The following is a 144,179-nucleotide window of genomic DNA, read 5'->3' on the forward strand; positions in this document are numbered from 1 at the left end:
TCAGCTGTTGTATATGCGTTTCAAATGCAATGAAAACGCAGGTCAAAACGCAACGTGTGAACGCGCCCTTACAGAGCGCGGCTGTAATTCCCCAGCCTTGTGTTCTGTGGGGCGGATAAAAGAGGGGAAGCTGTGACTGCGTCTTGGTGTGACCTGTGCTCTGCGTTACCCTAAGGGCGCGTTCACACGTTGCGCTTTCGTCGCGTTCATAACGCGACGCAATCGCACAGGGGGCGGAGTTTGGGGCGATCGCATATGCGTTTCCAGAGAAACGCATGCGATCGGGTTATCAATCGCATGCGTTTCCCGGGAAACGCATATGCGATCGCCCCAAACTCCGCCCCCTGTGCGCTTGCGTCGCGTTATGAACGCGACGAAAGCGCAACGTGTGAACGCGCCCTAAATCTACAAGCGCCCGCTACCTGCTATAGGTCGCCCCCTTCAGAGGTGCGCTTCCCATGAAGAACCCCTCGAGTTGATGGCTCCAGGTTACCAGTCCCTGTTTGGGGGCTGTCCTACAGTCTGGCATCGCCCCATCTATCCTGACAGCGTGCAGGAACACTCCCCTGTGACTAGCCATCAATGGTACCTCCCAGCTGCCAAATTTCTAAGGGTGCAGTCACACCTCGCGTTTAACGCATGTGTTTATAGCAACAGCTGAAGAGAGATTTGCCCAATTAAACAGCTGTTAACACTCGCCTTTACAAAACACAACAGTTAGCGCATGCGTTTGGTAAAGGCGAGTGTTAGCAGCTGTATAATTAGGCAAATCTCTCTTCAGCTGTTGCTGGAAGGGCGCGTTCACACATTGCGTTTTGGCCTGTGTTTTCATTGCGTTTAAAACGCATTACAACAGCTGAGGGGCCAGGGGCCGCCCAGACTTCAAGCCAGGAAAGCAAAAATCAAGAACCTTTACATTTCGGAGCAGCACAACCTCCACTTCACCACCTCCAAAGCAGCGGCGGCGACGACCAATAGTTTTTACTGTAGAAAAAGTTTCAATTTAAAAAAAATAAATAAAAAAATAGGACCCAACCTAATTTGACCTGTGTAAATTTGGTCCCCCCCCCGCCCTCCCCATGATGGCACTGCCCCTGAGAATTTGATTCGCGCAGCGAAAGCCGTAAAAGCAGAGCGCACAGGACAATGGCGCAAATGCAAATATTAAAGACCATCATCATCATCACTAGGATGAACAATTTGTACAGAAGAAAAAGAAAAGCTATGTGAAAAAGAAACAAAATGTGTGTGGGCCGGCACGTGGCTAGCTGGTTTGCACGGCAGCCGTCATGGCGGAGCGGCTGCATAGGCTTTGCACGGCCTGTAGTGGGCATCGCAGCCCACAGGCATGGCAGGTGACTGTAACAGTGAGCCCTGCTCCCTCTCGTCCACCCACCGTGCTCCTTTGCACTTCCTCAGATCCAGGCTGGCTCGGCCGTGGCCAACAGCTCCGCTCCCCTGTCCATCCGAGTGAGCTCGCGCTCACCCTGCATCGATCCTGCTCCCTGAGCGTCGCCATTGCGCTGCCCTCCTGGTTAGCGGCATGGAGGCTCCCTGCTAGTGACACATGGGTGGAGCTATTCCTCAGCTCTCCCGTCCCACACACTTATATATAGATACAAGCGTTGTTTTTATACCGCTACAACCTCTGAGACCTATAGCTTGGGGAGACCCCTCCCATCTCAAAAATTTTGGAATGGCCGTCCCCTTCTTGCCAGGGAGCTCGGCAACCGGTGTGCGCGGTGCGGTGCTCATCTGAGCACAAACAGGAGCACAAATCCTTATAGAGCGAGAAGTTGCCTCCCCTTTTCCTAACAGCTCTTTTGCATACATTTGCATACAGTGTTCTGATTGGCTGCCATAGCTCTGATGCCTCAGCCAGTATATGGTTATCACAGGGGGTTTGGATATAGTTATTACAGGGCGTTTGGTTATTACAGGGAGGGGAGGAGAGGGCAGGGGAGGGGAGGAGAGGGCAGGGGAGGGGAGGAGAGGGCAGGGGAGGGGAGGAGAGGGCAGGGGAGGGGAGGAGAGGGCAAGGCAGGGGAGGGGAGGAGAGGGCAAGGCAGGGGAGGGGAGGAGAGGGCAAGGCAGGGGAGGGGAGGAGAGGGCAAGGCAGGGGAGGGGAGGAGAGGGCAAGGCAGGGGAGGGGAGGAGAGGGCAAGGCATATATATATATTTCGAAAAACATTTGCTTCAATTAACAAAATTGTGGGTAGTGCCCCCACCAGTTTGCGCCCAGGGGCCTCCACCATCCTTGATCCAGCCCCTGAGTATAATAAGGGGCGGGGCTGGGATTTTGACTGTAGAGGCAAATGAACTATTTTCGGAACTATTAGGGCGCGTTCACACATTGCGTTTTGGTTGCGTTTTCATTGCTTTTGAAACATATACAACAGCTGATGTGAGGTAATTTGCCTAATTCCATTACCGTTTACGTTTGTAAACGCAATGTTAACGCACGCGTTAACAAAACGCATGCGTTAACGCTGTCTTAACATCGCGTTTACGATGCGTTTTGTAAACGGAAACGTTTACAGTGATGTAATTAGGCAAATCACCTCTCCTCAGCTGTTGTATATGCGTTTCAAATGCAATGAAAACGCAGGTCAAAACGCAACGTGTGAACGCGCCCTTACAGAGCGCGGCTGTAATTCCCCAGCCTTGTGTTCTGTGGGGCGGATAAAAGAGGGGAAGCTGTGACTGCGTCTTGGTGTGACCTGTGCTCTGCGTTACCCTAAGGGCGCGTTCACACGTTGCGCTTTCGTCGCGTTCATAACGCGACGCAATCGCACAGGGGGCGGAGTTTGGGGCGATCGCATATGCGTTTCCAGAGAAACGCATGCGATCGGGTTATCAATCGCATGCGTTTCCCGGGAAACGCATATGCGATCGCCCCAAACTCCGCCCCCTGTGCGCTTGCGTCGCGTTATGAACGCGACGAAAGCGCAACGTGTGAACGCGCCCTAAATCTACAAGCGCCCGCTACCTGCTATAGGTCGCCCCCTTCAGAGGTGCGCTTCCCATGAAGAACCCCTCGAGTTGATGGCTCCAGGTTACCAGTCCCTGTTTGGGGGCTGTCCTACAGTCTGGCATCGCCCCATCTATCCTGACAGCGTGCAGGAACACTCCCCTGTGACTAGCCATCAATGGTACCTCCCAGCTGCCAAATTTCTAAGGGTGCAGTCACACCTCGCGTTTAACGCATGTGTTTATAGCAACAGCTGAAGAGAGATTTGCCCAATTAAACAGCTGTTAACACTCGCCTTTACAAAACACAACAGTTAGCGCATGCGTTTGGTAAAGGCGAGTGTTAGCAGCTGTATAATTAGGCAAATCTCTCTTCAGCTGTTGCTGGAAGGGCGCGTTCACACATTGCGTTTTGGCCTGTGTTTTCATTGCGTTTAAAACGCATTACAACAGCTGAGGGGCCAGGGGCCGCCCAGACTTCAAGCCAGGAAAGCAAAAATCAAGAACCTTTACATTTCGGAGCAGCACAACCTCCACTTCACCACCTCCAAAGCAGCGGCGGCGACGACCAATAGTTTTTACTGTGGAAAAAGTTTCAATTTAAAAAAAATAAATAAAAAAATAGGACCCAACCTAATTTGACCTGTGTAAATTTGGTCCCCCCCCCCCCCCCGCCCTCCCCATGATGGCACTGCCCCTGAGAATTTGATTCGCGCAGCGAAAGCCGTAAAAGCAGAGCGCACAGGACAATGGCGCAAATGCAAATATTAAAGACCATCATCATCATCACTAGGATGAACAATTTGTACAGAAGAAAAAGAAAAGCTATGTGAAAAAGAAACAAAATGTGTGTGGGCTGGCACGTGGCTAGCTGGTTTGCACGGCAGCCGTCATGGCGGAGCGGCTGCATAGGCTTTGCACGGCCTGTAGTGGGCATCGCAGCCCACAGGCATGGCAGGTGACTGTAACAGTGAGCCCTGCTCCCTCTCGTCCACCCACCGTGCTCCTTTGCACTTCCTCAGATCCAGGCTGGCTCGGCCGTGGCCAACAGCTCCGCTCCCCCTGTCCATCCGAGTGTGGGTGCGGGGCGGCTCGCGCTCACCCTGCATCGATCCTGCTCCCTGAGCGTCGCCATTGCGCTGCCCTCCTGGTTAGCGGCATGGAGGCTCCCTGCTAGTGACACATGGGTGGAGCTATTCCTCAGCTCTCCCGTCCCACACACTTATATATAGATACAAGCGTTGTTTTTATACCGCTACAACCTCTGAGACCTATAGCTTGGGGAGACCCCTCCCATCTCAAAAATTTTGGAATGGCCGTCCCCTTCTTGCCAGGGAGCTCGGCAACCGGTGTGCGCGGTGCGGTGCTCATCTGAGCACAAACAGGAGCACAAATCCTTATAGAGCGAGAAGTTGCCTCCCCTTTTCCTAACAGCTCTTTTGCATACATTTGCATACAGTGTTCTGATTGGCTGCCATAGCTCTGATGCCTCAGCCAGTATATGGTTATCACAGGGGGTTTGGATATAGTTATTACAGGGCGTTTGGTTATTACAGGGAGGGGAGGAGAGGGGAGGAGAGGGCAGGGGAGGGGAGGGGAGGAGAGGGCAAGGCAGGGGAGGGGAGGAGAGGGCAAGGCAGGGGAGGGGAGGAGAGGGCAAGGCAGGGGAGGGGAGGAGAGGGCAAGGCAGGGGAGGGGAGGAGAGGGCAAGGCAGGGGAGGGGAGGAGAGGGCAAGGCATATATATATATTTCGAAAAACATTTGCTTCAATTAACAAAATTGTGGGTAGTGCCCCCACCAGTTTGCGCCCAGGGGCCTCCACCATCCTTGATCCAGCCCCTGAGTATAATAAGGGGCGGGGCTGGGATTTTGACTGTAGAGGCAAATGAACTATTTTCGGAACTATTAGGGCGCGTTCACACATTGCGTTTTGGTTGCGTTTTCATTGCTTTTGAAACATATACAACAGCTGATGTGAGGTAATTTGCCTAATTCCATTACCGTTTACGTTTGTAAACGCAATGTTAACGCACGCGTTAACAAAACGCATGCGTTAACGCTGTGTTAACATCGCGTTTACGATGCGTTTTGTAAACGGAAACGTTTACAGTGATGTAATTAGGCAAATCACCTCTCCTCAGCTGTTGTATATGCGTTTCAAATGCAATGAAAACGCAGGTCAAAACGCAACGTGTGAACGCGCCCTTACAGAGCGCGGCTGTAATTCCCCAGCCTTGTGTTCTGTGGGGCGGATAAAAGAGGGGAAGCTGTGACTGCGTCTTGGTGTGACCTGTGCTCTGCGTTACCCTAAGGGCGCGTTCACACGTTGCGCTTTCGTCGCGTTCATAACGCGACGCAATCGCACAGGGGGCGGAGTTTGGGGCGATCGCATATGCGTTTCCAGAGAAACGCATGCGATCGGGTTATCAATCGCATGCGTTTCCCGGGAAACGCATATGCGATCGCCCCAAACTCCGCCCCCTGTGCGCTTGCGTCGCGTTATGAACGCGACGAAAGCGCAACGTGTGAACGCGCCCTAAATCTACAAGCGCCCGCTACCTGCTATAGGTCGCCCCCTTCAGAGGTGCGCTTCCCATGAAGAACCCCTCGAGTTGATGGCTCCAGGTTACCAGTCCCTGTTTGGGGGCTGTCCTACAGTCTGGCATCGCCCCATCTATCCTGACAGCGTGCAGGAACACTCCCCTGTGACTAGCCATCAATGGTACCTCCCAGCTGCCAAATTTCTAAGGGTGCAGTCACACCTCGCGTTTAACGCATGTGTTTATAGCAACAGCTGAAGAGAGATTTGCCCAATTAAACAGCTGTTAACACTCGCCTTTACAAAACACAACAGTTAGCGCATGCGTTTGGTAAAGGCGAGTGTTAGCAGCTGTATAATTAGGCAAATCTCTCTTCAGCTGTTGCTGGAAGGGCGCGTTCACACATTGCGTTTTGGCCTGTGTTTTCATTGCGTTTAAAACGCATTACAACAGCTGAGGGGCCAGGGGCCGCCCAGACTTCAAGCCAGGAAAGCAAAAATCAAGAACCTTTACATTTCGGAGCAGCACAACCTCCACTTCACCACCTCCAAAGCAGCGGCGGCGACGACCAATAGTTTTTACTGTAGAAAAAGTTTCAATTTAAAAAAAATAAATAAAAAAATAGGACCCAACCTAATTTGACCTGTGTAAATTTGGTCCCCCCCCCCGCCCTCCCCATGATGGCACTGCCCCTGAGAATTTGATTCGCGCAGCGAAAGCCGTAAAAGCAGAGCGCACAGGACAATGGCGCAAATGCAAATATTAAAGACCATCATCATCATCACTAGGATGAACAATTTGTACAGAAGAAAAAGAAAAGCTATGTGAAAAAGAAACAAAATGTGTGTGGGCCGGCACGTGGCTAGCTGGTTTGCACGGCAGCCGTCATGGCGGAGCGGCTGCATAGGCTTTGCACGGCCTGTAGTGGGCATCGCAGCCCACAGGCATGGCAGGTGACTGTAACAGTGAGCCCTGCTCCCTCTCGTCCACCCACCGTGCTCCTTTGCACTTCCTCAGATCCAGGCTGGCTCGGCCGTGGCCAACAGCTCCGCTCCCCCTGTCCATCCGAGTGTGGGTGCGGGGCGGCTCGCGCTCACCCTGCATCGATCCTGCTCCCTGAGCGTCGCCATTGCGCTGCCCTCCTGGTTAGCGGCATGGAGGCTCCCTGCTAGTGACACATGGGTGGAGCTATTCCTCAGCTCTCCCGTCCCACACACTTATATATAGATACAAGCGTTGTTTTTATACCGCTACAACCTCTGAGACCTATAGCTTGGGGAGACCCCTCCCATCTCAAAAATTTTGGAATGGCCGTCCCCTTCTTGCCAGGGAGCTCGGCAACCGGTGTGCGCGGTGCGGTGCTCATCTGAGCACAAACAGGAGCACAAATCCTTATAGAGCGAGAAGTTGCCTCCCCTTTTCCTAACAGCTCTTTTGCATACATTTGCATACAGTGTTCTGATTGGCTGGAATCTTGCGGTATTAGTCTCTGGATCCGGTCGATTAGATGTATTATGATGGACATAGTTCTTGGGTAAGTATTTCTGGTTTTCATAATTCTCCCGGGCCCTTCAGGGGATTCCAAAGAAGGAGGAAAAGTTAAAGTGGAGATCCAGCATCACGGGTAATGTCTGTAATAAGATGATATAATAACAAAAATATAAATACAAAAATATACGTCAGTATCAGATGTAAATGGGATGAAGTGAAAAATAAATAAGCTAAACCTGACTAATATGTCAACATGGTGTGCACCGTGATGGTGAATGTGTGTGAAGTGACAGTGTCATGTGAAATTGTGTCCTATGTCCAATGTGCTATAACTAAGGTGACATAGTGAATGATATGTGTCAGTGTTACTGCTAGTGAAGTATGAAGTGCAGATATGTGATAGTATGAGAAAAATGTGGATGTAGGGTGGCCATATGTGCCACATGATATATGATGCTGGTGTGCTGAAAAATAGGTAATGGCAAAAGTGGAGTGAGTGAAAGTGACTGCACGCTATGTGATGTGCGTATGCCATGTGTGAAGAAAGAGAAAGAAAAAAGGGAGATGTATTGCCGTAAAGTGTGCCCCTGTGAAAAAGTGCAGATACTTACCTATACTTACCTTTATCCTAAAAACGCAAAACACACGTGAAGTGTCAAATCCCCCCCCCACATCCCCCCTCCTCCCCACACTCCTAGACCGTGCCCCTGTGAAATAGTGCCAATACTTACCCATACTTACCTCTATCCTAAAAACAAAAAATGCATCAAGTGACATGTCACCCCCCCCCCCACACACACACTCACATGTTGCCCCCCTCCACCCCAACCCCCCCCCCCCTATTTTTACCTCCACCAAGTGAGTGCCCTGCCCCTAGAGCCAAATGAGAATCCCCTGTGATGGTGTATAAGATGTGTACATTACCTTTGCTTGTAAAATCCTGTGAATAGTAATTCCTCATTCAATCCTCGAGGGGCCATAGACTGCATAGTGTAGATCCACCTGGATTCGCATTGTAATAATTTAGAAGAGACACTGCCTCCTCTAATATTGGAAGAAATCTTGTCTAGGCCCACAATTTGTATGTCTTTGGTCTTACCTTGATGATGTTGGAGGAAGTGGTTTGCCACTGCTGTCAAGTTCTTGTCATTTTGAAAATTTCTTCGTGCTGTGTTGATGGTCGAGAAGTGTTGTTGTATTCTTCTTTTAAGCTCTTGTGATGTTTGCCCTACGTAAATTTTGGGGCAAGAGCAAACAATGGCATATACCACATCTCTGGTCTTGCAGTTAATGTAGTGTTTGAGCTGGTAAACCTTACCATTTTGTGGGTCCCTGAAGGTATCTTGTGATATCATGTATTGGCATATGTTGCAATTGCCACATGCGTACGTGCCTTTGAGTCGGTGGCCTCCTGTGGATCCCCCGCCGGGTCTTGTAAAATGGCTATGGCTCAGTTGGTCTTTGAGATTCCTAGCTCTTCTAGCCGTGAGAGCTGGTTTTTCTGTAATATGTTCCGTCAGTCTAGGCTCACTCATCAAGATGTGCCAATTTTTCTTCAGAATGGTCTGTATGTCGCTCCACTGGTTATTAAACGTGGCAATTAGTCTTACCTTGTTATCAGAGATCCTTTTTCTGGGTTGTAGAATTTCGTCTCTTTTGCTGTTTTTCGCCCTCATATATGCTCGGGAGATCACTTTTTTGGGGTAACCTCTGGCCCGTAGTCGTGTTGTAAGTTCCAGTGCATTTGCTTTGAAATCCCGATCGTCACTACAGTTTCGTCTCAGTCTGAGGAATTGACCGACAGGTATTCCATTTTTTAGATGTTGCGGGTGAAAGCTGGTGTAGTGCAGCAGGTTGTTGGTGGCGGTCTTTTTGCGGAATAGCGTTGTCTCAATTTTGTTGTTGCGTTTCAGTAACTTCAGGTCCAGGAACTCCACTTGTTCTCTAGACATCTGTGGAGTAAATTTGAGATTAAGATCGTTATTATTAAGTTCCTGTATAAATAGTAGACATTGTTCCTCAGTCCCCTTCCATAGGACAACCACATCATCTATATATCTGTACCATTTGATGATGTGGTCTTGGAAAGACTGCGATGGGTGCAGGTGCGTCTCCTCCCACCAACCCAAAAATAGGTTGGCATAGGAAGGAGCGCAACTAGCACCCATCGCAGTTCCGGACACCTGTCGATAAAATTTTTTATCGAAGACAAAATAGTTGTGACTAAGCACAAAATGGAGTAAGTCCAATATGAAGGAATCATGTCTTCTGTCACTGTCTGTTCTTTTATTAAGAAAATATGCCACCGCATTTGTTCCAGCATCATGTCCAATGCAGGTATAAAGGGATTCTACATCCATCGTGAGTAAGATCGTACCTTGTGTGATGTCTATTTCTTCCAACAATTCCATAAGATGCATGGAGTCCCTCACGTATGACTCTAATTAAAACACCAGCGGTTGGAGAAAGAAATCTAAGTAGGAGCATGCTTGTTCACATAGACTTCCGATTCCTGCAACGATAGGTCTCCCAGGCAGGGAGACCATCGACTTATGAATTTTAGGGACTAAGTAAAAAGTCGCTACCATCGGTTTGTCCGTTTTAAGGTACCGTACCTCTTGTTTGGTAATTATCCCATAGCTGAAGGCCGCGTCTATCAACCGGTCAAATTTATTCTTGAATATCAACGTGGGATCTGATGGGAGGTCAACATAGTTTTGTCTGTTGGAAAGTTGTCTATTGGCTTCTTCTACGTATGCTGGGGTAGACCACAGAACTATGTTGCCCCCCTTGTCTGCTTCTCGTATGACCACCGTGTCCAGCATCTTCAAGTTTTTCAGGGCTTGTCGCTCCTCTTTTGAGAGGTTGTTGTATCTACATCTGTCCATTGGTAAAAGTTGTATCTCCCTGCAGACTGAATTGAAAAAAACATTAATAGCCGGACAAAGGCTGAGAGATGGTGTGGCTTGTGATGGTAATCACAAGCCACACCCGTGAACCTCCTACCTCTATTTTCTTCCCTCTCATTTTCTTGTAACAAATGCAATAGATCTAATAGAACCTGTCGGTCCTCCTCTGAGACTTGATTGATGATAGTGGGTTGATGGTATAAAATTTTGAATGTAAGTTGTCTGCAGAAAAGGTACAGGTCTTTGATTAATTCAAATTTATCAATTACATTTGTGGGGGAAAAAGTGAGGCCTTTTTGTAGCACCGACCTTTCTGCTGATGTTAAAACATGTGTAGATAGGTTAACAATCTGTAATTCCTGGGTATCAGTTTGTTGTTGACCCGTTTTTTGTCCTATTTTTAACGGCGCCTGTACACTCGTTTCTGTTTGCTTTGTTGGGGGGAGCGGTCTAGGTTCCTGGGCCCTCTCTTTTTGGTGTTTGCGATGTCCCCTCCTGTGTCCTGATCGCTCGTGTCGGACGATAAAAAATCACTCGACATCGAGGAAATTGGGTTGGTGTTGATCGTCCCATGTTGTTGAGGCTGTCTATCTGCACTTTTAATGACTATCCGTCTATTGCCTGAGTGTGTCCACTTATACGCTTTTTTCCTTTCATAGTCCCTTTTGTCTCTAATGAATTTATTTTTCTTCCCTTCTATGATTTCTTTCTCAAATTTGTCTGTGATGTCCCGCAGTTTATCCTGGAACGGAGCTAAGACTGTCTGCTTATCAAATTTACTGCATGCATTTTCTAAGGTCTTAATTCTTGTTCTAATTTCTTCTAAAAGTTTACAGTCATGTTCCAACAGCATGTTGATGAGAATGGTGGAGCAATGTCCCAACCCATTCTCCCATGTATTCTTAAAGGATTCATCAACTTCCCAGGCCGGGAAGATTTGTACTCTGAGTCCTCTGGGGGTGATGCCTAATTTGAGGTATTCCTCCAAGCTTTTAATGTTCCACCAAGTTCTAGTGAAGGACTTGTGTGCATCAATAATTTCCTCAGAGATTTGTTTAAACTCCATATTCGATGTGTCCTCTGCAGCCGCAGAAAAAATGGATGTCACCTGGCTATTCCAAATAGCCTCCTTGGCTCCCATGTCTAGTGTCATGGTGATGCCTGGTCAGAGAATGCGTCAGATCTATGACAGAGTGGTCAAATGCCAGACCGCCAACTAGCCTCCCAAAAGCAAACGCCAATCGCCGTATATCACATGAAAAAGTTTTATATAACTGACATGAAGAATATCACCAAAGGTAAGAGTGGCTAGAAAAGGAACCTCATAGGTAAGACTACTGTAAAGTTCCTGAAACTACTTGTGTGTAAAGCTGATAGCCTCTCCACTAGTATATAATAAAAGTGGAAGAAACACTGAAATTGCACAACATGCTGAACAAACTACTAGGTCAGTGTCATGTACCAAAAACCAATCACTAATAAAGATAAAACATAGAAATATTTATTGGTATACTCTAAAAACACCTAAAAGGCACTCCCAAAATGTGCCATCCTATCTCTGTAAAAATAAGACAGAGTAATCCTCCTCACTAATGCCTAAATGTCTGGCAAACACATGGACAAAGTGCAGATAGTACAGGTCAATAATACAACAATGGAAGATAAACATCCTAGCTGAATGGAAATGTGAATATTATGAATAAATATCACCCAAGTCCATGTGTGTAAGGAGGAGAAAACGTCCCCACGCGTATCGCTGCGCTCCTGCGGCTTCCTCAGGGGTAGCTGGATACCAAATGATCCTTTCTTATATATATGATTCATGTGATCTCGGCGGCTGACGTCACTTCCGGTTTGCTGTCGGCGGCTGACGTCACTTCCGGTTTGCTGGCGGCGGCTGACGTCACTTCCGGCTTGCTGTCGACGGCTGACGTCACCTCCGGTCTGCTGCACACAACACAATCTCATAGCCCCCCCCTATAAATAACTGTATATATTGGGCCCCCGGCCCTCACAATCTTTTTACTGCGGTCAAAAAAAAAAAAATCCTGTACTCACATCTGTCTCCAGCGTCTTCTTTCTTTTTGCTGCTGCCGGACAGGAAGGGGTGCGCTGCCTCCGTGATGACGTCATCATGCGGCCACGCATCCAGGTCCGAAGAGCGATGTGAGCCGGGGTTGTCTTCCGATCCACCTGCAGTAATAGTGCTTGAGCGCCTGTTTCCGGCCGCATCGAGCACTATACAGTGAAGCGCAGGAGCTTCCTGTCCAGAGGGATGGAGGCCCCTGCCCGACTGCCAGCTATCCGCAGGGCCCGGTGCCGGTGCTCCAAGAGCGCCAATGATGATCCGGCTCTGCCCTGAATGCAGAGAGAGGAGACAACCTTAGCAGAGGATAGGGATTGGCCGTTTCCAATGCATTTGATGGTTTCTTAGTGAGGTCAGTGCCCTTAGATGAAGACTGGAGATCTGCACACCTTGCGGCATCTATGTGGATTTTACATGCAGATTTGGGTGCGGAAAATTCACTTTTATGCTGCTGTATTACGCAGTGGATGTGAGTTGTGCAGACAACTTTTTTTTGGGGGGCGGGGGTTGTTTGGTGCAGAAAATAAAATAATAATCATGTTACTTTACTGGTGGTTCTTCACAGATTTTTGCATGCACTTTTTTTGTCTATGGAATTGTGAAAATCTGCATGAAAAGCGCACATAAAAACGCAGATTTTGTACATGACAATCCACAACATGTGCAGATAACAAAAAGAAAAACAAGGCTATCTACTCCTGATCTGCAAAGGAACTTTTTTGAAACTTTTTAAAGATATTTTTTGAAAAGTCGCACATCATAAAATAGGAAAAACATCTGAATTTCTAAGTTAAATAAGGCTAAAATTCATGCGCCACTTACTTTTGAAAAGTCTCCAAAAAGACACAAATATGGCACAAACACATACTTGAGCCAAAAGAAGTAGCAAACCAGCTGATAAAGCTGCCCCTTAAGGCCGCGGTCACACGTACCGCTAAGCGTCCGTCATAACGCGACGCTAGCGCACAGGGGGAGGTCCTCGGCCCGATTGTTAAGCCGATCGCATGCGTTCAGGCCGAGGACCTACCCCTGTGCGCTAACGTCGCGTTATGAATGGACGTCTAGCGGTACGCGTGACCGCGGCTTAATTTACACTCCGTATTCTGCTGCAGACTTTGCTCTATCCAGTGTGAATAGGCCTCTCTCATTCAGTCCTCGATGTGAACCTTGGTTTTGTACAGAGACGTCCAATATATAAAAGAGGTACATAAAAAGTGACAAACACTACAACGCATGTTAAGAAAGAAATCTCTGTAAAATTTATTTAATTTAAATACATTTGCAACATCCCCCACCGGGGCCTAGCCCTTGAGGTGAGGCCTGGAGACAGCCGGGGCCCGCAGTACCGGAGTGGCTGGCGGTTGCGGCCTAAGCACGCTATTGTCACGGTGCTTGGTACGGGGGAACCGGAGGGCTGTCCTACAGCCTGGCAGGTCTCCAGCAGGGTGGTGTTGGCAAGAAATGATGAGGGAGCGGCTGCTATAGCGGATCTCCCTGGGGCAACCCCTTAATGTCCCGAGTGTGAGTCTCTGGGTGATGGACAGGGTGCCGGTGATGAAGGCAGGGGTAGTAGCAGGGACCAGACGGAGGCAGAAGTTGAAGAAAACAACTTACAGTTCTTTATTGGAACCGCAGGAACATCAGCAACATGCCTTTAACAAGATGGTGGAGTACTGGAGAGGTATTTGGAGGGAGCCACAGGATGTAGTTCACCAGCCTGGATGTATAGGGCAGGCTGGGAGGCAGCTGCGTCCTTAGAGGAGGCTTCAGCTCGGTCCTGGATCTCTTCAGGTATCACCCTTGAAGGTAGGATGATACCCCTTTCCTCACTACACTAACTCTAGTCTTATCTTCCACTTCAGGCAGGGGCTAGACTCTTCCTACACTGGTCTGGTGTGCTAGAGACTCTGAGCTGCTGCTCAGCTAAATACTCTCTGCTTGTGTCCTGCAGACCCAGAGGGCCTGACTAGGACCGGTCTCTTCTCCCTTCTGGGAGAGACTGCTCTCCTCTCTCTCCTGAGAGAGATTTCTCTCTAAGACCTCTAGAACATTCTTGGCTAGGGGGTTTTATTACCTCCCTTTGGTCAGGTGGTGGCTGCTCCTCCAATTACCTCTCAGTGCACAGAGACAGGATGTAACACAGACATTGGATGATAGAAATTACATCACATATTAACATCTGCCTTGCCAGGCAGGATTAACCACTGCAATTTCCCCTTGATCCTATAAGGACCATATAGTGTAATGTGATGTTACCTACAGGTGGGACGTATTCGCAAGCACTACCTCGCCATTGCATCGGCGAGGGTGTTGCATACCCCGGGGGCAATTGAAAGAGCCGCCCTCGGCTCGACTACCGATGTTTTGGGGCACAGAGGGGGCTAAGGGCACTTCTGGGAAGTGCAGGCTATGTGAGGTGTAGGGACAAACCGCCCATGGTCCTGGAGACAGGCACCTGGGTTGGTGTCGGACTAAGACAAAAATGTGTAGCTGTATGACAGTTGGTCGCTGACGCCATTAAACCGAACTGTACAGTAGGAAAGGTGTGGTGTCATGTCCTGTAATCCACTCCTTGCACCAAGGCCTGTATATTTGTTTGATCAACGCTTCTTCCCTGGCGGCAATTATATATGGTGTCTATCTGCATTGCATGAGCATATGCGACACGAGTACCTCCTGACTGACAACCTTACCCATGTATGGTGGGCATCCAGGTGCTAACTGTGTAACACCCCCGGTCCCCTAAAGACCCGCAGTTTACGGACTACCCCCATGTGCAAACCTCAGTTTGAGAGATCAGGTAGCGGTCAGTGTTTTACACAAAAAGACGGTCCGACACAGCCACACTACAACCTGAAAAGCCTATGAAAGGGTTAATGCAGACTACTGGCAGATATGACAGTGTGCAAATATTTTTGTAAACTCACATTGGCTTAGCAGCCCAATGGGTACACATCTTATAACATAACGTTACAGATAGATAGGCTACTCAGAGTAGCACGGTAGCAAATGTCTCTTTACCTAAAAAGGAAAGGCATAAAAAGTGCAAACATAACGTCCATACCTAAAAGGAAGGCATTAAGTGCAAAATAGTAGTCAATAGACATAGCAACTTTTCCCTGGAGTATCTGGCGAAAGTCTCTCAGAAGGTCTCTACTGACAAAGTCCATCTTCTGGGTACAGCCCTTGAGGTGGGGAAAAGTGCAATGAAGAAGCAAAGGGTCTCCTCTATTTGGAGAGGGACAGAGTCCTTTGAAGAAATCTCTGCTGTGGCAGAGGAAGGGGGCTATCATAGCACATGACAATGTATAATCTCTTGACTGAGATAAATAAGGGTAAGAGTCTCAGGAAAGTCTCTGGCTCTTTGGGGAAAGGACAGAAATATACAATATGTACATAGTGCAGTACCTGAAGTGGGCTACAGCCCTTCAGGGGTTAATCTTGCTGCTCAAGAACAATGGCTGCAGGCATGGAAACAGGAACTGCAGCAGGGACATCATCAGCCTGGGTGAAGAAAGCAGTGTTGAGATCTGTCACCTGAAGACATCTGGTGGTAGACACTGGAACTGCTGACCTGGAACACCCAGAAGCTGGAGCTGGAACAGCAGGGAGGTCATCTGCGGCGGCAGGCATCTCAGCAAAGGAAGGAGACAGGCACTTCTCTGGCTGACCTTCTGTAGCTGGGGGCGCTGTGGAGCGCATGATGATGACCGCAGGAGCTGTAACTTCTTCACTGCTGACAGCTGAAGGATTGTTGTTCCTGGACTGACCTGTAGCTCTTGGGGGCGCTGTTGCGCTGGCGGTGGTAACCTCTGTAGCTGGCAGGGTGTTCTCACCGGACAGCCTGGGCCTCTTAGCAGGTGGTCCTGGATACTCCGCAGGACGATCAGCAGCATTAGATAAGGGGTCAGGCCCCTTTAAGAGAGTCCCTTTTGTAGCCGGGCCTCCTATGGGGAGATGTTGACCCTCTGCAGGGAGGCCGGACTGTACCCCAGCCGGGGCTAAGGGAGATATAGTAACAGTCACTGTGATATAGGCCCTGGGGGCCATGGTACTCACATCCGCGGTGGTCCTCAGGAGGTCCGGAATCGGAGGAGGCAGCCGCTGTGGAGAATCCGCCATTGGAAACTGCGTATGGGAGACAGCAGTAAGCGGTGCAGCAGAGGAAGGGGCCCGAGGCTCGTGGGCAAGCCATGCGACACTTGGTTCCTCATTTCGGCGGCTGTACGGCATGTCGACAGGACAGGAGACAGCATGTGGAGAAATCCAAGATGGCCGATTAACCTCTCTGATGCTGGATGGCAGCTGCGCTGACTCTGAGGTACCTCGTGGGCTCTCACTGGCGTTGCAGCGCGGGAGAGTTTCGCGCCAGAGGGCGGAGCTTGAGTCTTTCCCGCCAGGAGGGCTGAATTTTCTGCTGCGCCACAGCGCGCTGAGGCAGGATTCGCGCCATACGCGCAGGGGGCGGAGCTTAGCGATGTCTCTGGGTTTCCCGCCAGTGAAAGTTTTGGCGGGCTGGAATTACTTGCTGCGCCACAGTTTCGTGAGGTAAAATCTTCAGGTGCGGCAGCGCCGGATGTAGCAGAGCTGACACAGTTCTTGCAGGAATTAACGTCTTGAGTGCTGGAGCGGCGCTCGACAGCACGTGGCAGCAGTATAAAGTTCAATGTAGAAACACACAAATACTTGGGCCTAAACCCGGATGGCAGCAGGGTTAGGCAGCACAGTCTTTTTCTTAATAAAGTACAGTCTTTAGTGCCAGGATAAGGCACAGAAGTATATATCCTGTGATTCGTGACGCCACTTGCAATCATCCCCCACCGGGGCCCAGCCCTTGAGGTGAGGCCTGGAGACAGCCGGGGCCCGCAGTACCGGAGTGGCTGGCGGTTGCGGCCTAAGCACGCTATTGTCACGGTGCTTGGTACGGGGGAACCGGAGGGCTGTCCTACAGCCTGGCAGGTCTCCAGCAGGGTGGTGTTGGCAAGAAATGATGAGGGAGCGGCTGCTATAGCGGATCTCCCTGGGGCAACCCCTTAATGTCCCGAGTGTGAGTCTCTGGGTGATGGACAGGGTGCCGGTGATGAAGGCAGGGGTAGTAGCAGGGACCAGACGGAGGCAGAAGTTGAAGAAAACAACTTACAGTTCTTTATTGGAACCGCAGGAACATCAGCAACATGCCTTTAACAAGATGGTGGAGTACTGGAGAGGTATTTGGAGGGAGCCACAGGATGTAGTTCACCAGCCTGGATGTATAGGGCAGGCTGGGAGGCAGCTGCGTCCTTAGAGGAGGCTTCAGCTCGGTCCTGGATCTCTTCAGGTATCACCCTTGAAGGTAGGATGATACCCCTTTCCTCACTACACTAGCTCTAGTCTAATCTTCCACTTCAGGCAGGGGCTAGGCTCTTCCTACACTGGTCTGGTGTGCTAGAGACTCTGAGCTGCTGCTCAGCTAAATACTCTCTGCTTGTGTCCTGCAGACCCAGAGGGCCTGACTGGGACCGGTCTCTTCTCCCTTCTGGGAGAGACTGCTCTCCTCTCTCTCCTGAGAGAGACTTCTCTCTAAGACCTCTAGAACATTCTTGGCTAGGGGGTTTTATTACCTCCCTTTGGTCAGGTGGTGGCTGCTCCTCCAATTACCTCTCAGTGCACAGAGACAGGATGTAACACAGACATTGGATGATAGAAATTACATCACATATTAACATCTGCCTTGCCAGGCAGGATTAACCACTGCAATTTCCCCTTGATCCTATAAGGACCATATAGTGTAATGTGATGTTACCTACAGGTGGGACGTATTCGCAAGCACTACCTCGCCATTGCATCGGCGAGGGTGTTGCACATTACAAAATAAGTCTTCTTTCAGCCTTTAAAAACCTAGCAATGCATTATGTCAGAAAAAAAAATCATCAAAGATTATCCAAGCCACTAGGGTTAAAGTGCTAGAATCACACCCCCCCCCCCCCTCTCACCGATCCAAGGGTCCTAGAATCAGAACAAATATGGGACGGACAGATCCCTTTAATGGGCCACCACCCCTATGTCACAGGAAACCCCAATCCAGAATGTTAAGTTACAATGGAGACAATTCACACAATTGTTAATTTCTGGACACGAAAAACCATTATAGCGACAACCGCAACACTGCAAGTGGGATTTTTTTTTGGCATTGTTAAACCGATTATAATACATTGTCCGTCATTAGACGCGATTGTGGGATTTTATATATGGATTTCACTGGGAAGTTATGACAAGGTCCTCATAGATCAGTAGCAGCAAGCGTCAATGTGATATCCGCTACACCCTCGGATGGTGCCATATGGCGGCTGCTAACACATATTGTAGCGTCATCCTGCAACACGGATGTGAATAGGATCCATGTTGCATCTACATAGAGACCACATTCATCTTCATTACTTCAGATGTTACGGACAAAATCGTAGTGTAGCCCCCCCCCCCCCCATAGAGAAACATGGCGCACAGCGCCGTATTATGGGGTAAGATGGGACATGTCCTATCTTTTCCCCGGGTAGGGAACGGTACGGTGCCATGTGCCCATTGTCGGCCTATGGGGGGCGTATATACGACAACGCTGCAGAAGTAGAAGTAAGAGTCTATATTGTTACTGTTTGCACACAGAGATTGCAGCTCAGGTTATGCCTGTGATGATGGATACCTTGCTGTGAGGTCCGCTGGACCTTCTGGATGACAACATGTTACTCAGGGAGATTTCTTGCACTGCTGTTCTGTAGGACCAATTCTGAGACTTTGCACTGATTTTGGACTTTTGCAGGGGATTGTGGGACTTACATAATTTATACAAACCAAACAGTGAAAGATCAGCAACTTCCCTTTTCTCTCCCTTTATTTTACCAATTTATTGCCCTTTCTAATATTTTGGGGCACCCCATAAATTTTAGATGCTGCCCTCCTAAATGAATTATGTAATATACTGCCCGCCCTGTAAGCTATTTTATATACTGGCCACCAATTAATTACTTACTATATGAAGCTCCTGTAAATTATTTTTGCAAATGAGTTTCATTTTTTGCGGGATTAGCTGACCTATGGCCTGTTCGACCTTCTGATCACTTTTTGTTAAAGTTTTTTATAAGTCGCAAAAATTGCGAAAATGTGGCGTTTTGGACATTTGGGCGCTGTGTTCCATTACAGGGTGTAACAATGGGAATAACGTGTGTGTAAAGCTGATAGCCTCTCCACTAGTATATAATATAAGTGGAAGAAACACTGAAATTGCACAACATGCTGAACAAACTACTAGGTCAGTGTCATGTACCAAAAACCAATCACTAATAAAGATAAAACATAGAAATATTTATTGGTATACTCTAAAAACACCTAAAAGGCACTCCCAAAATGTGCCATCCTATCTCTGTAAAAATAAGACAGAGTAATCCTCCTCACTAATGCCTAAATGTCTGGCAAACACATGGACAAAGTGCAGATAGTACAGGTCAATAATACAACAATGGAAGATAAACATCCTAGCTGAATGGAAATGTGAATATTATGAATAAATATCACCCAAGTCCATGTGTGTAAGGAGGAGAAAACGTCCCCACGCGTATCGCCGCGCTCCTGCGGCTTCCTCAGGGGTAGCTGGATACCAAATGATCCTTTCTCATATATATGATTCATGTGATCTCGGCGGCTGACGTCACTTCCGGTTTGCTGTCGGCGGCTGACGTCACTTCCGGTTTGCTGGCGGCGGCTGACGTCACTTCCGGTTTGCTGTCGACGGCTGACGTCACCTCCGGTCTGCTGCACACAACACAATCTCATAGCCCCCCCCTATAAATAACTGTATATATTGGGCCCCCGGCCCTCACAATCTTTTTACTGCGGTCAAAAAAAAGAAAAAAACCTGCACTCACCTCTGTCTCCAGCGTCTTCTTTCTTTTTGCTGCTGCCGGACAGGAAGGGGTGCGCTGCCTCCGTGATGACGTCATCATGCGGCCACGCATCCAGGTCCGAAGAGCGTTGTGAGCCGGGGTTGTCTTCTGATCCACCTGCAGTAATAGTGCTTGAGTGCCTGTTTCCGGCCGCATCGAGCACTATACAGTGAAGCGCAGGAGCTTCCTGTCCAGAGGGATGGAGGCCCCTGCCCGACTGCCAGCTATCCGCAGGGCCCGGCGCCGGTGCTCCAAGAGCGCCAATGATGATCCGGCTCTGCCCTGAATGCAGAGAGAGGAGTCAACCTCAGCAGAGGATAGGGATTGGCCGTTTCCAATGTATTTGATGGTTTCTTAGTGAGGTCAGTGCCCTTATATGAAGACTGGAGATCTGCACACCTTGCTGCATCTATGTGGATTTTACATGCAGATTTGGGTGCGGAAAATTCACTTTTATGCTGCTGTATTACGCAGTGGATGTGAGTTGTGCAGATAACCTTTTTTTGGGGGGCGGGGGTTGTTTGGTGCAGAAAATAAAATAATAATCATGTTACTTTACTGGTGGTTCTTCACAGATTTTTGCATGCACTTTTTTTGTCTATGGAATTGTGAAAATCTGCATGAAAAGCGCACATAAAAACGCAGATTTTGTACATGACAATCCACAACATGTGCAGATAACAAAAAGAAAAACAAGGCTATGTACACCTGATCTGCAAAGGAACTTTTTTGAAACTTTTTAAAGATATTTTTTGAAAAGTCGCACATCATAAAATAGGAAAAACATCTGAATTTCTAAGTTAAATAAGGCTAAAATTCATGCGCCACTTACTTTTGAAAAGTCTCCAAAAAGACACAAATATGACACAAACACATACTTGAGCCAAAAAAAGTAGCAAAACAGCTGATAGAGCTGCCCCTTAAGGCCACGGTCACACGTACCGCTAAGCGTCCGTCATAACGCGACGCTAGCGCACAGGGGGAGGTCCTCGGCCCGCGCATATGCGTTCGGGCCGAGGACCTACCCCTGTGCGCTAACGTCGCGTTATGAATGGACGTCTAGCGGTACGTGTGACCGCGGCCTAATTTACACTCCGTATTCTGCTGCAGACTTTGCTCTATCCAGTGTGAATAGGCCTCTCTCATTCAGTCCTCGATCCAAGATGTGAACCTTGGTATTGTACAGAGACGTCCAATATATAAAAGAGGTACATAAAAAGTGACAAACACTACAACGCATGTTAAGAAAGAAATCTCTGTAAAATTTATTTAATTTAAATACATTACAAAATAAGTCTTCTTTCAGCCTTTAAAAACCTAGCAATGCATTATGTCAGGAAAAAAAATCATCAAAGATTATCCAAGCCACTAGGGTTAAAGTGCTAGAATCACCCCCCCCCCCCCCCTCTCACCGATCCAAGGGTCCTAGAATCAGAACAAATATGGGACGGACAGATCCCTTTAATGGGCCACCACCCCTATGTCACAGGAAACCCCAATCCAGAATGTTAAGTTACAATGGAGACAATTCACACAATTGTTAATTTCTGGACACGAAAAACCATTATTGCGACAACCGCAACACTGCAAGTGGGATTTTTTTTGGCATTGTTAAACCGATTATAATACATTGTCCGTCATTAGACGCGATTGTGGGATTTTATATATGGATTTCACTGGGAAGTTATGACAAGCTCCTCATAGATCAGCAGCAGCAAGCGTCAATGTGATATCCGCTACACCCTCGGATGGTGCCATATGGCGGCTGCTAACACATATTGTAGCGTCATCCTGCAACACGGATGTGAATAGGATCCATGTTGCATCTACATAGAGACCACATTCATCTTCATTACTTTAGATGTTACGGACAAAATCGTAGTGTAGCCTCCCCCGCCCTCTCCCCATAGAGAAACATGGCGTACAGCACCATATTATGGGGTAAGATAGGACATGTCCTATCTTTTCCCCGGGTAGGGAACGGTACGGTGCCATGCGCCCATTGTCGGCCTATGGGGGACGTATATACGTCAGCCAAATATATGCCCCCCAACGGCCGTGTGAATGAGGCCTAAGAATTTTGGGTTGTTTATGACCCATAAATGCGGCACTAATACATCTTTGTGTTAGACCCCTATACTTGATGCCATCATTATTTTATAATATTCATAAGTGGAAGTTATAAAACAAACTACACTTCACAGCTTTGCCAGATATTGTAGTTAAAATTTGACAGGAACCATGTACATTTTATAAAGATTTGAGGGGAGATCATCAAATTTCTGAGGTAAAACTGTACTAGTTGCTCAGCTTTATAAACATCTGTGGGAAAATGAATGCGAGCTGGGATTGGTTGTCTAAGAGACTTATGATAAATCTCCCCCATAAACGGTAGATTATACTTTATACTTTAGAAAAGGCCTCATTTAGGCTAACAAACTCTGTTGTCCATAGTAACCAATCACAGCTCAGCTAGAATTCCTTTACCTGCTTTGGTCAGATGAAAGCTGTGCTGTGATTGGTTGCTATAGGCCATAAAGGCAGATTTACAGTAAATCTGCTCCAATATGTCCAGAAATAATACTTCATGTTACACCACCCTCCTACTGTATAATATGTATAATATATGTGCTTCCATGGAAAGGCATGCGATCTGTAACATCAGCACCCGGTGTCATAGTATCATAGTACGCAAGGCCAGGAAAAAACGCTAGTCCATCAAGACCAACCTTTAAGAAATAAATAAATGTTTTGCATTGCATTGTTTATACTGAAGACAATGTGTCCTGGTTACCAATCGCACGTAAACGCAAGGCAAATGCCACGTGTGAATGCAGCCTGAGAGAATGTATTTTTGAGATGAATGGGTGCTGTAATACTGACTGTACCATCACTAAGGGCCAAATCTCCAAATATATTTTTGTACATAATGGGGCACATTTACTAAGGGTCCGTCAGACGCATTTCCGTCGGGTTTTCAGAATTTTTCCGATTTGCCCTCAATTGCACAGGGGTTTTTGGCGTACGAAATCGGATTTTGGCGCATCGGCGCTGGCTTTCATGCGACACAAATCGGGGGGCGTGGCCGTCGGACAACCCAACTGATTCGGACAAACCGCGGAATTTAAAATTCAAATTGTGTCGCTAGATACGCACTCACATGCACCGGGAAGAAGATGGTGAACTCCGGCGGACCTGAGCAGAGAAGCGACACATTCAAGAAATCGGGCGCATGCTGCAAGTGAATCGCGGCAGCTCCGAATCCTCGTCCGACAATCCGGATCGGCAGACGCAACAGGACAGGTAAGTAAATGTGCCCCAATATTCCTAAATAAATCGATGACATATCAATACTTCACCCTTGAAATCCATTTATAAATTCTGCCACCTGCTAGAAATGACCATATCATAATACACAAAAAAAGCATGGAGTGGCATGATGGGACTTGTAGTCCCTTACTGTGGGAGTCTAGTTCTTATAGAGACAACTAAATACATCTAATACATTTCCATGCAATTCCACAGGGAGTGGTTGACCCTGCTTGTAGGCCTCATCTAGATTGTAGTCATCATACAGCGGAGTGTATAATCTATATATTTCCTGGAGAAAATGTAAGAATGGAAACTATTACTGTACATATATATATATACAGCCTGTAAAAAAAAAATCATATGCAACAGGGACCTGTGCTGCTGTGTTATGGAAGCAGAGGTAGGTTGTAGATTACACGGTAACACAGCAATCCACCCACACAAGATAAACAGAAGCATACATAAAACTACTGGGTAAAGACCGCTCATCTGAAGCTCCATTATTGTGATTCTACTATAAGCAGATGAATAATATAACAGAGTGTAAAATGGGCTGTATACAATTTAATCTTTTTTTTAAAAAGAAACAGCGCCACCCGGATATACAGGTTATGGGTGGTACTGCAGCTCAATCTAAATAAAATTGATAGGGCAGCAGCAACGAACAAATCCCATAAGAAAGTGTCAGTATATGATCTGAGGAGAAATAGGCTGGCTGCTAGCAACGTAAAGGGTGGCTGCTTGAGACTGCGCTGAAATCAGCGCCAACAGATGCACCGGAGGTTAGAGTAAAACAAGGTGAAGATCAAAATCTGGTGTACACCATACACAGAGATTAGAAAGGGTGAAGTGGTGTAACAGAAGACTTAGGGTGGTGACACACGTGGTGTTTTTAGGCCATTTTTAGTTAGTGCGTTTTCAGATTGTAAAAACCGCATGCATTTTTGACCAGTTTGAATTAAAAAACGTATGCATTTTCAAAAACCCATGCGGTTTTTACGATCTGAAAATGCACTAAAAACGGCCCAAAAACCCCGTGTGTCACCACCCTCAGACTAAATGCACACAAAGGCTGAATTTGGCAGGCGCTAGCTGCCGATTCGGCAAAATTCACATCCCATGCAGACTCATTAATGTCCATTAAAAATACAGATTACAAGTGTCAAAGAATTACTTGATTCAGATGAATCTAATGTAAATGATAAAAAAAAATTATAAAAAACAACCAAAAAGAAAAAAAAAACACTCATCAGACACATGTATATATACTATACATAACTCCATAATGGAATTTTTGTACGGGGGGAGACTGGGGGTGTAAAACTAATATTCCCTGCACCCCCCTTCTCTTAGGGACACAGATGTGTAATTCTTTTTTTGTGCAGCGGTGTCCGCCATTGCTATGGCGTGCAGATACAACACGGCGATTATTTGCCAGTCGGTAAGACGCACTCACACCAATGGCTTTTGTGAGTAACAGAGGTAAACGGCGAGAAAAAAAACAACACATTGCACGATGGCCACGCTCCACCTACATCCACTCTCCTCTTGTCCTGCAAGGCACTAGTAATAGTTCAAGTTTATCTATTTACTCTCCACATACGTTTCCAAGATAGTTACTCTAATGATGCTGCATTTATAAGGGGAGCTCTATCCTTCCTCTCAATGCGTAGAAAATCGATTCATAGCAGAATCACAACTTAAATGGAACATGTCACCAACTTTTACCCACTAAATTACTAGCTGCCTCAGTCAGGCCATGAAATACAGTTTCTAGAATTTCCTCTATCTCAATGGTTCTGGTATCAAATGAAAGATAAGAAGTTCATCTTTCAAGTGGCATCAAGCTTACAGATCTGTAAGCTACAGAACCAGAGATACAAGCAGTTAAAGAAAAAGGCGGGAATCTTTATCTGCAGCTCGCATTCCCAACTATGCTTTTACCTCACACCCTACACATGAGGGTGCTGCTAATTTTGTGAGGTAAAAGTAGGTGGTAAAGTGGTCTTCTGCTTACGATCTCCATCTATGAGGCATCAATTACCTACAAAACCGAGCAAAATGTAGCTTTATATTAGTTTCTAAGCAGATGCTATGGTAATGTGAGACGTTATTATAGTCTGTCTATATCTATGGAAGTGATGGATTCCGTCTCCTTCCCCTCATGGCTGGACATATCATAACCCATCTGTATGGGATGGACACATTTGCATGTGAACCAAAGAATTCAGGTTTAAAAGGGGAGTCTTCTAACAATTAAAAAAAACAATGAAAAAAGTGGAGTCTGCACAAAGCGCAGAGCCGCTTTCCTCCCATAGAAATCTATGGGAACGTGAAAAATACGGATGTAACAAGTTAGTCATCCGGGTGCCAGTTTTAACGTAAAACAATCATGTGACCGTTCAAGGGGTCGGAACAAATTAGTGGCGTTATTTGCCAGCCTTGCGGTTGACACACGGGCTGTTTTTACAGACATACACATCGGCAATGGATTGCATAGGAACCGCGAAAACGGATCAATGATCCGTTGTTTGTGGCCCGATACCAGCAGGCATAACCTGCAAAACTATCACTCTTCCAATGCCTTGACAACTGTCGTGAAACTACAAACCCCAGCATGCCTGCAGTGCGGCGTAATCTACCAGCTGCTGACAAACCGCAGGCTGCCAGAGCGCTCCGTAATATAAAGCATTAACGCAACGGAAGCGGCGTCTATTACATTACCACAGCATCTGCCATAAGGGGGTCTCGTGCATATAGATGTCATCTGTATCGACCAATCACATCATCTCGGTTGTGAATACTGAAAATCTTCAGAATTCTTATCAGAACTTTGGCGTAACTTTGTGGGGTCAGCTCTCTCCCTTTACGCTTTATTGCTGCATCATTTAGAGATAACGCATTTACACATTCACGGTCTCTCATCTTAATTTTTTTTTTAACCCTACACACAAATGGGAAGAAAAAAAAAAACATAAAAAAAAAAAAGAAAAATCTTCTTGCCAGAAGGAAAACGATCTCTCACCCAACAGTAAAAAATATAGATTTAAAATATATATATTCCTATTTATATATGTATAACCCTCCTCCGCCTTCTCCTTTGATGTTATAAGCTCCGTTCTCGGTTGAAGGTCTCTAAGACTGTGAAGTTGGTGTTCTCAAAAGTCCACTGCTGGGTCGGGGAGCTGGGATTGCAGATGTTCATGAAGATCCTGCGGTCGGACTCGCTGCAGTCCATACAGCTGTTGCTGGTGGGGTGATATATCGTCTTGTCCTGGAGGAAAAAGAAGAACGACGTAGCAGGGAGTTAGGCCTGTCGCATATTCAGCATGGGGTGGTGTGATATTCATAATTCCCTCCTTTGGTAAATATCGACAAAATTAAAGTTCACTTAGTTTGTAAGTTATTCCCTATGTACAGGATGGGAGTGTGGGGGTCTATGTATCACAAATTTATGAAGGAGCAGGTCGAGCATAAATATTACCACTCCAGTATATAGTATTGGAGTATTGCTGAGCACAGTGCTTGGGTATTTCTGCAGTACAGAAGATACCCAAGCGCTGTGCTCAGTAATTTCCGACACTTTCACAGTAGTATTAGCAGTAGTTGCACACTTGGTACAACCCCCTTGTAAGATCACGACGTTGCGACCCATACTGGATCAGTGCATACGTTATAATCACAAAGTGGTTATCACATCGATAGAAGCGCGATATGCTGCAGGCACTCACCTTTCTGTACTTCCACAGCTGGTTGCCTTTCATCATGTGACAATCGAAGAGAGTGACCGGACTTGTGTGTGATATGGCGTCAAAGCAGACCTTCTTTGTATGTAAGGGGTCTCCAGGACGGATGTCCTCCCTCCAGCCCAGGGTGAACACCTGCGAGACGTAACATGTCAGTGCACTGATCGAATTACTCCGAGTAACACCCGGCGTGCACCATCACCCTGTACCTGCTGGCTACTCCAGGCGTCAGCCTTACGCCCCTTGGTGCAGGTGTCCAGGCGCATCTCAGAACCCATAGCCCCGTGCTTAGCGTCTACACACAGACCAATCTTCTTATTCCGGATCTAGAGGGCGACAAGATAGAGTTACACGAAATACACTTGTAATATATGCAGCAACGACCCAAACCCATAACTCTCTAGTGCGCTGGTGCGGGAGATCTGCTCTGTGCTGTGTTCAGGGAAGAGATCTCCCACTCCAGCGCACTAATATATAACTATGGGAGCCTCAATAATTTCATACCATATGGATGACCATAAACTAGAGATTTCAACCAGAGGGGCTACAGGCTCCTTAGGTGTTAATGGAGTCGGAAACCCCTCGGGCTCATTTGCATACAGTCTTTCTCCTGGTGGTAGATGTCCTTTAAATTACCAGTCCCTTCATGTCGGGTATGAAATGTCCTTTCTAGAATTCCTTCTTTTATGTGAAATCTCATGCGTTAACCTGTAAAACAAAATCTCCTCCAAAATCATGTGACAATTGGCATAGAAGAGTCATATTTTGCCTGAAATGAGTCAAGTTTAGATGTTACAGGAGGGAGAGTGTCGTATCAGATGCCCATATCTTTCGTCCTATAGTAGAATCTCAAATCGTATCAAGCTTATGGTTCTGTGATCTACAATAACTGGAGACAGAAGCAGTCATAGACAGTCGAGAATGAGAGCTGCAGATAAAGATCCAATTCCCACACTTGTTATTTTTACATATGTCAGTACCTCCAGTCCTGTAACTCACGGAACCACAAGCTTGATGATATCTGAAAGGTGAGATTCTTATCTTTAATATGCAACATGTATTATAGAACGAAAGATACGGGCATCTAAAGTGACATTCTGCTCATGGTGGCCTCTAAAAGTGACTCATCTCAGGTAAAAAATGACTCGTCTCATTTTCACATGACCTTGAAAAAGAATTTTTTTTTAAAACGGGTAACCGATATTTCACTGGAAATTGTAGAAAGGACATTTCATCCATAACCTGAGGTAGTTTAATGTATATAATGTTTCTTGTAATCATTCATGTTACTGTAATAATAAATCACCTCTCCCCAGGCCGCTGCAGGAGGCTCCACAGGAGGGTAGTATTTGGGCAGGTCCCATGCCACCGTGTTCATGAACCACTTGAAGTTCTGACAGTTCAGTTTGGCGCGGAGTTCCTTCTGTGACGCCACCTCTCCGGGCGAGAGATGACGGTAATCCGGGCGACGCTGGTAGATGTACTCCGCGTATTCGTCCATCCACACTTCTGCCACTCTCTTCAAATTCTGCAATAAGACGGGGATATCTTTTATCTCACTACATCCATCTATTAGTGTACAATCCGAAATTGTAACCTAAACGTTTGGATCCCGTCCACTAGATGGCGCTGGAGTACAACTAGACCATAAAGCACATAGTGTGGGGATAGTGACAAGCCTGTAAATGTCACACCTTTATACGACTGGGCGTTTGTAGTGACATTTCCATCTGGTTTTATCTACAGCTACATCCTACAAAAGTGCAAAAGCTTCACATCGCACAGCCCTAAAAAATAAAAAGACTGACGTTTGGGGCACCAGGGCTGCTATTTCGGAATATGATGTCCCTGGGGGTCGCTCTTCCCGGTGCCAGGACTCTGTCAATGAAGAGAACAGAGGCGCCTGTCATGGAGGCTGTCAGCGGGTGTCTGCTCAGTCCACAGGCAGGATACATGTATAGGATGAATGTACTGCACAGGGACCGCGGCTATGGGGAATCTGCTCTCCAAATACTCCGGATAGTAAAGCGGAGTAATTTTTAGACAAAAAAAAATTTTTTAATTCTTAAAGGGATGTGCACTTTTCACAGTCCTGCTGCTACTAATGTCACACACAGAGCTATGATCACCCAGCTTTCCAATACATTACTTGTAGTGAAAACTGCTGACTCTCTTAAAGGGGTTTTCCAGGAATATGCATCAATGTCCGATCCTTAGTGTATAATTGTTGGAGAAGTGACTGAGGGTAAGAGTTACCCGTGCTAAGCTGACACCCGCAGGAACCTTATATGGCACATATTTCCGGTATATATGTCCGACTCGTGAGCAGGGAGCATCTTCCATTCGGCCTCCACACATCCAAACCTAAGGGGAACAGAATATGGTTACTATGTGCGGTACTATTAGTATTACTGATACAACCTCTATTACTACCACCACCGCACTGTTGATATGGTGTGTATAAAAACTTATACATACACTCTACATATAGTATTGTACCTCATATCTCAACAGCATACACAAGAATCTAAACATAGTAGTAACATAGATATTACAAGTAATACTATACACCATATCTCTAAAAGAAACGACAAGTGGTAGTACAGCCCATGTGCACACGAGAACCTACAAAGAGCAGTTTACCACATTTCCATAACATGGGGATAGCAACCTACAACTATACAAGATTTCCATCATTTCTGCTTAAAGAGAACCCGTCATGCAAAATAACCCCCCTAAACTAAATATATTTTCATAAACTGCCATTAGAGAGCATTGCCTCTATCCCTTCATTGTCCCTCTACATGCCTGTAAACCTAAGCAATGAGGTCCTAAAGCTGTATGCAAATGACCTGTGAAATGTCCAATGAGTCATTAGCATATTCAAGCTGCCCACCTTATTCATGAGTGGGCGGCACAGCCACACCCCCAGTGCATGACTGACAGTCTGTATAATGATGTGAGGCTGTATAATGATGTGCTTCCTGGTGCTGGTGGCCACGCCCCCTGCAGCCTGTGTGTGCATGTGTGTGTGTGTATAGGAGAGATACAGCAGCTCCAGGCAGCCATGTTACAGCAGAACATGTCAGGTACTTGTGTAGCTGATGTCTGTGTCTCTCACCTGTATATTAGGAGGATGCAGCATGTCAGCAGATGCAGCACACACACTAGCAATGCTTTACTATACATTACACACAGACATGCAGCAGAGGGAGGAGAGGGGAGGGGTAACAGTGGTGACATCACTGCCTCTGACCATGTGACCAGCCTCATTTACATGATAAAGAAAAGATGATTTTACAATGATTAATGTATGAAATAACTAGATAAAGGCTGGGATGGGATCCTTGTGAGCTGCTCCAACAGGTAGTAGTGACAGGACTAGTGGCAGACCTGATGACAGGTGTCCTTTAAACACTTAGTAGTGCACCTCATATCAAGTATGTGCATATGAGAACTATTAAGTAGCAGGATACCCCTTATCCCAAATGTGTAGTAGAGAACCTACAGGTAGTGAGAAACTCGGTATGCCTAATGGGTGCACACAAGCCTGAAAATAGCAGTATACCCCATAACCCTAAAGTATGGATGACTTCACATCCCCAATCTGTGCATAAGAGCCTACAAGTGGTACTGCATCCCAAATCCCTAATGAGTATTTAGGAGTATACAAGTGGTATTACATCCTATATCCCTAATGTGTGCACGTCAACCTACAAGTAGTATTGTACCCCCATATCTCTAATGTGTATATAAATAGTATTATACCCCAATGGCTCTAATGTGTAAATGAGATACAACAAGTAGTAGTCACCTCATGGATGCTCTCACTCAGCTTTCCATGGATTCTGAATGGAACATAAATCTACGATAGTTGTAAATGTTATTCAGAGTCTGTGGAAAGCTGTGTGACGGGCCCAGTAGTGGTGTTACTATCACAGGGGGGGACCACATAGGGTCCTACATTCCCGTGTATTATCTCTGTGTAGTAGCACAGGCACGTGCTGCCATTCATCTCCTATTTAGCTTCCCCGTCCGGATAAGTTGTGTGCGACGCAATGAGCTCAGCATGAAAATAAATCGGCTTAGTTAGCCCCCGTAGCCCGGCTATCCTTCATTTCCCAGATTCCTCCCGCCCCCTCCCAGCAGCCGGCCCTTTGTGCTTGTGATTTCGGCTCGGTTATTAATCTATCAGCTCCGGATGACTGCACCACTTTATCTTAATTTCGGCACAATAAACTGAGCCGTTTGGTCCCTCACCCTGTCACAGGGGCGGGCGACTAATTTACGAGGGGCTGCAACTTTATCCGGTGGACGGGAACGTGCCTGGTAGTCAGAGGTGCCTATCCCGACCCCCAGACTGACCTTAAAAGAAATTTCATATTGTTCTCCTCCCCAAATCTCCAAGCCGGGGTCGTATCCTCCGAGCTCCCAAAACCACTTCTTGTCCACGGCGAATAATCCACCGGCCATGACGGGAGACCTACGATGAGAGAGGAGAGGTGATGGAGTCGCTGCACACACACAATACATTTCCTCAGTCACATCACCGGCCACAGACAACGCTCCATCTGTATTAGGAGCGCGGTCGCCTGTGCTCCATGTTCTTAGCCATTAATCCCGCTGGCTCTGGGGCGGCTTACAGCAGATGTGCGCGGCTATGCTTTACTGAGCTCCAAGGCCGCAAAAACAGAGGGTATTTTCACATCTTAGGATGCCAAGATCACCGGGCCACGATGGGCAAGAAGCTGCGCACTACAGACTATGTATGACATTACAATAACTTGGCTCACAGATTGAACAAATTTGACCTCCGTAAACTAGGGGGTGAAATGTCCTGTCTAGAATTCCCTCTAATATGTGACATCTTGCCCTTCTACCTATACAAAATCTCCTCCACAATCATGTGTCACCTCAGACGCCTAATTGTCAAATTCCCACAAATTTCCAGATAAAAACCCAATTCCCGTCTGTATCTCAGTCTGGCTCCTTCACACAGAATCACAAGCCGGATGTCCCCTGCAAGACGAGATCCTGATCTTCCAATTGACACCAGCAGCAAGTTTCTAGATACTATAGAACCAAAGATGGGGGCATCTGAAGTGAGCCTCTATACTTGACTCCTCTCAGGTAAAATACGACTCTTCTATGCTCATTTTTACGTGACTTTGGAGGAGATTTTAAATTGGTAAACGGCTGAGATTTCACATAAAAGAGGGTATTCTGGAAAGGACATTTCATACTCTACCTGAGGGGGATGGTAGTTTAAAGAGGCAAGATCTAGAGTCCATTTAAGTTTCATGTATGTAGACTACACACAACGTCCTGCACATCAATTTTTATACAGCTGCTCTGTGCTTACATCGATAAGCAAGCCAATCTCGTCGATAGTGGATGGATCTTGCTGTCCCGACTACAGAAGGGGTGGGAGTCCTGCTTTGACTATTGGGGAGGTTGAGATACAAAAAAGATTGTAGTATTCGACTATTGTATTCCAATGACATGTAAGGTCCAAAATGTTAAGTGTGAATCAGGTGCTCCTACCCGCTTAACGGTGGCTATACCTTCACATACCCGTGCTGATATGTGTATAGAAGTCATGACAGTGGCACCCTTCAAACAGCAATAGGACAATAGTTCTGGTGTCATTTATAAGAGGAGAATCTTCCCTTTAACATTGCACCAGGATGGTGTTTCCAGGTGCCACAGAACCACAGAAATCCATAGTTACAATCAGCAATTTTTATATACCGCCCCCACTTCTGACTGGAAATGTAACAGTCACAAACACACATTACAAAAAAACTTGAGATAAAGTGTCCCCTTTAAAGGGACGATTCTACTCTAACAAATGACACCAGAACTAGTATCCTGGTGTTCTAAGTGCCATGGTTCAGAAGATCTAGCCTTTAGAAGTGCGCTCCCTCCCATTACCATAAGTCGTCACTTTAAGAGCCAAATCTCTGCGATACTTATCAAACCCAAAAATGGAGGATCACAAACTGAGGCCCCCTATATTTTTAGGATCCTTGATCTTAGCAGGATGGCATCACTTTCTAAGCTGGTAATACTCCTTTAAATGACTTTGCTGTATAAATCCAATGACATGGAGTGACTATTGTGTGCGCTCGTGAGTCAGACATATGCGTCATGCGATGTATGTACATGTATCTCCATCCTTACACCTTAAAGGCAAAGAACATTCCACGGAACGGCGCAGAACAGAATGTCAGCCAGTGTTGGCGTCGCTACAGTCCTTATATATTTCACTCCATCATGCGGTGTCAGGAAACAAAGGCCAGGCTAATCAGGTAATTAGTCAGAGCGCAGGCAACGAGACGTCGTCAGCCCCGGGTGAAGCGAGATAAAGATATCAACCCCGACTGCACGGGAACAGAGGGATAGACTAGTAGCAAGAGCGAAAATTATTATATTCCGTGACCAAGGATGAAGCTACTTCAGCTACTTCCTACATCACCAATGTTATCGCTGTACTACAACTCCCAGCATGGAAGGGACCAACAAATCTCCAGGTGACGGGGGATTCACTAGTAGTGATTGACATCTAAAAAAAAGGAGGATTCATCGAAACTATCATCGTGGCTGACAGGAAACGGTGAACTCCAGTAGACAGCTACTTCCTGTTCTAGGACCAATAGTGATTGGTTATTTAAATACACAGTTAAAGGGAACCTGACATCAGTAAGTGACCTTATAAATCAATACAAGTCTGTTGTAAAGCGGCTTTACATGGCCCAGTGCGTTGGAACCATCCAGCAAAATAATTTTTGAAGAGAGAGGTAAAATGGTTGTATAAAGTCAAGGAGGCGGAGTGTTTAGTACTGAAGTCAAGCTCACCCCACCTCAGAACGCTTCCTCTTGTGATTGACATGATGTACTGGACTTCAGGAGATCTGATTAGTGACGTCTCTGCATAGAGGACCATCAATTAGATAGAAGGGGCTTTCTGAGGAAGAGAGAGCTTGACTTCAGTGTTAAACTCTCCGCCTCCTTGACTTTATACAACCATGTAACATCTCACTTCAAAGTTGATTTTCTAGATGATGACGCCACATCAAGTCATGAATAAAACATGATCTGGGAGGTACTTAGCTGCATGACAACATACTGGGAATAATCTTTTAAGTATTTTGACAAAATGGCATTTTGGAACGTGGCGATGCCTAAAATATTTCAGATTGATTGATTTAATTTTTAATGTTTGTGTGTGTGTGGGTGATTTAACTTTTGACTTTTTTTTTTTTACTATTATTTTAGACCCTCTAGGGTACTTTAACCCTGCAGGGTCTGATTGCTCATACTATATACTGCAATACTAATGCATTGCAGTATGTAGAGATTTCACTGCTGATCTTTGCCGTTGGCAGGTAAGTGGATATCATTATACATAGGAGGGTCATGACTCTCTAGGAGACTGTAGGCCGCCATGGCACCCATTGGGTGCCCACAGATGATGTCACGGCACCAGGCCGTAATAGTACCACTCTTGGCGGACAGGAAATAGTTAGCCAAGTGTCATCCTGAGGTCCATTTCGATGTCCAACGGATTTACCATCCTGAACCAGACTATGTTGGGTTCTGGTCGGGTTTCATGCAATTTTTACAAAAAGCTGTAAAAACAAAAAAAAAATCCCTTTCAATATCGACCTTTTAAAGGGTTCAGCTAATAAACCCCTCCGCGCCCCTCCTCCCCCCCTTGCTCTTTAATATCTGCATTTCCGATTCTGTATCTTGGTAACAAGACACAACCAATACTTTTGCCTGTGACGGGAGCGCACAATTCTGCATTTATGACAATTCAACGATAACAAATGGGGGATAAAAAGAAAAATAAATGTAACCCTTCCATCTCCTTCCACACAAAGCCGCCCGGAGAGGTATGAACGTGGCGGAGGGTGCGCGAGGGGTTAAGCATCAGTCATCGCGCTCGTGGTTATTGAAATCTCTGAATCCCGTCATAAATGATCCATTACTGCGGCAACCTTGGAAGCGCATTTTTCTAGACAATCAAACATCAAATGCGATGAAAGGAAATATTTTATGTATAAAAAAAACACAAAAAAGAATAATAATAAAAAGTCAACAAAAGTTTGAAGAATCCATCAGAAACATCAGATCTATGAAGCTTAGAGACATAGATACTGGGCTATGCTGACACCCTACTTATATGGGTAGGCTGCCCCTCTGTGTAGGTGAATGTACAATACAGGTGCATAGAACATTCTTAAAGGGGTTGCCTAAAAGGGGATGCTTCCCTCGGGACTCACTTTTATAAGCAACATCTTAAAACCATTCTGACTGCGACAGGTCTTTATTTTAGAAACGGCTTTGCCTCCTGCCATTTAGAAAGGGGTTCTCCTCATAAGACCATCCCTTTAAGAATCATGTATTCAGCCAAATTGGAGGTGTCAAAATTGGGTGTCTATAAGGCCCCCGGCTGTACGGATAATTGTGATAATATAGCAACTTAAAAAAATATTTAAAAAAAAAAATTCTGATTATTTTATGTCTACAAATGACTGCAATGCAGACTATACGTCTCCATGGTAACAGACTACAACTAGAGTTTGTGTAGTCAGATCCACTATATTGCAGTCCATTCGTCTACTTCGTTTCTACCCTACATAAGGCAGAAGATAAATGGATGTATAGAGGAGCAAAAACTATATCGAGTTTGTCAGTTACCATGGAAACATGAGTTTGCGTACAACCTGCAGGCGCATAGCAATAGATTCTTCATTAAGATTTGCATTTGCAAAACTTATAGGAGGGGGGGACCACCGGGAATATTTACAGGAGGGGGGGGGGGACCTCTGGGAATATTTATAGGAGGGGGGGACCACCGGAATATTTACAGGAGGGGGGGAGCACCGGGAATATTTATAGGAGGGGGGGACCACCGGGAATATTTACAGGAGGGGGGGGGGCCTCTGGGAATATTTATAGGAGGGGGGGACCACCGGGAATATTTACAGAAGGGGGGGGGACCTCTGGGAATATTTATAGGAGGGGGGGACCACCGGGAATATTTACAGGAAGGGGGGACCACCGGGAATATTTACAGGAAGGGGGGACCACCGGGAATATTTACAGGAAGGGGGGGAGACCTCCGGGAATATTTACAGGAGGGGGGGGGGGGACCACCGGGAATATTTACAGGAAGGGGGGACCACCAGGAATATTTACAGGAAGGGGGGACCACCGGGAATATTTACAGGAAGGGGGGGAGACCTCCGGGAATATTTACAGGAGGGGGGGGGGACCTCCGGGAATATTTACAGGAGGGGGGGGGGACCTCCGGGAATATTTACAGGAGGGGGGGACCATATTTACAGGAGGGGGGGACCTCCGGGAACATTTACAGGAGGGGGGGGGGCCTCCGGGAATATTTACAGGAGGAGGGGGGGGACCTCCGGGAATATTTACAGGAGGGGGGGGGGGACCACCGGGAATATTTACAGGAGGAGGGGGGGGGGACCTCCGGGAATATTTACAGGAGGGGGGGGGGCCTCCGGGAATATTTACAGGAGGGGGGGGGGCCTCCGGGAATATTTACAGGAGGAGGGGGGGGGGACCTCCAGAACAACTTAAAGGATGAACTTCTAGTTTGCAAAAAAAGTCTAGATTAATAACACAGCAGATAAAAAACTAAAACAAGAAAACTTACTCGAAAGGCTCGCTGGGGTCAGAGTTCTGTATCTCGGGAGGAATGGGGATGCGTTTGTAAAACATCTCCCAGTCAAAAGCCCCCCGCATGGCGTCTCCCGCTTGCGTTTCGTATCCAAAGTTGTCGTGATCGATGACGTCAATCATGGGGCAGACGATGGTCTTGCGGTTCTGGGCGATGCGGTCTGCGAGAGGATACAGATATTACATATAGACAGATGCAACACATGCAGATAAGCCGCCACCGCGTGCAGCAATTACAGAAGACTGCGAGCTGTCTGCACATAATCTCCCCTGTAGTAAGAGATTTAGGTCAGACGCTCCACCAAAAACAAGAGAAGAAGTGACAATCGCCGGTCCTCCGGAGAATGGTTGCTATGAGGATGCACAGAAGAGAAGACACAAATAGGACTCGCTATAAGGCTATGATCGGTAAACGGAGAGACCGATCCACGCAGATGCAGTAAATGATATGGCGGATCGGTATCGGTGGCGTCTCTTACCCAGCAGCGGAGGGAGCCAGTTGACGTTGGCCTCACAGTGCGAGTCGAGGAAAGTGATGACTTCTCCGATGGCCACCGAGGCTCCCAACATCCGCGTGCGAATGAGGCCCTCTCGCTTCTTGGTGCGCACTATTCGTACTTTGGGGAAATTCACCATGTATTTCTCTAGCCGCTTTTTCAGATGATCTATAAAGGAGATGAGGAGACAAACACATGAGGGGTGAGACCTTATGGGTGCATACAGGGCAGCCATCAGGAAATTCGGGGCCCCATACAGCAAAAGTGTCTGGGCCCCAACACACCCCAAAACCGAACAAGCCTCCTGCCCCCCGCAGTGACCTTTCACAAACAGGGTTTGAGGCCTGTTGCTACGACAAGGCACACTCTTCTGGTAGATTGCCAATAGGAGTCATACTTTTGGTCAAGTATATTTATTATAGTGCAAATATGGCATCAAAAACTAAAGCATGGTGAACAGTAAACATATAAAAGTGTTTAACAGACAACATATAACAAATATAACATTATAAAGTGCAATTGCTAGGGCCGCCACTATCTTTTAATGTTTTAATAAAGAATTGTGTTAATTACCAGTGGGGGTGCTCCAGTGCACCTAAGGGCTCTTTACGTCACCCTGCCACCAGTCCTGAGGTAATCTGAAGTCCTGGTACCTGTGCCTGCTCAGCAACCTCTGTGAATCACTGCATAAGGGTCAGGACTTCATATTTCCTCAGAACCAATGGGAAGGAAAAGAAGGAGCGTTCATTGCATGCCCCAAGGAAACCTAAAGTCCCAGCACCTGCACACTGATTCACAGAGGCTGCTGAGCAGGCACAGGTATCGGGATTTCGGATCACCGCAGTCCGCAGGACTGGCCGCTGGGTGACATAAGGAGCCCTTAGGTGCACTGGAGCACTCCCACTGCTCCTAAGCTGGTAATTAACATAATTCTTTATAAAAGCATTAAAGGATAACCATAGAGGCCATTTTGATGGAACTTACAGTGCTGAAGTCAGGGTCATCAGGTGCATAGCATGATACCTTCAGGTACTATGCTGTGCACCTGGTGCTCGATTCCCTTTAAACAAGGGATATATATAAAGACAAAATACTCATGTACCACACTATAAAAATAACACAGTGATGTCACAGTACAGACATAATAAGCACAGTGATGTCACAGTACAGACATAATAAGCACAGAGATGTCACTGTACAGGGATAATAAACACAGTGATGTCACAGTACAGGGATCGGCGTCTCGTGGCCTAATCAGACCTCAGGTCGGCGTATCGTGCCCCCATCAGACCTCAAATAGCGTCTTGTGCCCCCATCAGACCTCAGGTCAGCTTAATGTGCCCCATCAGACCTCAGGTCAGCTTAATGTGCCCCATCAGACCTCAGGTCAGCTTAATGTGCCCCTATCCATCAGACCTCAGGTCAGCCATTTCTGCCCCTATCCATCAGACCTCAAGTCTGCCATTTCTGCCCCCATCAGACCTCAGGTCAGCCGTTTCTGCCCCTATCCATCAGACCTCAGGTCAGCCGTTTCTGCCCCCATCAGACCTATCCACAACCCCCCCCCTCCCCCCCGGGGCCCCAGCCACAAAATATATTTACAAAAAGGAAAAGGCTGCTCCGGTCTTCTTCTCGTTCTCTTGCGCGCGCCTTCTTCTCCTGCAGACAGTGTGTGATCCCGCGAGACCAGGCTGTGACCCAGCACTGGATCTCGCGGGATCACACAGCCAGCCCAGGAGGAAGCGCGCAGAGACCGACGCGACGCTGGCGGCAGGGTAAGCATGAAAGAACTGTACGCAGCGCACTGCGCACCCCCCCCCCCCCCCCCAGGGCCGATTCTAGCATATTTGCTGCCTGAGGAGAATATTAAAATGCTGCCCCCCCCCCCCCCCTCCGCTACCTGTTCAGAAAATGCTGAAAACTTTACTAACAATTAACATCCCTACAGACAGCTCCCTGACACTGTGTGACTGACTACAGGATCTGGGAGTCATTAGTGGCATCTAGTACCTTATAGATGACAATCTCTTCCATCAGGAGGACTTTATTCCGGGTTCTCCAATCCATGACGTATCACAGGTGAATTCACAGCCAGATATCTTCAGCTCCGTGCAGCATCTCCACCCGGCGTCCCTAAAAATACCACAGTCACTTACAGTATAAAGTCTCCTGGATAACAACACTGCGCTCTTAAATAACCCTCACAACACAAGTGACCGCACGCTACCCCACATAGAACACATCCCCTCATTATATATAAATATTCTACTGGAATTATAGCATGTACAGCACCAATCAATATACAACACCCCTAATTTATTAATACAGACCCCCCCCCAATATTTGGTTTACATGATGCAAAGTAATCTATTGTATCTTATGAATAATATATCCCACCCAGTTATTATGTTACATGTGAATTTATATAGAGTACTACCCTGATTGAAGTAAATATATAGCACCTCCTAATGAATATATATATATAATTTATTTTTATAGGCCCCCCAGTATAAACAGTATCCAGCCCCATATAAATATATACAGCCCCCCCAGAATAAACAGAATCTGGCCCCATATAAATATATACCCCCCCCCCCCAAGAATAAACAGAATCTGGTCCCATATAAATATATACAGCCCCCCAGAATAAACAGAGTATGGCCCCCCATATAAATATATACAGCCCCCCAGAATAAACAGAATCTGGCCCCCCATATAAATATATACAGCCCCCCAGAATAAACAGAATCTGGCCCCATATAAATATATACAGCCCCCCAGAATAAACAGAGTATGGCCCCCCATATAAATATATACAGCCCCCCAGAATAAACAGAATCTGGCCCCCCATATAAATATATACAGCCCCCCAGAATAAACAGAATCTGGCCCCATATAAATATATACAGCCCCCCAGAATAAACAGAGTATGGCCCCCCATATAAATATATACAGCCCCCCAGAATAAACAGAATCTGGCCCCATATAAATAAATACAGCCCCCCTAGAATAAACAGAATCTGGCCCCCCCATATAAATATATACAGCCCCCCCCCCAGTGTAATAAGAATTTGGCCCCCCATATAAATATATACAGCCCCCCCCCCCCAGTGTAATAAGAATTTGGCCCCCCATATAAATATATACACACCCCCCCCCCCAGTGTAATAAGAATTTGGCCCCTCATATAAATATATACAACCCCCCCCCCCCCCCCCCAGGAAAAATGGGATCTGGCCCCTTATAACTATACACAGCCTCCCTAGTAAAAAAGTATATATCGAAGACAAACCCCCCCCCCCCCCCGTTACAGTAGTAATCGCCCCCTAATATATATATTTAATTAATAATTGGACAATAAAAATAATAAAACTTGTACTTACCTCACGGCAGGGTGCTCCCACGGCGCGCGGCTCCCATATTCACGCGGCTCTTCTGGCAGCGGCTCTTCTGGCTGAGTGACACAGGCGCGTTACGTCATCATCAGCCGCCTGTGTCACTGCACTGTACGGAGCGACGCCAGCAGCCGTAAAGGCGCTGCGCCGCTCCGCATGTAAATCGCACCTGTTTCTTAAAGAGACAGGTGCGATTTATCTGAAGGGAGATTCGGGCGCCAGCGGGCGCCCGAATCGCCCAGATTGGAGCTGCAAAATGCCGCTTTTAAAGAGGGCCGCATTCTGCATTTCATCTCGCCTCATGGCAGATGCGGCCCTGCGGGTCCCCCCCTAGTGTCTTAGAGTCCGGGCCCCATAGGGCAGTACCAGTTGTACTGCCCTATCGGCGGCCCTGGGTGCATAGGCCTGACATTGAGGGTACCAGCACCTGGAGCCACCATGGATCAAGACTTCTGACATGTCAGAGATCACCAAATCATTTAGAGGAAGACATAAAATATAACATAGAATATAACATAACATATAACATAGAATAGAATAGAATAGAATATAACATAACATAACATATAACATAGAATATAACATTCATATAAAGCTGCAGATTTTCAGGAAGAGAAACATCTGAGGGGCATCTCTAAAAGAGGGGCTTCACTTTGGAAATCAGTGGTGGTCTCACACTTCAGACATCTCTAATCTGATCTTCTCACATTCATCAATAACAAAGTCACATTCACTGACAGTTGACAGATAAGGAGAAGTTGATAAAGTTTGCAATGGCTTAACTCCTTACAGACGACAGTAAAATATTCTCTTGGTACTTCAAGCTTTTGCTTCCTCTCCTCATCTTGTTGCTCTATACTTACTTAGGAAGGCAAAAATGGTCCCAAAAAAATGTTTTACTTAATAAAAAAGATATTGTAAAGTTTCCAATTATCAGCTGCACTATTCACTTCGGAAATAAAAAATTCAGACGGCACGTATCTTAGGTTCTATGGTACCTAGAAACATGCTTCTGGTGTCGTATGAAAGATAAGAATCTCATTTTTCAGATCGCACCAGGATTGTGGTTCTACAGAACAGGAGATACAGTACAGGCAGTTAGAGAAATAGGCAGGAACTAGATTTTCATCTGCAGCTCACAGTTCCAATTACAGGCAGTAAAAGATAGGTTCTGTCGGTTTGTTCTTAAGTTGAATTTGTATGCAAGTCGGAACTGTATATTTTATAATTGTAACTACAGACAATTTTTTTTGGTCTCTGTGACAATTGGATTTTAAAAATGTTGGGTTGTCATAAGAACCAGGATTAACAATAAAGCTTCATTACAGACACCTGTGATAACTGTTACAGCTGATTATTGTAGCCTAGGACTAAAGTACAGTAAATTACAACATTCGGTGGTCCGTTCGTAAGTAGGGGTCGTCTGTAAATCAGGTGTTCTTAAGTAGGGGACAGGCTGTATCTGTGATTCTGTAGATCATAATCTGAAAGAGGAGTTTATCTTTTTGTTTAAATGGGATCATATTAATTCATTTTCCATTTTCAACACTAAAGACATTACCACAACAATCAATCCCAACTCCCCTCCCCCCTCTCTCACCCCTCACCCCCCTCTCTCACCCCCACAACCGAATTTCTTATCTTTAATAGCACACCAGCTGTATGTTTCTAGATGCTATAGATCCAAAGATAGGGGCATCTGATTTGACTCTCCCTTAAATTTGACTCGCCTCATTTAAAATATGACTCTTCTCAGCTCATTTTCACATAAGTTTGGAGAAGATTTTTTTTTAAAAAATAGGTAAAAGAGGGAATTCTGCCAGTAGTTTCATTGATTAAAACCAGTTGGGTCCCTCTTAGAGGGATGCATAGAGAAAATGGATAAGGCAATGTGGAGGCAGGAGTACAGTATCTTGCCATCTGCTGGATGGAATCAGTACTGCAGCAGTGGAGGACCCCTGCCCGTTGTGACCTCTTTAGCGCTGCTGATGGGATTTAGGTCCCTCATACAGCAGGATTTCTATACGTCAGCTCCTCTGTACAGATTTTGTTCATTATTTATAAAGTAAACTTTTGCCTCTGGCGCTAAGTAACGTTTCTTTTCCTCCGATGCTACGAGAAAAAAAAAAAACAACAGTTTTAACTTTTTGGCTTGCGGTCCTCTGGGGCGCCGCGCCAGACATTAAAGCTTTACTGTTTTAATAATTTAGAAACTGTGTTTGGCTTTCAAGGAATAGACATGGCGGGAGTGGTCCCAGCGGGGAGCCGAGAGATCAGATAGAAGTATTTTGCCAAGGATTCTTACAACTACCGCAAATTGAGTAACGCTGTCAAAATGGAACAAAATAATGAGGTACCGGCGCGTCCACTTCTAGAAAGTTACCGTCGGAAAAATATTTCTTCGGCCAAGGTAAAATTAACCTGTTTATAAAAGGGTTACACCACATTAGAAAGTCTGATTACTTTGAATAACAGCGCCACTCCGGCTCACAGGTTGTGTGTGGTATTGCAGCTCAAACTGATTTACCGTATTTTTCGAACTATAAGGTGCACAAAAAAATCCCTTGATTTTCTCAGAAATCAAAGGTGCGCCTTATAGTCCAGTGCGCCTTATATATGAACCGTACTTACAGACAACAGCTGCCTTGAACTGTGCACAGGTCTGCCACCTGCTGGTCATTCATCCTTATAATCAGGTGCGCCTTATTTATGAAGCTAGACGTTTTAGCAGGCATTTATTGATGGTGCGCCTTATAGTCCAGTGCGCCTTATAGTCTGCAAAATATTTTGTAAATCTGGAATGAGGTTTGGATCTTTGCTCCTTATGAATGAAGCGTTGGTGCATATGCTCAACCAGAGCTCCATTTAATTTTGAAGAGACCTCAACTTTTTCTCTTCCACCATACAGATTATCTTCATTGAGAAGAACACCTGAAGAATACCTGCAGAAAAGACCAACTTTTGTAGGTCTCAACCAACACAAGCAAAGCCCACCTTCACGATAAAGACAACCATTTTTGGTAAGACCTCAACTATTTCTTACATTGTATACTTATATATATACACACACACACGCAGTCTATCTTCATAGACTCCTACTAAAACTACCTCCAGAAAACACCAACTTTTGTAGGTCTCAGTCTCCAACCGGTACCAAAAGGATAACCTCCACAAGCAAAGTCTGCCTTCTCGATAAACCCCACCATTTTTGATGAGACCTCCACTTTTTCTCTTCCAAAATATGCTACACATACAACCCATCTGCATTGAAAACACCACCTATGCAGACTACGTCCTTAAAAAGCCCAACGTCTCCTACATGTTACAACCTCCACAAGCAAAGCGTGCCTTCTCAATAAAAACCACCATTTTTTAGGGAGACCTCCCCTTTTAACTCTCCCAGCAAAGCAAATGCTATACATACAGACTATCTTCACTGCGAAGACCAATTAGGAAGATTCTCCCCTGGCAACTACCAATTTTTTAGGTCTCAGTTTCCCACCTCTTCCAAAAATGCCATCTCTTCATGTACACCCCACCTTCTTGATAAAAAACAAGCATAGTCCATCCTTGCACACTACCAGCCTTCTTTGGGAGGGGGGAACGCACCTCTTGAAAGACTATTTTGGGTGTACATCTCAAATACAATTTACACTTTGAGGTCATCTCCACAACTTAAAGGGAACCTGTCACCAGGAGAGCCATTTTTAGCACTCCCCCAGTCTCCACAGAGCATAGTACATACACTGCCAAAGTGTTTTTGTATTAAAAATAGGTTTTACAGAAAAAAAGATATGTTATATTGTACCTTTCATTAGCATCTGCTGTGTGACTAGGCAGTTGCCTAATGGGAGGGGCTGGAAAGGAGCAGTTCCCCCCCCCACCCTTGGGAAACATGTGACCTTTTCAAATATATGAATAACTCCCCTCACTCGGGATTGGCTGTAGAGGAGCAGGGGGCGTCGCTAAGCCCAGTGATGGGTGTTTTCATATAATTGAAAAGGTCACATGGAGGAGCTGTTCCCCAAGGGTGGGGGGGAACTGCTCCTTTCCAGCCCCTCCCAATAGGCAACTGCCTAGTCACACAGCAGATGCTAATGAAAGGTACAATATAACATATCTTTTTTTCTGTAAAACCTATTTTTTATACAAAAACACTTTGGCAGTGTATGTACTATGCTCTATGGGGACTGGGGGAGTGCTAAAAATGGGTCTCCTGGTGACAGGTTCCCTTTAAAGGTCCAAAAGCTACGATACCAATGATTCCCCCAACGCCATCAAATGTAGTTAGGGAGGGACTGATCCATCTTTTTTGTGGTGTAAATTACATATCTGGAGACAATCCTTCCAAGAGATTTAAGTTTTTAATTTTTTTTTCCCTTCCATTCGACCCTTAGGACCAGACTAATCTGTAGAAGAAAGTTTAATAGAATATTCATGCGGTATATGGTAATCCTGTAGAGCATGCTTAAGATCTCCACAACTCCCAAAATTAGATAACTACGGCTGGTTTTATTGCCTCTAAGTGTGATAGACGAGGTGTTTATGGGTCCAACAGGTTGCAATTAGAACCTGAGCATCGGATGTACCATTAAGATTCTAATCAGCGATGAAGGGCAACGCGCAACCAAAGGGCAACAGAGTGGAGACGATACTGTTCTACCGCCGCTCGATCTTTGGGGACGCAACAGACGGGAGGTCCGTGGAAAAATAAAGAGGCTCTCAGGGAGGCAATTAGGGTTCTGGCAGACAGAGCGCAGCTAAATAATTTACTCTGATTGCCGAGAAAAAAAGAACAGCTGTTCAAATTTAGCATGAAGATTCCTGTATTGATGGAGCTGCCAAGGCGGAGGAAATTATTTATCAGGAACCAGGAAATAAAGGCTTCTGGATATCATGATCGTAAAGATCCACCTACAGTGAAAAACGGACCCTACTAAGTGCTTGTAAAGAGAAAAAAATCTTTATGGATCAATATTTTTTTGAATTTTTTTTTTTGGATTGCATACAGGTCACACCCACTTTCACAAAGCCACGCCCTCCGTGTTATAATGATTGTTAGTGTCCAACACCTTTAATAAATAAGGCATAAGGCCATTGTAGGTCGGGGACATACGGGCTGTAATAGATGTGGTTGGCTGCTTGCTAACCCAATTTACAGTCACAGCAAAGCTGTAAATAAAAGATCCAATTTCCAATTTTTTTTTATTTGCCTGTATCTTTGGTTCTGTGGCTCACAAAACCACAAGCCCAATAAAAATCTCATCTTTACAATGTCACCAGAAGATGCTACAGAGGTCCAGATAGATAAACAGCCTCTAAAAGTGACCCTTCTCAGTTCATTTGCATATGACTTTGGACATTTTTTTTTTCATAGGTAAATGGGTTTTTAAAACATTAAAAAGGGAATGCTTGCAACAAAGTTTTACACCCGCAGTGGGAACAAAGCCAAAAGAACCATTTTAGTGACAGCTAGGTTTGGTCTCTTACCCTTAACCTGTTAAAGAACAAAATCCTAAATAACATACATAATTTCATAGCTGCAGTGCACCTGAACCATTCGGAATTTGTATTTCCAAAATCTGTCCACCCCTTCAATAAATATGTCCCTTTGAATTACAGGGGGGCGGATACCGTTTTATGTTCTTCAGGGGTGTGTCAGATGGATACCACCCCCTAAGGGTAGTATGGATACCACCCCCTAAGGGTAGTATGGATACCACCCCCTAAGTGTAGTATGGATACCACCCCCTAAGTGTAGTATGGATACCACCCCCTAAGTGTAGTATGGATACCACCCCCTAAGTGTAGTATGGATACCACCCCCTAAGTGTAGTATGGATACCACCCCCTAAGTGTAGTATGGATACCACCCCCTAAGTGTAGAATGAGCTAATTCACATATAAACTTCCAGGGATCTTTTGAATGGGTGGGCGGATTAAAAACAAAAAAAACACCAAATTAATCAGGGGCACAATGGCGATCACATGAGGTTTGTCCCTTAGCATGTATAACTTGGCGATAGGTACTCTATAAAGATGATAACTTCTTGGTTTATCATCCTGTTTATTGACTCTTTTGCTTGACTGGGTGAATCAGATGGATGAAAATGGTTCCGGGTTCCAGTTCCGTGAAAGGAATCGGGTCTCACCAATCTCCTATTGACAGTGTGTCCTAAATACAGACTTGTGACCTTGGAAAACCACATTACAAAATAGTCAGCTAAACTTAGACTTGGGGATATGACCCATAGGTGGACGTATATGATGGAGGTCAACGTTGGATCTCAACAACCTTGACCGATGTCTTCCATGGACGATTATAGATACAACCAGGTCCTCTAGAATGCAAGTTTTTATGCTAGTATCCATTTCTAAGGCAGAAGAGTTCCTACCCATCGTCATCATCATTCTGTACCGTATTTCATCTCCATAATAAGCGCAGTATTCAGAGACATGAAGGCTTCTTCAATCCTGTACTGCCAGTCTGTGCCACTAAGGCGCTCCTCACAATTAATACCCATCGCCTGCAGCTTGTTCCCAGAGCCGCCGTCTGGAAGAGGCAGCAGGGGAGGGAGAACCGTCGTAGCTCACAAAAAAAAAAAAAATTGGGAGGTAAACTTGATTCACGGCCAGTTATGTGCACAAGTCTCAGCCGTAAAAGCATCATAGGTCTCCAAAAAGAGGGGGAAATGAAAGAAAAAATGGAATCATATCTTCATTTCTCCTTCCCGTAAAAGAAAACGATAAATCAGAAAAATCTACTGGCTGAAAGAAAGAGTCTAAGCGATAGCCTCCAGCAAGACGTTACTGCCTCCATGTATCTGATTGAAGGCTGGAAGAAAGAAACGGCTGCTGCCGACTGCGGGGACTTCTGGGACGAGAGACCGTGGCCGCGACTTATTCACTTCGTAGAGAACCACATTAAATGCCTTAAGATTGCACCAGCCACAATGTGTTCACGTAGCCCATAAATAATAGCGCTACTAGGGGGGGAAATAATCACGTCCCTATCAGGAACATTTCACACTGGAGACTAAACACAAGTTTTCAGCAGGACCCGGTGACTATTTTTGGTGCAGCAAATGTCAATGGGGTAAAAAGTGTCTGAAAAGTTAAAAAAGTTGTAAAGTTAGATATTCCTCACTTCCTACTGTGAAGACTTATTCCCTCAGTTTCTGGTTGTGGTCAGTCCAGAAGCTCCGGTTACTGACGCGATCGATCACTACCTTCAGCGTTACTACGACGGCTTCACCGTTGATACAACCCGGTTGTTGCCCCTGTGATTGGCTGCGGCAGTCATGTCATCATCACCACTTTGGTTCCAGCGCAGGATTGGAAGCGCAATGAATGGGGGAACACACAGCCAGAGACGGGTCAGTTTGCTTAGTTTTTACACAATGGTGTTTTTTTTTTCCTGTAGGCCTAGAAAAACCCTATAAAGACCATGTCCCAAATTTGACTGTTCTCCCCTATCCACAGTATTAGGGGTAACTAGCTGATCTGTGGCGGTCGGACTGCTGTATCCCGCACGATCAGGACGATGAGGAGAGGGGTGGAGATCTGCAGTAGTGCCGGATATTGCAGAGGACAGTCCTCCTATACCTGCGGATCTCGCTCAGACAGTGAACGGGATTTCCAGAGATGTACTCAAAAAGAATAAAGTATACTCCCGTTCCTTCATTGCTCCCGATCTTGGGTGCCTGCGCTCAGCCAGAAGTTCTGTGCGGTCATAGAACATGATTTGGACTAGTGACGTAAAGAAGTCACTACTTGTGGACCATTAAGGCCACTTACTGACTGAAGCAGGTACCTCATTTGAGCAAAGGCGCCAACCAGGAGTCGGAGCAGTGCACTTATTATTTTTGCCACTTATGCTCCCGCCCCCAGAATTCCTGGAAAACTCCTTTAAGATGCATTCAACCTGAAATACTTTAAATTTGATGCTAAATTCGGGTGCTAACTAAGCCAACTTATCAGTGGTATAAACACCTTCACCTATAGATCTTGCGAATATCGTGTATATGGGCAGTCACTGATGTCAATGATTTCTTAGATCTGCCAGATAACGCCTACATAAAGGTGCGTGACAGCTCTGCTGCTATTGCCCCTTTCCAAACCTCCAGGTATTAGAAGTGTCCCACATGACTGACTTTCTCAGCCTATGGTCCCATCTGCATCACTGCCTTCAACCCCTTCCTTACCCATGTCTAGGATGACGGTTAGGGGATGGGTTAGGGGGATGGGTTAGGGGGATGGGTTAGGGGGATGGGTTAGGGATGGGTTAGGGGATGGGTTAGGGATGGGTTAGGGGATGGGTTAGGGGATGGGTTAGGGATGGCACAGAAAGCCAAGGACCAGCCCTGAAAATTCCTTCCAACAGGATTTGATATAAGAGGTTGCATGTAATTACAATGTAACCAGCTCCTTGCTGTCATTAGACATGGATGCGACACTTCCTCTCCGACTCGTAGTCACGGGATCTACGGGATCTAAAGACAAGATGCCAAAGCTGATGATTCAGTGATGTCGCTTCCTGCACCACATAACCATGGACTATACTGGAATAACCGGCAGTGAGGGAAAGTGAACATTTATTAGATAGTTGCTCGAAATGGCGACTTTATTTTAAGGTCATCTATGACCAGGGATCTGACGGTTTCCCTCTAAGGACTAAGTTGTTTGAAGCGCTTTTACATCCGACGATCGATAAATGCAAACTTTTATTATGGCCACACAAAGAAAAAAAAAAAGCATTAAAATTGAAAGCGGTACGAGTCCACGGCTCCTGGAGAACATACACAATACATTAAAGGCATCTGACGGCTTTAATGTTCTCCATCTTCTCATCAGGTTCTATAGAATCAGTGGAGAAAGGAGCTGGTGCCGTATTTGAAGTCCTTCCACAATGATATCTATCCCCCATACATCCCGCCATCAAACGCTGGACCTCTGCCACCGCTCTGCACCGAGGGAGGAAGCCCACGCACCTTTGTCACTGAAGTCGTCCACCAGCACAATCTCGGCGATGAGCTCCGGGGGAGACCGGTTGAGGACGCTGTGCACGGTCCGCAGGAGGGAGGACCAGCCCTCGTTGTGGAAGGGGATGATCACGCTGGTGTTTGGCAGCTTCGCCGTATACAGCTTCTTCTTGCAGCTAGAGAGAAACGAGAGAGGACATAAAAGGGACAGCTGTCAACTTCATATGCAGAACATGCCCTGAGCTCATGTCAGATGAGGACAGCATGGGAACGTCTGGGAAAACACCAGCTGAGAGGTGCAAAACTACAGATGGGACTCACAATTGGCTATGTGCACAGCTACTTGTAATGAGATAAGCGGGGGGTGAGGACGTGGCGCAGGTCTCCATGGAAAGATGCCGCTGAGATAAGACAATCTGTCTAGCTTCACTGCGATACAATAACTATGACCTTCTACTAGGTGGATGAACGGGAGAAAAACATGAACATTGTGTAGCACGCTAAGAAGGGTTTCTGCTCATTTTCTTTTTGCCAAAATCTGATATCAAGATAATGCATAATTAGTGAAGACATCCTCTCATCACATCACTGAGGACGAGGCAAGTTCTCCTTTCCCCTACAGAGAAGTTCTGGTTAATAGAGGAAGGTCCCCAGTGTTGGACTTCTCCAACACCACCCATAATTCTTAATAGGGCCTATGGATATGAGGTTTATAATGGTATTCATAAGGACAGCGGCCATGTCAAACCCTTTCTCTTTCAGCTTCTTGTCCTAAAGCTTGGAGATAGTTGGCTTTGTCAAAGTGGAAACCACCATGGTGGACCCAGGACATCCATGCATTGCATCGTTGACCATTCATCTGAAGGCTTGTTATGTTAAATAAAGGGTGACTGGTGGAGGTTGGAGAAACCCAGCTCCCACAACACTGTGGTACCAAAGCACCTCCATCAAACAAAGTATTGGGTGGTCACGGGTCCTGCTTTGGCCATTCTATGGGTTCCTTGGACATCAGGGTGTCACCTCTGCTGTAAGAGAAAGTGATGTTGCATGGTCTGAAGAGGCCAAAGTTGGTCCTGTAACACCCAGAACTTCCCGTTGGGTGGATATTGAACGTTTCAGGGCAACGCAAAACTGCAAAGACCTAGATCCTGGGAGGAATAACAGGGGCACAACACAACGTGGAACTGCATAAAGAGATGTTTCAGATCTGCCCTTTCCTGAAGAATACAGACAGTGCCAGTGCCTTGTATAGACATGTACATAAATCACAATTTGAGAGCATGGGCTTGTGGTCCTTCGACCACGTCATACAGAATGGGCATCACAATGGAGACTCCCTATTTGGGGATCCTGGCTTACCCATGGACGAGCGGTGGTGTCCAGAATGGTTGATGTACCCTGAACTCCCCACGCACACTGCTATTTCTTCTAGTTTCCTTATTTCAGAAGGTATTTATAGGTATCCAGACGTACAAAGTAAAAACTGCAGACGTTGGGGAGAAGGAGACTTTCAGAGACTTCCTGCAACTCTTTCGGACACTAATGCCTGGTCAGCAGAACGGATTCTATTGAAAATGAAATTACTTTTGGGCTACAGGTCAGACGGGTTCACTACGAATCCTTTGTGATGAAAATGTTTAGTCTGCTCCGTGCACTTCTATTATTGCAATCCTGAGCTGCCAAGTAATGGGACGGAAGAAGAGGAGACGGGACGGAAGAAGAGGAGACGGGTCGGGGCCGCGCTGGGCTCACGCTGGCATGGGTCAGTGCTATTTGTGTTATGAGTTTTATGGAGAAAGTCGCGATGTGGAGTCACCCGATACTGGGCACAGGAGGAAATAAATGATCAACATGACTGCCATATAGAAAAAAAAAAAAAAAAAAATATATATATATATATAAAGTCAAGTCAACGTGAAGATCTTCCAGCATAAAGACTTACATCTTAAAGGGGTTTTCCCACAAAAGAAAATTCTCACATCCCAATCCCCTAGTGATGTTATTACAATAAAGATTATTTTAACCCCTTACTTTACAATTTTACTCCCTAGGCTGCTCAGTGCAAAATCCCAGGGTGTGGGCGGGGACTCTCTCAGCAGACACATTATGATCGATCTAGTTCTGTAGGGTGACAATGTGGTTACATTATTAGGGTACAGGTGTATATACACTTCCATCTTGGCTTCGGACATTGTACTAAGAGACGGGCACGGCAGACCGGGGCCTTGAGCACTTTGGTGCCCTGCTGTGTGAGATGTCTTCATAGAACACAGCATAGCTCCTCAACCCGAGTAACTGCTGTAGTATTCAAACAGAAGCTACTACAGCAGAGGGGAGGGACTGTTCAGAAGAAAAGTGAAGAGATCATGCACACCAGCGCAACAGGGAACACCGAATCCAGTTACAATCCTGGAATATAAATGCACTTTTTACAGTCCCGATGCTAATAACAACACACACAGACGTATGATTACATATATCTGCAGCTTCGTATGGTCAAAATCGCCTAATACGCCACATAGCGCCATACTTTGTATAGTGGCTGTGCCTGGCATCAGCCCCATTCACTTGAGTGTAACTAAGCTGCAATCAGGATATGATATAACTGGCCGCTAACGTGGATGATCGACAAGGATGCCGAATCTGAAATCGATCGCCAATCCTAAGAATAGCCCTTTAACCGCTACACACGTCTGAAATCAATAAGCCAGTCAGCCTAATGCATGGTGTAGTGGGTTCTCCAAAGTAATAGATATGCTCTTTACTTCCTCCATCAATATTCGAGAGGAGCCCTGCACTAAATTAACCGTACATTTCCTATAAAGGGACAACTTCTTAGCCCTGCACCTTGTGAGTAATCCTAATATGCATCAATGACGTCCAGCCCCTAGTCCTTGCCCTGCAGACCCATCTACAAAATGCAGGATTGCACAGACCTTCATCTGAAGGGAAGCTGCTGTCCTGTAGGATATTCTGGATATATAACTTTTAGGTCTACTGACAGTTTTGTAAAATGTTTACTGCCTTCTAAATTCAATAAAGCTGCAAGAGGAGCCGTCATTTTTACTCTCCTTTAAAATCAAGAACATGAAATATTCTTAAAAAATATGGGATGCCTCAGTGAGAATCTACAGCGTTCTCAAAAGATATACGTACACAAACATACATACACATTATGTAGGTCTAACTATGTCTAAATACAAGTGACCTAAACTCTTTCTACATGAGTTATTTGTATCTACATCACAAGACCCTCCCCAGCAGTTCCTCCACACTGGTCCCTCCCCAGAGGTCACTGTCCATCTCTTTCCATCACTTCACATTTGATTCTAATCCATCTCTCTCTTTCGGATGCTTTTTTTTCTAATTCCCCTCTAAATACCTCTTGATTCCTCCATATTGGTCCCCTCCTCATCAGTTCCTCTTCACTGCCTCCCCCCTCATCAGTTCCTCTTCACCGCCCCCCTCCCCCTCATGAGTTTCTCTTCACCGCCCCCCCCCTCATCAGTTCCTCTTCACTGCCCCTCCGTCATCAGTTCCTCTTCACTGCCCCTCCGTCATCAGTTCCTCTTCACTGCCCCTCCGTCATCAGTTCCTCTTCACCGCCCCTCCCTCATCAGTTCCTCTTCACCGCCCCTCCCTCATCAGTTCCTCTTCACCGCCCCTCCCTCATCAGTTCCTCTTCACCGCCCCTCCCTCATCAGTTCCTCTTCACCGCCCCTCCCTCATCAGTTCCTCTTCACCGCCCCTCCCTCATCAGTTCCTCTTCACTGCCCCTCCCCCCCCTCATCAGTTCCTCTTCACCGCTCCCCCCCCCTCATCAGTTCCTCTTCACCGCCCCCCTCCCCCTCATGAGTTTCTCTTCACCGCCCCCCCCTCATCAGTTCCTCTTCACCGCTCCCCCCCCTCATCAGTTCCTCTTCACTGCCCCTCCGTCATCAGTTCCTCTTCGCCGCCCCTCCGTCATCAGTTCCTCTTCACCGCCCCTCCCTCATCAGTTCCTCTTCACCGCCCCTCCCTCATCAGTTCCTCTTTACCGCCCCTCCCTCATCAGTTCCTCTTTACCGCCCCTCCGTCATCAGTTCCTCTTCACCGCCCCTCCCTCATCAGTTCCTCTTCACCGCCCCTCCGTCATCAGTTCCTCTTTACCGCCCCTCCGTCATCAGTTCCTCTTCACCGCCCCTCCCTCATCAGTTCCTCTTCACCGCCCCTCCCTCATCAGTTCCTCTTCACTGCCCCTCCCCTCATCAGTTCCTCTTCACTGCCCCTCCCCTCATCAGTTCCTCTTCACTGCCCCTCCCCTCATCAGTTCCTCTTCACCGCCCCTCCCTCATCAGTTCCTCTTCACCGCCCCTCCCTCATCAGTTCCTCTTCACCGCCCCTCCCTCATCAGTTCCTCTTCACCGCTCCCCCCCCTCATCAGTTCCTCTTCACTGCCCCTCCCCTCATCAGTTCCTCTTCACCGCCCCTCCCTCATCAGTTCCTCTTCACCGCCCCTCCCTCATCAGTTCCTCTTCACCGCCCCTCCCTCATCAGTTCCTCTTCACCGCCCCTCCCTCATCAGTTCCTCTTCACTGCCCCTCCCTCATCAGTTCCTCTTCACCGCTCCCCCACCTCATCAGTTCCTCTTCACCGCTCCCCCCCCTGATCAGTTCCTCTTCACTGCCCCCCCTCATCAGTTCCTCTTCACTGCCCCTCCCCTCATCAGTTCCTCTTCACTGCCCCTCCCCTCATCAGTTCCTCTTCACTGCCCCTCCCCTCATCAGTTCCTCTTCACTGCCCCTCCCCTCATCAGTTCCTCTTCACTGCCCCTCCCCTCATCAGTTCCTCTTCACTGCCCCTCCCTCATCAGTTCCTCTTCACTGCCCCTCCCTCATCAGTTCCTTTACTGTCCCTCCCTCATCAGTTCCTCTTCACTGCCTCCCCCTCATGAGTTCCTCTTCACTGGTCCCCTCCCCTTCCTCCTCACTAGTCCGTCCCCTGCCCTACCTAGTGGTTACTGTTTATTTGCCCCTCCTGAGAGTACATTGCTCACCATCTGTCTGTTGCTCTATATTTCTTCCACTAACCAATTTTCTCAATTACTTTTTATATTTTACTATTCCCCTCAAATTCTATTTTTATTTCTTTATTTGCACCTCTCCTTTTCCATTTCATTCTATCACTAATTTATCACTCTTTCTATGCTGTACACCGCACACACAGCTACTACTATGCGCAGGATTGTGGATTCCCACACCTTCAGTGAATGTAGGCCACATGTACATATCATTTGTATCTTGGCAGTCCCTAGGAGCAGACTGCAGACCATCACAAGGAGCTTCTCCTGTAAGGATGCAGCTCTTAGTAGCTCAGCTGAATGCAGAAATCCAGTGTGCTAGCTGCACGTACCGAGAATTAAGAGCGAGTTCCTCTGTCACTGCACTCAAAATAATAGGTTATTAGAGAGGAAATTAGACACCAGCAAACTGAACCGTACAGCACCGCAGCGATCACACTCTGCCCCTTCACTGATCTATTACACCGTACTCCCTGCAGACTGAGCGTGCCTAGGAGTTTTACTATCAGGTCTTCCCGAGGTATTGGAGCGGCCTAGTCATGAATTAAAGGGATTTATCTAAACGCAATCTATTGTCCCTTTTAGGGTTAGGCAGGACTATTGCAATGTGCAGGGAGAGGGAAGATGTAATGCACTCACCTGGATTTAATACATGACCATAGAGAGTGCACATTCAGCATAAATTGGTATGATTTGCATTAATATAACTTTTTTAATTGCATAGAAGGCCTAACCCTGTGGTGCTTTCCTATGCAAACGGATACAAAAAAATGCAGCAGATTGCTCAGACTATTAAAGGGAACCTATAACCAGGAATGTTATTTTTAGCTGGTGACGGGTTCTAATAGCCTCTGTTATACCGATTTTAAAAATTGCCTTTGTCGGTATTCTGAATCATTTCAGTAGGTTATAAAAGTTACCTGGCTCCCTGCCAGCAGTGTGTAGCGAGTCCCAGGAAAGCAGCAGCAGCCTGTGTCAGTCTCCATCACACTCATGCAGCTCACTCCCCCCTCCCTGTCATGTGCATTGAGCAGGCAGAGGAGGGAGGTGGATGGTGTGGAGTATCGGAAGAATGTATGAGGAGACTGAGACACAGGCTACAACTTCCCCTCCCCTGGGACTCACTACAGGATGCTGGCAGGAAACCAGGTAATGTGAAAAACTTTTATAAAGTACTGAATAGATTCAGAATGCTGACAAAGGTTTCTTTTTTAAAAAATCAGCATAGTAAAGGCTATTGAAACCTATCACCAGCAATGTCATGTTTAGCTGTGCATGCGCATTTCTCCCTCTGGATATGCGCAGGGCCGGAGAGGAGATACTAAACGCACTGGGCATGTCTGAGACTTCGGATGAGATGGCAAAGAACGGGGAGGCGCTGGAGGCAGGGCAGGAATCGCCTGAAAAGAGAAATGAAGGTGGAGTTCTGATGACGCACCTGGCCGGAGGTCCACCCCCCTGACTAGTAGATGACTTGGAATATAAGGTGATATTTCAGCATGCGGACGGCACACCAGCGTTATAAGGACATGCCTGCACAGCATTTACTACACCCTAGAAAGTTATGTTTAGGGGTTTAACAGGCGTCCCGCTGATGACAGATTCCCTTTAAGGCTCTGTATGTGAGGCACCATAGAAGACAAATGACATAGATTAGTGAATGACCCTCTGCGCCTCTACTAATCAGTTCAATGAAGGAGTTGCCACATCTTAAATGGAGGGACCCCAAATCCGAGTCTATGGATGGGAAGAAGTGAGGGACTCTCCATTTTCTGTGCCCTGCATGATTCACTTACTTTGGGTGCCGGATATCTGGGAGGGATCTGTTGAGTGAGATTTTGTCACTGACGTATATATTGAAGCCGTTCTCGCGGTACGCCTGTTCCACACGATCTGCGTCGGTCATCGGGAAAGCTTTCCCCTGTTCACCGTTTCCTAAACAAATTTGACATCCGTCATAAGTAACGCCATGAACACACACAAGGCACAAGGGTGGATTTCTGCACAAACTAAACACATCTAGTAGGACAATCATGTAGATGGGGATTTTGTATATATATTTTTTTTTATCCTAGGTTTAAATCTTTCCTACCCTACTTACTAATCAGCATCTCGCTAATTTGATTAATTAGCCCATTCCGATTTGAGAAATCTATATATGTAACAGTAATGTAGCGATAATGTAACAGATGAGGCAGGATGGACTGTATTACCTAATCGGTCATGGTCTCGTCTCATGTAGTCGTAGTCGTGCCAGTCCTTCTTTCCCGGCCCTTTGTCATTGACAAATTCATCCTTACTTCTTATCAGTGCGACCTATAAAAGAAATGAAGATAAAGTTAGGGTTATTTGTATTCCTACAATTTACCAATTACATATATTGAAAAATGACATTCATCAGGAAAAAAAAACCCAACTGTTTCCATTTTTTTCTGTGCACTAATTTATAAAGGCATTAGTAGATGCAACTCTAGCGCAAAATTATCTGCCACTCAGGCACTGAACCTTAATGATATGCAAATGAGAATAGACGAGTCATATTCTGAATACAAAAGTATGGAGCCCGAAAGTGAGTTCAAGGTTTTTATTTTCTTGGGGTGTCATGGCTGTATACAGGGGGCTGGAGGCTGTATATATACTGGGGCTGGTGGCTGTGTATATATACTGGGGCGGGGCTGGAGACGGCTATATACTGGGGGCGGGGCTGGAGGCGGCTGTATACAGGGGGCGGGGGTAGGAGGCGGCTGTATACAGGGGGTGGGGATGGAGGCTCTATATGCAAGCTGGAGGTTGTAAAGATAATATACATTAGGAACACGGTAAGTGACTGTGGTAATTTTAGGGGCACAGTGTGGAGCTGTGCTGCAAAGAGCTGTAGAAGTTTGATTGTGAATTCAGCAGAGATAAACCATGGTCGGAAGAAATCGTAATGAAGTCCTGATGGAGCAGACCATCACCTGCAAGGTACTAGATGTCACTAATATCTGTGTCTCCGACTGACTACTAGTGTGTGAGGTAGCATCATCGTGCACGCAGGGGGCGGCATTTTCAAGTCTCGCCTCAGCGTCTCTTCAAATCGCAGCCTGTGCAGACAGGAAGTCCTCTCCCTGTCCTTACTAGAATATTGTCCCTCTCACTGCATGGTGTATGTAACAGTGAGCTCTGTGAGGGATACTGTAGATCTTCTCACCATTTCACGCACCAGACAATGGGCGGAGTGAAGCGGTGGTGGGTTGAGCCAAAATAGGCAAAGGAGGAAAAAGTTTGGGGAGCAATTTTACTAGTGGGAGGAGACAGATTTAAGCTGGGAGGCCTCCACTGCACTTTTCAACAAAGGTACAGTGTGGGGTGAGTAAGGTTTATTATGCCTGTTCTTGATGACAGGTTCCCTTTAAATATATTATGATACCTTCTTCATTTAAAATTTTCCCCAATTTCCAAACAAATCATGTTACATTTTTGGATTTCCTGTCATGTCTCCAAAATAGTCCCAAATCTGTCCATTCAGTTTATGCTAATACGCTGCAAAACCTGTCCAATATGCCCCTCCTATTAGCCCTTATATAAAAGGTGATGGGTGGGGAATAGCATGGACTATTCGCATATGACGGACTCCTAAATCCAAGGAAAGGATATAGAAGACTCCTATGCTGTGCATTATTAGAGCACAAAAATTACCTTTTCCGAAAAGGCATCCTTGCATCTTTCTAGATGTCACAATGCTCTAGAATACAACTCGTGAACAGGGCAGCTCAGGATGAACAATGCTCCAGTGTTTGATGGATTCTCTTCACATTGTACTCCCTCACGCAAAACTTTTGTATAGGGTCGAGCCCATATGCAAAACTTACATGATGAGCCCGGACAATAATGTATAATTTAAGAAACTAGAGGAAGAGACATCTGATTGGCCCTGGTGACAACTTGTCTGTACAATCTGAAATGTTGTGTACCGAACGACTTTGTATGGGGTGGACCAGCATATTGCTCTAGACCGTACAGTTAATAAAAGGGATGCGTCTTATGGCCTTTATCACTATCATGGGGCCTGTCGGACCTATTTAACATTTCCGGGACACACGTTATCAGTGTGGGCTTGTGCTATTGGTTCTGGTCCGGGGAGAACATATAAAACACACACAGTGTCATAATCTACAGTACAAGACTAGCTGCTGCTGCTGCGTCGGTCTCTTCCCTCCCACCCGGACTAATAACCGAGGATAACGGAGCCAAATAAATATCCGCGCAGACTGCGTGCGTGCGTTTCACCCGGACGGCGAAAGCCCCGGAGATGTTTACGCCAATTAAGCCGTGACTACAGAGTATGGCGCCGATGAAATTCTCCTGCAAAACTAATTAAAGGGAAAAAAGTGTTAATCCACGTGACGTATGTAATGGAGGAGAAAACACGTACAAAGCAATTACATCATTAAAGGACATTTCTAGTTATTAAAGTCTCACTGTAATAATCGCAACTTCCCTTCGAGGAGCGCAGCCTCTTATTACAGGGCTATGTCTTAATAGCGATAATTAGGAGAGTAGATGAAGTAACATCATACATTCCTGTTATCTTCCAGGTCTACAAGGTATTGCTCTCCGACCGGTCGCTCTCAAGCTGCCAGACGGATCGCCACAAACATGGACCGGCCAATATCCCTCCTCGTGTGCCGGAGCGTTCATCCTCAGTCTTATGGAATATGGGACCTCCAAATCCATGTAGAAACAACCACCTGACGTCTTAAGGTCACCACCAGAGGCCTTCATATTCATTACATTAATATCTATCTCATGTATGTATTTGATCACATGAAAACACAATATCCCCTCATGGAGGCTGCTGTGATTTCATGTGATCAGATACATACATGGGGTAAATGTTAATGTACCTGGGTAAAGGGACCCTAGATAACATCACTCTGGCCACATAACATGATGTAACAGGGCTCTCTCAATGTTCCACACTGCAGCATGTCCTAGCAGCGAGTCCTGTCAATTAGGAACAAGGAGGCGGGGCAATGCAAGTAAAATTTAATATGCAGGACCCACCTAGCGTGATTGAACTCACATCAGTTGAGGTGCATATAAGTTTACAAACTGATTTTTTTTTTTTAACATTACAGCCATGGAAATGAACCATTTAGGGAGAAGGGAGATGTTTTTCAATCATAGTTTTTAATCAAGTATTTATTTTCGGTTGGTTAACTTAAATGGCAGGTTCCCTTTAAAATGAGGATGGGGCGGGTGTTGTGAAAGACCTTTTTCTAAATAAATTCCCTCTATGTCACATATTTACCAAGCTTTAGCTGCATCACACTGACGCGAGCGCCAACTTAAGCCAGGGTCTTACGTTCCTCAAACAGCTCTGGAACGAGTGACGTAAATGCGGAGCAGTCTATAGAAATTGGGAGGATTTACAAGGAAAATCTAAAGAGACTCATTACCAATTGATTGCTCTTTGTGTAACGAGGCAATGGATAAAGAGGCGGAACAGGGAATGGAACGAGAAAATCCCTGACTGATTCATGTGCGCTGGTTATAAATGCGGGAAAGAGATTATAGAGAGGCAACTGCTGCAGCGCATCATAAGGGGGCGTCAGGGGTCTCCGCCATCATCTGTCTACAACATAAGACTTTTGACTGACCCTATTTGTCAGTCAGTAGAGGTGTCCGTACACCCCTTTGGGACAGTTTACGTCCTTAAACTACATGATGTCCCCTGGGGCTCTATACATTATCTGTATACAATGGGGGCTGCATATGGGAAATACACAATACATAGGGAAAAACTTCTATATAAAACAAGCAATTTTGAAGTATGGTAATGACCCTATGCACCTATATAGTCACCATATTATGTATCCTACAGCTGACAGTTTAAAGGGGTTGGCCACTTTACCTCATAGTTCTGCTTTCTTGATATGTAAAGTGAAGTCTTTTACCTCATCAGTCAGACATTCCTGACCATAAAATGGCGGCAGATGGAGGGTCATGTGATCTTTATCTGTCCATGAACAAATCGCCCTGACAGGATCTTATGATAGTATTCATGAATATAAGATTAAGTTCCTGTCATGGACAGTTAGAAATAACATGACCCTCCGTCTGCCGCCATTTTATGAACAGGAATGTGTGTCGCTGATGAGGTAAAAGACAGGAGGCTTCACTTTACATATCAAGAAAGCGGAGCAGAACTATTACTAGATGTATATTGGTAAATTACCTAATATCCAGCACCTCAGACTTACACACACATATTACAAAAGTCATGAGGTAAAATGTCCGACCCCTTTAAGGTTATGTCCATGTAAAATGTAAATTACATCCGGATTAAGTTTACAGTAGCAGCGAAGTGGTTGAGATTTAATCAAATCTCTTTTACACCGCACATACTATCTAATGGGGTGGGAGGACACATATCTGACCTACAGTGAGAATGGGACCCGTATTGTTGTGATGGGTGGGGGTCCCTGCAGCTGAACCCCCACCAATAACATTGTCATCCAACTGGTACAACCCCATTAAAAATGTTTTCATATACTTGTGGTAAAGGTAACATAACATAATCTGATTGTTTTGAGGTCTATACACTAGAGTTGGCGCCGGAAACTTTAAGTGCCGTCCCTTCTGTAGTGGTCATCCCTGATCACTGAACAGGGGGCGCAAAACTGTGTAAATCATGTGATTTTCGGGTGTTGGCGCGGTGGCATCCTCACCAATCACCTATTAGGAACCTAACCTGTCACTCCTAGTTGAAGTATTGGAAAAGCTCTTGAATACCACTCCCTTATCTAGTGGTAGTAGTAGTTTCCTACAGAAAAGGGAGTCCTGTATAACTTCCCCCCCAAGTCGGGACAAGCAGAAGTGTGACAGGACTCCCTTTCTTCCCGGTTCTCCCATAGCAAGTGCATATCACATACGTATCACAGCCAGAAAGGGTTACTGAATTTCAAGAAGAAAACACCAGCACCAGGTGCTTATATTTTTTTTTATTCCTATTTTTTTTTCACAAATTTTTATTTTCTACCTGCTCGGTTTCCAATAATCTCCACAGCTATTTTACGACCACGACCGGCAGAGGGTCAGGGTAATACATATAGATGAGGGCCGCCGTGGAGTCAATGTCTCTGCCTCCCGCAGGAGCACTACAGTTCGCAGCAGGAGGTTCAAAATCCACATAAAGTGTACATAAAAGATGAGGATTTGAGTGGGCCGAATAGGGGGGGAGATAAATCCCCTCACCTGTTCCTTGCAGCTGCATGTAACAAGCTCCTCATTCTAAGTACAATTTGAAATGCATGACGCTCTCCGTCTCTGCTCCCAGTGGTAACCATGGAGTTTGCTGTGGTATTGTGTCTTACACAAGCGGCACAGTGTTCCCGTCTGACTGCGGAAAGCTCCAGACCATGACAAAAGTCACCGTCTCCCACCACTACAGCCCAAGCCGCTATATATAGCTGTCCAGTTACTAATCCTCAATTATACGCGCAATGCACAAACCACGGAGACAAGGAGATCCAAATTATTTCAATGTCATTTGGGTTGCGGTTTTTGCCTAATTACCGGAAACAATGTATTTTGACGACAAAGAGAACTGTCCCCTGGGGAAGAATAGAAGAGCATTAATAGATGGTGCTACTAAAAGTGGTACCCTACAAGCCCCATAGTACTTGCTACCATTATTGATATGCTCTGGCTATATTCACATAAGGTTAGTGGTACATGCTCTTTGTATGCCAAGTGAATCCTTAGTTCCCCAGTCCCCTGGGGAAGAATAGAATTGGAGGCGCTACTATAAGCGGAACACTACAAGCCCCATAGTACTTGCTACTATTACGAGGTCAGCTTAGGTTTCATACACATAAGGATAGGTGTACCCCTTTGGTGTATGCAAAGTACAGCCATACAAAAGCGTGAACCATCCCCCCCCTGGGGGAGAATAGAAGAGGAGCGCAAATCAGTGGTGCTACTGTAAGCTGTACACTACAAGCCCCATAGTACTTGCTACTATTATGAGGTTAGCTTAGGTTTCATACACATACGGTTTTTGGAGTATGCAAAGTGCAGCCATACAAAAGTGTGAACTATCCCCCTCTGGGGAAGAATAGAAAAGGAGCACAAATAGGTGGTGCTACTGTAAGCTGTACACTACAAGCCCCATAGTACTTGCTACTATTAAGAGGTCAGCTTAGGTTTCATACACATGATGTTAGATGTACACGTTTTAGACGTATGCAGTCAAGTGAAGTCGTATAAGTGCTGCCATACAAAAAAAAAAAAAAGAGAACTGTCCCCTGGGGAAGAATTAATTGATGGTGCTAACGTAAGCGGTACACTACAAGCCCCATAGCACTTGCAACTATTAAGAGGTCAGCTTAGGTTTCATACACATAAGGTTATGTGTACACGTTTGGTAAATTGCAGCCATACAGAAAAAGAGAACTGTCCCCTGGGGAAGAATAGAAGAGCATTAATTGATGGTGTTAATATCGGGGGTACACTACAAGCCCCATAGGGCTTGCTAACATTATGGGTCAGTTTCACTTGTATTCACATATAGCTAGGGGTATATGTTTGGTATATGCCAAGTAAAACCATACAAAAGAGTGAACCCTGTGGAAAAATAGAAGAAGATGGTATGATATTTAAGATGGAATAATTATAGATGCTACTGTAAGCAGTACCCTACAAGCCCCATAGTGCTTGCCCATATTACAGATCAGCTTAGGCTGTATTCAAATAAGGTTAGGGATACATGTTCGGCATATGAGAAGAGCAGCCGTAATAAGCCCATTACCCAACACAGCCATCTGTGTTATCTGATCGGTAGGGGCCCGATTATCACAATGGAGGTCTCATCCTCAGAGGGTCGAGCATGCTCTGTTCAATACTATGGGGTCAAAATTTGATGAGCACAAGACTTCGGTACTCTGTAACTCCCATTCGCTCTCATTGTGCCGGGGATGCTGGAGCACCCACATGGACGCGTCACCCTTTTTTTGTGATAAGTGGGGCTCCAGTGGATCAGATTATTATCCCCAACCCTACAGGTTCTTTCCCTTCATAGCGGATTCCTGGTGTTATAAGCTCATCTTACATTCACAGTCCAAACCTTCCGAGAACTTAATAAGTTATCGTCTCACGTTACATGGCAGTGAATAGTTAATGAGGATAATACACGATTTCTAATATTTCCGGGGGAATATATAGATATTTGATTGACAAGTGCGATGGTTCTCATATCACAGTTTATCTCGGCTCGTGCTCTCAGTAGAGGGTTGGGAGGTATTTTTAGCGCCGGATTATACATTTAGTTCATGTTCCAATACAAGCATCTACTGTACACGGAACCAAAATTCCTGCAGAACCAGAATTCCTGCGGTTCCCCCCTCCCCCCCACTGGTGGAAGCTGGAGAACACAAAGTCATTTCTCATACTATATCCAAGAAAACCAAATTATTCATTTCTTTTCATCGAGGGAATTTTACGATGCAATGTTCCCCGCTGTGTTAGGGAAAATTGTTATTGTGCATAATGTACTATCTGCAGGCAGCATGTTATAGAGCAAGAGGAGCTGAGCAGATTGTACATAGTATCATATCCACAGGCAGCATGTTATAGAGCAGATGGGGCTGAACAGATTGTACATAGTGTCCTATCTGCAGGTAGCATGTTATAGAGCAGGAAGAGCTGAGCAGATTATACATAGTGTGCTATTTGAAGGCAGCATGTTATAGAGCAGGAGGAGCTGAGCAGATTGTACATAGTGTCCAGTCTGCAGGCAGCATGTTATAGAGCAGGAGGAGCTGAGCAGATTGTACATAATGTCCAGTCTGCAGGCAGCATGTTATAGAGCAGGAGGAGCTGAGCAGATTGTACATAATGTCCAGTCTGCAGGCAGCAGGTTATAGAGCAGGAGGAGCTAACTGCCCACTAGACTCTTAAATGAAATCTACCACAGAATCCATCATGATAAACCAGGCGCACTTACTCATAGATCCGGGCACCGTGACTGTGGTAATCTCTTTATATGTGTTATTCATTGCCTTCTTCCTTCTAAAAACAGCTTTTAAAATTATGCTAATAAACCTGGAGTTCTACTAGAGGTGTGTTACCAGAGCCCTTTCATGCTGTAAGAATCACAGGATGTTATACTGTCTGTGTAACAGACTGTCAGTGTAACAGCCTGTGAAACTATGAAGCTGGGTTTATCATGGTTGATTTTGGTAGTAGATTTCCTTTAAGAACTAAAAGAGCAAATATATACAAACAAACATAAATGCCACACATGTGAAATCAGTGAGTAAACCTCCCTAGTAATTCCTGTAGCTGACCGCTGAACGGCCGCGGGGCACAGCAGCAAAGTCGTGAGGAAACGGTGAGGAGTGTCAGATTCTCTCTCTATATTTGTTCTGCCAGGACGTCACAATAGAGCAGCGGGGGCAATGTGAGAGGCTGGCAGAGTGTTACCTTTCTACCAGCCCCCCTTATACAATGCGTCCTACATTCTGGGCCTGGTCCGGCGCCAGCTTCCCTATTCACGGGTAAATAATGTGCATTCACCTGTGTAATAGCGCATGTATTGTTCGTAAAACTTGCTGCGGTCAGGCATCCCCCCAAGGAGGGATTGGGAAAGCGCGGCTCTAAAAGCTTTGTGCGCGGTTACCTGTGACCACATTTGCAATTATATTGTGTGGAACAGAAAACTACATGTTTGATTTCCGAAAAAAAAAATCGAGAGTAAGGCAGGAGGGCACGGCGGCGGGATGAGAAGTCAATGCGGCCCGTATCAAGTACTTATAGTATATACTTATCTATGTTACCAGGTTATACCCCACTAAACTACTACAACCCCCTCAGGTCAGGCATGAAATATTTATTTCTAGAATTCTAGAAATCTCACCCATTTACCCAAGTCAGCAAATATGACTCTTCTCACATCATTTTTACATGAGAAGAGTCAAGTTTAGCGGTTGCGGGCAGAATGTCACTTTCAAAGTCTTATCTTTGGTTCTATAGCACCTACAGACATGCTACTGGTGTCATATTAAAGATAAGAATCTCATCTTTCAGATCACATCAGAACTAGATATACAGGCCGTTAAAATATACATATATACTTAAGGAAACCCCTAGATAAAGACGACCTCTGGTGAAGCTCTCTGGATGCTTTACTATAGTCCCAGACTGCAATGATCAGCTGTAAGGTGTCTGTAATGAAGTGTCATTGATAATCCTTGGTCCAATTACAGCAAAACATTTGGAAACTCCAAAAATGTTTTGTCTGAATCTGCAATTATAAAGTTTCGACTTACATACAAATTCAACTTAAGAAGAAACCTATCTTGTACATAACCCGGGGACTGCCTGTACACAGGAACTGGATCTCTAACTGCAGCTCGCATTTCTAACTATGTATTTAGCGGTTTCTATCTCTGGCTCTGTAGCTCACAGTACCACAAGCCTGATGTGATTCTCATCTTTAAAATGACACCAGCAACAGGTTTCTAAGGTACTAAACAACCAAAGATAGCGGCTTCTGAAGTAACACTAGCCCTACAGCCAGTAAACTTGACTCATCTCACGTGAAAATGAAGTGAGAAGAGTCATATTTGCCCGACTTTTGGGGGAAGATTTTTTTTCTCTTTAGGTAAATGGTCAAGATATTTCACATAAAAGAGAGTATTCTAGAATTCTAGAAAGGACATTTCATGCCCTACCTGAAGGAACTAGTAGTTGGGGGATAAAACTTGTTGACAGGTTCTCTTTAACACACAAAAAAAAAAAAAATTATTTCGGTGGTTGAAGAAAACGTTCTTTAAAGTTGCCCAATTCTAGCTCTGCCTTATAAGGAGTCTTACGACTCCCAAGTCTCCTGTATAGGGCTCTTCATAAGTTTTTCAAAAAGATCTTTCCCGTTTCCAAGCGATCTGTCATTTTAGAGAAAATACCATTTTTATCTCAATGCAAATGAGCTTCTAGGTGCACTGGGGGCGGGGCGTCAGCTACTTGTGTACCCCCATTTTTAACTTTCATCTTAGGGTCAGTTCACATTTGTGTTTGCACTTTTGTTTAGTACTCTCCACTTTTGGAAACAAAGGACTAATTCAAGCAGATGTCTGGAAGGATCCATCAATTGCAAAGTATCCGTTTTTTAACAAATGCCTTTAACCATCAGTTAAAAAAAAAAAAAACAACATACTCTACTTCCTGTTTGTGTCAGTTATTTACCATTTTTTGATTATTTTATAGTCATGTTTTTTTTTTTTTTTAGTTTTTATTCCTCTGCTTTGGCCACTAGAGGTCGCATTGAAACTCACTAATTTAAAATCAGGGCATGCTCAGTCTTTAAAAAAAAAAAAAAATTATGGTGCAAATGGAAAGGAGTCTTTACTGCGCAGCAGTTAGTGGTCAACTATCCATTGAAATAAACTGAAAACCTTACAGAAGATTTTAAAAACAGATGCACAGTGACTCAGTGGTTAGCACTACAGCCTTTCAGCGCTGTGGACCTGGTTTCAAGTCCTACGGTCACCATCTGCAAAGAGTTTGTATGTTCTCTTAGTGTTTGCGTGGGTTTCCTCTGGGTCCTCCGGTTTCCTCCCACACTCCAAAACATACTGGTAGGATGATTAGATGGTGAGCGGCATTGGGGACAGGGACTGATTTGGCAAACTCTGCAGAGTTGCGGTATCTGTGTGCGCTATATAAATAATCAATACATCAATGGGGAATAATCAGATCCGTTAGTCAACTGTTATTCATGTTCCAAAAATGGAAACTACTAAACCGAAACTTGAACACAGATGTGAACTGGCCCGTATTTCTATCCAAGACATTAAAGGGGTTGGCGTCTTTGCCTCATACTTCAGTGTACGGAGCTGTGGGTGGTGTCATTTTTGCGACTCTTGATGATGTTTTCAATGCTACCATTTTGAGCACTGTGCGGCCTTTTCATCGTGTTCTATAGAATTTTATAGAAGGGCGCTATATTCTGTTATGGGGTTAAAACGCTGGGAATAGTCGCTATAATATTTCGATGAATCGGACATTTTCAGAGCATGTTTATGATTTTTTTTACTGTTTTTTAATATTTATATCAGTTCTAGGGAAAGGGGGGTTAATGTAACTTTTTTTTTTTTTTTTTACTATTTTTCAGACCCCCTAGGGTACTTTAACCCTATGTTGTCTGGTTGATCCTATTATATAATGCCATACTATATCTATTACAAAATGCAAATCGCACATTGTAATACATGGGCTAAAACGAGGCAGCCTCGTGTTTTTGTATGACCTGAGGATGTCGTGGTGACATCACGTGGAGCGCCCATGCCCCGGCAGCTTTTTAATGCCAGTTACCAGCCGCAAGTAGTGCCCACAGGTGTTAACGGTGGGTGTTTGCTGCAATATGCAGCAAACCTCCACCTGGTATGGAGAGGGCTCAGCCCGTGAGGGGGGGGCAAATAAGAGGGGGAGCTGCTGGGGGGGGGGACAAATAAGAGGGGGAGCTGCTGGGGGGGCACAAATAAGAGGGGGAGCTGCTGGGGGGGGACACAAATAAGAGGGGGAGCTGCTGGGGGGGACACAAATAAGAGGGGGAGCTGCTGGGGGGGGCAAATAAGAGGGGGAGCTGCTTAGGGGACAAAGAGGAGGGGGAGCTGCTTAGGGGACAAATAAGGAGGGGGGGCAAAACAAGGAGGGGGGGGCAAAACAAGGAGGGGGGGGCAAAACAAGGAGGGGGGGGCAAAACAAGGAGGGGGGGCAAAACAAGGAGGGGGGGCAAAACAAGGAGGGGGGGGCAAAACAAGGAGGGGGGGCAAAACAAGGAGGGGGGGCAAAACAAGGAGGGGGGGCAAAACAAGGAGGGGGGCAAAACAAGGAGGGGGGCAAAACAAGGAGGGGGCTGCAAGGTGTGGGTAAAGAGGGGCACAATATGAGGAAGACGCTGCTGGGGGGCACAATATCAGAGGGGCTACAATGTGACAGGGAGCTGGGGGGACACAATGTTAGGGGCAGAAGGAGGGCACTAAGGGGTAAATTATGCTGTCTGGGGCAATAAAAAATGTTTTTTCCCCTCTTTCTCTGTTGCGAAAGTTGGGTGGTATGGATAACTTATGGAGTAAATAATGCAATAAAATACTGTAATTACTAATTTATTGCCCCCCCCCCCCCAACCCCCTCCAATCCTGAGCATTCTCATTAGTACCTACTCCTAATTGTATTTCACACTTGTCTCCTCTCCAGGGCTCCAATTAGTCGAGTTTTCTTTTTCTACATCCATGAAATGTGGCCCGGTCACTGATGCCCTAGGCAGCTGCCTACTCTGCCTACCTTAGATAATTCCTACAAACTTGTAAGGTCTCTCTGCGAACCTTACATAAGAAAACATTAGCGCCTTGGCTGCCCACGGGGAGAATAATTATAAGCTCATCCGCGCCAATGTGTCAAAGGTCTCCCAGTTAACCCTCTAGCCGCCGCTTGCATCACGCAGCCATGTGCGCTCTCTTTGAAAGCAGACATCAAGGTCTTTTCATCGGCGTGCCGCTCTTTGCATGTGCTGTTAAGATGAATAATAAACCATTACTGTAAATGTCAGCCCAGCACGAGCCGGGTCACGTAACTAGACCGCAGAGACGGTAATGCGGCGGTGACACGAATAAGCAAACGCTAATCGCTGCACTAATAAGAACGTCTCTTTTCCGGGAATGCAGAACGCATTTTCCATCGGGGCGTATGAGGTAAGTTGGGTCATCGTACATACAGTCCTACCTTACACATTGCGCTTTTATATAAAGAGGTAGTCGCATATAGAAAATTCATGGATCCAATGGGTCAAAAGAGGGTAATGTGCAATTTAATACTCCTACTCCTTTAATTCAGGTTAACTACATCGAATAATGGGAGCAATTGGGAGGTCTATGCATTACACGGACATGTCCTTTCTAGAATTCGCTCTTACGTGAAGGCTCACCCATTTAACTACAAAAAAAGAAAATATCTGAAGTCATGCGAGAATGAGCAGAGAAGAGTCATATTTGCCCAAGATGACTCATCTTGGGCAAATATGACTCTTCTCTGCTCATTCTCGCATGACTTTAGAGAAGAGGAGTCCCTTCAAACTAATCTTTAAAAAATAATAATAACGCACACAAAAAAAACTGAAACGTGACTTTATCATTCATTTATTTTCTGCATCACAGACAACAATTCCCGCATGGGAAAGGTGTTGTCTACACCTACAAATTCAACAGATTTTCGGGGTTTGGTTAAGCGGTTGTAGGATCAGTACAATAAATCCGGGACACTTATGTTAGGAAGATTTATCAGAAATATCTGAGGTAAAACTTCTAGTTCCTCACAGCAACCAATAAGAGCTCTGTTTACATTTTCCTACAACGGTTTATAAAATGAAAGCCGAGCTCTAATTGGTTCCCATGGGCAACTAGAACAATTTTACCTCAGACATTTCTGATAAATTTACCTCACATAGCGGAGCACACTTTCTCGTGGGCAACCGGCCCAAGATGTCCAAATTTTTACCGACACTACACAAGGCAGTAAACTATCATTGACTAACATTTTTAGTGACAGAAACCCTTTACAACACGCATGGATTTAAAAAAAAAAAAAAAATCCTGCCCTATACCCCTAGTCTTTACGTCTCCCCCTCACAACCTGATGATATTAGATTTCAATCTGTCGGCAGAGACGTTGGCGTGACACTATGCGCGTCGCGTTCATTTACTAACAGATGCCGAAGCTGGTAAACACAACCCCCACTTAGCGTTAATAAGAAGCTTACCCACTGCCGCTGCGGTAATGGATCCTAACGCCCTATGAACCTTGATGTATTGCCATAGAAAATCATAGACGTGGAATGGGAACTCGACTCTGCTTAGCGCTATCTCTGCTCTTCCCCCCGTCTACACAATGCGCCAGCGATGAAAGAGGCTTCTCTAATGTGTCACTACTTCGCCTGAGAAAGTGGACAAATTACAATGAGACTCATCCGGGAGTAAACCGATCTCTACTCGTCTTCTCTTTTTACATAACACATTGTCTCCTCAACATCAGTCAGCTCCTGAAAAGCATCAATAGAATCAGTATCATCCACTCTTGTACAGGAGTCGCAATATCGCTCAGCCTTCTGACAAGAATAAAGTATGCCAATAAAGGTTATAGCATGTTAGAGAGCATGGGGGTCCGACAACTGGGACCCTCATCGATTAACCGAATGGGAGTACTGTTTTATAGATTGCATAGAGAGCAGAGTACAGCCCTGGAGCCAATTAAAGGGGATGATATGCTAAAAAGTGACAGTCCGATCATCGAGACTCTAATTGATCACAAAAAAAAAAAAAATGAATGGAGCAGCAGGTCGAGTACACACCCTGCCACTTAATTGACTTTGAGATAAGGTATATAAAGTACAAAACTCAGCCCCGATTAAAGGGAATACAGTATAAAATATTAACTTTGAAGGAGTTCGACCCCTGGGATACCTCCTGATCATAAGAAAAGGAGAGACCTATTCTGAAAAATGAAAGGAGCAGTCGAGTCGAGTATTCACCCTGTCATTACATTCACCGTCTACGGACTATATAGGCAGCAAGGAAAAGAGCACAACCAGGAATCGGGTTTAACATTCTAACTGGTGGAAGCTTGATCTTCAGGATGCCTAATCATAATAAAGGGGGCCCCCATTTCCTCAAACAAATGGAAAATAAGGTGGTCCGCTAGAGATAGCATTCAAGAATGTATGGAGAAGCAGGTCCCATGCCCGACTTGTCGTTTGGATCACATAAGGAAGAGGACCCCTTATCGTGTGACTTATGGGGGTCACCGGGGGTCGAAGCAGCGGTATGTGATCTCCTCTTAAAAATCGGAAATTCTGTTAATGGTGTTAGAAACCATCGACTCTTGTGCTATAGATCTTGTTACAGGCAGCAGTCGAATACCCACCGATCAGCAGTTTCTGTGAATCTTGGGACCACCACTAAGCATGTCCACTTGCAGTAGATGTTAATAAACATAGGCCAAAACAAAAAAGATTTTGGCTGAAAGATTGCCATCTCATTTTCATGTAAGACTCAAGGCTTTTGGGAGGACAGAAGTATTGGACAGTCCGATTTTGTTATAGAACATATCATTCTATCCATTCAGGTGGTGGAGGAGCGATGGCAAGAGGTCTGACTGATACACCGCCTTAGCTGAGGGTCCTAGCATCAAATTGACTCTGCAGCGTTGCATTCTGGGAACTGTGGTGTGTATTATAACAGGGTTTGTCATGATAAATTGTTGCGTCTGCTCTCAAGATTTCCAATTACCAATAAATTATTCATCCGGGTCTTCTCTGCATACCGAATACAGGTAGGGAGTAATTGTCGGAAAGCTTTCTACGCGCACTACGGAAAATAAAGCATTTTGTGTAATTGATAATTAACCAGTTACGCTCATCATACATTTGCATCGCCGTCAATAATTCCGCTCTCAATTATTCAGTCTCCCGCGCTCCTGCTTTAAGTGACGACGGTTACGGGAATTAGTCGACAGTTTGTTGGGAGAAATACAGCTCCGGGTTATGTAATTATTGCCTTCGACTGCTAATTAAAGGGGATGTCTCGCCATAGAGTACTCATTGCCGCTGCTACAACCTCTGGTGGTTGTTGAGAATTTGATTCTACAATATGGCAATAGATGGTGGGATACATGATAGATGGACAGGGCCTAGTCCGAAAGAGCACGAGTCACTCGACTAACCCCCATGACCTCTATTGGGTAACGCCAATATAAAGTTTATAGGGTCAACTGGAAAGCCTCCCTACCAAAATATCATAGATGGTGATGTCCGATTTCAGCGCGTAGTGTTGCGTCGCTCGTGGCCGTCCTGCTGGTTTTCGTCCACCCCCACTGAATATCTACGCATAACCATTAGTACTGTATTTTTTGGAAATCAAAGGTGCGCCTTACAGTCCAGTGCGCCTTATATATGAACCGTACTTACAGACAACAGCTGCCTTGAACTGTGCACAGGTCTGCCACCTGCTGGTCATTCATCCTTATAATCAGGTGCGCCTTATAATCCGGTGCGCTTTATATATATGCCTAGACGTTTCAGCAGGCATTGATTCATGGTGCGCCTTATACTCCGGTGTGCATTATAGTGCGAAAACCCATTAGATGAGCAGACAGGTCATTTGACTTGTAACCATATTATTTGTGCGCCATCCGTATCAGAGGGCGAGACCGGTGTTCTGTGCAGATTAGGGTGGTCCGCCGTTTGGTTGCTATCTGCTCTGAATCTGAATCACCCGGGTTGCAATGTGTTACGCACAAGTCTTTGACCTGAAATTCACTGCAGAGAAGTGCTTAGGAAAGGCCCGAGGCAGCGAATGTGATTAAACCTTCTCCCCGAGACATTCCTTCACCGAGTCAGACGGTGGAGATATTATCGATATGTTGCTAACAAGCTCTCAATGTAGGGGCACGGGCACAGGTGGGGGGAGGCTGCACAGTATTACTTCCTAATTTATTTTTAACACACCCTAGGGTCTTCTATTAAATTCAGAACAAAACAGCCCCTACCCCCCCCCCTTTAGAGTATTGATACAGCTTCAGGGTATGATAGATACAAAAATATGAGCAACAAAATTAAATCGGGGAATATATGAAACCTGGTGCCCATGAGACGTGGAGCACTGGGTAAAGAAATTAAAAAACTTGTATGAGATGCAGGGCCGGCACTAGAACTAGGTATACCTGGGCAACTGCTGGGGGCCCAGAGCTGCTGTAGGGCTCACATAAGGCTGTACATAAGGGGGGGGGGGTACTGTATCTAATAATAAATCTTATAAAGGCTTATATAAAAAAATACCCATGAGGAGGCTGTTTGGGATGATAATCTAGGGAATATTTTAGGACAGGAGTCTCTTAGTTTCTGAATTTTGAATGCTGCCACGTGAGTTCACTGCAAAGGGGCCTACTTAGACTCTGTTGCCTAGGGGCCACACATGTGACTACTGCTTCATTCAGACTTCTGGGGTTCAGACTATTCTAACCTTTCCCTGGTATCTACTTCCCGCTTCCTCCCGACATACAGGAAATTAGCGATTTGCAAATCACTGATTGGCCCCGGGAGTCCTTAAGGGTCGACGGTAGTCATTTTCTGTAACGCAAGATGGCTTTGGAAGTTGAGTCATACGAGAAACTGAAGAAGAGTCCCACTGCGTGTGATTTTAGGATCTGGAGGTGGAGACCTAGCTGCTGCGACTCCAATAGACTTCTATGTAATTGGACAATTCAGTGACCCACTGTATCAGTACAGATCTTAGAATTAAACTTACTGTATTTGTCGGACTATAAGGCGCACAAAAAATCCTTTGATTGTCTCAGAAATCAAAGGTGCGCCTTATAGTCCAGTGCGCCTTATATATGAACCGTACTTACAGACAACAGCTGCCTTGAACTGTGCACAGGTCTGCCACCTGCTGGTCATCCATCCTTTTAATCAGGTGCGCCTTATATATGAACCTAGACGTTTTAGCAGGCATTTATTTATGGTGCGCCTTATGATCCGGTGCACCTTATAGTCCAAAAATATGGTATTTAAAGTAAGTTGAGAAAGATTTCTCTTACCAGATATACCAAGCAAGGAAGCAGAAAAATGTCATTTCCACTTTAGTACTTTTCAGAAAAACTCAAGCAGATCCTTTAGTATTTCATAATGGAATATTTTATTTCTATAGAAAATCCCCTATTATTATAGTGAAAGCAGCTGGACAGAGCGGCGATACCTGTCCTTGTAGCGAGGTTAATAACCACATGTCTCTGAGCTAGAAGTACATTAGGCTCCTTTCTAGCGGCACCACTCGTGTCCTCATATAGAAGTGAAATTCAGATGAGACAGTCGCTGAGCTCAGATCTCTAAAGCCCACATGTCAAAATACTAAATAGACGGATACTTGTGGGACCCAGAGACCACGGCCGGGATGAAGCGTTGTCGAGAATCATTCTGGGTTGTAACGTCGTAAGGTGGAATGACAACGGACAGCTCCTTCTCCCGACGGGCTCCGCAGTCACCGAGGAGGAGAGTTGGAGGAGAGTTGGCGGAGATGTGTAATTCTTCCTGATATAATATCATTACAACGTGTTCCGACTTGGAAAATTTTGCTCCGTGAGAGCAAAGGGCATTGTGTGTCATAGCAGTATATTAGATTTTTTTTTATCTAGTCCAGGACCGTGCATTATTATGGATCCTCTACAAGCTGCAATATATTAAAAGGTAATTCACACCTGGCAGATGTGCTAAAAATTTTTTTGTCATTGTCTCAATTAGTTTTCAGCTATTGATGTCAGGGTCAGGCTGCTAAACCCGAACATCAAGTCTGCTCCTCTCTATTCAGGTTCTTAAGTGGCAGGTAAAGGCATTTATCCATCTCAGGTGTTCACTGCTAAAGGGCAGTAGACCCCCACAGGGGATTTAATTTATCTGCCATGTATGCAATTCTTTAATAAAATTTACAGATGTGGAACAGATGTCATAATCATCTTGTCAATTTAAAAAAAAAAAAAAAAAAGTTGTCCTTGGATACGATCACCCCCTGCACCGTGGCAACAGTAACCAGACATGCCTGCCTTACCAACTAGATTCAGCGTTCATTACTACAAGACGGCTGTGGGACAGTAATTCTCAGTGATTTCATATGAAAATTTTTTTTTTGTGCAATCAATTCAGCAGAGACGGTCATATCCAAGGGAAAACATGGCGTCCTTCATGGGAAATTATCTTCACAAAGGAACATCCAATTGAGTAACTGTATGTATATGGTAGATGAATTAAATTAAAAGTCAATACCCTGACAAGAATAAAGGACACCGGTCATAAGATTATCTCACCATAATCCGCCCAAAACATCCGTTATAGGTTATCCAGTAGCTGCAAAAATCCTGCAAATGCATATGCATATTCTATATTCCTTATGTGCTCCCCTATTCTCATTTTAAGTTTTCTCCTTACGTCTAGCAATTTGCATGGACAAACGATCGCATAGATTACCGAGTGTGAATTACAACTAACATTGTATTTGGCACAAAGACACGAGGTGAAGGAAGAGAAACGCTGGAATGGGAATATAGAGCTATTGGATCCTCACCATTCCCTAGAAGTTTTGGGAAACAAAGAACTTTGGAATATGTACCGACTTTATCCTTGATAAAAAGGATTTTTACTGGAGGAGGTGGAGCTCGGGCTGAACTCCTATAGCATAACGCTTGTTCAGAGAACAGTGGGACATTCTCTATTTTTTAGGTCGGAGGCTCCTTCATTCCAGGCGCGTTCTCTCTTTGATTTTTTTTGACCGGTATCCTTAGGATACACCATGAATCTCCCAAATCCTGTATACTATTGATGGCCTATCCTATGCCTGATCAGTTGAGGGTGTACACCAAACCCCCAAACTGATCCGTAGTTTGATGTTGGGTATACACAGGGCAAGGAGCTGGAAGTAGTTGGGTCCTTGTTCTTGTAGCAACACCTTCCATTGAGCCAAGGCCGGCGGCACACGTGGCGTTTTGAACCCGTTTTTAAGCAGTCCTTTAAAAAAACGCATGCATTTTTCAAAACGCATCAATTTTTTGGACCGTTTTTGTCTGTTTTTCCAATTTGCCTCATTAAGATAATTGGAAAAACCTGTCAAAAATTGATGCGTTTTAAAAATGGATGTGTTTTTTAACAGACTGCTTAAAAACGGACCAAAAACGGGTTCAAAAACGCCACGTGTGCCGCCGGCCTAAGGCTTTGAACTTTGTGATATTATTAGATGACTGGAGGATAGGCCACTAATAGTTCTTCTTGGCCAACCCCTTTAAGGATAAGCTTTTTGAAAATCATGATTACCCTATCCCAAAAACAGCTCTGCCCCCCCTTCCCACGCCATGTGGTAAAACATCGCCACTCAATCCCTTAAAAGACAAAACAGACCGGCGAAGAACTTTTTCCGAAAGAGATTTCGGAACTCCAAGGGCTCCAAGATTTCGGAACTCGGATATTTAGAACTCCAAGAGCTTCCCATCGAGCGTCAATACCGGCGAGGCGAAGAAACCCGTAAATAATCCGTCAGTCAGCCTCCTGCACGTCCCGGATACTTTGTGTACCTGTAAATACACATCTTGAGCATATGTTCTTAGATGACAGCTCAAGCTGTTGCATATTAAGGATTTCTTTCAGAAGACGCATAAAGGATCTCTGCGCCAAAGGCTGGTGCGCTCTCTCTCGCCTCCCCCACCGTCGCCTGGTGTATCGCTTGCTAATTGTACTGCCTCATGATACAGGTGACCTTACTAATCACCGCCCGGGCCGCGCTTTTTCCTCGTGAAGTAGCTATCTGGTAAGCAATTATTTGCCGCTGTACAGAAATGTTAATTTCATGCTCGGTAAACACATTTCTTTGTGAAACATCGGCGCGGCGAGGATGGCAGCTTGCAACTTCACTAATGGCAATCATTTCAGACACGAAAGGCCAAGCTGCTCTTTAACCCGTCAGGGGAGGGACGAGCGGCTCCGGGTACAGGCCCCTTGCCGAATATAAATGGGGCAGAAAAACTAAAAAGACCCAGAGAAAGGCAGAAAATTACTTCTTCTTTAACGAGGAAACTTTGCCTCTGAATGGTCAGAAGGGCAGAGGACAAGTCTCTAATTCAGCAGTCAGTGGGAATAGCATAGGGATCAGGGGGGAATAACAGCGCTGAAAGGGCCCGATTCCCACTGTCCCATTCACTTCTACGAGATCGACGGAGATATCCAAATGCATTGAATTCACCCGAGTTTCCCGACAGAGGAGGTCCAACTCCTGAGATCACAAGAACCTATGGATAGTGGATAAGGGTTTGTGAGGAAAGCCCCTCGAAATTTTTTTGCTTCCTTAATTACTTTGGCTACATTCACACAATGTATGCCCGCCATACATCAGCGCAGGGGAGAGGAGGTGGGGATAAGCGCCGTACACCTCCGCCCCTCTCCATAGCGATATATGGCCGCAGCGCTGTATTACGTGGAAAGATAGGACATGTCCCATATTTCTTCCCGGCTACGGCACCCTATCGCTTCCGCAGGGCGCCTTAAGCCCATTGCTGTGTATTGGGGACATATATAAGTCGGACGTATATATACGTTCCCCATACGTCCGTGTGAATGTAGACTTAATTGTATATAAAATATGGGATATAGCCCATTGTAACTTTTATCTCATCACTACTTGTCCCCTCAACTAGGTAAGTCCTTTCTATTATACCCGCTTTTATGTAAAATCACACCTGTTCAGCTATAATTAAAAAAAAAAAAAAAAAAAAAAATCACTTCCAAAGTCATGTGAAAATAAACAGAGAAGAGTCATATTTTTCACTGTTACTTCAATTGCCCCTATCCTCTGTTCAATAGCACAGAGAAACATACTGCTGGTGTCAAATTATACATAAAAATCTATGGCGGAGATTTATCAGAAGTGTCTGAGAGCAGAACTGTTTTAGTTGCCCAAGGCAACCAATTAGGGGTCAGCTTTCATTTTCCCACAGCTGTTCTTAAACTTAAATCTGAGCTTCGATTGGTTTCCATGGGCAACTAGAACAGTTTTACCTCAGAAACTTCTGATAAATCTTCCCCCTCATCTTTCAAATCTACAGAATTAGGTCTCATTCACACGACGGTCGGGGGAACGTATGTACGGCCACAGGCTTGTGGCTGTACATATGTCCCCCATAGATGTCTATGACGCACGGGCTCAGTACGGTGACCGCAACAACCGAATCCGTTCTGAGCCATAGCTGCAATAAGATAGAGTCTGCTCCATCTATGGCCGTATCTACGACCGTGTGGCTACTATTTTATATGGCGAGGGGTGGGGGCGAGCAGCGCTCACCCCCTCCTCCTCCTCTCCCGTGCACCGATGTACGGCGGGCACACGTTAGTGTGAATGCAGCCTTAGAGGTACAAACAGTTAAAAAAAAAAAAAACTGGATTTTTATCTGGAGCACATATTCCCAATGATGCCTTTATCCGCCTGTATGCCACAATCCGAAAGATGAAATTCTTATCTGTTATTTGATACCAGAACCACAGTTCAAGCTGCTATAAGGCCCAAGATAGAAAAGACTGAAGTTACCTTCCCCCTGCAGATCAGATTATATAAGGACTCACCACAGCCAAAAAGTGACTCTTCTCAGCTCATTTGCACATGACTTTCGGCGAGAGGAAATTCTAAAAAGGACATTTCATCCCTTACCTTGGGGTGGGGTGGGGGGCTGCTAGTTTCATGAGGTAAAATTTGGTGACAGGTTCTTTTTAAGTCTTCCGATGGGTCAGAATTTTCAAGTACCCATCAGTGTGAGGGAGAACCGCAGCAGACACTGCTGCTGAACATCCTCTGTGCTCCTCTGAGATCATGAGCGTTAATTGCTGCATTTGTAACAGTCGCCGCCATTAAATCATCAAACAATTCTTCCAAACGTATTTTTTCGGCCAAGTAAAGTTACAAGGTTAATTAAGTGTGCGAAGCACCAATAAAGTGAGATTTAATGGATCCATAAATTGTTTGCGATTAGTGCATCGGAGGATTATGGCGGCGTTACGCGCTGGGGACGGATGGCGGCTGTGTAATCCTTTTAGTGGAGGACGATGCCTTGGTCTCCGAATCATGGCCAGGACTTTATACATCTCGTCTTTGCAAATAACCTTAATATTCGGCTTATTTTTCTGCTTTCTCTGTATGTTTATAGTCTATTACAAGGCGCTCCGTTATCCTGTAAAAACAAGTCTGCCCAGTTCTGCAGAGAGATGCGTCCTTAGACAGACCAGTCATGCAGGACTCAGGGAAAGCTGAGTGACAACGGAGGCAGGAGGAGACCTCATATAACTTGCAGCCTGGCAGCGGAGGACACGCAGTCATGCGGTAATGGTTGGGGGCTGCGGGGGATACGATACAATGAGTCTGGAGCAGTTCTGTGTGGGATTATTTAGTCATATATAATAGCGCCGGCTCCATCCATATAATTACAGCGTATACAATCCATGTACACGGAGGCCCGGGATCCATTACTCACTGGGGATTGCTGGCAACTAACCCACAAGCACTACGTCTCTGCTCTACAGCAATTACATCTAGACCAGGAGTCGCCCGCATCACCCACTACAACTAACCGGTAGTCCCCCCCGCTACATCTCACCAGTAGTCCCAGCAGTCCCCCATGCTGAATCTCACCAGTAGTCCCAGCAGTCCCCCCCTGCTGAATCTCTCCAGTAGTCCCAGCAGTCCCCGCCCACTACATCTCACCAGTAGTCCCAGCAGTCCCCCCCGCTACATCTCACCAGTAGTCCCAGCAGTCCCCCCCGCTACATCTCACCAGTAGTCCCAGCAGTCCCCCCCTGCTGAATCTCTCCAGTAGTCCCAGCAGTCCCCGCCCACTACATCTCACCAGTAGTCCCAGCAGACCCCCCTGCTGAATCTCTCCAGTAGTCCCAGCAGTCCCCGCCCACTACATCTCACCAGTAGTCCCAGCAGTCCCCCCTGCTGAATCTCTCCAGTAGTCCCAGCAGTCCCCGCCCACTACATCTCACCAGTAGTCCCAGCAGTCCCCCCCGCTACATCTCACCAGTAGTCCCAGCAGTCCCCCCCTGCTACATCTCACCAGTAGTCCCAGCAGTCCCCCCTGCTGAATCTCTCCAGTAGTCCCAGCAGTCCCCGCCCACTACATCTCACCAGTAGTCCCAGCAGTCCTCCCCCGCTACATTTCACCAGTAGTCCCAGCAGTCTCGCCCCCGCTACATCTCACCAGTAGTCCCAGCAGTCCCACCCCCGCTACATCTCATCAGTAGCCCTAGAGAACCGCCCATTACTACCACTATATCCTCAATACTCAGAGTATTCATTCCCCCAGTAGCTACGGCAGCTCTTCATGTTCCTAAAGGATTACATTATCCATTAGGGGAACATTTAATAAATTGTATCCATTCAGCTAAATCATTAATTTTTATAGAAATCATCCAAATCCCTGCAGAACCGATCCACATGTGGTGAACCCGCAGACACCGTGGGAGGTAATTCACATTTCACATTCTGCTCTTAGAAAGCAGAAAGATTTATGGCCGCCTGAGTGTTTACAAGCAGTAATGGCTCGGACATCTGCATCCAGAGAACAGGAAGCGGCTGGAAAGCTCCCAGGATTCCCAGGCCACCATCCTGACAAAGGCGGCTTCTTACTGCTCTGCTCTTAAAGGGGAACTCCACTTTTATACATGCATGTTACTGCATGAGAACATTAGCCCTGGTGGAGCAGTGGCCATGGGTAATGTCACATGGTTCACCTGGGGGGGGGGGGTCTGGTACATAGTCGCAAAACCGGTATTGTGACTGCGGTCAAGACAAAATTGATGCCAGGAGCCTTCCCAATACGCACGTCAGTGACACACTGTGAAGAATTCAGCCTAATTTACACAGCGGGGATTTCCCAGTAAAGGAATGTGATGGAACAGGACCAAAGGGGAGCAATCCCACCCGAAACGTGCTACTCAGCAGTATAAGGGGGTGGCCACAAGCTGTAGATATTGGGGCACATTTACTTACCCAGTCCAGTCGTGATCCAGCGGCAGGTTCTCCGACGCTGATTCGGGTTCTGCCGGGATTCACTAAGGTCCGTGCGCCGATATTCACCAGGTGTCGCTGCTGCGCCGAGGTCCACCGGAGTTCACCTGCTTTTTTCTGGTGTATGTGAGTGCTTGATCTTGCGACACAAATGGCTTTTTAAATTATGCGGTTTTTCCGAATCCTTCAGGTTGTCCGGTGGCCACGCCCCCCGATTTCTGTCGCACGAAAGTCGATTGAGCCAAAAATCAATCGCGTGCGCCACAATCCCGTGAAATACAGCGCAAAGCAGAAATATTCGGGAAAAACCCGACGGATTCGCGGCTGCGGACCCTTAGTAAATGTGCCCCATTATGTGCAATTATAGGAGTTACAAAATGTAGCATCAACCCCAATTCTGGCTCACCCCCCCCCCCCCCACCACCACCATTCCTGAGCAATCGGTGCAGGTAGTTTTGCCACCTGATAAGTCGATGAGGGTATACTGTCAGGTGGGTGGTCCAGGGATAGAGCAGACAACATGGCTCCACCTACCTGACAGTAGAGAGAGCTGAATTAGCATATTGGATGAGAAAAATAATTAGCATGCAGTAAAATGTAAGGAATGGCATTTGGTTGTTATCCACCTATCCATTACACTGATCACGGGGGGGGGGGGGGGGGCTCTCACTCTCTTTAATTGGTGGAGTGTCAGGTCCAGCATCCTCACTACCACTCCATTCAATACTATGGGACCACTAGAAATCAGTGATCGCAGCATTAGACCATCTACAGCGCTCCCATAGACACTGAAAGAGGGTTTGGGACATATCTGATTGCTATGCTTGGAAATTTCCAACACTCTTATAGCACTGCATGGAGCAGCAGGTTGAGCATTCTTACTGTCGCTCTATTCAATACTATGGCACCCCTGGAAATTAAATGTTCAGCTATCTCCAGGACTCTCATAGACACTGAATGGGAGTTTTGGGATATCGGATCAGTGTTCTGGAAAATTTCTGACACTTCCATAGTACTGAATGGAGCATCAGGTTGAGCATTCTTACTGCCACTCCATTTAAAACGAAGGGTGCAATGCAAATAAGCGATCGGAGCATTCTGCTATATCTGGTTCACTCAGACACTAAATGAGTGTTCCAGAGATATTTAATCGATGTGCTTGGAAATTTCCGACACTCCCATAATACTGAAAGGAGCAGCAGGTCGGGCATCCTTACTGTCGCTCGATTCAATACTATGGAACTCCTGAAAATGGAATATAACAGCATTCAGCTATATCTGGTTCACTCACCGACACTAAATAGGAATTACGTAGATATTTGCTCGCTGTGCTCAGAAATGTACGACACTCATAGTATTGAATGTATTCTATAGTAGTGGCAGTAAGTATGCTCAACCTGATGCTCCACCGATAGACCTCCTATCCTATGGAAATAGAGCGGCGGGTCACATGACCAATTATTGAGGGTATATGGGACCCCCGTTCCCGTGACTGATGAACAACATCTTTAACAGCACAAAATGTCAATTTATTCTGCAGGTTTATGCTGGTTCACAGATACAGCGCCACATTGTGTTGTGGCTGTACCTGGTACTGCAGTTCAGCCCCAATTTTTAACTCCTTGTCTCCTGCCCTAGACATAACGTGTCCATTTAAGAATTTATCCCCGCAAGACCGATAAAACAACAAGGGCCGGTGGTTGCAGCACATTCCTCTTTGTAGTACGGATGATTTCCGTCTGCGGGTTTTAAGAACATTATTTTCCATTCGCTCGGCAGAGACCTCATAACTCTGGCGCTTTGTACATCTGCTGACATTTCAGCTATTTGCCGTGTGCGCTGCTGCGGCTGGAGCGTGTGACGGATAGGACGACGTGTAGGATTAACTGCCCCCAGTGCTAAAGACATAGGATAAAAGCTTAAAAAAGAAAAAAAAAAAAAGCTAAAAAGAGGGAGAAAAAAAAAACTCCCAGTGTTTGTGAACATAATAAAAGCTTTAACTCTGATTGTTAAGTGATTCATTTTCTGTCGGATCAAATCCGAAGGGAACAATCTCCTCCGCTCCCAAATGATTCAGCGCGGTGATTGTACAAAGCGAAGCTAAAATTACGCCTCTATGTCTCATACCCTGCAATCTGCTATGTAGAAGTGCGAACAGGGACGGGACCTCAACATGTTGAGGGGGAGATCTGATTAATTTCGGGGGGACATATGCTCAAGATGCCTCCTGGCATTAACCTAGGAGTCACAGAGGAGACCTTAGCTTGGCTTTAACGGGTTGCCACAGAAAGGGTTAAAACTAAAATAACGAGGGAACCGGTCACAAGATATTACCCCATTAAGCTACCAGGTAGGGGAAGAAATGTCTTTTCTAGATTTCACCCTTCTAATCTCAAAAAGTTTCATCCATGTGAAAATGAGCAGAGAAGAGTCATATTTAACCTGAGAGGAGTCAAGAGTAGAGACTTTGGGGAGCGCCACTTCAGACACCCCTATCTTCAGTTCTATACTACCTACATTCTGCTGGTGTCATATTAAAGATAAGGATCTCATCTTTCAGAACGCTTGATGTTATGTGAGCTACAGAATCCGATGAACAGGAAGTTAAAGAAATAAGTGGGAACCAAATTTTTACAAATTTACATTTACAAATGTGTCTTTGACTGCATCTACAGTTCTGTAGATCACAGAAGCGCAAGCCTTATGCAATCTGAAAGATAAGACTCTTATTTTTAATAAAACACCAGCAGCGTCTTTCCAGGTGCTATAGAACAGAAGACAGGGGTTTGTGAAGTGATACCCGCAGCCTCTAAATTTGACTCATCTCAGGCAAAATATGACTCTTCTCTGCTCATTTTCTCTTGACTTTGGCTGATATATATATATTTTCATTTATATAAAAAACAAAATTGTAGGACATTTCATCCCCTTCCTGACAGGGCTAGTAGTTTACTGGGTGTTAGGTTCCTGATATCCCCAACTGCTCCCACTTCAGCCTCTACTTTCAGTGAGAAGATGAGTGGCCATTTCCTGTTTGTCAAGACCGTAACAGGAAGTAGTATCCAGTGATGACCCACTAAGTTTTGGAAATAGAGCGACAGATCAGGGAGATTATGCCATACATATAGGAATGGCACTTTACCTCATGTTTTTTGTAATGCGTGTTTAATGTGGGAGTCAGAATATTAGGTAATTTACCAATATACATTAATAGTTCTATTAATACAATTAATAGTTCTACTTTGGTTTCTTGATATGTAAAGTGAAGCCTCCTGTCTTTTACCTCATGAGCCAGACATTCCTGACCATAAAATGGCGGCAGATGGAGGGTCATGTGATCTCTATCTGTCCGTGAGAAATCACCCTGCCAAGGACCTTGATTTTATATTCATGAATGCCATCATAAGGTCCTGGTAGCGAGATTTCTCATAAACAGACATCACATGACCCTCCATCTGCGGCCATTTTATGGACAGGAATGTCCGACTGATGAGGTAAAAGACAGGAGGCTTCACTTTACATATCAAGAAAGCAGAAGAGAACTATTAATAGATGTATATTGGTAAATTACCTTTTATCCTGCCTCTCACACGTACACACACATTACAAAACACATGAGGTAAAGTGGCCAACCCCTTTAAGAACGCCCATATGAGTCCCATCTTTAAAAGTCTCAGACGACCCCTTTAAAAGAACAGTAATCCAAGAAATTAAAGTGTAAATAAGCCAAATACAAAGCACCGTAGCCAAATAGGCCAAATACCATCACAGAACTGGAAAACCAGATTCGCAAATACCAACTTGCTGACGGTTTCCGTGTCACAACAGATTATGTAATTAGTTCAAAACTAAAAAAGGTAATAAAAGATGTATGACATGATGCTAAATTTGATCAATTTTACCTCAGTTTTTCATTTTGATGTATAATAAAGCATATAATAAAGCACAGGCATCCATTACAACTCATTACTACCTGTATCATCCCTCAAAGAACAATCTGGAAAATATCAAAACCGCAATATCCCACCAGTAAATGAGGAAAGCATATGGCGGTATTAGGGCCAGGCCGGCTTGAGTGACGACGGTGTGAAGTGTATCGCAGTAGACATCCGCTTGGACCGGCCATGCGATTTTACTGGCACATTAGAAGCATTCGCAAACGCCGATTAGTCTCGTCAATGTGAAGTTGTGACAGACGGGGACAGATCCGAGGAAGAAAACGCCAGATATTCTGTGGATTAAACAAAACTGATTTATGTCAAACAACATTCGTGTGGGAGCTGGCACCCGAGTGGCTGCGGTTATCCCCGGCTTGGAGGGGGCTGTCAGGAGACACAACATAAATCAATGCTCCCTTTATAGGCAGAAAAAAAGGATAATGGAGATAAATATTACACAACAGGATTCTGGGCCACGGCCTTCAAGCTGTCATCTCTGTACTAAGTGAGAATTGTATCTGTATACAGGGTCACAAGTCCCAAAGCTGCACGGCCTGGTATGGTAAATGTATACAGCGTCACATGGGAGGCGCTACTGGATATGTATACAGCGTCACATGGGTGGCGCTACTGGATATGTATACAGCGTCACATGGGTGGCGCTACTGGATATGTATACAGCGTCACATGGGAGGCGCTACTGGATATGTATACAGCGTCACATGGGAGGCGCTACTGGATATGTATACAGCGTCACATGGGAGGCGCTACTGGATATGTATACAGCGTCACATGGGAGGCGCTACTGGATATGTATACAGCGTCACATGGGAGGCGCTACTGGATATGTATACAGCGTCACATGGGAGGCGCTACTGGATATGTATACAGCGTCACATGGGAGGCGCTACTGGATATGTATACAGCGTCACATGGGAGCCGCTACTGGATATGTATACAGCGTCACATGGGAGCCGCTACTGGATATGTATACAGCGTCACATGGGAGGCGCTACTGGATATGTATACAGCGTCACATGGGAGGCGCTACTGGATATGTATACGGCGTCACATAGGAGCCGCTACTGGATATGTATACTGCGTCACATAGGAGCCGCTACTGGATATGTATACAGCATCACATAGGAGCCGCTACTGGATATGTATACAGCGTCACATAGGAGCCGCTACTGGATATGTATACAGCGTCACATAGGAGCCGCTATTGGATATGTATACAGCGTCACATAGGGGCCGCTACTGGATATGTATACAGCGTCACATAGGAGCCGCTACTGGTTATGTATACAGCGTCACAGGTTCCCACAATGCACACCGGTGCTGTATGTCTATGTATTTACAACCAATAAATGAACTAGAGCAATGCTCATCCTGATCCTCCTGGTTCTTGAACAAAATGCTACTGTAGAACACGAAGACACCCCTATATGATAGAGCAAATAGACCTACAATCACGAGTCTCATCTTCTCTTTGTGGATATCATATCCTGGGGACCAAATGGTCTGCAGGGCCACAAGACTTTGACTCAATTTAAACCAAGAACCTGGTTTGTGATATCTCCTCTGTATCTGAAGATCCCTCCCAGGACAGACAGACAGCTCGATAAAGGACATTTACGGAGCGCGCTGTAAGCTTCCTGCCCGGGGGCACCGCAGATACTAAAGCTTCTCTACCCGGAGCCGCTGCCTGGATTAATGCCGAGCCATAAGGACACATAATGATCCTCTAAATTATTAAAAGGTAGTAAAATTCAGTGCAGATTTACAAGTCTCCAAAGCGAGAGTTTGCTTCCTTCGGTTAACCCAAAATCGAGATCTTCTCTACATGAGAACGGACCGGCAAAAGAGAATTCGCCTACCCTTCTGATATGTCTTTTTAGTATTTGTCATACAATTTCCATTATTTCTTCTAAGTTGTGTTTTTTTTGTTATATGAACAAATAGACAAGTGGGTGTTGCCATTTTCCATCTAAATCAACACAATTTGGTGCATTCAGAACCCTATCCAACATACTAGTAGTAAAGGTTAAACTTAAGATGTTTGGTCTGTCGAGTCCAACATATAATCCTAGAGCGTCGGTCTGGAAAAAATGCAAAAACTGGTGCATAGTATGGAAAAAAAAATCCCTTTCAGACTTCTAAAATATGCGTGTGGTGAATGGTAACGCCCACTTGTCAAATTGTTATTTTTTTTTCCATGAAAAATAATGAGGAACATGTGAATACCCATATAAAGGGTCGTTGCTAGGTGTTTTGGGCAGTATAGAAATATAAAAATCTGGTACACCAGAAGGGATGGCCCCGCCTCTGGGGCACCAAAGACTTAATTTGAATAAAAATCTAAACTAGATTACCTCTAAAATTATGAATCACTCAAACAGAAAATATATTTCTGGAAAGTGTACAAAGTGCCCTGCACAAAGCTGGTTTTACTTGCAATTTTGTAACTAGAAGATGACCTTGAATTTATTTATATTTAATTTTTTATTAATACAAGAAAAAAAAAAATCTGCAAAGCTATCCCATAAAGAGGACCTGTCACCAGAATTTTACCCCTCAAACCAGTAATACCGGCTGGTAAAAGGGTTAAAAGTCCCCCACATATCACCTAAAATGATCAACCAACTAGGCAGTGTACCATAATTTTCTGATATGCAAATGAGTAGAGTTGAGTCAACTTCTGAAGAGAAGAGTCACATTTTCTCCTTATTCAAATCTCATCCTGAGCAGACAGGAAGTCCTCTCCCTGTCCACTTCCTGTCCCTCTCACGGTGTGTTTAGCAGGAAAATGTAGCTCTTTACACCTTTATCACGCACCCCGCGATGGGCGGGACAAAGTTTTGGCTGACCAAAGAATGGTAGGCAGGACACATAGGGGGAGATGGAATTTAGCTGGGACACTTGCGCTTCACTTTTCAACATAGGCACAGTGTGTATGTAAGGGGGGGGCCCCTAAGATTTACTGTGCCCATTTTTGATTACAGATTCCCTTTAAATGAAAAAAAAAAACCCTGCAATTTCTTTACATTGTCTTAGAAAAAAATTCTACATATTTTTTTTTTTATTTTTTAAAAATATTTTACCATATTACGGTAATACAAATTGTAATAGTCACATCTCGCTCTCTATCCAGATACCAAAAAATCTTCCCTTCAAAAGGTGAAAACACAGATGATTTTTTTTTTTTTTTTTTTTATTCAGAAAAAAATTTAAAGCAAACTTTTTTATCACATTTTTTTATTTTATCAGTTTGGATTTTATTATTATATTCTAGCAACACGAACTGTGGTGGACAGGCTGGTCACCGGACTAGTCCCTGTGCGTTGGTCATAGGGTAGATCACCGTAGCCCATCCACCCACCCTCCACCCGAAAGTCTTGTGTGAAGTAGCTGGAGGAGAATCTGCATGTTCCAGGTTTTAATGAGGCCATTTTTTCAGTCAGTGCACACGGCTCCGGCGCAGATTTGTCCTAACAATGCAGTGGGCTGGTTACTTAATGAACAGGGCATCAGGAGAAGCGGAGGCTCTTGTTAATCAGTATCAGAACAGGAGCCATGGAGGCAAAGACCCCGGCAACCTCTTGTCAAATCAAAAGGCATCACAAGGCCCTCTCCTTCACTTCACGTGTGAAGCTTCTCATCAGAACGCGGGGAGAAAGCGGCACCCGAAAAGAAAAAAAAAAATGGTTAACTAATGATTTCATCTTCTTTGCAAAATGCGAGCTACGCGATATAAGACGCAAGAAATACTTCCCGAAGACGAGAGGGCACATCCAGGATGGCCTCACGATCCATCTACACTCCACAGACAAACTCCAAGTCATCGGTGAGGGACCCATCTTCTAGACCAGTGGTGGAGAACCTTTTAGAGACTTTTAGAGAGTGCCCAAAATGCAAACTAGATCCACTTATTTATTGCAAAGTGCCAACACGGCAATTCTAGCATTAAATTATTAAAATCTTCTTGCTCCGTGCTATACCACAGCTTTCAAAGGTCCTGAGGACACCAATATCATTGACAGAAGGTGGGAAAATTGTGGGGCCAAGAGCAGGAGCTTCAATGGCTCCAATGATAATATGACCATGTCCTCACCTTCTCTTCCTGCAGTCTCAGGTAGACCAAGATGCTTCACGTTTTGGGCTACTTGGGCCTGTAGGAGGATCCTTCAAGTCCTGTCTGGTGAATTCTGCACTGGGGCAACAGCCTGAGTGCCCGCTGAGAGGGCTCAGAGTGCCACCTCTGGCACCCGTGCCATAGGTTGGCCACCACTGTTCTAGACTATGCCAAGAACATGTCCGCCACCTTGTTGGATCAAGTATTTCCAATTGCTCTGTAGATCAACCAGAACAGTCTCAGGAACAGATTATCTTAACCAGATTTACAATATATCTTCTGGTAAAATCGTGACTATCATTTATGTCACGTGTAGTCCATGGTGCAGGACACAGAACTGAAGAAGGGGCTTGATCCAATCGTTATGGAGAATCTCTCTGGTTATAAGTTTGGAGCCACAAGAAATATTACAGATCTGATTGTGGCAATCGATTTTCTTTGATCTGCTACACGACCACCTTTGAAGCATGAAAAACTTGCCCCCGATCCAATATGGCGGCTTTCAAGATAGCGGAAAAGATCCGGAAATGGGCCCCTCACTCAATACTTGCTGGAGTATCAGATATCTGATCTTCCTTTTCCCAGAAACACCACAGGTCTGGAGTGTAGACCTCACTTCACTGCACATGGTTGATATATACAGGTTGCCTCAAAGTTCACGTCATGTGCCTAGAGCTGCCATGTACGAATCCTAAACTCTTCTCTGGCAGATCTTTGGGATATTCTGGTGGTTACGACGCTAGAAAACGTAGTCAAATTTCCTTATAAGATCCATACAGAGAAGACAAAGGCTTTGACCATCATTCATATGTATGGTCAGATAGTAATACCATAGGTCGCCAGTAGCGGCTGCCATCGAGAGAACTACCTAGTAGGTGGTGTCTTCTAACCAAAAAAAATCAGAATAAAACGTTAAAACAAAACCAAAATATTTATGAGGTATTCAGTCAGAAGGGTTGATGGGCTATAGCAGTCTACTGCTTTGGGACTCCTCTTTAAAAATTTTGAAGAACAACCCCCCCCCCACCCCCCCATCTTGCGGGATTATGCAATTTCATTTTCCTATTTTCATCCACCTCCGTTTCCCACGTCCTTATATTAAGTGCTCAGCGCATTAATTGTCTCTTTGTATTGTAACTCATCGCGTTGTGACTAACGCTACGAGAGGGGATCCCAGACGCGGTGGCGCCGCCATTCTTTCCATATCGCCACATAAGTGTAATTCTCCGAACAGTTACACATTGGAATTCTCATTAGCGCTGGCATTTATTTTACGATCTGACGCTTTTCACAGTAGCTGCGCGCAGTCGATGGGGCTTCATATCTTTTCACGCGGCGGTGGAAGCTGATGACTTAACGCCCACGAGGGGGAAGTAAAGAACCCATCTCGTGCTGCTTTTGTTACTTACCTGGGGAGACTGACAAGCAGAAGAGCCTAATGATTGTTTTACTGAAGCACCTCAAATAACCTGCCGGGGTATTCTTAAAGGAATTTTTCTTAAAGGGGGTCGACCAAAGTTTAAAAAAATTATCAACAGTCTGCTGGATTCTTCTTGGATTTGTTTGGGATCCTTAGAACTGGGGGTTGGCCACAATTAGAAAGTTTATCAGGGTAACTACAATCCACTAATAGGGTAACCTTGCTTCTCTCTTATATCTGAAGGAAACTAGGGTTACGTTACCAACTGGCGGTCGTTTTTGCGACTTCCTTTGATGTCCAATGCCCTGCGGCACCACCGGTGGGCCAGGGAACTGTGCACTCGAGGACATCCGCAGGACCCTCCAACCAGAAATATGGGAGTGATGATCACAGAGAGGGTGTGTATATAGTCAAGACTGCAGGTTAGCATGCGCCCCCGTGACACGGACATCACAGCAAGTGCTGAAAGACGCTGCTGGTGGGTCCTTTGATATGCAGGTCATATGGACAGAAGGGGAACGTTTACCAGGGCAAGTAAAATTTGGATGACCACATTAGCGGATTGTACTTTGTATATCTTTTGTATTATAGATTACTCCTGCATTGGGCTGTAGTGGGTCAGATATCAAAATTGGACCTCTGTGGTCCCAGCGGTCAGACCACTATGGTCAGATACCCCATTCTCTCGAAGAGGTTGACAAGTCATAACAAGTTATTCTTTATCCTCAAACAGGGGATACCATGATGATAGGTGGTGGTCAAAATGGTGTTACCCCCACGGATCAAAAGGTATTTTGTACCCAAAATGAATTTCGGGAGGTGGGATCATTCATGGTCTATGGAAATTAGATGAACAGAGCTGAAGGACCAGCTGCTCCGTTCAGGTGGGGGTGAAAGAACGTGTCCCCTGTCCTTCTGATTTGTGGGACCCCCCAAAATAAAAAAAAGTTACAGATTTTTGAATGTGGAGAGTGAAAAATGAAAACACAAAATCGAAAAAGGGCCGGGCGGGAAGGGGTTAACTTCAACATGAAAAATTTTCAGTCCCTTCAAAAAAATTTGGCAAAACGATCTCCAAAAAACCTTGCTGGCGACACATCTTTTCTCAATCTCTATTGATTCGAAGCATAGAAATCCAGCCACAAAATTATGACAAAAAAAAGAATAGCTCTGGTTGCTGGCAGGAGCGAGCGTCTTGGAGGCGGCAGAAGACGTCGCTATCTCGTTATAAGTACAAAGGAAATTAAATGAGACTGGAACAATGTTGTCTTTTAATGTTTCAACATTTATTTTGCAGCTCAGGAGTTCTCGGCTGCCAAAGAGACATCCAATCTAACTTGTCACCGTCTTGGCAGGACGTGGCTGAGCATGGGAAATATACGATGTACATAGTGATTACTATGCAGCGCTCTCATCTCTGCCATTTTATGCAGCATAAGGGAGAAGAATGTACACGAGCCGGAGAAGCCATCCTGAACCGGCAGCTCCCCGATACCTTCCTGCTCTAGGATTATTATTGTAGCCACTTTTACAGCATCAGGTACCGGTTCGATTATGTGTGGTTTGAGTTTCGCCTGTACTTTCCACAGCAAGGTAACAGGTTGCCATTAAGATTGGGGCAGACACACAAATTCCCCGGAAGTCCCCATGTGCCTGTAACTACCCCTTGAACGGAGATGAAACTTTCTTTGGTAGACAAAGGGAGTCCACAGCTTCCCTAGTGGTCCCACAACTTCCCCGCTGTGCGGCCGGCGGGCCCCCCAGCTTCTGCACCACTGTGCCGCCGGCGGGCCCCCCAGCTTCTGCACCACTGTGCCGCCGGCGGGCCCCCCAGCTTCTGCACCACTGTGCCGCCGGCGGGCCCCCCCCCCCAGCTTCTGCACCACTGTGCTGCCGGCGGGCCCCCCCCCCCCAGCTTCTGCACCACTGTGCTGCCGGCGGGCCCCCCCCCCCAGCTTCTGCACCACTGTGCTGCCGGCGGGCCCCCCCCCCAGCTTCTGCACCACTGTGCTGCCGGCGGGCCCCCCCCCAGCTTCTGCACCACTGTGCCGCCGGCGGGCCCCCCAGCTTCTGCACCACTGTGCCGCCGGCGGGCAGCCCCAGCTTCTGCACCACTGTGCCGCCGGCGGGCCCCCCAGCTTCTGCACCACTGTGCCGCCGGCGGGCCCCCCAGCTTCTGCACCACTGTGCCGCCGGCGGGCCCCCCAGCTTCTGCACCACTGTGCCGCCGGCGGGCCCCCCAGCTTCTGCACCACTGTGCCGCCGGCGGGCCCCCCAGCTTCTGCACCACTGTGCCGCCGGCGGGCCCCCCAGCTTCTGCACCACTGTGCCGCCGGCGGGCCCCCCCCCCAGCTTCTGTGCTGCCGGCGGGCCCCCCCCCAGCTTCTGTGCTGCCGGCGGGCCCCCCCCCAGCTTCTGTGCTGCCGGCGGCTCCCCCCCCCCAGCTTCTGTGCTGCCGGCGGCTCCCCCCCCCCAGCTTCTGTGCTGCCGGCGGCCCTCCCCCCCCCCAGCTTCTGCACCGCTGTGCTTCCTGGCGGGCCCCCCCAGCTTCTGCACCGCTGTTCTACCAGGGGGCCCCCCAGCTTAGCACTAAATAAGGAATATGTGTCCTAAAATAAGGAATCTGATGTAAGAGCTGGGAAGTTTTACCATCACATGTGGCATACAAACAATTTAAAAAACCATAGGATAACATAACATATCCCCCCCCCCCCACACACACACACTATTTTGATGAACACCAAAATAGCAGAACACACTGGGCACCAATGGCCCCCAGCAGACCGCTCTGTATACATTGGGGGTCGGTCAGGTTCCCCTCACAGCTGACATGATTCAGGACACAATGCTTTGGGGGTAGTAAGGAAGCAGGATCCACCGCTGATAAGAACAGAGCCTTATTTGTCTTCCACATCTCCTTCAGTAAGTCCAATGTAAATGTTAACACAAGCCTACACGTATATATTTACACACACGTGTAGACACAGCCATTGTGGGCGGACTATACAGGTGCCTGCCTCACGTTGCGGATGGATTCATCTGAATGGGACTCTTGGCAGCCGGCACTTGGATTTCTTCACGTTTTATAAAGATGAATATAACAGTATCAGAAATTTTACAGTCCAAAAGCAGTCGGGCTCTTCAGGGTATTGGGACATTGTAATCTTACTTTAACTTTCAATAGACGTCATTGCTGCAATTGTGGCTTCTAGGTGCAAGCAACAGACTCTCCATGATCAACTGTTGATTGCCTATCCTTAAGATAGGTCATCGATCGCAATCCTGGAAAAACCCCCAACCTTTCTCTGACTCCTTGTTCCAACATTGGTGCTTTCGTTGTTTACTGGCACTGTGCTACAGCTCAGATTCATTTCACTAGATCCTCCTCTTAACCATAGATGGTCAGCAAGTCCTCACCATAGTCCTCACCATAGTCCTCACCATAGAACCTCAGTAGGGTTCATCTTACACGAAGCTATGGGGTGGAGAGAATAACGTTTGTTTGCCATAAGAATACACTGTAATACAGGCGATAAGATCAGGGCAGTGTATTCACACCTCCCCCACATAATACAAAAGAAATAATGGGGACAGTCAGATGCCACGTATCGGAAAGCCAACGTGTTAGGACATCCTGGTAGAGGAATCAATTAATGGAAGAACAAAGGAAGAATGAGCTTACTCCACCCTGAACACACTGGCGGTGTACGGGGGTATTTACAGAGCCGTGCACCGGGGGTATTTACAGAGCCGTGCACCGGGGGTATTTACAGAGCCGTGCACCGGGGGTATTTACAGAGCCGTGCACCGGGGGTATTTACAGAGCCGTGCACCGGGGGTATTTACAGAGCCGTGCACCGGGGGTATTTACAGAGCCGTGTACCGGGGTATTTACAGAGCTGCGTACATCTGGCAACAGAGTGGAGTGAAAGGAGTTTATCCTTTAGGAGTTTTCCTACCTTGGCAACTAATGACATAGATCTCGGACTAGCTCCTGGCCAAGTAGAGTAAACCACTTGGACATCCGGAGTTGATAGTCCTCATCAGCCCCAGTAATATATTTTGCTTTTCTGGAGATTTTTTACACTTTAAGCTTATTGGCGCCAAACCTGTGAACAGGTTGCCAATAATGGGTCGGACACCACTTATCCTTCTTTTTTTCTTTTCTTTATTTATATAGCGCACACAGATTACGCAGCACTGCACAGAGCTTTGCCAAATCGATCACTGTCCCCACAATCTACTCAACCTACCAGTATGTTTTAGGGTGTGGGAGGAAACCGGAGGACCCGGAGGAAACCCAGACAAACACAGAGAAAACCCTTTGCAGATGTTGACCTGGATGGGATTTGGGACCCCAGCGCTCCAAGGCCGTAATGCTAACCGCCTCTGAATGCAAACATGACCTACTACAATGCCATAGAGTAGCTGTAGGACCCTCCATGTGGGCACAGAAGGGTTTGATAACCTCCCGCATTGCACAGCATGAGGCACATCTCACCTATGCCAGCGTACACCGGTACATGAGTGCCCACAGGGTCCACGTGCAATAAGCCGAGCACATTAGCCCTAACATCTCCAGACAGGATCCGCGGATCCTGCACTCCCCCCTGTCAGTTTACATTACTACGAGGGCCGGTTTTGACAATGTGAGAAGGAGAAGGAATGGAGTTAATGAATAAGATGTAAGACAATGTCTTCAGTACGGCGGTGACGGTAGGCAGGTCTGGTCAGGCAACGAGACGGAAACCTTAATTACTTCCATCGCAACGTAAACCGTACACCGCAAGCTCGTCTGGAATGTGACAGACTGCGAGACGTAACCCCTTCCACAACGGGAAACTTACTCCGTCCTCCAGCAGGATGTCTCGCGTCCGGTATCTACGCCAAGTACATACACTGGACGGAAAATTTTTGGGTGGAGGTGGTCTGGACTAAAAATAGCTGGGTCCTCCACCGAAAAACAGAACGGGGTCCTGTTATTACTAATTGACGGAGCGTGCAGACATGATTAATGCCATTCCAATAAATACTACGGAAGTGTGGGAAATTGTCCAACAAAGCAGTCTCATAGGCAGTACAGGAGATACCAGAGCGCTGTGCTCAGCTTCTGACACTCCCATAGTATTGACTGGAGCGGAAGTATGGATGCTGAACCTGACGCTTGATGATTAGGGAGAACATCGCCTTCTTGTCGCTATCCGGAGGATACTGGATCACAATCCAATATGACTAACCTCTTTAAGTTCAGCAACATTTACCAGATTATGTCCAGACACTAAACCGTCTCCTATCCAATAATTAAGTCATCAGTTTCAGGCTAATAATGGCTCATTACACCGTACTCTAACCCTGGATACACCCCGATCTTACACATAGTTGTGTCACATCTATGTCAAGCAGTTGAAACCGTGACCTCAAGCAACTTGTACATCTACATCTTAACATAACTTCACAATTCTTCCTAGTTAACATTGCGATCCGATCTAGTCACATGCTCATGTTTCTTCTGGGGAGTCGCTGTCAGGAAGCCATGAACCCAGTTCATCTCCTTTACTGAGAAATCAGGGCAGTGAGCAGACAAATCAATGGAGGAACCAGTTACCTTACAGGCAGACACAGCTCTGACCTATGGGTGCAGCCAGTTACCTTACAGCCAGACACAGCTCTGACCTATGGCTGCAGCCAGTTACCTTACAGCCAGACACAGCTCTGACCTATGGCTGCAGCCAGTTACCTTACAGCCAGACACAGCTCTGACCTATGGCTGCAGCCAGTTACCTTACAGCCAGACACAGCTCTGACCTATGGCTGCAGCCAGTTACCTTACAGCCAGACACAGCTCTGACCTATGGCTGCAGCCAGTTACCTTACAGCCAGACACAGCTCTGACCTATGGCTGCAGCCAGTTACCTTACAGCCAGACACAGCTCTGACCTATGGCTGCAGCCAGTTACCTTACAGCCAGACACAGCTCTGACCTATGGGTGCAGCCAGTTACCTTACAGCCAGACACAGCTCTGACCTATGGGTGCAGCCAGTTACCTTACAGCCAGACACAGCTCTGACCTATGGGTGCAGCCAGTTACCTTACAGCCAGACACAGCTCTGACCTATGGGTGCAGCCAGTTACCTTACAGCCAGACACAGCTCTGACTTATGGCTGCAGCCAGTTACCTTACAGCCAGACACAGCTCTGACCTATGGGTGCAGCCAGTTACCTTACAGGCAGACACAGCTCTGACCTATGGCTGAAGCCAGTTACCTTACAGGCAGACACAGCTCTGACCTATGGGTGCAGCCAGTTACCTTACAGGCAGACACAGCTCTGACCTATGGCTGCAGCCAGTTACCTTACAGCCAGACACAGCTCTGACCTATGGGTGCAGCCAGTTACCTTACAGGCAGACACAGCTCTGACCTATGGGTGCAGCCAGTTACCTTACAGGCAGACACAGCTCTGACCTATGGGTGCAGCCAGTTACCTTACAGGCAGACACAGCTCTGACCTATGGGTGCAGCCAGTTACCTTACAGGCAGACACAGCTCTGACGCATGGGTGCAGCCAGTTACCTTACAGCCAGACACAGCTCTGACCTATGGGTGCAGCCAGTTACCTTACAGGCAGACACAGCTCTGACCTATGGGTGCAGCCAGTTACCTTACAGGCAGACACAGCTCTGACCTATGGGTGCAGCCAGTTACCTTACAGGCAGACACAGCTCTGACCTATGGGTGCAGCCAGTTACCTTACAGCCAGACACAGCTCTGACCTATGGGTGCAGCCAGTTACCTTACAGGCAGACACAGCTCTGACCTATGGGTGCAGCCAGTTACCTTACAGGCAGACACAGCTCTGACCTATGGGTGCAGCCAGTTACCTTACAGGCAGACACAGCTCTGACCCATGGGTGCAGCCAGTTACCTTACAGGCAGACACAGCTCTGACCTATGGGTGCAGCCAGTTACCTTACAGGCAGACACAGCTCTGACCCATGGGTGCAGCCAGTTACCTTACAGGCAGACACAGCTCTGACCTATGGCTGCAGCCAGTTACCTTACAGCCAGACACAAGACTGACCTATGGGTGCAGCCAGTTACCTTACAGCCAGACACAGCTCTGACCCATGGCTGCGGTCAGTTACCTTACAGCCAGACACAGGTCCTGCTCTAAAAGTTTGTTAAAAAACAAGCACAGTTTTACAATTGTTTTAAGGTCAAAATGGCTTCTAATCTCTTGTGTATCTACTATAAAGGGTCATAGATTTTGGATGAAAATAACCATAAACCTCCATTAGAGATGAAGGTAACGGGGTACTCTGTGTGCACCACTTATACCGTACTCTACTTTCTCGGCGTGTGGTTTACACAGCGGAGTTCTGACAGATACCTTTCAGCTATTCTCCACTTTCATTTCAGTCTGAAGAAAATAATACATAGCGCGGCTTCATACGTCCTGCATACAGGAGGCGCGCGGCGAGTCGTCTGTCACTCACCGTCCTGCATAGGACTTCACAGGAAAGTTCAAAGGATGCGGATAAAGAATCAGAATCCGGGTATTTTCAGTCGTTCCCTTTGTCGCTGCATCATCTAAGTCGAGAAATATGAGACGTGTTTGTGCGTATGTAGCAGAGCTCAGCGGGTTCTTCAGTGCAACCTACCAAGTCATCATGACACGTACAAGAGAGTAGCCCGACTACATACAACATACATTAATACCGTATATTGTGCCGTCACATACATATCACTCTATGGTCCAAAATAGACAGCGCGCTATTGACCCACAAAATAAACAACCCCTTTAAAGACTTTAGTTGTGCAGAATCCTAAGTTCCTAAAGGGGCTAATTTCTTCCCTCAACGGCACCACACCGGACCATGGTATTGCAGCTCACTGGTATAGAGATGCCTCTGAGTCTAGAGGCAATGCCATGCCAGATGTGGCGCTGTTTTTGGAAGAAAAAACAGCCATGTTTTGAGAACTTCTATCTGCTACCATCTTGGGTTCTATAGCACCCAGAACCATCTTTCTGGTGCCATACTAAAGATGAGAAACATAAGCATTGGATTGTTATATGAAGCTCCAACTAGGTCTTCCTGAGAGATTGTGTTCTGAGAAACTTGCTCCATGTGCTTCCTAAATTTACCAGAATGAACCAAGAATCCTTGAACTGATCGGACATGCTTGGGAGATTTACTATGGCTTAAAGGGGTTGTTCCACGAAGTAAGTTAGACTAAACTTGTTGGTCGGTGGGGGTTTCAGTGATTCGATCCCTGTTCTTGTGATCTGTGGGGGTCCCATGTACCCGAAACACCCAGAGATGAACGAAGAAGCTGGCTGCGCATGCGTGGGCAGCCCCATTTTTTGGGGTGACGGAGGGGGATTTTAATACTGGCAGTTATTACCCCCCGACGAGTTCATATAAGCGATTTGTTATCTAGTCCAAATCGGTGAAGAACCCAACCACACGAAGATAACCAAACTCGCTTCTGGGCACATCTCTCACTCCATGGGGCAATTAACTAAGGGTCCGCGGACCGCATTTCCGTCGGGTTGCCCGACTATTTCCGATTTGCTCCACATTTAACAGGGGGTATTGCCGCACGCAATCGGATTTTGGCGCAATCGCGTCACAAATCAGGGGGCGTAGCCGTCGGACAACCCAACTGATTCGGCCCAAGCGTGGGATTTAAAATTCAAATTGTGTAGCATGACAATGCACATACATGCACCGGGAAGAAGAAGGTGAACTCTGGCGGACCTCAGTGGGGAAGCGACACATGCAGGATATCAGGCGCATGATCTTAGTGAATCGCGCCGGACTACATCCTCGTCGGGCATTGCACCTCAGGGATCACGACAGAACAGGGTAAGTAAATGTGCCCCCAAGTGTCTATTGTCTTTTGAAAGATAAGATTCTAATGTTAAAAATGACACCAGAATCAATGGTTCAAGGTGCTATAGCTCGGAAGTCTCCAGCCTCTAAGAGTGACTCATCTCTGCTCATTTTCACACGGGACTTTGAAGGAGAGGTATATAAGATTTCACATGAAAGAGGGAATTCTACAAAGGATCTTCCATATCCTACCTGAGGGGGGTAGTTGTTAAGTGGTGGGCTGATTAATAAATAATACAGTCACGCAGTGTTCAGGACGTCCGCGCCAAGTCTAAAACAACGTAAACGCCACCTCTTTACCTTCTATGCATCAGCACTAAATTAGCAGGCGAAAATGCTTGTAAAATTTAACACGTATACATCCTAAATGGCTCTAATGAGGCAGTAAAGATTTGCAGGGCTATAAATCACCCCGAGCCGAGCAACAGTGCGAAGACGGCGACGACTACGAGAGCTTGAACCCGTCTGAGATCACAGCATATCCTCTTATTTTATTTTATTATTTTTTTTTTTTACGCCTAGCTGTAAATTTTGGTCTTTAGAGAAGCGGCGGTGCCAGGGAAGTGGATAAGAAAAGCCTTTTCTTGATGCAGTCGCCGCGACACATGACAGATTTGCAGCTGCTCTCGCACTAACGGAGCAAAGTCTTCTTCTGCCAATCCGGCTGCAGGTGGCGGCGCCGACAGATCGTCAAAGAACGATAAATGAAAAAAAAAAAAAAAACACGAGTGATACGCGCCGGAGCCCCAGATCTGGCCACAGTCCCCCGGAAAACACATAAGACTGGATGAAATGACTCGGTTCTGGGAGCAGCGTAATGATTGTAGATCTTACAGGTTCTGCCGGGTAGTAGTGCGTTCAATCTATCGTCGGATGGATGTCTGACCTGCGAATAATATACTAATATACATTGGGCCCCCACAACTATCCCTCATCACAGAGCAGCATATGGATATATAGTATAAGGTATCATTTAAGGACCTGAATTCAAAACCTATTTTGGGTTTTTGAGTCCAGTGAGCGGTCCCACTTTATTCTATAATATACATCATACACTGGGACTCTGGAGACACAGATAAAGCAGGGATTTAAATAAAATATGCGACAAGTTATACCGCAGTTGTCTCCACAAAACTATATAACATGCTGCCTGCAGATAGGACACTATGTACAATCTGCTCAGCTCCTCCTGCTCTATAACATGCTGCCTGCATATAGGACACTATGTACAATCTGCTCAGCTCCTCCTGCTCTATAACATGCTGCCTGCATATAGGACACTATGTACAATCTGATCATCTCCTCCTGCTCTATAACATGCTGCCTGCATATAGGACACTATGTACAATCTGCTCAGCTCCTTCTGCTCTATAACATGCTGCCTGCAAATAGGACACTATGTACAATTTGCTCAGCTCCTTCTGCTCTATAACATGCTGCCTGCAAATAGGACACTATGTACAATTTGCTCAGCTCCTTCTGCTCTATAACATGCTGCCTGCAGATAGGACACTATGTACAATCTGCTCAGCTCCTCCTGCTCTACAACATGCTGCCTGCAGATAGGACACTATGTACAATCTGTTCAGCTCCTCCTGCTCTGTAACATGCTGCCTGCAGATAGGACACTATGTACAATCTGCTCAGCTCCTCCTGCTCTACAACATGCTGCCTGCAGATAGGACACTATGTACAATCTGTTCAGCTCCTCCTGCTCTATGACATGCTGCCTGCATATAGGACACTATGTACAATCTGCTCAGCTCCTCCTGCTCTATAACATGCTGCCTGCACAGTTATATGTAGTGATGCTGTACTTGGAGCATTACATCCCTTCTGCAGTTTGTATTCCTTTGTCCTCGCAGTCATGGCGGCTCATCTTGTACACTATCAAGGCTACAATTCAAGTTTTCTTCCTTTATCCTTTACCTACTTTGACCTTCACAGATGCCTGGGAGCAGCAGTCAGGGGGCACGGGCAGAGCGGTGGCTCATTTGCAGGCATTGTCATTGTGTACGGCAGGAGCCGGCAAAGCATGAAGACGCTCGGGGAGCCCAGGGGCAAACAATTAACTTCATTATCTCAAATGAGGAGACCCCCAATGAGAAAACCATCTTGCTTTACCAAATAGATGCGGGAAGAAATTACAGAAGAGCAGGAGGCGGGCACAGAGGGCAATGCCACAAATGCCGGGCACCCATCAACAGGCACGAGAGGAACTTCTTTATTCCATCCTTTTTTTTTTCTCCTGACCTAGTTTATAGACAAGCGACGTCTGAACGGATCCAATTAAAGGAAAAGTCTCTCACACATCTGTTGACGTCGCAGAAAATCATCTTTTTGGAAGATTTATGGCGCTCGTCTGAGCGGGTCACAAACCTGAGGGAAAATAATTGGGTGCCATTGGAGGGGGCGTCTCAAAAAAGTGGCCGTGGAGCTTGGAGGTGCTAAAAATCCCATACAATGACTTCTTCCACCTATCCTGACCTCAGTTTGTACCTTGGACTTGGTCAGTGACTTCCACCTGCCCTGACCTCAGCCAGTCTATGACTCTTCCAAGCCTGATTCTCAGGTGCTTTGCGCCACATTCACCTTGTCCTCCTGTAACCAGTCTCAGGACTATTATGAGATACTTCATGATGGTGGCTTAGTGAAGTCCAGATTTCCATACATGGGTTAATGGGTAAAAACACCCGACTTCCACCTGCCCTGACCTCGGCTTCGGACTTAGTACTGACTTCCACCTGCCCTGACCTCAGCCCTGTACTTTTGATCTTGTATCCAGTTACTCCTGCCCCTATTTCCAGCTTGTACCTTAGACTTAGTACTGACTTCCACCTGCTCTGACCTCACCCTGCCTCTGATTATTCCTGTCCTGATCCTCAAGTGCCTTGCTCCAGAGTAACCTTGGCCAGCTGTAACCGGTACCAGGACTATTTTGATATGTACCTCGTGCTGGTGGTGCAGAAACCTGACTTTCACCTGCCCTGACCTCAGCCTGTACTTTGGACTTAGTACTGACTTCCACCTGCCCTGACCTCAGCCTGTACTTTGGACTTAGTACTGACTTCCACCTGCCCTGACCTCAGCCTGTACTTTGGACTTAGTACTGACTTCCACCTGCTCTGACCTCAGCCTGTACTTTGGACTTAGTACTGACTTCCACCTGCCCTGACCTCAGCCTGTACTTTGGACTTAGTACTGACTTCCACCTGCCCTGACCTCGGCCTGCCTGTGACTCTCCCAGGCCTAATCCTTTAGTCCCTTGCACCAGAGTTGCTTGAGTCAGCTGTAACCAGTACCAGAACTATTTTGGGATGTACCTTGTGATGGTGGCGCGGAAGCATGACTTTCACCTGCCCTGATCTCCGCCTGCCCTGACCTCAGCTTGTCTAAGACTCTTCCAGGCCTAATCCTCTAGTGCCTTGCAATCAGACTCGCTTGTGTCAGCTGTAGTCGGTCTATTTTGCAATGTGATATCATTGGGGTGCGGTCCTGTATAGGCGTTAATCGGTAAAAACAGGCATGGTCACTTTGAGTCCTTTTGTCTTAAGACAGACCATTCCAGATCCACTTCAGATCCTCATCCCCTTACCCGATTTTCCTATGTTTTGCTTTCTAAGAGTCAGGAAGCGTTCACCTTATCATCCGATCAGCCTTGTCTGGATTATCCTATTATTATGTTTTGCTACTAAGGTGACATGGGAGGGGGCATGGGTGTGGTGGACAAGACAAAACCTATTAATATACCTGATAATGATGCGTCAGCTGACATAATGAGCCCATCATTTACATACAGCGCCATATAATGTCTCACAGGGGAGAATAGATAAGCAACAGGATCAAAGTTTACTGAACAGGGGTTATCTGTATGTGATCAGTAACCTTTAGCGGATATGAAAAGGAGACACCATGCGACATACAAAACACAGAAAATCATTTCCAGTCTCCTTACACCTCTGGTAGTTGAATATACAGACCCTAAAATTAATTAGAAAAAACAGCGCCACATCGGACCTAAGGTTGTATGTGGAACTGCAGCTCTCGGAACATCATCTCAATAAAGTTCCGCTGCAGTTCCACCTTCTACCTGTGGACAAGTGAGGCGCTGTTTATAGAAGAATACAGCCATGTTTTTGTAATCGTGAGCTATCCCTTTAATCCTCTGCTGCCAGTTTAAAGGGATTGTCCCACCATTGTAACTTACCCCTATCCACAGAATAGAGACCCCCAGTGACTGAGAGTAAAAGGTCATCTAATGTGAACTATGGGGCACATGCCGGTCTTTGCGTGTGGTCCAAATAGTTAGGCACTTATCTCCTATCTTGTGGACAAGTATAACCCCTTTAAAGGGGCACGGTCACCAGATTTTATCCCAATAAACTTTAAAATGTACTTTTAAAGAATTTTCTCAATATGTAAAATAGCACCAGATTATAACATTATGTAAAAATGAGCAGAGAAGAGTCAGATTTTACCTGAGATGAGTCAAGTTTAGATTGCGGAGGGAGAAAATCTCTTCCGACACCCCTATCTTCAGTTCAGTAGTACCTAGTAGCATGCTGCTGGTGTCCTATTAAAGATATGAATCTCTTCTTTCAGATTACATCAGACCTCGGATCCGTGCAGAACCAGAGATAAGTGGAGTAATAGACATCGTTGGAAATAAAAACTGCAGATAAAGATCCAGACAATGCTCATTTCTTTTACTTGCCTGTATCTCCACTTCTTAAGCACATGATGAGATTCTTATCTTTAATATGACACCAGAGGTAGGTTTCTAGGTGCTACAGAATAGGGGTGCCCGAAATGACTCACCCCCTGCAGTCTCTAAAAGTGACTCATCTCAGGTAAAATGTGACTCTTCTCAGCTCATTTGCACATGACTTTGGAGGAGATTTTTTTCAAAGGTGAGATCTCACATAAAAGAGGGAATTGTAGAAAGGACATTTCAGTAGTTTATTGGGGCAAAAATCTAGTGACTGGTTCTATTTAAAAACCAAAAATATTAAGCAGGAAATAAGGAGTTAAAAAAAAAGGAACAAGAACAGCCTCATTAGCCGACTCGCAGCATACAAATTACTTCCCATATTATATGTGCACATCAAATACCAAAGTGTGCCAAGCAGTGTTACCAAAAGAGGCGCCTGTATACAACATATAGGAGACATGGGATAATTGGGGGGGGGGGGGGGGGGGGGAGGATATTCGGGACGTCAGATAAGCTGAGCAAAGTACAAAAACACACAAAAACTTTGACAAAGTTTTGCAGAAAATGATGGGATACAAATTCCAGGATCAGTTTGTTCCGGAATTGAATAGACAAGGTCCCAAAAGGTAGACCACCAAAATATTTGGATAGTGGGGCACGAGCTGCACAGGTAGAAGGGTCACTCTGAGCCCCAGGCGTGCAGGGAAGGTTCTCATTGTCAGCGGCCGCCAGACACAATCACACCCGGAACTGGGGAGGAAACTTTGAAGTTAAGGACAAGTTAAACACGTAATAAAGCCCACGTCAGCGGCCGGGGTGCACACCTGCACGGAGGAGTCCTCCCCCACACACACACAACACAATCCTGGGGAGAAAATTACAATTAAGATTTTTTTTTTCAACTCAAGATCGAGAATTTTTTGATTCAATGAAAATGCAGCAGTATCCGGAGCGGGGGAGGCTTCCTCTGTAGAGGTGCCCAAGAGACATAGGTGCCCTGCACAAGTGATGTGCCATGACATCTGCCCAAACCTCATATCTGCCACGGTTTAAAAGCACATCTACCACCAGGATGAAGGATTGTAAACCAAGCACACTGACATACTGGTGTGAACCCCCTCTGGTAGGATCTACTCTATTTTTAGTTTCTTATGCCCTGTTTTTTAAGAAAAAAGGATTTAAAAATCATGAAAATGAGCCTGAGGGGCTCCATGCTCCATTAACACCTTTGGAGAACGGAGCCCCTCAGGCTCATTTGCATAATTTTAAAAGCTTTTTTTTGTACAAACCAGGGAATAGGAAGCTAAAAGAAGAGCAGATCCAGTCAGAGGACACATACACCAGTATGTCAGTGTGCTTGGTTTACAATCCTTCATCCTGGTGGTAGATTTCCTTTAAAGACGCCTCTGCCGGCCGGCGACATGACAGCTCACAGGCGCCTCTGACGACCAGCAACAACTTCTTACATTCGCCAATACCGGACACTAGATCTTCTCTGCTGGACAGCGACACAACCGTCTACAGACGCCTCTGCCGACCAGTGACCTGACCACTTGATGTCGTCTCCGCCAGAAATTTACCTAATTATTTACAGTCACCGACATAACAAACTTAGACAAACCTCTGTAGGACACGGTCATAACCGAGCGCAGTTGATGAAAACGGTTATGGGCGCCTCTGGCGGACGCCACATCCCGGGCGCCTCTGGCGGACGCCACATCCCGGGCGCCACATCCCGGGCGCCTCTGGCGGACGCCACATCCCGGGCGCCTCTGGCGGACGCCACATCCCGGGCGCCTCTGGCGGACGCCACATCCCGGGCGCCTCTGGCGGACGCCACATCCCGGGCGCCTCTGGCGGACGCCACATCCCGGGCGCCTCTGGCGGACGCCACATCCCGGGCGCCTCTGGCGGACGCCACATCCCGGGCGCCTCTGGCGGACGCCACATCCCGGGCGCCTCTGGCGGACGCCACATCCCGGGCGCCTCTGGCGGACGCCACATCCCGGGCGCCTCTGGCGGACGCCACATCCCGGGCGCCTCTGGCGGACGCCACATCCCGGGCGCCTCTGGCGGACGCCACATCCCGGGCGCCTCTGGCGGACGCCACATCCCGGGCGCCTCTGGCGGACGCCACATCCCGGGCGCCTCTGGCGGACGCCACATCCCGGGCGCCTCTGGCGGACGCCACATCCCGGGCGCCTCTGGCGGACGCCACATCCCGGGCGCCTCTGGCGGACGCCACATCCCGGGCGCCTCTGGCGGACGCCACATCCCGGGCGCCTCTGGCGGACGCCACATCCCCGCCGGACACAGGTTTGCGGACCCTTTAGGGTCATACCATGGCGCTCTCCTGAGTGTCAGCTCTTGGGGCCAGTCACACACAGACTCATGAATGGGACAGAGTGAAGTTACAATGGAGACCCCCAGGGGGCCACTTACCTGTCCCTCCCCGGTGCTGCCCTCCAGCTGCTTCTCCCGGTACAGAGACCACAGACCCACGTTGGGCAGGAAGAGCAGGGCGGCCAGCCCCAGCCCCACCGCCTGCAGGAGCCGCTTCTGTTTCCGCCGCATGGGAAGAAGCCCACGCCCAACCAGCAAACTCCGCACCGACAGCCCCGGACACCGAGCAGCCACAGCCCGGGCAGCGCTACCTGCACTCAGCCTCCGCCGCCGCCACTGCCGGGAGAGGGGGCGGGCACACGCTGCGCGCTCCCGACACCTCCCAGCCGGCGCGCCTCGGGCTGGACACGGCGTACGACGGCGCAATCCCCACGGCGGCCGCTAGAGGGCGCTGTGCACGGCACTACCTGTGACTGCTGCGGGACTACAGCGCCCAGCAATGGCGGACTGCCCGCTACTGCTCTCTGTTATCAGCTGTTATAACTCTCCACAGCCCTATGTACTGAGGAACTACAGCGCCCAGCAATGGCGGACTGCCCGCTACTGCTCTCTGTTATCAGCTGTTATCAATCTCCACAGCCCTATGTACTGTAAACTATGTGCTGAGGAACTACAGCGCCCAGCAATGGCGGAGTGGCCGCTACTGCTCTCTGTTATCAGCTATTATCAATTTCCACAGCCCTATGTACTATAAACCATTTGCTGGGGAACTACAGCCCGCTACTGCTCGCTGTTATCAGCTGTTATCAATTTCTGCAGTTCTATATGCTATAAATCATATGCTGAGGAACTACAGCGCCCAGCAATGGCGCACTGTCCGCTACTGCTCTCTGTTATCAACCTCTGCAGCCCTATATACTATCAACCGGGTGCTGAGGATCTACTGCCCGCTACTGCTCTCTGTTATCAATCTACACAGGCCTATATACTATAAACCATGTGCCGAGGAACTACAGCACCCAGCAATGGCGGACTGCCCGCTACTGCTAGCTGTTATCAGCTGTTATTAATATCTGCAGTCCTATATCCTATAAACCATGTGTTGAGGAACTACTGCCCGCTACTGTTCTCTGTTATCAATCTCTACATCCCTATGTACTGTAGATTACAATAAAATATTACCCTTATTCCCGTTCTGTCATTTTTAAGAGTCCTGCTTTCTGTCAGTGAATAGAAATATTTGTTTTTAGGTGCAGACTCATCCATGAAGCCCCACAATGACCTCCTCCTGAGGCCAATACAACTTAGCTGGACTCTACACAAGTCTTGGATAGGGGATAACTTGCTAATCGGTTGAGGGACCCCCAGAGATCACGGGATGGGTGTCCAATGTACCCCAAAGGCCTTACTTTCTACGGCCGGGCGTGCATTCATGTGTGTGACATCACCCTTAGAGTGGACATGCAGTATCATGGAATAAACATGGTGGTCAGAATGGAGGACACCCCCATAAATCAGTATACAGGCGGTCCCCTACTTAAGAACACCTGAGTTACAGACGACCCCTAGTTACAAACGGACCTCTGCATTTTGGTAATTTACTGTACTTTAGCCCTAAGTTACAATGATCAGCTATAACAGTTATCAAAGGCGTCTGTGATTAAGATTTATTGTTAATCCTGGTTCTTATGACAATCCAACATTTTTAAAATCCAATAGTCATACAGGCCCAAACTATTTTCCCTGAAGCTACAATTATAAAGCATACAGTTCCGACTTACATACAAATTCAACTTAAGAACAAACCTGCAGAACCTATCTTGTACATAACATTGCTGAAGTACTGCGGATCCTTCACTTTAGTGAGATCCACATGAATGTACAAGTCACCACACTCAGTTCTAGGGAAGGGACCATGGCATGACCCATTTAATGCTGAAAGGTGGTGGTACTGATCATATATTGATGACGGGTCAGGAGAAAGGACACCTGGAAAGTACCCGGTTTAGCCCAAAAGATTGCAAAGTTTTCCTGTTTTAGTTGTGTTGCAAAAGATACAAGGCTTTGGTTCTACAGCCCCCAATTGTCGGATTAAAGAGATTTTCTTACAATAACTCGTCCACAGGGAGGAGGATCCGCATTTTAGATGTAGGAGCAACAAATTTGCGTAATACCTTACTGTAGCGCATTCAACGAAATTCTCCAAAAACAGCTTAAAAAGATGAATACCCAAAAGCAAAGAGTACAAGAAAATCAGACATTCCTGACAACTAACATTTAGGCAATGAAAAAACACCCCCCAAAAAAACACATAAAAACATCATACACCAATCTACCATCAGAATCCATCCTGATAAACCAGGGACATTACTCATTGATCCAGGCACCGTGACTGTGGTAATCTTCTTATATTTGTTATCCATGGCCGCCTTCCTTCTAAAATCAACATCTAAAATTATGCTCCTTGGGGTGTTTCCAGAGCCGCTCCATGATGTAGCTTTACGGGCTGTTACAATGAGCAGATGAAGTCTCCCCTACAACTGCACTTCCTGCTATTAGATTACCCAGGCAGAGTGAAAAATAAAGAGCAGGGGAGGGTAGCAGAGCTGAGTGTGCAATTCTGTCTTATATCCATCTCTGATCTATCTCATCACTCTTTTTTTAATACGTCAGATACTAGTAGACTGTACAGAAGCTAAATGAAAGTGAAATAAACCCTGTACCCTGATAATCTAAGCACATTGTCAGCACACAGAATATCATTGCACAGAGGAATCACAAAGTGTCTGCTTAGAGAGTCCCCACCTACACTGCTCAGGATGCATTCACATGTGGAGATTTACCTAGTTAAATTGATGTTAACAGTTGCATTTACAAAGTGCACCCGTCAACACCCGTGTTAACATTGCATTAACAAACCTCAACACAATGTTAACTCATGCGTTAACATTTCATTTATGGATGCATTTTGGAAACACATCAAATTTAACTAGGCAAATCTCTCTTCAGCTGTTGCAGCGCATATTATAACACATGCATTATACGGCGTGTCTGAACGCACGCTCCATCTTACACTGACCACCACTGAGTGATAGGAGCAAAACTGACAAAAATTGCTAAGTAAGGGGTTAAAAATTATCTTTATTGTGGGGATTGAAATTTTGAGAGCTTCCTTCCATGGGCAAACCCCTGTAACCACTCTATGGTCGCACCATGGGGGAGATTTACCATAAGTCTGCTAGAGCAGTTCTAGTTGGGTTCAACCAACCAGACCTCAGCTTTCATTTTCCCACAGCTGTTTATAAAATGAAAGCTGAGCTCTGATTGGTTTCCATGCAACTAGAACAGTTTTACCTCAGAAACGTAATGATACATCTCCCCCCGTGTGTCTATTTGTGGGTATTTGGGAGGAGGTACCATGGTATAATAGTATAACCATAGACTATAATATACAAGTAAAACCTGAACACGACCTAAGTCCTGCCAGACAATAACTCCAACATTTTCAGCCATATCTTTATTAAGCGGCTGTAATTGTGCGCGGACTCCTCGGCGGCCATTAAACTGTCTCTACTAAACTGTTCCTTTGTTCTGGGCCGATGTCTCCGGTGCCTGATCTGTAAAACCTCTATCTTGTAATCTCCGCTACTCTGCATATTGATATATTGATGTCTTTCCTTCCTGGACATAATCGCTTGACTCTAGTAAATTGGTCCATGGAAATGGTCCCTGTCAATCCCACAATTATCTGAGCTAAGAATAGACGGAAGGGAAGCAGCTCTTCATTCCCCTCCTCCATGTGATCCCGGTGATGGGGGACATCACTCATAGTAACGTGGCTGCTGCCGGCGGGAGAATCGGGCAAATTACTAAAGTCTAACGGAATCATTGGGTATTAAAGTTGGTAAAAACTTTAATAGTCCCGCTCTGGACCCAGGTCCAATCTCAGATTCTGTCGCTGAGGGATTTGTTGGCTCAGTTTTCCCTGTAATTCTCATCAGCGGTGTAACTACAGAGGTAGCAGCCATAGCAGCTGCTATGGGGCTCGCAGTGTCAGTGGGGCCCCATCATCTGACCTGATAAACTAAAGAATGGAGGATGTGCACCATTATATACATATTATGCTGCAAATTGTACAGTATAATATGTAGGTAACATATATGATGTATATATGCTGTATATGTGTGTATATCTATGTGTATTGTACGCTCGTATATGGTACTGTATGTGTGTGTACATCTATGATGTGTATATGGTGTATGCGTACACGGTGTATATACTGTATATGTGTATATATTGTACGTTTGTATATGGCACTGTATGTGTGTATATATTGTACGTTTGTATATGGCACTGTATGTGTGTATATATAGTATGTTTGTATATGGCACTGTATGTGTGTATATAAGTATATAAATTTGTGTAAGGGGGTGGTGTGGCATCCCTCTCTATAGTGAAATATGGTTCACGGCGCCGTAATACAGGAAAAGATAGGACATGTCCTATTTTTTCCCGGATACCGAACGGTACGGTGCCACACGTGTGCTGCACCGTGCCGCTCTGTACCACGCCGTGTGCCCATTGCCGGCCTATGGGGGACGTATATATACGGCGCTCGTGTGAATTCACCCTAATAGTGCTCTCTGTATAGAGGTAAATAACCCACGCAGGTCAAGCGACAATAGCACATTGCTGCAGAAGGTAAGTATGTTCATAATTGTAAGTGTCACAGAATCAATACTCAGGTGTGAGGCGGAGGAAGAGGGCAACACATGGGTAAACAAAACAAACTATACAGACACCTTAGCAGGACAACAGTAACCTAGGAGACTTATTGCTGTGGCACCTTTCACCATAAATGAAATCTACCATCAAAATTAAAGGACTTCTACCACCAGGATGAAGGATTGTAAACCAAGCACACTGACATACATTTACTTACCTGTCCGACGAAGTTCACTGAAAGTACTGACGTTAATGCACTGTGCCGCGATTCACTATGATCATGTGCCTGATATCCTGCATGTGGCGCTTCCCCGCTCAGGTCCGCTGGAGTTCACCTTCTTCTTCCTGGCGCATGTAAGTGCTTGATCTTAATAATACATAATTTGAAAGTTAAATCCCGCACTCAGTCCGAATCAGTCGGATGATCCAACGCCCCCCCCCCCATTTCTGTCCCATGGAAGCCAGCGCAGACACGCCAAAAACCCATCACGTGCAACACAATCCCAGTGCAGACCCCTGTTAAATATCTGTCACAGCCGTGCAAAACGTTGGAAAGCCAGACGAAAGTGCGCATGCGGACCCTTAGTAAAAGGGGTGTGCACCCTCTGCAGGATCTGTTCCTCTTTTGTTTCAGGAAAAGGTTTTACAAGGTTTTACAAATTATTCAAATGAGCCTGAGGGGCTCTGGGCTCCATAGATGTCAATGTAGTCTAGAGTGCATTTGCATAATTTGTAAAACCTTTTTTTTAAAAAAAAAATAGGACTTAAAAACCTAAAATAAGAGCAGATCCTGACAGAGGGGACAGACACCACCACGTAAGTGTGCTTGGTTTACAATCCTTCATCCTGGTGGTAGATATTTTAAGCATGGATAAACACTAAGGCCCCTTTCACACTTGCGTTTTTCATGCGCGTTTTCTGCGCGTGATTTTGACGCGCAGAACTTGCATTGCACTCTGACCCATTGTAACCAATGGGTCTTTTCAGACTTGCATTTTTTTTCACGCACACACGCGCATTTTTTTTAACGCGCGTTTAAATCTCGACATGCTGAGAAAAACGCACCATACAAGTCTATGAAGATGCATCAAACCGCATTGCACTCTGAGACACTTGCAAGTGCAATGCGTTTTTCACGCATCAATTGCCATAGAAAAGATAGAGCTCAGTCCTGAGTCCTTTCACGCGCATTACCTGCGCGTGAAAAACTGAGACACTGAACAAACTCTGACTGAAAACTGATTGCACTCTGATCAAACTCTGACGTGATCTGCAACGCTAGAAGAACACAGTGAAGAATAGATTACAGATGTTCGGTACATCTGCTTACTTGTCGGGAGATACGCGCGGTGCGAACAAAATAGTATGTGAGGAACACTATATATGTGTGAAGATGTTTCCATATATCTGCAATGTGTTCTTCACACACATATATATTGTTCTTCACATACTATTTTGTTTGCACCGTTCCGCGCGTATCTCCCGACAAGTAAGCAGATGTGCCGAACATCTGTAATCTATTCTTCACTGTGTTTTTCACTTAAATGATCCTGTGTTCACTGTGTTCACTGTTTTTATTCTATTCTTCACTGCTCTTCACATCTGCTAACTTGTCGGGAGATAATATACGCGCGGAACAGTGAAGAATAGATTGCAGATGTTTGCATACATCTGCTAACTTATCAGAAGACATTCTTTTTCAATTAAATAAAACATTTTATTCCCGAACCATGGTCCCTTTGAAAAATGTTCGAGTCTCCCATTGACTTAAAAAACGTGCGTGAAAAACGCACCGAAAACGCAAAAAACCCGCGAACAACACGCGCGTGAAAAACGCAAAAACGCTAATGACTCCTGACGTGAAATGCAACGCCAGTGTGGAAGGGGCCTTAGTCATAGATCCAGGCACTGTGACTCTGGTAATACTTTTATATTTGTTATTCAAGGTCTCATTCCTTCTAAAATCATGCTAATGAGATCATGCTCTGACTGAATAATGAGAGATGAGATTTCTGATACTTATTCATCCATTCAATCTCTATGATATGTAGCTTTTTTGGGATAAAGTGCTCCAAATTATATCAAACTATAAGTTCTTGAGCTCTCTCTAGTGGTTGCATGTGTCGCTCCCCGCTCAGGTCTGCCGGAGTTTACCTTTTTCTTCCTGCTGCATGTAAGTGTATTGGTTTGGACACAATTTTAATATTAGATTCCGTGCTCAGTCCGAATCAGTCCGATTTCTGTTGCATGAAAGCCAGCGCAATTGAACCACAATCCAATCACATGTGACACAATCCCCAGTTAAATACCTGTCCCAGTGGCGCAAATCCCCAAAATTTCTAAAAATCTGACGAAAGTGTGATCCACGGGACCTTTAGTAAATAAGTCCCGTAGTGTATAAATATCTAACTATAAGTTTTTGAGCTCCCTCTAGTGGCGACTGCAGATCCAGATTAATATTGTATACACAGTGTACAAATATCATACTATATACAGTATTCATAAGCTCCCTGTAGTGGTGGCTGCAGACAGTCCAAATTAACATTGTATACACAGTGTATAAATATCATACTATACGTTTTTGAGCTCCCTCTAGTGGTGGCAGCAGGTAGTCAAAATTAGTATATTATTCTGGAGTTTTGTGTCAGAAAAATAGAACAAAGAACTGATAAAAAGTACATTGAGAAACGATTTGTCACATGATTTTAAAGCTATTCTGGTTATACACTATAACACTGAGCCCACCCTACTGTTATAGAATTATGAATGCAATGTAGACCATACACATAAGATCAGCGGCTAGCCAAGGGCGCCTGTTCCCTTCAATGCGGCGAGATTAAATGGAAGGGGTTTTAGTTAATATTCCATAGAGAGAGCGGCTAGACTAGGACCATTTACAGATGCAAATATGGAATTAAGAGCTGTTGTTGAATAATAAATTCTTAAACCACTAAACACGTCTCAGAACCTTCACTCCAGGTGCCTCATTACCACTGATTAACTGTAATTTTATGACAGCGCTAAAAATAAACAATCAGGAAGGTGGAGAAAGCGGCAATAACAAAAAACACAAGTTCTGGGACCTTATATACAAGGAGGTCACTGGAGACTCCTAGACCCCAAAGCCAAATATGTATCAAGACGCCTTAAAGTCATTGTTGGAGTGTAGCTTTTTATGTACTTACCGTATATACTCGAGTATAAGCCGAGGCCCCCAATTTTACCACAAAAGCCTCATAAAACCTATATTTTATTTACTCGAGTATAAGCCGAGTTTGGGTTTTCAGAACATTTTTTTGTGCTGAAAAACTAGGCTTATACTCGAGTATATCTGGTACTTATATATTAGTAGTATTATCTCATGTAGTATATAACAATATTTTATATCACTATTAAAGTGGTGGTCCCATAGCTGTGATAGTTTAAAAATAGAAAAAAAATCCACAGCGGCACAGCAAGCACAAAAAGAGATATACTGGCAGTCCCCTACTTAAGAACACCCGACTTACAGACAACCCCTAGATACAAATGGACCTCTGGATGTTGGAAATTTCTGTACTTTAGTCTTAGACTACATTGATCAGCTATAACAGTTATCAATGGTGTCTGTAATTAGGCTTTATTGTGAATCCTGGTTTTTATGACAACCCAAATTTTTTAAAATCCAATAGTCATACAGACACATAAAATGTTCCTGGGAGCTACAATTATAAAGTATACAGTTCCGACTTACATACAAATTCAACTTCAGAAAAAACCTACAGAACCTATCATGTTTGTAACCCGGGGACTGCCTGTATAGGTGCCCACCAACAAATCCTGGCTTGGTTCTATGTAATAAATACACAAAAGAAATGGTGGCACTAGTTCATGGCTAAATCTGGGTTCATATCTTTCAAAACTTTTTGTATGTATCCTTTTCAATGCTATATACCTGGACTAATGTGGGAATAGCACCCTCTGCTGTTTAAAAAAATTGTTTTTCCATTGTCCACCTTAGTAAATGCACAGAGGTGGACGCACATGCTGAGTCTTACTTCTCATGTTGCTCTATAGAGTATATAGCGGGATCCTTGGTATTTTGAGGTTAACTACTTCTGAAACTGCAACATTAGTCCTGAAATAGCTTTGTTTAATCAGTGTAAATTCCCAAAAAGTTTTGAATGTATTTGCTTTAAAGGGATATTGTTCATGAGGCTGAGACTTAACCCGCTTATTGACAGAATTTCATCCCATTGCTTGAGGTCCTGGAGATCAGATCCAGGCATCTTAAAACTGTCTAAAATGGCACAGTCCCTTTAATTAGTGGGCTCCATACAATGCAACGTAAGAAAATGAAGGAGAGTTGAGGAGCTAAACATTTCATGTAAGATTTGTAGAGAACTTGTTAAAGAGTTTTAGGGGGATGAATGACCAGCAGGTTGCAGACCTGTGCACAGTTCAAGGCAGCTGTTGTCTGTAAGTAGGGTTCATATATAAGGCGCACTGGACTACAAGGCGCACCTTTGATTTCTGAGAAAATCAAAGGATTTTTAGTGCGCCTTATAGTCCGAAAAATACAATAGGTAACTTTAAGGTACAGTAGATAATTTAGGACACTAAACCACCGGTTCACAAGCATCCGGGGGTGGTTTTGAGTCCTAAATAACCCTGAGTGGTCCCCTTTTAAGGTGGCGTGTCTGTTTTTCTTGGGATCACAAATAGCAGATTCTTCACAAGCACCATCCAAGTTGAGGCCAACTCAGAGTCGGTGTATCACCAGTCCACCCAATTTGCATATGAGATGACCTGACTGGTTAGTAGGTTTAGTCAATGTTGAAACTGGCCCACCATGAGAATGTGTTGGTCCTCTGGTGGGCCAGAATCTCACTTCTAGACCCAAGAGGTACAGTAGAAGACAACCCAATATGGAGGGGGTCTATTTCCAAGGGGGTTGATGGAGGTCAAGCCCCCAAGATCATTTTTATCTGGTGCAACCAAGGAACCGTAGTCTGATACTGGGTACAGTCATCTTCCGAAAAATATAACTTGGTTGAAGTAGACACAATCACAAAGTCACGTCCAAATACAAGACGTCTCCCAAAGCAGAGCCATCCTACCTAGCACAATTAGCGTGTACTCGTAGACATCATTATAAAGGGCTCATTAAGTGATTATGATGTCATAACATGTCAGCCATTGTAAATTAAGAACATTGTTCCCTCGATAAAAATAAAGCAAAATGCACTCATCACAGAATACAAATAAGCTCCTCATTTTAAGACTAATTGGCTGGATCCGAGGTGCCAAAGGAATTGGGATTTTTTTTTTCTTTTTTACTTCCAGCGTCCTCCAAGTGTAGCAAAAAGCAATCATTGTCACGTAATGACAAAGAACGGCTTTTCGAGAAAAAAAAATGCAATTTAAAAAAAATCTTCATTTATGAGATGTTTTGTCTGCAGCAGTTTTATATCTCGGTGATTATCTGGTCGCCTCTTTCCTTTTGTATTCATTGATGTGACATGTGACAAAAAAAGATATAATATTTCCCCTGGAATAATTTGACAACTGGGTGGAGTATCAAGATGCCTGGCGTGAATTATCTCCTTCCCTCCTCCTTACCTGCTGCTAGTATTATACCTATGCCGGGTAAGTGAGCAAAGTCGGTGAGTAACTCTTGAGATGCTGTGGCCTCATAACCAAATGAGTTGTCTTAGAGAGGTAAGTGAATGACTTAGCTCTGCTGATGCTCCACAGTGAGATTGTGGGGTCGCACAAAAAGTCCTTCCTGATTTGTCCTCACTATTTGTCTATTATACCCTGCCAAAGGCAGGATCTAATAGGTCAGAGGGATAACTGCCAGTGTATAAAACAGTAGTGCAGTGTATCATAGAAGCAGGGCCGGATTTAGACAAAGTGGGGTCGGAAAATATAAAGTAGATCATATATAGATATGTAGACAGATGATAGAAGATAAATATATAGATAGATAGGAGAGAGCGATAGATACAATAGAAGAGAGATAGAAGATCGATTGATAGATAAATAAATAGGTATATAGATAGAGGATATACTGATAAGTAGATAGACAAAAAGCTAAATCAATAAATGGTTAGATATAATAATAATATATATATATATATATAATAGATAACTAGACAGATAGATGATAGATATATAGCCAGGAGATAGATGATAAGCATCTTCTTCCAGGCATTCAACCAAGGGGTATAAAAAGAGCAATACATCCTCTGCCCACAAAAGTCCACATGCAGGGGGGCCCTGGGCAAATGCCCAGTCGGCCACACCCTAACGCCGGCCCTATATAGAAGCGAGATCTGGGGGTAGGGCCTAACTTTTGAGAGAAAACCCCTTTAAAGGGTAATTTTACCAATACAGTATTCTATGTAGCAGTACAATAGTGCTACCAGGCCTCCGACAATCTGCGGATCCAAAACACAACAAGTTCTTGGCAATGCAGGTTTCTTATTCACAACACCCCTGCAAATGAAGGTGGATGATGTTTTTCTATTTCGCTGCATTTTCTTCTTTGTCAATGAGGGCAAATCTATCTCTATCCTATATATAGCTATATAGTGTGTGTATACATATATACATTCTATATCTATCTATATCTATATATATATAAGTTATTCAGTTGGTTGACTAATAAATGAGCCAGACACATCACATATTTTGTGCCCACGTTCCGCAAGCTGAAAAAAAAAACACATTTCGATGCCAGATTATGATTTAATATATTTTGGCATCACATTGCAGGGATGACTTTGACGGATGCACTTTGTCAAGAGAATTAATATATCTTTCTTCCCGTCGTTGAATGCAGCCAATCAATGCAGCGGCCGCACTTGTAGCTTCGTAAACATCCAACCTGCTCCTCCCGTCCCAGGTCTCCGGTGTCAACATCGATGTCTGATGCTCATTTGTCATCCGCAATAAATGGGGGTAAGTGTGTACAAACTGTGCAGCCGCAGTACGGCCCAGTGTTTTCAGTATTACTACTGTGTGATGGCTTCCAGCTATACATGGGGGGCCTACACAGGCACTGGGGCCTGGATCCAATCTATATTGGAATAATATTTGACAAGGAACAATGCAATTATTCAAGGGCTTCTACACCAGTTTGATTATTATTATATACCATGGGTAACCACAGTTCTGTGTTGTGGAGTAATTTAAATAAAATTTTAAGGCCTATGTCTGTTTCTTGATTTATTGCTTTAGTCATGGTAGTCAACAGTATATGTCCCATAATCAAAGCCAAAGGCCCCCTCCCCCCCCCCCATAACAGTATGTGTCCCATAATAGTATGTATCCTAAAATCACAAGCAGCGTTCCCCTTTAATAGTATGTGTCCCATAATCACAAACAGTGCCCCCCATAACAGTAGGTATCCCATAATAGTATGTGTCCCATAATCACAAGCAACGTTCATCTATAATATTATGTGTCCCATAATCACAAACAGTGTCCCCCATAACAGCAGGTATCCCATAATAGTAGTATGTGTCCCATAACAGTAGGTATCCCATAATAGTATGTGTCCCATAACAGTAGGTATCCCATAATAGTACGTGCCTCATAATCACAAACAGTGTTCCCCTATAATAGTAGGTATCCCATAACAGTATGTGTCCCATAATCACACAACAGAGTTAACAGTCCTCCAAGTTGTATTGCAGTACAGTATATAAGTGATCAGACCCCCCAGGGTGAAAGTACCCTAGAGGACCAAAGAGTTTCTATGTTCTCTCCGTTTTTGAGTGGGTTTCCTCCGGTTGTTCGGGTTTCCTCCCACACTCCAAAGCATACTGGTTGGATGATTAGATTGTGAGCCCCATTGGGGACAGAGACAGATTTGGCAAACTCTGTGCAGCGCTGCGTAATCTGTGTGCGCTATATAAATATAAAAAAATTAGAGGGCCTGAAATAATAGTTAAAAACTAAAAATGTAAAAAATATAAAAATTCAAATCATCCCCATTTCCCTTGAACACATATAAAAATAAATTGCATAGAGATGAATGGGGCAGACCGGCCATGTGCGACCAGCTGCGAGAGGTCCGACTGGGGTACATTGTTCTCGTGATCTGTGGATAGGGCCTAACTTGTTTCGTGGGAAAACCCCTCATTTTACCGATACAGTGGGTCATTTACTAAAGGCTCAAATCGCGTTTTTACGTCGGGTTGGCCAGAAATTACCGTTTTGCGCCGAATTGCCTGGGTTTTTGGCGCACGTGATTGGATTGTGGCGCATCAGCGCCAGCATGCATGCGACAGAAATCATGGGCGTGACCGCCGGAAAACCCGTCGGATTCGTAAGAACCGCCGTATTAAAAAAACTTACCTGCACTTACCTGCACCCAGCCTGGCTTGGTGAACTCCGGTGGACCTCGGCGGACTTCAGCGCAGCAGCGACACCTGGTGGACATCGGGCGCACTACCTTAGTGAATCGTCGGAAGACATGAATCAGGGTTGGAGAACTCGCCACTGGATCGCGAATGGACCGGGTAAGTAAATCTGCCCCAATGGAGCAGATTTACTTACCCGGTCCGTTCGTGATCCAGCGGCGCGTTCTCTGTGGTGGATTCGGGTCCGGCCGGGATTCATCAAGGTAGTTCCTCCGCCGTCCACCAGGTGGTGCTGCTGCGCTGAAAAGCATCCGGATGCCCTGAAATTCACCGACCCGGACCAAGTGAAGGTAAGCGCGTCCCAAGTGACACATTTTCCGTTTTTAAATGTGGCGGTTTTTCCGAATACGTCGGGTTTTCGTTCGGCCAGGCCACCCGATTTCCGTCGCGTGCATGCCAGCACCGATGCGCCACAATCCGATCGCGTGCGCCAAAATCCCGGGGCAATACAGGGAAAATCGGCGCAAATCGGAAATATTCGGGTAACGCGTCGGGAAAACGTGAATCGGGCCCTTAGTAAATGACCCCCAATGTGTTGTATATCTAGAGCTGAAAGATTTGCCATTCTTTAGAGTAAGTTTGTGCCTTGATGTATCCTTGGGTGTACATTAGCCTGGAGTGTTATAGTTATGTTTATCATCTACTTAGGGCTTTTGATTAATGATGTCACTATAATTAAATGTCACGCAGAACGTACGGAAAACAAAGGACCACCGATCAATATTCACTCCCATAAACGCTATCGTAAAACAAGTGAAAGTGAATTTGTCAGCTCGGAATAATTTAGCTCATTTACTAGAGCTAATAATTCTGTCTATCCGTGATTAAGATTAATCTTGGTGAAGGGACTGCCGATTAACTCCTCCGTATCAAGATGGAAATTCCTTCTAGAACGCCGGACAGACCAATGATGAAGAAACTGATGTATCGCCGTGACCCCTACCCGGAGAAAGCAGATTATTTGCAGTGGGACTGAGGCTGGAAGAACTTTACATAGAGAAGACATTGGGGCACATTTACTTACCTGTCCTGTCGCGATCCCCGGAAGTGCATTATCCAACCGGAATGCACTGTGCCGCGATTCACTAAGATCGTGCGGCCGATATCCTGCATGTGTCGCTTCCCCGCTCAGGTCCGACAGAGTTCACCTTCTTCTTCCCGGTGCATGTAAGTGCTTGATCTTGCGAAATTTTAAAAATAAATCCTGTGCTCAGTCCAAATCAGTCGGATTGTCCGATGGGCCACCCCCCCCCCCATTTCTGTCGCATAAAAGCCAGCGCGATCTCGTGCGACACAATCCCTCTCTCGCTAAATACCTCTCACAGTGGCGCAAATCCCAGAAACGTCGGAAAATCTGACGTAAATGCGATCCGCGGACCCTTTGTAAATAAGCCCCATTGAGTGGATATGTATCTTGAATTAAAGGGGTTCTCTGGGGTTTTACAAGTGTCAAAAATTGGATTCCTGATGTATCCCTACGATGGTAAGATAGGACGTATGACCATATGGTGGGATACAACCTCCAGTTTGGCTCCTCCTCCCTAGGTGTACAGTCCAGAGATTGGCTGCAGTTGCTGTTCGAGGTGTTACCCCAGTTATATATGGACATTGAAATCACTTGCGACCTCCCTGGGCACACATGCAGAGGCTGGAGATGGGTGCAATACTGTAGCATCCATCCCCCACAAACTCTAATGGCCTGGATGAAAGTATGAAAAGAGGTACTTTCTCACATGATGAGAGGTACCTGCCCCCCTCAGTATATAGATAGTCCCAGCACATGCCCCCTCAGTATATATAGATAGTCCCAGCACATGCCCCCCTCAGTATATGGATAGCCCCAGCGCATGCCCCCCTCAGTATATGGATAGCCTCAGCACATGCCCCCCTCAGCATATGGATAGTCCCGGCACATGCCTCTTCACTATATAGATAGCTCCGGTACATGCCCCCTAAGTATATAGGTAGCCCCGGCACATGCCCCCTGAGTATATAGCTGGCCCTAGCACATGCCCCCTAAGTATATAGGTAGCACAGCACATTCCCCCCACAGTATATGGATAGCTGCGGCACATGCCCCCTCAGTATATAGATAGCCCCAGCACATGCCCCCTAAGTATATAGGTAGCCCTGGCACATGCCCCCTGAGTATATAGCTGGCCCTAGCACCTGCCCCCTCAGTATATAGATAGCCCTAGCACATGCCCCCTCAGTATATAGATAGCCCTAGCACATGCTCCCTCAGTATATAGCCACAGCAAATACCCCCTCAGTATATAAATCACTCCAGCACATGCCCACTCAGTGTATAGATAGCCCTAGCACATGTCCCCTCAGTATATAGATAGCCCCAGCACATGCCCCCCTCAGTATATGGATAGCCCCAGCGCATGCCCCCCTCAGTATATGGATAGCCCCAGCACATGCCCCCCTCAGTATATGGATAGCCCCGGCACATGCCTCTTCACTATATAGATAGCTCCGGCACATGCCCCCTAAGTATATAGGTAGCCCCGGCACATGCCCCCTGAGTATATAGCTGGCCCTAGCACATGCCCCCTAAGTATATAGATAGCCCCAGCACATTCCCCCCACAGTATATGGACAGCCCCGGCACATGCCCCTTCAATATATAGATAGCTCCGGCACATGCCCCGTCAGTATATAGATAGCCCCAGCACATGCCCCCTAAGTATATAGCTGGCCCTAGCACATGCCCCCTCAGTATATAGATAGCCCTAGCACATGCTCCCTCAGTATAAAGATAGCCACTGCAAATACCCCCTCAGTATATAAATCACTCCAGCACATGCCCACTCAGTGTATAGATAGCCCTAGCACATGCTCCCTCAGTATATAGATAGCCCTAGCACATGCCCCTTCAGTATATAGATAGCCACAGCAAATGCCCCCTTAGTATATACATTGCTCCCGCACGTGCCCCCTCAGTATATAGAGAACCACCACACCAGCCCCCTCAGTATATAGATAGTCCTAGCACATGTCCCCTCAGGATATAGATAACCCTAGCACATGCCCCTCAGTATATAGATAGCCCTAGCACATGCCCACTCAGTATATAGAGAGCCCCGGCACACGCCCCCTCTTTATATAGATTGCCCCAGCACATGCCCACTCAGTATAGATAGCCTGGGCACACGACCCTCAGTATATAGATAGCTCTGGCACACGCCCCCACAGTATATAGATAGCCCTGGCACATGCCTCTCATTAAATAGATAGCCCTAACACATGCCCCCTCAGTATATAGATAGCCCTAGCACAAGTCACCTCTGTATATAGATAGCCCCGACACACGCCCTCTCAGTAAATAGATAGCCCTAGCACATGCCACCTCAGTATATAAATAGCCCCAGCACCTTCTCCCTCAAAATATAGATAACTCCCAGCATATGCCCACTCAGTATATAGATAGCCCTAGCACATGCCCACTCAGTATATAGATAGCCCTAGCACATGCCCCCTCAGTATATAGGTAGCCTCTAGCACAGTAAAAAAAAAAATACCGGAAACATCGCTGCCTGCATCCAGTGATCAGGGTCCCTGCGATCACTGCTGTGGAGTGCCATTGGGTGGCAAAGGCAGCTCACTCCCCCTGTACCCACTTATACATTGCCTTCCATGTTTGACAACGATATTTAAGGGGTTTGTCATTCGTTTCCAGGAGGGATAATAGAGGAGTAACACAGCATTAAGTACTGAAAACCGTTCGTTTTTGCCTTGGAACATGCAAGTATTTGTTAAAATGTATCTGTTAAGAATACCGACCTCTCATGACGGGACTCTCACCAATCTTTATCCAATAGCAATAAAAGTTAGTACAACCCCTTTAAGACATACTTTTTACAACACCCCAGGCCTGGACATAATAATAGTACTAAAGGCGCACCAAATCTGACAGGACAATGGAAGTATATGATTATGTTATTTTCTCCTTCCATCGTTGAAGTTTAACCTATTGATGACAATGGAAATTACCATGTTAAATACAAAAAAAACCCTTAGCGATGCGGAGAGTTTAATAGCCTCCAAATAAGAGACGGCACGCTGGGAATTACAATTAATGATACTTTATCACCATGCGCTGAAAACTACAAAGTAAAAATGGATGAAAGACATTAAAATGAAAAAAAGCGTAAACCTCGCAATACAAGATCCCTTTGTCAAGTGCCGTCATTATACCAATTACCATATATGTTGTCCCAATTGCTATGGAATTATACACAGTCATTACACCGCCCCGGACAATGCGACATATCAAACCCAACGTGTAATGTAACCCCCGGCCGCCCACCCACACACATAGGATTGGGGGGGGGGGTATTTAATAGATATCCATTATTTGTAGTTTGTTCTGCGGCGGAAAAGGACAAAATGTGACTTTTTGAGTTTTTTTCACGTTTGAGAAAGATAAATGGAGGTGATTAACGGCAGACAAAAAGGAAATAACAAAAGAAACGTGAAAAAAACCCACAATGGGATGTGAGAGATCCTGTAATTTTGTGGAATATAATAAGAAAAACAACTATAAACAAGTACTTGTTCTACACTACTCCCCCCCCCCCCCGACATCAACAAGTGGGGTGGGGGTGGGTGTTAAATGAATATCCGATTGGTTTGGTTATGTATATTCATATTATGAGATTGAGGATCATACAGCCTATGCTCACTCTCCCAAATACATACAAGATCAGCTCTGCCAAGGCTGGAGGCAGGGTCGGCTCCAGGTTTCAGTAGGCCCCTGGGCGGCAGAGCCTCAGTGAACTCACGTGGAGGCATAAATTCAGAAACTAAAACAGTCTCCCTAAAATATTCCCTAGATAAATACCAAAATATACCACTCCCTATGGATTCATTACATACAGCCCCATGTATTTCTGTATCAATTACTCTTGGTTTTCAATACCTCTGCTTGTTGTGATTCAACAGGAAGCTTCATTGAGTGATGTCATCGCAGGTGCAGGACTCATTATATCCCAGGTTATCTGATGCCACACAGGTAAACAGCTCGTTATATCTCTGGTCATGTGATGTCACACAGGTTCATGGCTTATTATATCCCTGGTCATGTGATGTCACACAGGTTCATGGCTTATTATATCCCTGGTCATGTGATGTCACACAGGTGCATGGCTTGTTATATCCCTGGTCAGGAGACTAGCACCTGTGTGACATCACATGACATGGGATATAACGAGCCGTGCACCTGTGTGACATCACATGACAAGGGATATAACGAGCCGTGCACCTGTGTGGCATCACATGACCAGAGATATACTGAGCCGTGCACCTGTGTGACATCACATGACCAGGGATATAACGAGCCGTGCACCTGTGTGACATCACATTCTGTATTAATATTTATATATCTGTGTCTGTATCATTGTCAGATCTCAGGTCTGTATTATTATTTATTGTACAATCTGGGGTTTGTATCATTATTTATTATCTGGTCTAGGGTACGCCTTGCAGCACTGGGGGTCCTGGGCTCTAATCCCACCTAGGTCAACATCTGCAAAGAGTTTCTATGTTCTCTCCGTGTTTGCGTGGGTTTCCTCCGGGTCCTCCGGTTTCCTCCCACACTCCAAAACATACTGGTAGGTTGATTAGATTGTGAGCCCCATTGGGGACAGGGACTGATTTGCCATGCTTTGTGCAGCGCTGCGTAATCTGTAGGCGCTATATAAATAAAGAATTATTATTATTATTTATTGTTTAGCCCGGGGTCTCGATCACTAATAATTGTCTGCTCTGGGATCTGTATTATTATTTATTGTCCTAACTGGAATCTGTATTAATATTCATTATAAGGTCTGCAGTCTGTATTATTATTATTTATTGTCTGGTCTGGGTTATGTATAATCATCATGCATAATCTGATCTGGGCTCTGTATTAATATTCATTATAAGGTTCGGGGTCTGTATTACTATTTGTTGTCTGGGGTCTCTATTATTATTTATTGTCAGGTTGGGGGTGAGTATTATTATTTAATGTCAGGTCTGGGGGCTGTATTATTATTATTCATTTTCTGTTTATGGGTCTCTGTTATTATTTATTGTCAGGTTGGGGTCTGTATTATTATTAAATGTCAGGTCTGGGGTCTGTATTATTATTATTATTCATTTTCTGTTTATGGGTCTCTGTTATTATTTATTGTCTAGTTTGGGGTCTGTATGATTTATTGTCAGGTCTGAGGTCTCTATAATTATTTATTGTCAGGTCTGGGGTCTGTATTATTATATATTGTCAGGGCTGTGGTCTGCATTATTTAGTTTTACTGGTAGTAGGCGTGTCCTAATAAGAAGTCACTGTAGCTCCTCAGAGCGCCTCATCCGATAATTTGTTCACTCCCCTGTCCCACCAACAGTTCTGCTCTATGCACTGCGATGGGGCAAAAATACGAGGCTCCCTGAAGCTCCTGGAATGCCCCAGGGCTATTAGCACAACTTTTATAACTCTAAGGGGCACATTTACTTATTCCGTCCAGTCGCGTCGGGTCTGCTGGGATTCATTAAGGTTGTGCGCCCGATATCCAGCAGGTGTCGCTGCTGCTCCGAGGTCCGCTGGAGTTCACCTTCTTCGTCCCGTTGCATGTAAGTGATCTTTCGACACAAATGGTTTTTTAAAATCTGCTGTTTTTCCGAATCCGTCGGGTTGTCCGACGGCCACGCCCCCCGATTTCTGTCGCGTGAAAGCCGGCGCCGATGCGCCACAATACGATCGCGTGCGCCAAAATCCCGGGGCAATTCGGTGCAAAACGGAAATATTCGGGAAACCCGACGAAAGTGCGGCGTTCGGACCCTTAGTAAATGAGCCCCTGTATTGTCACAATTGTGGTGTATAGAATTATAATGAAAGAAGTCCTGAGGAACATCATTGCTGAGGAACTTTTTATTAGGACACGTCTACCATCAGTAAAACTCATGGTTAATGTCCTTTGACCAATTCTAGGTTCGGTTCGGTTTGAAGGAACCAACTTACTGGTGGGCGACTGTCGAAGACCAAAAGTGGTTGTGCATTATAGCATTAGACAAAAAATGTCCAAAAAAGCTTAAAGATTATTATTATCATCTTGTTTATCGAAATAAAATGGAACAAAGATTGGAACGGAGGTAAATTGGCTCTGTAATACCCATGGCGCACTCCACTGGCCCGGCAGATTTCGGAGTCAAGGTAATGAGTAATAAACGACCTCTAATCAGCAGCGGTTGTTATAAAAGGCAGCGCAGGCGGCTGAGCCCTCGTAGTTTCTATCCGGTGGGTGCGTGCGGTGTAGAGCACCAGCTAATAGTAGCACCCGGCCGTGCACCCGGCAGAATATACAAGATGATTTTGATTGCATCGAGCAATCAGCATGTATAAAAAATAAAATAAAACAGCAAGTAGCAATTACAGGCTAATCCCGGATGTTTAGGGTCAAGAACGGATGGGGAAGGAGGTAGAATTGAAAAATCGTTGTCTGAAAGTCATTAAGATTTACGAGTCTTTTGTGTTTTGATGCAGTTTTATTCAGTTACCATGCGGTGGCTACATTTGGAGATGCAGATTTTACTCTTGACTTGACCTGCTACCCAATAGGAATGGGCCCCCGTTTTTGTGAACTGTTCCCGGACCGCCCACTGATCACCCTAGAGCAGTGATGGCGAACCTTTTAGCGCCCGAGTGCCCAAACTGCAACCCAAACAACCCTCATTTATCGCGAGGTGCCAGCCAAAAATTAAAGCAGTAAGTTATTGCTCCCTGTTCTTCAACAACTTTCAATTAGATTGGTCTCCTGAGATCCGCAACACAGTAGAAAGATGGAAAATTTGCATTGTTTTAGCTTCTTTCCAGTGTCCCTCTGTGCACAGAGAATCATGGGGCCAGCAGAGGGTCCTCCAAAGATAATTCTGCCCTGTCTACTCATTCTCCCTTCCTACAGTTCTAAGTAGTGAAGCAAAATATGACTGAAAGCAGCATCTTTTAAGTGGCTTGCAACTGCAGGAAGATTCTTTGAGTCCTGTCTGGTGTGCTGGGGCGATGGCCCAAGTGCCCACAGAAAGGGCTCTGAGTGCCGCCTCTGGCACCCGTGCCATAGGTTCGCCACTACTGCCCTAGTGGAAGAACATCTCTGAAGTGTCCCTTCAAAGGGGTTGTCCAGAATTAGGAACTTTTGGGATTGAGGGACATAAAATAGCAACCAAGTCTATCCTCACATCTTGGACCTGAACCAGTAATTTCAGCAAAACTGAACCGGCTGTAAAGTCAGAGGTGCACAGTCGGTGGCACACGACCATGGTTAGTCCATGATTACTATGACTTGGTGAACTTTGGCCAGAGCTTGCTCCGTGATTCACACATATATAGCAGAGCAGCACACTGGTACAGGTAAAGCAGAACATAACCCAAACAACAGGAGAGATGGAAGGTCCACTATAATAAAATCTACCCCCCCTCTCATCCCATTTAGATGAATTACCGTAGATGTTTTTCATAAGGCTTCCCTAACCACTGCATACTTCACAACTGCCAGATGGCAACACATTACGCCCCAATGCGGAAAATAATCCGGTAACCACAATATCCTAAGAATGTCCCTGGCATAGTCGGAATGAAAGGGGGAAAGCTTACCATGTGTGTCCTATCTGTTCCCTAATACTTCATCCGGCTCACACTGCGCTCCTAAGGGTCTAGTACACTTCTGTGTGTTATTATATTACTACATCCATCCCTCCATCCTGTCTACTCCAATTATTAACGGAATGACATTTATTTTTCACATTGCACATTAATATGGAAATGAATAATATATAAAAATGCATTAAAAAAAATTCCTAAAATACATAAAACTCTTCAGTGAACTGCAATGGGATGCCCAAAGCCTTATAATGAACATAGTATAAATCAGTAGTACAATATGTGTATATGAGAAATAACACTGTTTCTGATCAATGTGTGGCTTCCATCTATATTTTCTAAGAGATTTCCCCTATGAGCTGGCGGGTGGAGACCTAGCAGCTGTAACTCATCCCCCTCCCCTCTCCATAGAACCTCTATATAACCTGATGATGTGGTGAGGTTCTGACAACCTGCCTTTAAAAACACAATAAATTCATTTTACAAACCTTCTAACTTTTGTGAGGGCTAAAAACTTTCAGTTTACAAACCCAGTCCTTTCCCACAGACATATAGTATAATATTACACACTATATAATGGCTCCCACATTGTATAATAACCTGTGCCCCCCCCCCCCCCCATACAGTATAAGGCCCCTTTTTCTGCAGACCCCATTTAAAATATCTCCTTTTCTGAAGAATCTTTTTTTTAGAACAACCCCTTTTCTTTAGCTCCCCCCACATAAAATGACCCCCACTTTCTGTAACCTTCAGATTTATGTCCCCTTTTCTATAGCATCCACATCTGTAATGGCTCCATTTCTGTAGCCCTCGTGTTCACAATGCCACTTTTTCTGTTATGTCCAAAGTTTAAAAGGGTTAGTTCACTCCCCTATTAGGGTCACCATATTTCAATTACCCTTGGAAACGTTGGCCTTCTGGATCAATGAGCTGTGGGTAAGGTGTCACGTAGGTCAGGAGTCACCTCCCTAAACATCACGTCATTGGTTGGAGGGGTGTGGGGATATCATCGGCAAGCCCCCAAACAACTGACATGGGGGTGTTATTTAGGGAGGGGGCATGCTTTTAGTAATGAGCACAAGTTAACACTGGCCCCCCTGACCCGCAAGAGGTACCACAGGACATGGGGCGTCATTTGAAGTCTCAAAAGTAACTGCCATTGGGTTTACCGGGATAGGTAAAATTTGGATTCCCCATTAGGGGATTTGACTTTCCCTGGTAAACTATGGAAATTGTGGCCAACCCCTTTAATTTGGTTAAGAACCTACCAACAAATTTGGCTACCGGTTCTCCATTGATGGCTCACGTTATGTCACAGAATAAGGAGAGATCATGGATGGTAGGAGAAATCGGATGGGGAGCACCAAGTTAAACTTTTGGACCAGTGCCGGTGAGTTTTTGGCTACAGTCTTGCTCTTACCATTTGGGAAACCATATATTAAGATAGAAGGGATATCCACAAATGAATCTCCATCCCTACTAGAGCAGTCCAAGCAGATCCTCAAGACCTTTGGTCCAGAAGATGCCAACGAGGAGGTCTCTACTGGGTAACAGTGTGAGGAGATTGATGGCTACTGGGAGGTGTATTGCTGACGAGACTACAGATTATTCTGAAATTCCGTGTTATGAATAGACCGGAGTGTTTTCATGTCACTGTCAGTAGATATCTCTTCATTTCATCCTCCAGGCAACTCTACTTTTCTCGCTACCAGCTAAAAGAGAATGGATCTGACATCCAATTATTACCCTGGATGTTTCGTACAAAGAGAATGTGCTGGATTCCCCAGGGGCGGCAGGATCATACTGTGATCCTAGATTATTGTTCCAAACTGCAAAACATTTGCCTTCTCCGGACCCGCTGCGAGTGATTGAAGGGAACAGAGAAGTTTTACATTTGTTTTTCGATCTAAATTATTTGTTATTTTATGTTATTTTTTTTTTCTTTTTAGTTTATAGAAAAGAACAAAAGTACCAGCTCTGGTCCCCCGCTACATGTTCATTGTTGATCATGGAAATATTTGGTTCTCCAAGACGTTCACATTCATTGATGGCTTCACCATGACCATCTGTGGTGGTCCAAACCTCTAGGACTTCAAACTTATAGGTTGGACTTGATGGACCTATTACTTTTTCCAACCTTATATACTATTCTGGGTCGGCTCCAGGATTCAGTAGCCTCAGTGAACTCATATGGCGGTATTAAAAGTTCAGAAACGAAAGCAGTCTTCTGTTTCATCATATCAAACAGCCGCTCATGGTTATTTTATATACAGCCCCCTAATGGTTATTTTATATAAAGCCCCACTCACACTCTATGGATTCATTAGAAACAGCCCCCCTCACCCCATGGACTCCTTATACAGCCTTATGTGGGCCCCGCAGCAGCTCTGGGCCCCAGCACTCGCCCACTGCTGCCGCTGGCCCTGTTACTATTATACTATGAAACTTTTAGTAAAATAAAGGGGCAGTAACATTTGACAAGAGCAGCGCCCTCTTTCTGACTTACATGGGCATTTTGGAGAAGTTGAGACTTAATAGGCAAAGTTGTAGCACCCAGCACCCAACTGTATGAATTGGTCATGGAGCTCCAGTGAGCACCGCTTCCACTTCACCTCCATTTTACACATGGCCTGTTTGCCTTTTAGTCCTATTTAAGTGAAAGGGGCTCAGCCGAAATACCAAGCACAGCCACTATAGTGTGTGGCTGTGAATTTGGAAGACTATAAGATGTGCCAGCACTTGTCAGCCCAGAAACTCGTCACAGCGCCAGCCCATGATCCCTCTCCAAACACTCGCAGCTGGCGCGTGACATAGTAATACATCACAGGTCGTTAAGGGGTTAAAGAGGACCTGTCAAGGCTATTATGGACTGTTGGTTTAGTGTCCTAAATCGCCCTTTAGCTAGTCCATCTATGGGTCTGATGAGGAATCTGTGCAGTAATTCAATTAAGTGAGAGAAGTACACCCACAACGTATGTGCAGTAAAACTAATGTGTACTACGTCGGCTTCAAGGTGCGCAGGAGCGGTGAGCTCCAATCCTAGGTAAGTCTAAACGTTGTTTTTTTTTTTTTATAGCGGGCACAGAGGGAATAGATAAAAGGTAATTGCCCTGACAGGTGTCTTTAAATTTGTATGAAGAGGGGTTATGGCTAAGTCTGGATATCTGCTTTATTATACAGCAGACACCTGCCTTTCATACTTGCAATTGGTGTTGGCACCATTCACGGGTGTTAACCATTTAAGTGCTGTGGTCAATCTGTCATCTTGGTCATGATTGTCTCCCCTGTGGTGCCTTGAAGGAAGGTCGATTGGTTGCTTTGACAGTCAGGAGTCTCTGAGAGGCTCCCATGCCTGTCAATCAAAGCACGGCTGTAACAGACTGCCAAAGGCAGACTATCATAGCAAAGAAGTATAATAGAGGTATACAGCAATACAAAGTAATGCAGTATATTGTATAAGAGACTTCCTTGTGTTCAAGCAACATTAGCTCTGAAAAATAGAAAAAAGTTTAAAAAATAAAAGTCAAAAATACCAAAAAATTTAAATTGCCTCCTTTCCCTGCCAAGCCAAGTCACAAACAGGTCAGGTATCCTCGCCAGTAAGGGGATGCAAAGACTTTTGCAAAGGTATTAAAGGTGTTTTTTCCCACTAAGGAGGGTCTAACTTACTGATTAGTGGGGGGTGTCTGTGCTGAGACCCCTGCAGATCGCGAAAACAAGGGGTCTGTCGCTCCTCAGACTAATGGAGCAGACGGCCGCCTGCTCCATTAGTCTGAATAAGTGAGGAGGGGTCCATTAGGGGCCTAACTTTCCTTCGTGAGAAAACCCCTATAAAATATAACAAAAGATATAACAAAACAATATAAATTTGGTATCTCAGTAATTGTACTGACAAAGAGAATATACCACCATGAAATCTACCACCAGGATTAAGAATTGTAAACCGAGCACACTGACATACTGGTGTGTGTCGCCTCTGGTCTTGTTTTTTTTTTAGCTTCTCAGGGCCTTGTTTTACAATAAAAAGGTTTCACAAATTATGCAAATGAGCCTCAGGGGCTCCAGACTCTATAGATGTCAATGGAGCTTGGAACCCTGAAGGCTCATCTGCATAATTTTTAAAACCTCTTTTTCTTCAAAACAAAGGCATACAAAGCTACAAGAAGAGCAGCTTCTGCCAGAGGGGGCACACACCAGTATGTCAGTGTGCTTGGTTTATAATCCTTCATCCTGGTGTTAGATTTCCTTTAAGGCATCATGTGGACTACACAAAAACAAAGCTCAGAAGAGATGGAACACATTTAGTGTAGGGAGGATGTGGCGCTCCCTCTCTGACTATAACAGTCCCTGACATGTCTAGTATTAGGACTATTTGTTATTTCTCGGTCATTACTTTCTTCTTTGTTCCAGATTTTACCAATTCCCCCTTTTCTCCATCTTTTAGTTAGATTTCTTGAGTCATTGTTATTTTGCAGGGAATGACATTTTGTTCTAGGTTGGCGCTGATATACATTCAATATGATAAAACTCCTGCTTCAAATAACAGCGTGATATTTATGAAAGGTTGGAGTCAGACGTTGGACCTATACGTTTGCCAAGATATAAATTTTTAGATACAGCATTTAGCGAAGAGAAGAAATTCACTAAAGCCAAAGGCAAAATTCAGAGCTGATTTCTGACAAGAAAAACCTAAACCTACATTTTTAATGTTTTTTGAGGATTTTTTTGGCTTGTCTAAAAAAACGGGTGGGTGAGGATATTCAGGAAAGTTGTGCATAGGGGCGTGGCTAAAGTTCTCTGTGGGAGTACATGAACTGTGTAAAGCCAAAACTCTGGTGAAGACACTGGGGCAGATTTACTTACCCGGTCCTGTCGCAATCCAGCGGCGCGTTCTGTGTGGAGGATTCGGGTCTTCCAGCGATTCACTAAGGTAGAGCGCCCGATGTCCACTAGGTGTCGCTGCTGCGCTGAATTCCCTCGGAGTGCACTGAGGTTCACCGTCCTACGCTGGGTGCAGGTAAGTGCGTGTCAAGCGACACTTTTTTTTTAAATACGGCGGTTTTTCCGAATCCGTCAGGTTTTCTCACGGCCAGGGACCCTGATTTCCTTCGTGTGCATGCCGGCGCCGATGCGCCACAATCCGATTGCGTGCGCCAAAATCCCAGGGCAATTCAGGGAAAATCGGCGCAAATATTTGGGTAACGAGACGGAAAAACGCGATTCGGGCCCTTAGTAAATGACCCCCACTAAGACAACCCGAAGGTGAGTTAAAAAATTGTGACTTAAATCAAAAATGTCGCAAATGTACAGAGCTCCTAAGTCACTCTAAAAAACTGGTGTTAAAATCTTGCTTGGGTTAAATAATAAATTTACATTAAGGCCGTATACTAAATTCACCAGGGCATGTTGTAGACTAATGCCCTGATATTCCCAGCGTTACTGTTATAAAATCTGTTGATTATGCCGTTTACAAGATATTCCCATTTTAATCCATATGCTAAAGAGAAAGTTGGTGCACTCGGAGAACCTGGAGCAATTCTTTATCTTCCTTCTTCTCCCAGTGTCACCCTTCTGTTTATCAGATGCAGAGGGAAGTAATATAGGCAGGAATACCCATGCTCCAGGTTCTGAGGACACACTCCAGTGCACCTACTGCCTCATGAAGTTACAGTTTTAAACATGGAATTTCTTAGGAACTGTGTAATGTTGGATATCACAGTGCACTTCTCTACAACATGTTGCTTGCAGATATTTCAATCATAGTATTGTCATTTTATTTTGGATCCATGGTGTCACATCTGTGCAGTCTGTGCTGTAAAACTGAGAAATTGCTGACTTTTTCTATATCTCACTTTCTTTGGCAGTGTGAACAGTGATTTAGTTGCTGGGCTGCTAATTGTATTCTCCATACCCATCTCTCATAAATATCCTGTGGATGCATTTGACAGTGCTGGTTACTCTTTGCTAGCTGCACTGCCTGTGCTAACATTGTGATTCTTCTATACTTCTGGTCAGCGTCGGACTGGCCCAGCGGAGTACCGGAGAAACCTCCGGTGGGCCCCGAGTCCCGACACTGAAACAAAGTCTTTGATCAGGCGCTGGCGGAAACAGTGTCCGCCAGCGCCTGATCAAGGTCACAGCGTACTGCCGATGCGCACTGCCGGCATCTGTGAGCGCGCAAGGCAGTCTGCAGGTCGCGGTGTACTGCCGCACGCGGTCATCCTTAGCGACGGCATCAGTGTGTACGCGCTGTCGGCATAAGCGTCCACGTCATCAGTATGCGCGCCGCTGTTGTCAATGTGTGCGACAGCGCATCAGTGTGCTCCCAGCCGGCATCGTTCTGCGCGATGCACAACTGCTGAAAGCGCGTAGGTGGCAGACTGGACTAACAGAGAGGGACAGTCAGCAGCCTTTGATGAGGAGGTAGGTGTAAGGAGCCCTGTAATATAAGCTGCAGGGGGCGGGGGCCCTGTATTTGATGCTGCGGGGGGGGGGGGGGGGCCGGGTTCCTGTATTGGATGCTGTGGAGGGAGGGGAGCCCTGTATTGGATGCTGTGGGGGGAGGAGGGCCCTGTATTGGATGCTGTGGGGGTAGGGAGGCCCCTTATTGGATGCTGTGGGGGTAGGGGGGACCTGTATTGGATGCTGTGGGGATAGGGGGGCACTGTATTGGATGCTGTGGGGGGAGGAGGGCCCTGTATTGGATGCTGTGGGGGGAGGAGGGCCCTGTATTGGATGCTGTGGGGGGAGGGGCCTGTATTGGATGCTGTGGGGGGAGGAGGGCCCTGTATTGGATGCTGAGGGAGTAGGGAGACCCTGTATTGGATGCTGTGGGGGAGGGGGCCCTGTATTGGATGCTGTAGGAGGAGGGGGGCCCTGTATTGGATGCTGTGGGGGGAGGGGGGCCCTGTATTGGATGCTGTGGGGGGAGGGGGGCCCTGTATTGGATGCTGTGGGGGGAGGGGGCCCTGTATTGGATGCTGTGGGGGGAGGGGCCCTGTATTGGATGCTGTGGGGGTAGGGAGGCCCTTTATTGGATGCTGTGGGGGTAGGGGGGCCCTGTATTGGATGCTGTGGGGATAGGGGGGCCCTGTATTGGATGCTGTGGGGGTAGGGGGGCCCTGTATTGTATGCTGTGGGGGTAGGGAGGCCCTGTATTGGATGCTGTGGGCTACAGCCACAGTACACAGCCATACATGGAGCTACAGCCGCAGTACACAGCCATACAGCCGCAGTACACAGCCATACATGGAGCTACAGCCGCAGTACACAGCCATACATGGAGCTACAGCCGCAGTACACAGCCATACATGGAGCTACAGCCCCAGTACACAGCCATACATGGAGCTACAGCCACAGTACACAGCCATACATGGAGCTACAGCCACAGTGTACAGCCATACATGGAGCTACAGCCCCAGTACACGGCCACACATGGAGCTACAGCTGCAGTACACAGCTATACATGGAGCTACAGCCGCAGTACACAGCCATACATGGAGCTACAGCCACAGTACACGGCCATACATGGAGCTACAGCCCCAGTACACGGCCACACATGGAGCTACAGCTGCAGTACACAGCTATACATGGAGCTACAGCCGCAGTACACAGCCATACATGGAGCTACAGCCGCAGTACACAGCCATACATGGAGCTACAGTCGCAGTACACAGCCATACATGGAGCTACATCCGCAGTACACAGCCATACATGGAGCTACAGCCGCAGTACACAGCCATACATGTAGCAACAGTCACAGTACACAGCTATACATGGAGCTACAGCCACAGTACACAGCCATACATGGAGCTACATCCGCAGTACACAGCCATACATGGAGCTACAGCCGCAGTACACAGCCATACATGTAGCAACAGTCACAGTACACAGCTATACATGGAGCTACAGCCACATTACACAGCCATACATGGAGCTACAGCAGCAGAACACAGCCATACATGGAGCTACAGCCGCATTACACAGCCATACATGGAGCTACAGCCGCATTACACAGCCATACATGGAGCTACAGCCGCATTACACAGCCATACATGGAGCTACAGCCGCAGTACACAGCCATACATGGAGCTACAGCCGCAGTACACAGCCATACATGGAGCTACAGCCGCAGTACACAGCCATACATGGAGCTACAGCCGCAGTACACAGCCATACATGGAGCTACAGCTGCATTACACAGCCATACATGGAGCTACAGCCGCAGTACACAGCCATACATGGAGCTACATCCGCAGTACACAGCCATACATGGAGCTACAGCCGCAGTACACAGCCATACATGGAGCTACAGCCGCAGTACACAGCCATACATGGAGCTACAGGAGCAGTACACAGCCATACATGGAGCGACAGCCGCAGTACACAGCCGTACATGGAGCTACAGGAGCAGTACACAGCCATACATGGAGCTACAGCAGCAGTACACAGCCATACATGGAGCTACAGCCGCAGTACACAGCATGGAGCACCATTCAAGCTTGAGAGTTGCAGCTGTCACTCTAAAGTTATGTAGCACTACATAAAGTCTCATTAAAGGAAATCTACCACCAAGATAAAGGATTGTGAACCAAGCACACTGACATACTGATGTGTGCCCCCTCTGGCAGAAGCTTCTATTTTTGTATCTTCGTATGCCTTTGTTTTTAAGAAAAAGAGGTTTTAAAAATTATGCAGATGAGCCTTCAGGGCTCCAAGCTCCATTGACATTTATATAGTCTGGAGCCCCTGAGGCTCATTTGCATAATTTGGGAAACCTTTTTATTGTTAAAACAAGGTCCTACGAAGCTAAAAGAATTGGCGATCCTGCCTTTTGCTTTGTGCAGCGCTGTGTAATCTGTAGGCGCTATATAAATAAAGAATTATTTATTATTACTACAACATATTTGTAATCCAGATTCCTACATCGCAAGGCCGGATGATACCTGTTGCAGTATAAATCTGTCCGTGTCCGTTTACGCTGTCTAATGTTAAATGCTGCTGATAAATCTGCCCCAACGTGTTTTCGGTTCTGTAGTATTCTTTCTATTTACATGAAAGGTGGGCCCCAAAAAAGATTTTCTCTGGTGGGCCCAAGGTACTCCAGTCCGACACTGCTTCTGGTTACTGACTTTTGGCTCTTGTCTTTGACTATCCTTTGTATCTTTGATTTTGTGCTTGATTTGCTATCTCTGTTGTGACCCGGATTGCTGACTTTTCTTTTGTGTTGTTTGTCTGACTTGTTTTGGTCCACACTTTGGCGTTGGGAGGGACCGTCTTCATGCTTGTTCCATATTGCTTAGGCTAGGTAGAGGCAAGCAGACAGGGCTTGACTGTATCTCAGGGCTCACTGTCCTATCTTGTCCATCTTCCCTGAACCCAATTCCCCATTACACTGTTACTCATGGTCTCTCTTGTGTAGCTTTCCAGTTTTATAGCTGATACAACTACCAACATCCGCAGTGACTTAGCTGCAGTAGAGCAAAATGTAATGAGGCATCCTATAAATCTTATATTTTTTCCTCCCATTTATTTCAATTACTGTAAACTATCTACAGTAGTAGAACTGACAATGCTGTCAAAGACTCGCAAATTCTATTCTCAGTATGTGAATATGGATGAGTTAGTGCTGCAAAAGGCCAAAGGCTTAACCCTGGATTTATTTGTTCCCATGCGACTGAGCCAGGATTTTCAATCCTATTTTGAGCGACGCACAATCTGGATGTGCAACATATTTCATAGTGGAACTTTTTTTTTTTTTTTTATGATAAGAAAAGCTGCACAACAATTAGATGCTTTTGGCAGGAAGGCTCTGGCAGGCGCTGGAGGAGGATTGAACTGATCTTACCTAAGTCGCTGGCACCTGGCCCTGCACCAGCTTGTAAAGATCAATGTATGCACGGCTCCTTATCCGTGATTTAACTGAAGACGAGACCCCTCTAAATATCCGTGTCATCGGCGCTTCCCTTGAGGAATTAAAAGCACCTGCCGCATTTCGGCAAAGAAAATAGACGTAGCCGCAGCGGCTCCTCTAACAAGCTGCACGTCCTCTCATTGTCTCTGGTGTCACAACAGGCGCCTGGCGATGATGTTATTCAAATGATACGACTGTATGCTACACAGCGTCTCTATGCATTATTGATACTGAAGATATTTTATGATCTGTTAGGGAAGAGCCTACATACAATATCTATTATCTCATATCAGCTCCATGTCAGCATTAATAAGCAGTCAATGGGTGCAGACAAATTTCCACCTTCTTCATATACAGTAATATGTTTGGAAAATGACCCACCTTTGCCTCTTTATAACCTCGGACCAAACCTGTTGCTGTCCAGGAGGGGGCTACTAAGAATATAGGGCTACTGGTAGCACCCCAACCAAAAGCCAAGCAGTTATAAAGTACCATAGATATGGCTCAGGAGAAGTAGCCATAGTTGTGGGTCAGGAAGGGTGTGTAGATCACCTTTCCATAGTTCTTTCCTCTTCTTGACCAAGCATGTTCTTCATGTGGGACTAGGTTGAATATAAGGCTAATGGTAGCACCCCAACCAAAAGCCAAGCAGTTATAAAGTACCATAGATATGGCTCAGGAGGAGTAGCCATAGCTGTGGGTCAGGAAGGGTGTGTAGATCGCCTTTCCATAGTTCTTTCCTCTTCTTGACCAAGCATGTTCTTCATGTGGGACTAGGTTGAATATAAGGCTAATGGTAGAACCCTAACCAAAAGCCAAGCAGTTATAAAGTACCATAGATATGGCTCAGGAGGAGTAGCCATAGTTGTGGGTCAGGAAGGGTGTGAAGATCACCTTTCTATTGTTCTTTCCTCTTCTTGACCAAGCATGTCCTTCATGTGGGGCTATGTTGAATGTAGGATTAATGTTGGCACTAAAAAGAAAACCCAACCAACAACCAAGTAGTTTGAAAGCACCCATAAATGTAGATCAGAAGTGGTAGTCATTGACGTGGGTCAGGTGTTATGTTTCTTTTTACATATCTCTTCTCTCTTGCCAAGCATGTAGCACTCCAGGCAGAGGTTTTCTCAAATATAGGGCTATAGGAAACACCAACCCAAACCAACCAGTTTGAAAATACCCATAATTATGAGTCAGGATTGGTAGCCATTGTCGTGGGTCAGGAGGGGAACTATGCATCTTTGTGTAAACCAATTTTCCATATTAATTGCTCTCCAGTATGGGGATACTTTGATTATAGGGCTAATGGTAACTGGATCACTCATACACAACAGCTGGGGGATGGTGCAGCAATTGATTATTCTGTCTGGCAGGGAAAACAGTGATTGCATCATCCTCTCCTGCAGAGAAAAACTCACATGCTAGGAGAAACACTGAACCAAGTGTTGAAGGAGCCATAGAAGCGACAGAGCTTCATTATCATAATGTTATATCAGCAAAACCACTCAGCTCAGGGATTAACCAAGATGTGATCCTGCATCAGTGTAGCTACAGCATTCTCAAGGTATGTTTGCTTCATAATGCATCAAATCAAATGGTAGGTTTCCTTTAATGGATACATAGACAATCTATAAGACTGTGAGTAAGCAGGGGGTGCTCCCTTATGAAGAGCAGACTGCCTGTCATAAATCCCACCAGAAAACATTACACACGTCTAGATTTATTGTAAAAGCAACTCCTTGGTCTTTAAATAACAGTAGATGTGGATTTTTTTGAGTCATATTGGATCTTGATACAGGGAGGAGGGGGGGGCAGTTAGTGGCTTGTCCCATTTTATGCATCATTAACTAACTCTAATAGGTTATTTGCATTGTAGATGGTGCAAATAAATAGCTGGAGAAGAGAAATTGGGACAGACATAATTAAGCGAGAGGCACCGATGACAGATGGCGAAATGTCACCACGCACTAGCACACTAAGCCTTTAAGAAAAGTTTTAACTACCATGACAGCCTCTGGGCGAGAGCCAACATCTACTTTCAAAACATATACTCAAATTGCGTTCCCCAGAAAGTAGTTACTTAAATCCACCCCTGCACATTTCTTATTTTATAACGTGCGTCTGGCATCTTAAAACTACAAGATATTTCACAGATATTCAACATTTTTTAAGGGTAAAATGAGAAAAATATGGCCAGAAAGAGCGCAAATCTGTCTACAGGTAGTGTGTGGTATTGCAGATCTGTTGTATTCGCTTCAATGGGACTGAGCTGCAGTACCAGATATAACCTATGGACAGGTGTGGCGCTGTTTCCAGAAGAAAGTGGTTGTGTGTGTGAGATCGTGGATAAACCCTTTAAGGACGCAGCTATTTTAACCTGCTGGTGTTGATTTTTAACACTGCATTTTTTTTTCTTGTGATGGAGGCAAATGTGATTGTGATTGAGTGATTGTTTTCTGAAAACTGCAGTAGGATGGTAGTTAGAGGGGTTATAACCCAAGGTGAGCGGACCAGACGTCAGGGTTCGGACACCCAACACGGACGTAATGCCGGACAAATAGCCAATCCGGCAAATGGACACCCCTAGCCAGGGTAGGATTGGCCGAGGGAAAGGCACCTTTCCATCCAACAATACGTCCAGGTTGGGTGATCGAACCTGAACCTGGATGTCGGGTTCGCTCATCTCTTGTAATAACAATGTAAATTGTTATCCCATGTTCTGTTGAGAGGGGATACAAATCTGATTGGTGGGGACCACCACGATCACGAGAATGGATCCCCCCAGTTCACAAAATTGGGAATAACAATCAAAGTTGGTACAATCCCTTTAATGCTTGTCATAGGATGTGTCTGTACTATTGGTCACAGGTACCTGGTGACACTCAACTTTAAGGATCAATGGTAAAAGTAATCATAATGCAGATCCTAACCCTAACCCCACTATAAAAGAAATATTTCCAACCCTGACCATGGCATCTGAGTGGTTAGAGAAACATAATAGAATTGATTGGCCCCATTGCAAACTTTTGGTTAGGCTTAGTATCCAGCATGCACAACGACGCCAGATACAACAGAGGTGGCAGCTGGCGGCTCCCTGCTTCACTGTTGTAATAAACCTTATATGTATCCTCTGGTTAGCAGCTACTGAGTGACTTTTCTGGGGGTCCTTGCTTGGTGGCTAACTCTCCCCCCAGTCGCTCCCTTGCAATGTGGTAATGCTCCTTCTCATTGTAATAGCTGTCAATTTGCAGCTTGGATGGACTCTGATATGCTCATTAGCATAATTTTTAAACTTAGTTTTTAGAAGGAAGGAGGACATGGATAAAGAAAAGCAATAAAGTCAGTATCAAACAGTATTCTGGACCTGTAGTTCGTATGCCTCAGAACACCGTTGGTATTCGGGAGTGACGGGTTAGAGTATACCCTTCCTCGAATCCCCCAACTGACCAGTACTGACCACAAGGTTCAAATTATAAGGAAAAGCAAAAGTGGTGATATTAAAACATAACTTTTAATGATACGAGTAAGAAAACATCGAGTCCTAAAATCTGAATGACGCCGCACAGCATATACCAATTAATCTGGACAAGTGTATGTATCACTGTTAGACTCCTGTCTAGTCATCTATACGTGATTGGTACATGTATGTGCCTATACAGATCATTAGCCAATAGCATAATCATGTCACATCTGATAATCAGTTATACAACTGGCAGTAGCACATAAAAGGTAAAGAGTATGAAACAATCTCACCCAGTCCAGAAGTGCACTCGGTTCAGGTACAGATATTATGGTGGGATGACAGTGAGCTTATAGTCCGGATGTAGCAGCTTATCCCTGAACTCTCTCACCTATCACCCAAAAATTGACTCCCGCCCTAACAAGGGCGGTCCCACACTTGCCCTATTGGTAACACTGTCCCTAGATGTTCAGAGGGTCCAGAAGAATAAGTCCCATCCCAACGCGTTTCCCCCCACTTCTTAAGGGGTTCATCAGGGGATGCAGGGAGAGTAGGCAGGCAAGGAATGAAGGTTTCCAATGCCTGTGTTGCAAAAGGTGCTCCCTCTTGGTCCTAAGGGGAGCTGTAGAGGAATGGCAGTGGCCGTTCCTACTGGTGACCCGGCCAGATTAGGCGTGCGGGTCTCGATGCTGGCGTGCGCAATTAACCACTGCGCATGCGCCATTCAAATAGCGGACTTCCTGGGTAGGACCCCGCCCCTCTATGACGCGCTGTGACGCTGCGGCCGTGTCTCTCACCAGAGGAGTGGGGAGGTGTGTTCAGCTACGGGGCGGGCATGTGAGGGTTTCCCTATGCTGCCGGCGACAAATCATTGTTAACCCGCTGCTGCCCGCATACGCAGGTATCGTTCCCGTAGAATGAGAAAAGTACAAAACGGAGTTTATTAGGGGGGGGAACAGTGTACAAGGGGATTAAAAGACAAAAAACAAATGCAGAAAAAGTACCAACAGAGCAGAACCTGGGTATATATAGTTATTTAGAGAAGGGTGCAAAATTATAAGAAACATGCATAACTAATGGTCTCATTCAGACCTTTGGGAGCCACAGTGTCCAGGCGGAATATCCACCTGGTTTCACATTGTAGGGGTATCTTGTCCCAATTGCCCCCACGTGTAGGCCTGTGAACCCTAGTGATGCCATGAAATTTCAGCACCTTAGTCTCCCCTCCATGTTGGCCATTGATATGCCTGGCAATGGGCGTATCATGATGATTCCGAATGTCCGAGAGGTGAGCACCTATCCTCCGTCGGAATTCCATGATTGTTTTGCCCACATATTCCATACCACAGTCACAGACGGCTCTATAAATGACCCCCTCTGTTTTACAGTTGATGAATGTCAGGATATCTATACTTTCACTCGTGACGTTGGAGGTAAACATTTTACAAGTTTTAATAAAGGGACAGGCAATGCATCCACTGCATCGATATGTCCCCTTGATAGTCTGTTGTTCAAGCCAAGTACTTTGCCGATTTGGGACAAAGTGGCTGTGGACGAGACGGCCCCTAAGAGCTTGACCTTTTCTGTAGGTAATAGAGGGGGCCGGTCCAATGGCATCCCTAATGTCGGGGTCCATATAGAGGATGCCCCAATGTTTAGTAATAATTTCTCGCGCCGCTTGTGCCCCATTGTCAAAGGTAGTAATAAGTCTAATGTGTGCATCATTCTCCGGTCTTTTTTTCGTGTCGAGTAGCTCACTACGGTTTTGTGTCAATGCGAACTTATATGCTTTTTTGAGAACCCAGTCCGGATATCCCTGATGTTTAAATCTAAGTCGCAAATCATCGGCCTGTTGCTTAAATACTCGATCATTTGAGCAATTACGTCTTAGATGCAAATATTGGCCACGTGGGATCCCGCATTTGAGGGGGAATGGGTGGCTACTTTCCCACCTCAGTAGCGAATTCGTTGCCGTTTTCTTACGGTAAACCTCTGTTTCTAATGATCCAGCTGGGTGTCTGGAGATTCTGACGTCCAGGAAAGGAAGACTTTCGGACTGGGTCTCAAAGGTAAATGTGAGTCCTACAGGGTTCTGATTAAGGCCCTGCACAAAATGAAGAAAGTCCTCCTCAGTCCCACTCCAGATGATGAATATATCGTCGATATAACGCAGCCAGATGTCTATGGCTGCGCTTGAGGGGTTTGAGGAGTCGGAGAAGACGATGGTCTCCTCCCACCAGCCCAGGAGCAAGTTGGCATAGGTTGGCGCGCACGGCCAACCCATTGCCGTGCCCCTGAGCTGGTGGTAATAGCGACCGTTAAAGAGGAAGACGTTTCTCTTAAGACAGAA

The 144,179-nt window shown here is 45.7% G+C and overlaps 1 protein-coding gene across 2 annotated transcripts; it reads right to left on the reverse strand.

Moving 5' to 3' along the window:
* Positions 1–21,151: 21,151 nt before the first annotated feature.
* GALNT10 (polypeptide N-acetylgalactosaminyltransferase 10) lies at positions 21,152–107,088 on the reverse strand. 2 transcript variants are annotated; one of them, XM_072145528.1, is made up of 12 exons: positions 106,782–107,088; positions 56,825–56,927; positions 56,408–56,546; positions 49,562–49,728; positions 37,159–37,344; positions 36,657–36,840; positions 31,334–31,451; positions 29,225–29,332; positions 28,275–28,496; positions 27,178–27,294; positions 26,954–27,103; positions 21,152–26,496 (listed from the first exon to the last, which is right to left on the reverse strand). In XM_072145528.1, the coding sequence occupies exons 1-12, from the start codon at positions 106,911–106,913 to the stop codon at positions 26,329–26,331; spliced, it is 1,794 nt and encodes a 597-aa protein (XP_072001629.1). In that variant the 5' UTR covers positions 106,914–107,088; the 3' UTR covers positions 21,152–26,328. The 2 variants fall into 2 exon arrangements, with proteins under 2 accessions (XP_072001629.1, XP_072001630.1); XM_072145529.1 differs by lacking the exon at positions 106,782–107,088 and adding an exon at positions 60,508–60,562.
* Between the last annotated feature and the right edge of the window lie 37,091 nt (positions 107,089–144,179).

Source organism: Engystomops pustulosus, chromosome 4 (assembly GCF_040894005.1).
Source record: "Engystomops pustulosus chromosome 4, aEngPut4.maternal, whole genome shotgun sequence".
In the NCBI taxonomy this organism is placed as follows: Eukaryota; Metazoa; Chordata; class Amphibia; order Anura; family Leptodactylidae; genus Engystomops; species Engystomops pustulosus.

What these genes read in the sequence shown, in the direction of transcription:
- GALNT10 (XM_072145528.1), bottom strand. Translation starts at nt 106,913, where the DNA reads ATGCGGCGGAAACAGAAGCGGCTCCTGCAGGCGGTGGGGCTGGGGCTG. An exon ending in GCAGCACCGGGGAGGGACAG is followed by an intron (nt 56,928 to 106,781) that starts GTAAGTGGCCCC and finishes TTTCTTTTATAG; the next exon opens with GTCGCACTGATAAGAAGTAA. An exon ending in CCAGATATCCGGCACCCAAA is followed by an intron (nt 49,729 to 56,407) that starts GTAAGTGAATCA and finishes GTTTCTCTCTAG; the next exon opens with CTGCAAGAAGAAGCTGTATA.